The 122227-nt window shown below is 39.9% G+C and overlaps 5 protein-coding genes across 7 annotated transcripts; 1 reads left to right on the forward strand and 4 right to left on the reverse strand.

The window, feature by feature from the left end:
• Positions 1 to 18782: 18782 nt before the first annotated feature.
• AKIP1 (A-kinase interacting protein 1) lies at positions 18783 to 29183 on the forward strand. The gene is given in 7 exon segments (XM_023506257.2): positions 18783 to 19463; positions 19694 to 19837; positions 20843 to 20926; positions 23146 to 23244; positions 25603 to 26232; positions 26234 to 27016; positions 28709 to 29183. Coding segments are annotated over 7 exon segments (1905 nt in total). The 5' UTR covers positions 18783 to 19439; the 3' UTR covers positions 28850 to 29183.
• Positions 29184 to 29207: 24 nt separating this feature from the next.
• C6H11orf16 (chromosome 6 C11orf16 homolog) lies at positions 29208 to 43147 on the reverse strand. Of its 2 annotated transcripts, XM_012552480.3 has the most exons (6): positions 42525 to 43147; positions 41045 to 41229; positions 39104 to 39257; positions 36658 to 36889; positions 35234 to 35923; positions 29208 to 30229 (listed from the first exon to the last, which is right to left on the reverse strand). In XM_012552480.3, exons 2-6 carry the CDS (start codon positions 41224 to 41226, stop codon positions 30195 to 30197), a joined length of 1293 nt encoding a protein of 430 aa, XP_012407934.3. In that variant the 5' UTR covers positions 41227 to 41229; positions 42525 to 43147; the 3' UTR covers positions 29208 to 30194. The 2 variants fall into 2 exon arrangements, with proteins under 2 accessions (XP_012407934.3, XP_031800015.1); XM_031944155.1 differs by lacking the exon at positions 29208 to 30229 and having other exon boundaries at positions 34818 to 35923.
• Positions 43148 to 47283: 4136 nt separating this feature from the next.
• On the reverse strand, positions 47284 to 49671 carry ASCL3 (achaete-scute family bHLH transcription factor 3). Its single transcript, XM_031942065.1, has one exon. It carries the CDS (start codon positions 48182 to 48184, stop codon positions 47642 to 47644), a length of 543 nt encoding a protein of 180 aa, XP_031797925.1. The 5' UTR covers positions 48185 to 49671; the 3' UTR covers positions 47284 to 47641.
• A 5470-nt stretch (positions 49672 to 55141) lies between these two features.
• TMEM9B (TMEM9 domain family member B) lies at positions 55142 to 74720 on the reverse strand. Its single transcript, XM_003773571.4, has 5 exons — positions 74442 to 74720; positions 68774 to 68865; positions 62441 to 62549; positions 60272 to 60406; positions 55142 to 56305 (listed from the first exon to the last, which is right to left on the reverse strand). Exons 1-5 carry the CDS (start codon positions 74703 to 74705, stop codon positions 56150 to 56152), a joined length of 756 nt encoding a protein of 251 aa, XP_003773619.2. The 5' UTR covers positions 74706 to 74720; the 3' UTR covers positions 55142 to 56149.
• An 11514-nt stretch (positions 74721 to 86234) lies between these two features.
• On the reverse strand, positions 86235 to 116977 carry NRIP3 (nuclear receptor interacting protein 3). Of its 2 annotated transcripts, XM_031941387.1 has the most exons (8): positions 116847 to 116977; positions 116032 to 116192; positions 100479 to 100640; positions 98428 to 98510; positions 90303 to 90442; positions 89813 to 89865; positions 89625 to 89719; positions 86235 to 89288 (listed from the first exon to the last, which is right to left on the reverse strand). In XM_031941387.1, exons 1-8 carry the CDS (start codon positions 116944 to 116946, stop codon positions 89273 to 89275), a joined length of 810 nt encoding a protein of 269 aa, XP_031797247.1. In that variant the 5' UTR covers positions 116947 to 116977; the 3' UTR covers positions 86235 to 89272. The 2 variants fall into 2 exon arrangements, with proteins under 2 accessions (XP_031797247.1, XP_012407956.2); XM_012552502.3 differs by lacking the exon at positions 116847 to 116977 and having other exon boundaries at positions 116032 to 116367.
• Between the last annotated feature and the right edge of the window lie 5250 nt (positions 116978 to 122227).

Raw genomic sequence — 122227 nt, forward strand, 5'->3', positions numbered from 1 at the left:
TCCCTGATAGTCATGATCAAAAAGAGCCCAGACATCATATTTCACGAAACTATATCAAAAAACTGTTCTGCTATCTTAGATCCAGTGGGTAAAATAGTGATGGAAAGAATCCACTGATCATTTCTTAAAAGAGATTCCCAAATGAAAACTTCCAGGAATATTATAGCCCAACTTCAGAGTTTCCAGTTCAATAAGAAAATATTATAAGCAGTCAGAAAGAAACAATTCAAATACTGTGGAGCCACAGTCACATGAAAGCATATAAAATTTAGCAGCTTCTATGTTGAAGGAATAGAGGGCTTGGAATATGATATTCTAGAAGGCAAAGGAGCTAGAATTACAACCAAGTATTATTTACCCAGAAAAACTGAGTATATAATCTTTTAAAGGGAAAAATGGATATTTAATGAGCTAGAGTACTTCTAAGTATTCTTGATGAAAAAATAAGAGTTGAATAGAAAATTTGGCATCTAAACAGAAAATTCAAGAGAAGCATAAAAAGGTAAATTTGAAAGAGTAGTCATAAAGAACTCAAAAAAGTTAAACTGCTTACATCCTATATGGGTAGATGATACATGAAACTCCTAAAAACATTATCATTATTAGGGCAGTTAGAAGGAATCTTTTTAGACAGAGGACATAGCTGTGAGTCAATTATTTGGAATGATCTCCAAAAAAGTAAATGTATTTGTGAGAAAAAAGGCACAGTGGGAAAAGTAGAATGGGGGAAATTATCTCATATAAAAGAAGCACTTTAAAAAGAATTTTTAGAGTGGAAGGGAAATTTGGAGGAGCCAATGTTTGGGTGCAAACAATGCCTGAACCTTAGTCTCTTCAGAATTTATTCAAAGAGGGTCAAGAATACACACACACACACACACACACACACACACACACACAAACACACATATACACACACATTCAGTAGGATATAGAAAGCTATCTTACCCAATAGAGAAATAGGAAGGGAAAGGGATTAGAAATATTGGACAGGGTTTGAGGATAAAAGCGAAGGCAGATTAAGGGAAGTGGTAATCACAAGCAAAAGTCTTTTGAGGAGGGACAGGATAAAAAGAGAGAAGGATAAAAGAAGAAAATAAGATGGAGGGAAATATACAGTTAGTAATCCTAACTGTGAATGTGAATGAAATGAGGTAACCCATAAAACAGAAACAAATAACAGAATAGATTAGAAACTAGAATTCAACAATATGTTGTATGTAAGAAACACACTTAAAACAGAAAGACATATATACAGAATCAAAGGGCTGGAGCAGAATTTACTGTAATTCAACTGAAGCCAATAAAAAACCAGGATTAGCAACTGATCTCAGACATAGCAATAGCAAACTAAACCTAATTAAAAGAGATAACCAAAGAAAGTGCCTTTTAATTGAAAGTACCACAAATAATGAAATAAAAATTTTAAATTTCATGCCAAGTTTCTCTGATAAAAGCCTCGTTTCTCAGGTGTGTGGAATGGAATCAAATTTACAAAATTAAAATTCATTCACCAATTGATAAATGGACAAAGGATTTGAACAGGTAGTTTTCAGATGAAGAAATCAAAGCCAGCTTTAGTCATAGGAAAGAAATGTCCTACATAGCTATTTAGAGAGTGTAAATTAAAACAACTCTGAAGGGCCACTTCACACCTATAAGAAATGAAAGGTGCTGGAGGGGATTAGGAAAAATAGACATATTAATAAATTGTTGGTAAGGCAGTGAATCAAAAGATTCAAGACAATTCCAAAGGATTCATGATTAAAAAAAACATTATCCATCCCCCAAAGAGAAAACTGATAAACTATGAGTACAAAATGAAGCAAAATTTTTTCACTTTATTTTTCTGAGATATGACTAATACGGAAATATATTTTGCATGATTTCACAAGTATAATTGGTAGCATATTGTTTGTCTTGGGGGGGGGGAGAGAGAATCTGAAACTCAAAATTTAAAAATAAAAGAATGTTTAGAAATAAATAATTTATTTTAAAAAAGGAGAACAGAAAGAAAAAAACAAAGGAAGTCAAACTCTGAACTGGAATTCTCACTCTTCCTTGTAGAAAGGAAGCTATTCAGGGCTTTTAGAATTTAAAGTTTTGAGTTTTTCCCAGTTGCACAGCTCTTTTAGAAAACAACTAACTTTGACACAGTCTTCAGAGTAGGGAGGGAAACCTTCCTAAGAGGAAAAACAAAAACTTTCAGATTTTTTTTCTCCCTCAAGGGAAAAGGGCTCTATCTCTGAAGGGATTCCCTATTCTAGAAGAATTCTTGTACCAGACTTCAAGTAAGCAGGGTTCCTCCCAGGTAGTTAATTAAGCCCTCAAGATTTTTTTTTTTTAATTCTACCTCTGGATCACAGAAGGTTGTGTCAACTACCCCTTTCTAGTTTAGCTAGAAAGTCTATGTGGTTCCTTATTTTATTTCTAGTAGCTAAACCACAAGTCATCAATCATCTATATAGAGGCCATTCTTCCAGCAAATTGCCAATGGTTCTGAGGTTTGTGGTTCCCTAGTTTCTCAATTCCAAAACTTTTTTTTTCTCTTTCATGAAAAAGAGCGGAGAAGGGAAGGCACTGGAACAAAACTAAATCCATAAGGCAAAGTCTTTATCTTCCTCCAGTCTAGCCACATTGCTGCTTTTAATATGCATTATGAAAAGCAAAAATCTTACCAGGCTTTAGCCTATTCTTCTATATTAATAATGTTTCTAGTCCATTGATGGACATGTGATTACTTTGGGTATTCCCTCAAACTGCACGGATCATAACTTTCCTAGGACTTTTCATAGTGTATGTTTCTTGTCCAAATGCACATATAAATTCTCTATATGAGATCAACTCAACACATTGTTATCAAAATCTCCCTCTGATGGGGTGCAGAAGCTCTGAACCCAAAAATATATTAGAGTTCTAGGACTCTCCTCATAGAGTCCATCAAATGTTAGGTAATGGGGTTTGAACTTCAAAAATATATTGGAGTTTCAGGCCAGTGCTATGAGGTGTCTCAAAAGAATTTGTAGATTTAGACTATCTCCAAATCATGAAGCAAAGATTTTATTATACTATTGACAGTAAGCTAATTTTCTTCTTTTTTCTTTTAAAGCTTTTTATTTTCAAAACATGCCTAGTTTTCAACATTTACTCTTGCAAAACTTTGTGTTATAAATTTTTTCTCCCTTCCTTCCCCCCACCCTCTCCTCTAGATAGCAAGTAATCCAATATATAGTAAACATGTGCAATTCTGCTATACATACTTCCACAATTATCATGGTGCATAAGAAAAATCAGATCAAAAAGGAAAAAAATAAGAAAACAAAATGCAAGCAAACAAAAATATAACTAAAAGTGAAAATACTATGTTGTAATCCATACTCAGTCCCCACAGTCCTCTCTCTGATGCAGATGGCTCTCTCCATCACAAGATCATCAGAACTGGTCTGAATCACCTACCAGCAAGTTAAAAAGATTTTTAACCATCAACAAGGGGAAAGGTGCCATAACAAGAGGAAAGACTTCATTAAGATGGAAAAAGCCATAAGGCATGTCAAGTTCCTAACAAACCCTCTTTAACAAAAGGAAATATGCCATAAAGCAGGCAAAGCATCTAGAGAACTAACTGTCATAAAGTAGGCTAAATTCCTAAGGAAGTTAGGGGATTAGATTCTTTTATAGGAGAGAAAAATAACCTGGGGGAGGAGGGGAGGCTGAGATCATAATTAGCCTTCTGATTGGATACAGTAACTGTGAGGTCTGAATGATTTGTCAATGCAAGGAATTGATAAGGAACAAAAAACTTATTTAAGAACAAAAGGTCTACTGAAGGACAGATAATTCTATCAATGCTCCTCCCTTTTTGCCTCAGGGAGTAGCTGGGGAATTCAACTAGAGCTCACTGCAACACACCCACTTAAATTCAAAATAAGTCTTCTCTGGTCAGTTACTCTTTCCAATGGCTTATCCACCTACCAAAGACCTGGGATCTTTTTGTTGGGGTCTTATTCACCCCTTCACCTTCATAGTAAGTAAGGTAGATCTTAACTGTCCTCCTCTGGGTCTTTTCATACCAGTAGGCACAAATGAGTGTTAGAAGTACACTCTTGATACTGAAAATATTGAGGAAATTTTATTAAAGAAGAATCTTAAGCAATCATCTTAATGTTTCTGGCCAGAAATGGGACCCACTCCTCTTTAGGAAGAGGAAGCGCTGAGCACAGAAGCGAGCACAGAAGCTTTATACTTGTTAGTTTGGCATAGTCTCTCCCTTCAGAGACCAGAATGATCCGTTCCCTTCAGGGTTACCTTTCTAATACACCCAAATATATATTTCCCCTAAATATGTATAAACATGTTCCTCTTTCCTCATTATACGCCCCATGTTCAAAAATGGTAGAAAACTCCTCCTAGGGGGTATTTTGTTTAATATTCAAATTGCCTATTAAGCAGGCTGTCATAGTGATTTGTTCAAATCAGGTCATTGACCCCAAGGCTATTATCTTAGTTTATGATTTTCTCAAAACCACAAGACTCTTTCTGATTGGCTGAATCCACTTGTGCCTTCTTAGCTCCCAATTCCTTGTTTGCTCAAGGCTTCTGTTGATCAATTAATTGTTCTGCAGAATCTTAACCTTCCTTAACCTTTCACATTCTGAAAACCTCTTGATTGGTGTACCCACAATTCTACACTACCTTAAAGGTTGCAACACTCTATGGAAACTCAACTTTTTGGTATTTCTCTCAAAAGTTTGTGGATGATACTCTGCTGACTGCTGCATCAACCCCCAGAGTTCTATAGTATCTTCTTCTATTAAGAGTACTTTATTTTTCTCCCAATTACATGTAAAGATAGTTTTCAACATTCACTTTTTTTTTCTTTTTATTTATTTTGGTTTTTGGTTGTTTTTTTTTCGACATTCACTTTTATAAGATTTTGAGTTCTAATTGTTTTTCTTGTTCCCTTCTTCCCACCCCACTCTTAAAGATGGCAAGCAATCTGATATATGTTATACATGTATAATCATATTTTTTCCCTTCAGTCTTTTTAGATTTTTATCTATACTTTTTGCAATGGCTCAAGATGGAAGTGGTTTAAAAAAATTCAACACAAATCACAACTTTAAACAAGTCAAAATATGGCATTACATTTCATCAAGATTAAAATCACAAATTGGACATTTTATGAAATTAGAACATCAAGAAGTTTTTGCCATTAAAAAATGTCAATGACATTTGGCTCAGAGTTAAAGCATATTCTAAGCTGTCAAAATGAATTGGGATATGCTGGGAATACACACATGCTTGCACACACACACACACACACACACACACACACCCTCCAGCAATAGAATGTATCCCTGCTAGCAACCCTGTGTCTAGGTGGGCCATAGAGACTTTTCTTGAAGGAGAATTTAAATGAGACTTAGTTGCAATGGCCTCTAGTTTAATTTCTACAGATCTGCCAGAGGCAAGCAGGAGGAACATTGATAATTTGTCTTTAACTGGGTCTTTGTTGTCCTTAAGTGGGCCTTAGTTCCAATGGACCTTATTTGAATTCCTTGAATTGACAAAATCATTATGACCCCACAGTTACTATATCCAATCAAGTCAAATTAAAATATCACACACACACATCCCCCGCTCTCCCCCGGTTATTATTAAGAATTGTCTCCCTTATGGCAGCAAGTTCTCTAGGAATTTATCTCTAGGAACTTCCCTTATTATAGCTAATTCATTAGGACTTAGCCTATCTTAATGGCTTCTTTTTCCCCTTGTTAATAGCTAAAAACTCCCTTTTGTAACTCATCCCACCAGTCAATGGTATAATAATAAAAATATTTGCTTTTTAATTTGGAGAAGGTCTAAGCCCAATGATGATTCATCTCATGGTCTGAAAAAATAGTAAAAATTCTGCCTAACATTTCCTGTATTTCTCAGGCCAATTTAAAAAAAACAAAACACTTCAAGATGAATTAACAGAAATACTAACAGTTTGGTCTAATTTAGAAGTTTTCCTAAATAAAACAATCTCAAGGTTTGCCACAAAACTTCAGAAACAATTCAAATACTTTTTAGCATTTTGTTTTGTAGAGGGTCATAGATAGTGGGGGAACTTGGGGTGAGGTCTATAAGACCCTTCAGCCCAGAGGGAACCTGGACTAACAATGAGTGGTTTGGCTCCTCATCTCCCCTAAGGGCTCCCGGTCTTCCTGAGAAGTCAGAGGGTGGTGACAACCTGTGTTGTGACTGAAGCAGAGAGATACCAGTTGGCAAACTACATACAATAAATAGCAAGTTGTTTATGTGGTCCCATGTGCACAGTATATACTTGGCACATGCCCAGTGTTGTTTTGGTTACATAAGGGCATGAGAGTATAAAAAGGGGAAAGACCTTGTAATAAATAGACTCCCTAGTTCCACCATACTCAGAAATCCTGCTTCATCACTTCTCCACTATGACAATGGTATGTTTTAATCACCCCAACTTGGGGGCTCTAGAAAGCAGGACATAACATTGCTTAAAAACAGAAAAGAAAAGAAAAGAGAAAGAACTTCATTGTCACAATAATACTTATACTCAATGGAAGTGTTTTGAGAAAAGAGCATGCCTTTATTCTGTGCATAATTGATGCTCAGGAAAAAAGAACAGAAATAGAAATACTCACAATGAGCAATTTGTTGAAAACTTTCCAGCTATTGGTAAAACTGGAAGCTGAATTAAAAACTTATGATGTAGCTTTCCTAATTTCTAGTTTGTATCAACTTTTATTTTACAATAACAAGTAATAGGAAATATTTCATTCAAAGGTTGATAAAATACTATGCTGCAGGAAAAAGGCAGATAAAGTTTAAAAAAAATTTTTTTTAAAGACTACCACATTTTCTAGAATCTGGGAAGGTCTTACCTCTTCTAAAGAAACCTGATCCTACATACATATACAATCACATTAAATCTATTTCCATATTAATTATGTCTACTGCTGTAAGACTTTCTCAAATGAGATCCATAACTACTTAAAGGGACTGGTCTGACAACCCACAAAGGAAAAATAAAATGGATAAAGAATTCCAGCTGTTCAAACTATGACATGCAGTTGGATAGACAGTCCATTGAGTTAGTCCATCAACATCTTAGATAGGAAACAAAGAAGGTAATGCATAAATTAGCACAAAAATCAGCTGGGCAGCTAGGTGGTGCCATAGTGCACAGAGCAATGGAGTCAGGAATGTTCATCTCTTCCTGAGTTCAAATCCAGCCTTAGATACTAGCCTTGTGATCCTGAGCAAGTCATTTCACCCTGTTTGCCTCAGCTCCCTAGCAGACCACTCCAGCATCTCTGCTGGGAAAACTACAAATGAAGCCACAAAGAGTCAGATGTGATTGAATAATAATAAAATTAAATAATTATATTAACTTATATAATGCTAGAAGTTGTAAAAAGTGTTTAACTTATGATCTTATTTGATTCAAATAATAAGGAAACAAAGCAGGTATACCAAATATTATTAACTCTATTTGATAGATTTTTTTTTAAAATGAGTCTCAGAAGGACCAGGAGATCATTATATATTTCAACAACAATACTATATGATGATCAATTCTGATGGACGTGGCCATCTCCAGCAATGAGATGAACCAAATCAGTTCCAATAAAGCAGTAATGAATTGAACCAGCTACACGCAGAGAAAGAACTCTGGGAGATGACTAAGAACCACTACATAGAATTCCCAATCTCTCTATTTTTGTCCGCCTGCATTTTTGATTTCACAGGCTAATTGTGCACAATTTCAAAGTCTGATTCTTTTTGTGCAGCAAAATAACTGTTAAGACATGGATATTTATATGGTATTTAATTTATCCTTTAACATATTTAACATGTATTGGTCAACCTGCCATCTGGGGAAGGGGGTGGGGGGAAAGAGGAGAAAAATTAGAACAAAAGATTTGGCAATTGTCAATGCTGTAAAATTATGCATATAATTGCATATGTGCACCCATGCATATAACTTGTAAATAAAAAGCTATAATAAAATAAATAAATAAAAAAATAAAATGAGGCTCAGAGACTAAAGTGACTTAATTAAATTTATAGAGCTAATAAATGACAGTGCTTGGATAGGAACTCAGATCTTTCAGCTCCATGTCCAGCATTCTTCCCACTATTCAACGTAGCCTAATAACTCATGTTTCTTTAAAGTGGGATAACATGTACAATAAGGCAGCTGGATAGAGAAGTGGATAGAGTGCCAGTCCTATAGTCAGGAGGACTGTCCAAATTTGGCCTCAGACATTTATTATCTAGGTGACTCTGGGCAAGTCAATTTAATCCTGTTTGTCTCAGTCTCCTCATCTGTAAACATGAGCTGGAGAAAACAGCAAACCACTCCAGCATCTTTGCCAAGAAAACCCCAAATGGGGTCATGAAGAATTAGATATTTCCAAAAAATGAATGAACAAAAAATACATGCAATTCGATAGTTAAAGAATATGCCAAAGATTCTTTGTACATTTTTAGCAGCCTTATTCATACTTTAGGCTTTGCATTTTTGCAAGTGATTACAGAAACATCTTTTTATTTTAATTTAATTAATTTAATAATAATTTTTTATTTAATTTAATAAAATATTTATTTTTTATTTTATTTTAATTTTATTTAATCTCTTTTTAAACATTTACAGAGGACCCTAGATAGCAAATTGTAGGTGGTACAGGAAGGGAAACAATGTGATATCTGGAAAAATAAACAGAAGCAAACAGTTCCCTCCGGTTGTTCCAGTGCTACTACCAAGGGTCTGTGAGGAAATACATACAGAAGCCCAATATAAACAAATTATCATCTTTTTAAGCAAAAAGATTTCCTTTAGTTTTTGATAAAGCAAACAAATTGCTAAGCCGGCACAGTGCAAATAATAAGCCAGAAAAAAAAAAAAAAAAGATGCTGAGTTTAGAAAGAGAAAATCTATGGAATATGTAATAATCAACTGGGTTGTAAAAAATTTTTAGAAGGAGGAGGAGTAAGAAAAGGAAGAGAAAGAGGAGAAACAGGAGAAGGAGGAGGAGAAGAAAAGGAGGAGGAGGAGAAGAAGGAAGAGGAGAAAGAACAAGAGGAGGAGGAGGAAAAAAAAGAGGAGGGGGAGAAGGGGAAGGATTGGAAGAAGGAAAGTAGGAAAGGAAGAAAAGAAGGGAGGGAAGAAGAGAAGAAAAGAGGGAAGGAGAGAGGGAAGGAGGGAAAAATGAAGACAGATACTAGTATTTATAATCAGGTCCCCACTAGCGTGAATAATAAATCCCTTAATGTGGTTGCATTATTCAAATGTGCATTACATATTTCCATTGGGATAGAATCAATGATCATATTTTACATAATTACATCTTCTGAATAAGGTGATTTGACTACATGTAACCACTTCAGAGGATACATTATTAACACTTTTTAGGATCTGTAGAGAGCACTTGAAGGCTTGCAAAGAATTTTACAGATATTATCTCATTTTATTTTCAAAACAACCCTCGGAGATTTTACAGCAATATCTGGGAGGTATTATTATCCCTACTTTACAGATGAAGAAACAAGATGAGGGAAACAAAAGTTAAGCGATTCACTTAGGGATATAGTTAGTAAGCATTTGCAGCCAGAATTGAGCTCAGGCCTTTTTGATTCCTGGTCTAGCACTCTATGTACTAGTTCTTACTTTATACATGAAATTAGTTTCTCATATATCTGAGTGTATGTGTGTTTTCCATCAACTTTTGCCACAATTTCATTGACAGTTGATCTTAATTTCTAATAGCTTTTCAAACAGAAGTGACTAATTAACTATTATCATCACTGTTATCATCATCATCATTATCATTATACCTGATATTTCTGTGGAACTTTTCAAAATGCCTTTACAGATATTACCTCATTTTTTTGGCTTCCCCATATTCCTGAAAGGTTAAAAAAAAAGATATTATCATTGTCATCATAAGTGTATGCACACACACCTATATACATATATATATATATATATATATATATATATATATATACACACACACACATACATCTACATATATATTATATATATACACACAGATATTTACAGCCAGGAAATGAACTGAATTTCTTGGGCCCAAAGAGCAATCATTCATTGGGAAAATTTGTTCAGGATTCCATTTCCTATAAACTTATATGTTTATGGCACTGGGATATTGTTTCCCAGAAAAATGGCTGTTTGAAGACTTGATGAAGAGAAGAAGCCAAGAGTATGGATTGGAGTAAAAGAACATTCAAAAATGTTAGCATAGTCCAGACTCCAGAGAGTAAAAGAGAATTCATAATTCAGGAGCAATGCTACCAGAGACTATATCACATATTTCACATTTTGGAGGTTCATATCTTGGAGAAGCTGGGAATCATAAATGAGGTCCCACTTATTCAGGAATGATTACTAAGATACTGCTTTGCTGATTAAAAATTGTATTATTTTAATATGTAGTTCCAACCTGATCTATTAGTAAGGTGTGAGCTAAATTTAAACATCTTTAAAAGTGCCCAGGAAACTGAGTGAAAAATGAATTTCATAGAGATAAATTATAATTACCATCCAAAATATCCCAACATTGGGCTCATCATCAATACCAGAGTAAAGCAGCAAATGGACTACATATAAATAAGAAAACTAAGCTTTGGAAAGAGTAAGTAACTTGCACAAAGATTAAGTGACAGAAAATTAATCACATAAAAAAGATCCAGATGCTTTGTCTCCTAAATTTCTCTTGCCCTACGTCTCTCAGTCAAGTAGCTAATGCTCTATAAATAGATATAAAAATCCTCTGGTTAATTACAACAATATATGAAAAAAAAATTCTCTATGATCAAGAATCTGTGATCTCATTACTTTCCATGACCAGAAATCAAAAATGGTTTAACATTAGAAAAATAATTGACATGACTAATCACCTTAAATAAAAAAGCATTACAAAGTAGATGATTATATTAAAAAATGCAGAAAAAGCTTCTCACAAAGTTAAATATTCACTTATACTCAAAACTTTATAAAACATAGGCATAGAAAAGCCACTTTTAACCTGGTAAAAGTATGTATCTACATTAAAATATTCTAATTATTTGCAATGAAGAAACACTAGAAGCTCTCACAATAAATTCAGAAGACAAGGATATCCTCTTTTTCTGTTATTTGACTTAAATCTAGAAATACTAGAAATAGCAATAAGAAAAAAAAAGGCATTAAAAATAGGCCAAAAAAGAGATGAAACTATCCCCATCTTTTGGTAATGTGATGATTTACTTAGAAAATACCAGAGAATCATCAAGTGAACTGACAGTAATCTTGATATAGTAACAAGATACAAACTAAACTCACAAAATAAATCAAGAACATTTCTTAAATAGCACTAAGAAAATGTAGGAGAACATAGGGGAATTCTATTCAAAACAATTACTAAATGCATAAAATACCTAGGAGTCACTCTTTCAAGCTTCTTCCAAGATTTGTATAGCTGCAATTACAAAACATTCCTTGAAGAAATGAAGAATTCTTAAAACAGTTGAAGGGAAAGTCAATGTTAATGAGTAGGATGCTAATATAGTTGTAGGGGACATGATAACATAAGGGGTCCTCAAACTTTTTAAATAGGGGGCCAATTCACTGTCCCTCAGAACATTGGAGGGCCGGACTATAATAAAAACAAAACCTTTGTTTTGTGGGCCTTTAAATAAAGAAACTTCATAACCCTGGGTGAGGGGGATAAACGTCCTCAGCTGCTGCATCTGGCCCGCAGGCCGTAATTTGAGGACCCCTGCATAGAGTGAGCAATGACTATGGAGTCATTGGATCCAGATTCAAATTCTGCCTATATGCTTATTTCTGTGTGATCTTTGATAAATCATCTAAATTTCTTAGGCATTATAATTGAGAGAAATGATCTCCAAAATCCCTTCTAGCTCTAGATCTAAAAACCTATGTATGAACCTATAATTAAAAATTACAACACTACCTAAATTAATTTATGGATTTAGTGACACACTAATCAAACTACTCAGGTGAGAAATGATAATTCGTTTGGAAGAAAAAATTCCAAGGGAGTTTTTTTTTTTTTTAAAGGAGGAATGAAGGAGGACTAGCACTTCCAAAACTCAAAGTATACTACAAAGCAAGTATTTAAGGAGCTATCCTAGGCTCTCTTTTTCTTTTCTCTCTACAGTCTCTCTGGGAGATCTCATCAGATCTCATGGGTTCAACTACTATCTATGCAGAAGACTCCCAGATTGATCTATTCAATCCTTGTCTCTTTCTTGAGTTTCACATCACACACTGCCTTTCAGACCTCTCCAACTAGATATCCCATGGGCTTTACAAATTTAGCATGTACAAAACAGAACTCATTAATTAGCTCACTTCTCTCCTAAATTTCCCAAGTACTGTTAAGAATCCAACTATTCTAATCACAATTTGCAACAATATGCCTGGCTGTAAGCCAGAATCACTAGATCAAAGAATATGAAGAAAGGAATAATGTGTATCATCCTTAATTCTGCATTCCCACCATCCTACATGTCAATCAGTTGCTAAATCCTGTTGTGTCTCTTTAACATCCTTCACACACATCCTGTCCTCTCTGTTCACACAGTTGCTCTTCTAGTTCAGACTATCATCACTTCTCATCTGAACTATTTTAATAGCTTCTTATTTAGTATCTGTGCCTCAAACCTCTTCCCACATCAATCTTTCCTTTACAGATCTGAAGGCATTTTTTCAAAAGCACAAGTCTAATCATGTCTGTCTGTCTGTCTGCCATCTCTCTCACATTACATCTCTCACACACACACACACACACACACACACACACTCCTTCCAAAATGACTCACTCTCCCAACTTCTATATCCCCCCACTAGCCAACTTCTTATCGTGGCAAAACCTCCATACTAAGGACTACTCTCCTTATTAATACTTAGCATTGAAAACCATTTCATAAAGGGACCTTGACATGCTTACTTTCATCCTGGCTCAACTTACTTTCTGTTCTTCTACTTTCTCGCTAGTCTCTTTCTCCCTATTCAGTTCCCCTTTCCTCTTTGAATCTCCCCAACTTCTCTCTCTCCAATCCTACTTTATGCTTTATATTTCTCTATTAAGCTCATTTAAAGGAAGATACTGTCTTTTTTGCTTATTATTTGTTTCTCTAGAATTTAACATTATGCTGAGTACATAATAAAGAGTTAGTAAATGTTTCATAAAACTATTTTTCTATCTTGGTTGTACAAATTGACATAGATATGTATGTATATACTATGTATGCAAATATAATATATATTGATATATTTCCTTTGTAAATACTGGGACTGTGATATTACTCTTTAAATCTGGCAGTTCTACTGTCTTAGATAATGAAATTTTGTTAAAAATATCTTTACAGATCTTTTCCATTTTTCTTTTGTTTGTTGTTCTTCCTTTTTCATCTATAAGTGCCCTCAAAATGACTTTATTTAGTTGGGTCTCTTGCCAAGCTTTCTTCAAACTAGTGCTAAGAATTACACCATTTTCAGACAGTCTGTAAACTTTAACTTGGCTGTTGTTACTTTCAGTGTGAAAATCTTATCCAAAGACCAACAAGTGAACATATTGCTAAAGGAGCTGAATCCTATTAGTTTCTATATTCTTAATATATATATGGAAGAAAGAAGGAAGCGCAGCCAAATAAAAAGATGGATCATAGATGTTCTTTGGAAAGACAAAGAAAGAAGTAGGTAGAGTCAGTTTTCAAGTCAGTATTCAAGGAAGGAAGAAATATTACTTCATGAAATATTAGATCATTTTATATTGAATATTCACATAAATGTTCGCAAAAAAGATTACCATGAATATAACTGCAGCTTAGAAATCAATGTTGGTTTCAGAGTATCAAGATTCAGAGAAATTCAACAAAGTCTTTATTAAATCTCCAACTTAAATCAACATAAAAAGGTGAGAACAGGATGATGAGAAACATATTGAAAAGCATGATCCAGGAGGAAATTACAGCGTCTAAAGATTTTGCACAAAACCTTCACACCTTTAAATCATGAATATTTTTGAAAAGAATTGGTAGAATATGACAAATATCAAATAACATCACAAAAATAAAATCTGTTATATTTTAACACAGGAAAGCATGCATTGTTGACAGGAAGATCAATGATAAAACAGTTTTCTGCATATAGTAAAATCAATTTAGAACAAAGATCAAAATTAGTTTTTAAAAAGCTAACAAGAAAAAAAAATAGGACCCAACTAAAACAATTAAATCTTAGATTATTTAAACAAATATCTGATAATGAAAAGTAGGTAATAGACACAGAAATAACAGTCATCATTTAAAACAATTTTATAGATAAATTTAACTAATGGTAATCAGTTACCATTACAGGAAAACTAAAACACTCCAGAAAGTAGTTAGTCAGTAAATACATCATTTATTTACTTGCAAATTGTAGAGGAATGGTAGCTAAAGTCAACATGGATCCAAACAAGTTTCATGTATAAACTTGTTTTTAAAATCTGAAGAAAAATAAATGATTATAAGGAGTTTCAATTTATAAAGAGAAAAGCAGCGGAGGGTAAAAGCAGCTTAAACAAAAGATTACCGATGATATGGTTGTATATTTAGAAAATCTTACTACTCAACATAAAAAAGCTGACATAATAACTTTAACAAAATATTCAAGTAAAAGAATTTATTTAAAACATTTCCATTTTTACATATAACTAGTATTTATCTTTAACTTTAAGGTTTCTGAAGTACTTTTAAAATATGATCTAATTTTATTCTAACTATAATCCTGAAAGATAAGCGTAATTATTATTCCCATTTTGTACACTAGGCAAGTGAGGCACAAAGAAGTGACTTGTTCAGGGTCACACAGCTAGTATCTAGGGCTGGATTTTAGTTCAGGTCTTCCCAATTCCAAATCCAGACATCCCATATGCATAACTTGTTATAGCTCAAAACTCCCAAGCTCAAGAGATTTGCCAGGCTTAGCTTCCCTGGTAACTCGAATTATAGGCACATACTGTTACTTCTGGCTATTTCCCTCTTAAATCCATGGACAGCTCTCTTTTCTGCTGCTTCCTTTCCTGATACCCGCCTCTCTTTCAGTCCCTGCCTCTGTGTCTCTGCCTCTCTCTGTAATGACATGGATCCTACTAGACAAGTAGGTTGTGAGACTGAATGTCCGATGAGGGATGGGGGAAGGAGGCAATCAAACGATACCTTCCCCATTGCCCTAAAGTAGGTGAGCAAGGTCTCTGTCTCAAGTCTGACTCCTACCAGGGCTGGCAAGCTTAGCTTTTCAGAAAGCCTTGAAGGGTGTGGCCATATCTCCAGCTAGCCTCCCATTCTACCAGGGAAAGTAACTTATTCAAATTTCCTAACGGAAAAAGGGCACAGAGTTTAAACATATTAATACTTACTTGCCTGGATTATCTGTCCCTTACATCATTTGTGCTTGAGGGAGAGAGGGAGATCAACACACACACAAACGTACAATAAAATCTGATAAGTACTTAAGCAGAAAAGCAATGAGAACAAATACAAGAGAATGAGAAAATGAGAGAGGGAAAAAGAAATTTGAAAAATTTGTTTTTCCTCCCAAAATAGGGCTTTTCTGAGGGGAAAAGGAAGCAAGGGAACACAAAAGTTGGGATCGGAAATATGTGTAAACATATTATTTAAAGGAATTCTTTTGTAAGTTTGGCTTTTCTTAAAGTGGGGGCATACCTGTAATTATATTTTGGCAAAATCGGGACTGATCATGAAACTATATAATTAAGGACAGATAGCATTTCCAGGATCTACTGAAGTCCTCAGTCATTGCCTCATAATTGTAAGGAGTGATACTGGGTTTCCAAAGACCACATCAGCCATATTTGTAAGCTCCAAAGACTTCAAAAAGCCTTTGGAGCTTACAAGTATGGCCTGATATAATGTGTCAGTCATTTTCAAACTAGCCTAGGCAAGTGTAGAGAAGTTCAGACCTAAAGGAATGTGAACCAAAAGGATGAATTCTCTAGCCAAAATAATTCCTAAGGGATTGCTATCTGCAATTACTCCTTGGAATCACATATTTTTCCAAGTAAATCAAGGGTCTCCAGAATGCAGAAGGTATACCTATAAGCATCAGGCCACTTCCCATTCCAGCAAACTGTTATGTTTCTAACTTTAAACAAAAACAATCACATAAAAGAGATATTTGTTTAATCTACATAAATTGATGAATGTTTATAGAACTCTGTGCAAAATGTCTACTTTTCTTCCAAGCCAATTGTGAGACCACCCAATAATGCAAAAAGGACAAGAAATGTGGAGTAAGAAAACCTAGTTTTAATTTGAGCTCTGCTATCTACATCCTCTATGTGAGCTTGGGCCCTAGTCACTTTGCCTCATTGAGTGTTAAATTTCCTCATCTGTAAATTAAATCTCTAAGGTCCTTCCAATTCTATCATCCTAAAATTATTGTTCTTTTCATTTCTGATAGTTTTGTTCTGAACAGCTTCCAGGAATGGCCCCCTCTCCAAACATTTTTGCTCTGCAACTAGCTTTTAAACTTTCTATCTGTTTTTACTGGATTATAGAAACTAATCCTCACAAGTGTGATCAAGATGACAATTGGGATAGTTTCCCCAATAATCCATGGAGCTGATGTAATCAGGTACAATGAATGACCTAATGAGATTCAGATTAGTAAGGGCTGCTTGACAAAACTATAATGATACTAAAGCCTCTAAGCTGCTGAAGAAATGAAAATGCCCCTGTCAAATAAAATGATTTCTACATTCTTTAGTATGCACTAGATATGTTTGATCTAACTTTGACATAATTCATAATTTTGCCTAAGTTTTTAATCTAAGAAAAAGACTTTTTCTTTTTCACATAAGTTAAAAATGATTTTCCCCATCTCAAATTAACATTTATATTCCCTAGATATTTTTTCTGCTTTGCTTTCCCTTCCATTTTCCTCTATTGTCCTCAGGGAAGTGGCCTTTAACTAAGAAACCATAGGTCTTTAAAATAAAGACTTCTCCCAAACCCTTCTGGTTCCATAAAACACTCCCCCCCCCCAAAAAAAAAAGTCTTATTCAAACTCTGTATTTGTACTAGATTGACTATTGTGAAAAGATCTACTGAGAAACCCATAATCTGATAGACTATATTTATTCACTTTATCCACAGATGACCTTGTCCATTCCTGAGTTGCATGAAGACTAATGCAACTCTCCATGTCCCAGTTCACTATTTCTATACTCTATTACTCATATATAACAACTACCACCACCAGCACCACCATTTATAAAGACCCTACTATATACCAGGTAGTGTGTTAAGCACCAGTTATGCACAGAAAGACAAAAGATAGTCCCTCTCCTTGAGGAGTGCACAGTCTAATTGGGGAAGCAACAGTTAACAAACAAGCTATATATGGATTAATAAGAAATAATATCAAAGCGGGTTCTGTAACTATAACTTGTTTTTGTGATCTTGGATGAGTCACTCACTAACTCTCTGGCTTTTCTCGGAAAGGGATTGTATCAGCTAATCTTTAAGGTCCCTTCCAGCTCTAAAATTGGTATTTTCTAGCAAGATAACAAAATGATAAAGCAAGTCCCATTCATTTCAAAAGGCTGTTTCAGAACTCAAAAAGAGTAGCTTCTGAGGACCTAATCTCAAATCACTTAAAGTCAATTCAACTTTTATTAAGAAATGTGGAAGGAATTGTGCTGAATGGTGTAATAAATTCTCACCTTAACATTTACAGAGTTCTTTTCCTCACCACCATCTGTAGTGTTAATTATTTTATGCCCATTTTATAGATGAGGTAAAATTATTTGTCCAAGGTTACCCAGATAGTATGTGTTGGAGCCAGAACCCAAGTCTTCCCAGTTATTCCATGAAAAGAATGGTGATTTAGGAGGGCAAGGATTCAAATCTCAGCTCTGCTATCTTATTATCTATCTGGAATTGAGTAAATCACTTACTTGCACTATTATGGGACTCATTTTCATCATCTGTAAAAATTAAAAGTTTAGACTACAATGATCCCTATTAAGTAAATCTTGGTCCTCAGAGAGCCACAACCAGACTCCCCATCCATTTTCACATGAGTAAAGTGAGGAAAGGATGTTAGGGTTATAAGGTTTCATCACTATGATCCCTTCTAAATGTGGTCCCACGCCCCCTTAAATTTCCTTCCAGCATATCTCAAACAAGTCCAAAGGAGAAATCACCATCTTTCAGCACAAATTATTCCCTCTTTCAAACTTCTTCCTTACTGTGGAGGACTCGGCTCCTCCCAGTGATACAGATCTGAAACCCTGGCTGTCCTAGTCTCCTCATTCTCAAACTCATCCTACAAAGCCAACCCTTTTCCAGTCTGGTCGTTTGCTAATCCAATCTCCCGGCTACAGTCTTCTCCTTTCGGATTAGCCACTATCTAATTTGCACATTAGGCCTCTAGCTGGGACAATGGATAGAGATCTGGGCCTGAACTCAGGAAGATTTATCATCATGGGTTCGAACCCTAGCTCAAGACACTATCCCCGAGTGACTCTGGGCAAGTCACTTAATCTTGTTTACCCGAGTCTGTAAAACGAGTTACCGAAGGAAACAGCCAATCACGGACATGACAATACTCTGCATGCCCTCTGCCTATACCTAGTTATTTACATGTTGCCTACTGGCCATTAGAATGTAAGCTCCTTAAGCGCAAGGGGACTTTCTTTCTATCCCCAGGGCTCAGCTCAATAACGGGCACACAGTAGGGCCTTATTAAATGCTTGTTGATTGACTGCTTGGTCCGAGAGAGTTCTCCTCTTGTGACTCAGACTACTTCTCCTCCCGGCTAGTGAGGACTCATTGGAATAGCCCCCGCCCCAAAGCCGCCCAAAAGGGCAGCGTTAAATCCAAGGCCCCACCCCGACCCTGGGGGTGGGGTGGGGTGAGGGTGGGGTGGGGGGTGGGACTCAAGCTAGACCCCAAGGGCTGGGATCGTCACCCCGGCAGTCAACAGCAGGCGTCCGGAAATGGCCCCGGATTAAAAGCATGGGAACGCGGCCAGAACCCACAGCAGTCGGGAGCTGGGCCCGGGCGCCCTCGCCTCCCCAAGGAAAGGTGTCCGGGAACCGACGGGCCCTTCCCGTCACCCACTAAGAGCAAGGGAGCCAGCTCCGCCAAGAGCGGGAGAAGTCCTTAGCCCATCTGCCATCTCCCCGGCCCGCCCCCGGACTGACCACCTCCCGGCCAGGCTCCCTAGGAACCTCAGGGCGCGCTCACTGGGCCCTGACGTCAGGCGACAGCACAAGAGGAGACCGCGGAGCCCCGCCTCTTCCCAGCCCTGGTCCCACCTTCCTTTCTCCCCCTCGTCCCGCCATACCCGTTCTGGACAGTGTTCGGAGCGCATGCGCTCTGATTGCAAAGCCCAGGTGAGGGGGCTGGGGCTGGACACGCCGCGTGGTTGCGCGTTCCATCCGGGCCCGCGTTTCTTGGGGCTGGGGCCCGAGAACCGTCTGGGAGGGAGGGGTGCCCCCCATGGTGCGGATGGTTGCGGCCCTTCCGTGGGCAATCATCCGGGAGAGGGGCCCACGGCATTCCCCCGCCGGAGGGGCTGCTCCGTGCCCCCACCCCATGATAACCCATTTCTGTGTATGAGCAGGGTAGGATGGACGGCTGCCCAGAGGATCATGCAATGAACTGGTTGGACAGAGAAACCCAGGAGCGTCTGTACAGGCAGGGCCAGGAGCTGCTGCAGCGGGCGCGGAGGAGAGCTGTCAACTCCCCAGGAGAGGAAGATCCTCGGGTGTGTGGCTCACAGGTTTCGGGGAGTGCCCACTGATATCCAGCCTAGAAAAGCGCTCTGCTGAGCCCCAGCCACCGGCCCCGTGGCTCCGGACCGCTGTCCCCGACGCAGAGGGATGGGATGGGGGGTGGGAGGGAGGGATTCCACCCAATAAATCAGCCGAACCAGGAAACTTGAGCTTGAACTTGTGCGCATGCGTCCCCATGAGTGACTGTGAAAAGGTCTTCCTTAGTTGGGCTAGGGAACCTGGGCTCGCTGCAAGTCACAGCCCCTTCGCTAGATATTTTCTCCTCTGTAAAATGAAGGGATTAAACAAGATGTTCTCTAAGAAGCCATGACCTTTGGATCATTAGACATTCACTAATGGCCGTGCAGGGCTCATCTTAACTCCAGCCTCAGGATGTCACTTGCACGGAAAAGCTATAAAATCCACCTGTTAGTGTTTTAGTGCCTCGGATTAGGGGATAGAGATATCGAGAGTGGTATTCTCATCCAATTCTGACAGAGGGCTGATGTTTGATGTTTCTGCTTTGCTCCCTACTGGCTTCCTCTCTTTTTCTGGGCATCAGTTTCCCCATTTGTAAAATGCAGGACTTGGACTAGATGATCTCTAAGATTCCTTTTCAGATAATTGTTAGGGCTTTTTTTGCAGTGAAATCCTATGATCCAAAGTCTTTTATTTTTTTAAATGGCTCTCCTAAAACAATAGTTTGGGAGGGATCTTGATAGTCCACATCTCCAATTTTACAGTTGCAGAAACTAAGAAGTGGAGAAAAAGGACTTGTCCAAGATCATACAAGGAAAACAGAGTCAGGATATGAATTCAGGTCTCCTGTGATACCAGAACACCTTTCTAGGCCAAAGTTTACTTTCCATGTAGATGACCAGGAAAAAAATTCTTCCGCAGCAGGTGCTTCCAAACACATGCACCTCCTGGAAAATCTAATATCTGAGGCATAAAATATAACGGACGGCTCACCAGTAACTTTCTGTTTGTTCAAACAGGAGGGAAAAGAAAAGTCAATAAAACTCGATACCGCATTTAAAGTGATGATGGAATATATGGATTACATCTCAACTCAGTGTGGGGTGAGTCCAAACAAAAGCCATTCTCCTGACCAAGTTACTACTTTTGTGACTCTTCCCAGAATTCATGCTACCTTCCTGTTCCTCTCCTGATATGGCCACATTGATTGTTAGAATCACATAAGAATCCAGGATAGGTCAGCTACACCAGAATGGGGCAACTACGTAGATAGAGAACTGAGCTTGAAGTTAGGAAGACTCATCTTCCTGATGACTTACTCAGCCTTACTAGCTGTGTGATCCTGGGTAAGTCACTTCACCCATTTCTCATCTAAAATAAATAAATAAATTTGGAGAAGGAAATGGAAAACCACTTCAATATTTTTGCTAAGAAAACTCCAAATGGGATCCTGAAGAGTCAATCACAACCAAAACAACTTAACAACATAAGTCAGTTAAAAGTTGATGTGAAAGCCGGGAACTTCGAATTAAAACATGAATCAAAAACCAGAGCCGTTTGAATTTGCTGGGCTCCAAACTGACAGACACACAAATGTATTGGTCCTTTTAAAATCAAACCCAAATTTTAAAAATCTTTTAGACTAACTTAACTTAGAGCCAAACCTACATTTTTTCCTAATTAGGGCAAAAAAAAATTATTACTGAATCAAACCTCAAGTTCTAATTGCATCTAGTTCAAGTGACATGACAATCATGCTCAGGTACACAGCATATACCTTATGATGGTGAAAATGAAGGGGCACTAAGCAAAACAAAAACCACCAACGGTTCATCTCCATTAACAGAACATGAGGAAATTGGCTGAGACTACAGTAGCATAAGAGATGTCAGCCCTTCCCTGACATTGGTGACAGTGACAGTGTGTCACTTCTTTCTGAAGATTTAATTCAAAATAGATGCTCATCTGTCAGGGTGAGACTTGGATTCCAACCTGTCCATTATGTAGCCTCTCAAGATCCAGCCTAAGTTTTCCATTAATTCACTGATATGTTTGTTCATTTTGGGATATTCAAGGAAAACCTTTCAATAAGGCTACTTATCTTCAGGAGAACTAACGGATTGGGTATAGGGAGGAGGCTAAGGGGTGGGCTTTAGGGAGCAAAAGAAGAACATAAGATAAATTTCCTTCCGGTTACTTATATATGTTGAGCTCTGGAGAGGTCCCTTCTCATCTCTGAACACATTTCCATTTCAATTTGAAAGTCCCAGTGACTCCAGAACAAAATGTGAGCCACTGCTTCAATTTAAACACAACAAGAAAACTCCTTTTGATTCATGCTTTATAAAAGAAGTAATGTTTGCGTCTGTGGGTTTAGCAAATGAATATCCTTTTTACTTTCATAGAAATCCCTCAGAGGCAGAGGAAAGATAATCATGGAGCCTCCCCTGTGTTTTCCTTGAGTGTTTTATTTAATCTGGGCACATACACATAGAAATTATGATGCCCAGAAGTGATTCCTCTTGTGTAAAGATCCTCCTCCTGCCCTTGCACTGTGGCTTTAGTTAATGAGTTCAGTGCTTCTGTGAGTCATGATGGAGAATAAATCTGTGATTACCCCTGAGGGGAAGAAGTCAAAAAGAACAGCAGCTTTGACTTAGGACCTCATCTGCCCAGCACCGGCACAGGTAAAGCCGCTAGTCAGCTGTTGATTCTTTGCCCCTTGAACCCTATTTCTAGATTTTTGTAGGACCCCTCCCCTCTTCTTGAGAGATGGGACAGTAAACATTGGACTATTCATTGGAGTCTGTTACTGCCCACGACAGGAAAGGTACAGAGGGTATTTTTATCATCAGGTGACAAAAACAAAGCCACCTTGGCTACCCAGCTTGTCCCAGAAGACCTTGCTCAGAACACTATCCTGCTCAGGCTTGATGGTTCAGATTGCTGCTGCTGTACAGAGAGCAGTGAGAGTAGATGACAGTAGCAAAGTAATGCCAATCAAAGTAATGTTAGATCAACTAAGTTGATTCTTGGCAGTCATTTTGCTCAGGGGGTAGAGTATGATCTCTTGGAGAAGAGACTTGTTGAACTGAAGAGACAGTGACATTTCTCTTGCCCAACTTTTCTCGTGGCTACTCTCAGTATGGATCTTGCAGAGTCTGTTGAGGTACTACGGCATGATGGGGGAGGCTGGAAGACTCATTTCCTTGTGATTTCTGGGCAGGGACAGCCTATGATAGATGACTTCCCAGGCTGTTTCTAGCTTTGAGAATCTTTGATTAGGACTTTGGACTTCTCGGTTCTGTATTTTGTTTTGCAGAGATGTCATACTCCTGCAACAGAAAAAGCGGCACTGAATCATGTCTGCAAATATCACCAAAACCAGGTGGACCCAATGTCCTCTCCCCAGGTGAGACAGGTGAGTGCCCAGAGCAGGTGAACCTTGTTAACCCCTCGACTTTCCAATGACAGATCTAATGCTTGAAACAACACTGTGCTCTGGTGTTAAAAGTAGCCCATGGTTCTTCTACCTCAAGCACTGGATGAGTTCTGGCAGCCTGGGAATGTTTCTGAAGGGAGGAAGTGTAAAGAATATGTCCTGAATCATTTCTACAGGCCTGGGCTGGAAGTTGGCCTTGCTGGAGGCCTGCAAGCAAAGGCTGCAGTGTCACTTGGTGAGGAGAATATTTTGTAGATTCCCAACGAGGTAAGATTCAGACTAGCTGATCTCAGATCCCTTAAAAAGTTTTTCCACTTGTGACCCCTTTACGCCCGAGAAATTTTTACATGACCTGGGATATATGGATTTAGAAAATAGATATACAAATCAAACATTTCTTGGTAATCATAATTTTATAACCCCCCCACATTCAGTTACGAGACCCCATATGAAGCTGAGAATCATGGTTTAAGAAGCTGGGTCTTAGTGTAATTATTCCAAAATTCTGACGTTCAGCATTTAAGCAAAGTGGTCCTCTGAGCATTCCAAGCCTATAGAGATGGGTGGAGGATTTAAAATTTTTTAAAAATATTTTTATTTAAAATTAAAAATATGTAGATAGGTATAGATATCGATATATAAAATCATGCCTCTTGCATGAAACAAAGTTAAGGATGATGACTGGCTTTTCTATAGCACTTTCAGAAAGTGTTTTCCTCACAAGAACTCAGTGAAGAAAAGGATACAAGTTTTGATTCCCATTTTACAAATGAGGAAATTGAGACTCACTGAAGGGAAATGAATTATCCAGTCACATAGATAATGGAAGATAATGGAGATTGGCCAGGCCTCCTGACTCTGAGTCCAACATGATTCTGATGTGTCTGGGGATTTTTTTTTTTTTTTTAAATATGTTGAGATCTCAGTTAATTTGAGATTTTATTTGGCTCAAAGGGAGCCTTTCCTTAGAGGAAAAAAAGGCTTCTTGTTACAAACGTATCCTTTTCAGTATATATCCACCTCATTCTGAAGAAAGCCAAAAATGTTACTTTTTTTAAACAGTTACAGTGAAAAAAACTCAACCCCAACAATAAGATACTTTGTTATAAACCTAATGACTTGAAGATTTTGTGGTTAAACAAAATGGTTATAAAAACTATATCCTAGAATAATCAAGCTGGGGTGGTCTCACAAGTAATTCGCTGCTTGGTTTAAGTAGGCTCTGGGGGTCTTGGAGGAGTATGAGTCGGGATAGAAGTTAAAAAAAAAAAAAAAGCCCAAGCAGGAACGCTGGGGGTCAGTTCTAGCTCCTATTGGTGAGAATGAGAGCCAGTGTCAAAGTCTTGCTGGGACATATCCCCAAAGCGATTGTGGCCTTTGGCTGGAGTTTGGAGCTCTGTTCCTCTCTAAGCCCCACTGTTTCCAGCGGGACTCAGGTCCCCTCCTCTTTGTATAAGTTATTGATCTTCAGTTTCCTTTTCTATAGAATCTAGATCAGGAGAACTTTTTTTTTATTTTGATAACTATTTTAAAATGCATTTGGTTTCCTTTGTATTTCTATATGTTTTATTTTATGCATTCAAAAATATTATTCTGAAAAGGGGGTTGTCCATAGCCTTCACCAGACTGTCAGAGAGGTTCGTGACAAAAAAGTTTAATAGCTTCCCCCCCCCCATTTTTTTTTTTTTTTTGGCTGAGGTAATTGATGTTAAGTGACTTGCCTCAGGGTCACACAGCTAGTGAATGTTATGTGTATGAAGTTGGATTTGAATTTAGGTATTCTCACCACTGTGCCATCAAGCTGCCCCTTAGCCCTTGGTCCAGTTAATCTCCAAGATCCTTATTAGCTATGACATTTTATGTTCAGTGGTGGCTGGGGGAGGTGAGAGGAGAGGAGTGAAAACACTTTCCAATAAGGTTGGGAGAAAGCAGGTAAAATATTGATGAGGAATTGGCCTTGTATGCCCACTGGTCTTTTTCAATTTTTATTATCCCATGAGAAATTCTAGATTTCTGAGTGAGAGGAGAACAGAATAAAAATTCATTCACATTAATCAAAAAAAAAAAAAAAGCTAACAATAAAGGAGCCAAGATATAAAGATTATTTTTAAAAATCACTTAGCAAAAAACTCACTGAAAGAAGCCTCTTGAGGTTCTAGATATGCTATGGTGTATACCAGAATCCAAGATCAGTCTTAACTGAAACTTTACTAGAAAGAAGTAGCAGAACGAGCATGAGGGAAAGTTCATATGTTGTCAGCAATCCAGAATACTGGAGCTGACCTGGAACCCCATAAAATTAAGTGCTGTTCAAAAGTCTTTAACTCTAATCTTTAGAAAAAATCCACATCTCACCACCTTAGAGACAGCAACCAAGGAATAAAGATTGGCCCAGACCCAACAAATATTGTTCCAGGACCATCCAGGTTTGACCCAGGACCATCCGCCTTTCACCCAGGACCATCCACCTTTGACCTAAAACAATCTACCTTTGACCCAAGACCATCTACCTTTTACCCAAGACCATATACTTTTGACTTAGTACCACCCACCTCTGACCCAGAACTATCCACATTTGACTCAGGAACATCCACGTTTGACCCAGCATCATCCACTTTTGACGCAGGATCACCCACGTTTGACCCAGCACAAGTCAGGTTTGAGCCAAAACAAGTCAGGTTTGACCTAAGACCACCTAGGTTTGAACCAGAACTCTCCACGATTTACTCAGAACCATCCACGATTTTCTCGGAACCATCCACAATTGAGTCAGAACTATCCACGAATGACTCGGGACCATCCAGTAATGACTCGGGACCATCCTCGCTTGACCCAGGACCATCCACACTTGCCCTGGCACCATCCACAATTGCCCCAGGAGTATCTACACTTACCCTGGAACCATCCACCCTTGCCCCAGGACCATCCAGGTCTGATCCGGGACCATCCACACTTGGCCCAGGACCATCCACGCTTGCCCCGGCACCATCCACAATTGCCCCGGGACCATCCACACTTGGCCCAGGACCATCCACGCTTGCCCCGGCACCATCCACAATTGCCCCGGGACCATCCACGCTTGCCCCGGGACCATCCCACGCTTGGCCCGGGACCATCCAGGTTTGATCCAGGACCATCCACGCTTGGCCCAGGACCATCCACGCTTGCCCCGGGACCATCCACGCTTGGCCCGGGACCATCCACGCTTGGCCCGGGACCATCCACTCTTGGCCCGGGACCATCCACTCTTGGCCCGGGACCATCCACGATTGCCCCAGGACCATCTAGGTTTGATCTAGGACCATCCACTTTTGCCCTGGGACCATCCACGCTTGGCCCGGGACCATCCACGATTGCCCCAAGACCATCTATGCTTACCCTGGGACCATCCAGGTTTGATCCAGGGCCATCCACACTTGGCCCGGGACCATCTATGCTTGCCCCGGAACCATCCAGGTTTGATCCAGGACCATCCACACTTGGTTCGGGACCAGCCAGGTTTGATCTGGGACCATCCACACTTGGCCCGGGACCATCTAGATTTGATACGGGACCATCCATGCTTGCCCTGGGACCATCCAGATTTGATCTAGGACCATCCACTCTTGGCCCAGGACCATCCACGCTTGCCCCGGGACCATCCAGGTTTGATCTAGGACCATCTACATTTACCCCAAGACCATCTGCCCCAGGACCATCCAGGTTTGATCCACGACCATCCAGGTGTGACTCAAGACTATTCAAGTCTGTGGTGAGTTCCTACTTTTAGCCTTTTACATATAAAAACAGCACTGGGTTTATTATCAGTAGACATGTGTTTGGGCCCTGGTTCTGCTTCTGTGAGCTTGGGTCAAGTCCCTTAACCTTGGGTGAGACTCAATTTCCTCACCTGTAAAATGAGTGAATCAGAACTAGAGGATGTTTAAGCAACCTTCTAGCTCTAAAGCCTATTTCCTCTCAAGAGCTAGAACCCAGCCATTCCTCTGGGTATTATTCCAGGATACAAAGTTGCCTCAAGTGGGGCTGTTCCGGCACATTAAGGGAAGCTGGTCCTTTCCAGCTTTGGGTCACTCACCCCCCACCCCCGCCCCCCAGGCATCCTTTAACTGCAGCTACAGGATGTTCCTTGGGCCTGAACGCATAGCTGTGGTTGGAAAGAATCTGAGGTATTCGGGTCCCAATTCCTGCACTTGGGATGTGCCAACAGCAGATTCCGATGAAATTCCCCCAGCTGGGAAGTCAGCAGGAGTGGGCTTGACCCTTTTGCTTCCAAACCGAAAAGCCCTTTTTGAATTCCAAAAGGCAGAGCTTGGCAGGGGTCTGGTCCGAACAAGACGTACTCCAGACGGCCCTCGAGTGCTTCCCTCCAAAATCTTGTCACCAGAGATAATGATACTGCCATTTGGCACACAGGGTAAATAAAGTGGCTCGTTAACTGCGTGAAACAATTTGGGGGAGGAGTCTGAAAGGGAATCCACACAAGAGGTGGAATTTGTTACCAGAAGAATTTCCTTAAATATTTCCCTCCACATTGTTATTGAGCCACAATACAGAGTCTTACTGCTATTAACATCCAAGACACTGTAGTGTGTGGGAGGAGGAGGAGGAGGAGGAGGAGGAAGAGTCCTTCATACAACTGCTAAAAAAAAAAAAAGCTTCCCAATGTACAGACCTGCTCAAGCATCTTTTAATCAGTCAACTAATATTACCACACGTCAGACACTGTGCCCATCTATTTATTGTCCTAAAACAAACAAAAACCAGGGATGGCATTTAGGAGCCTCCATAGGGACTAATTTCTATATTTCAATCACCCATCCAGAACGTTACCTTAATCGGAGTAGGCGCTTAATTAACGTTTGCTGAATTGGTTCGAATGCCACATGACTTTGGGACATCCTTGTACCCATCATCTGTGGCCAGTGCTGAGCCAGAAGCAAATCTTTTCGTTAACTCCCGCTTCCTGTGGGTTGGCGCTAAACAAGAAAGCCAAGCTTCCAGTGGCTTTTTCTAGCCCAGCTAGAAAATTTAATTTATGTGATTATGTGAAATTTAATGATTGTATTGAAATCAATTCCCAGAGTGCCTTTAGAAGCAGAGAAAGGCATCACCACCATAATGACCACCACCACCATCACTATAATCTCCGTTTTAATAGAGCTTTGGTAATTAGAATGGTTTTTCATCAAGAATACTTCCCTGCTTTTGCAGGAAACAAATATGGGTGTCCACCTTCTCCACTATCTCCCACCTAACTTGATAATAAACATTCCCTCCTATATAATCAAGCTGACTTCCACCCCACCTTTATTTTATTCTTACATGGAAGTAGCAGCTACTAAAAATCATTGGGGACTGAAGACACAGCCCTGGTAGGAAAAGTGTGATTTTGATAGAGACCACAAAAGCTCTAACCCATCAATATTCATCTCTTCTTTCCAAGGGCAGAACAAGTTCCAAGGACATCACGATAGAGGTTTGTCCAGGGACCTATGCTGTCACAGTGGGGTCCCCTAATGTAACCACAACGCACATGATAGAGATTGACTCAGGACAAATCATCGATTTGAATTTCCCTCTCTGATACTGGTCAACCTCTTCTTTTAAATAGCGAAGAGAATTAAGCAAGCCACGATGTGGTCCTCTTTGTTGTCACTATTTGTACACAAATAGTACAACTATGAAGTGCCTTCAGTTCTCCCAAGAGCTCTGCTCTGTCTTGGAAACTGTTTTAGTTTTAACCTCAGTGCTCTGAAAGGGGAGAGGATGGATGTATCTCCTGTTTCCCTGGTCTAAATATAAGGAATAATGTGCCTTGAAACTTGTTTGTAAAATTGTGATTATTTTCTTTTTCCCTACAAAGTTAATCATGGAAATAAAGACAGAAATTTTCAAAGAGATTTCATTCAGATTTCATTACTTTTATTGGGAGTAAAATAAACATGGTACAAAGCAGTCTGGGCCAGCTTATAAAAAGTGAGACAGGAGACACATTTGCCCAGAATACCCACCCTGTGGCTACTGTTATAGAAAAATTTCACATACATATATATATATATAATATATAAAATCTGAAGCAGCCCATCTATCCTTTTCACATATGTATTTATAAAAATATATACATGGCTTAAACCATGTGTATATATATATATATAAAATCTGAAGCAGCCTATCTACCCCTTTCACAAAACCATCTGGGAGTAAAAGGCAATAGAGCAGGGACCTCAAACAGATTCACTAAGGTGAGAGGAGAACTCTTGTAACATAAAACAGGAAATAAATCCCATGTTCATTGGGGCAACAATTATGCCCATCATTGATAGTACTTGTGATCTTCTTGATCCTACAGTTTTGCTTTATGGAAAGCTTTTTTTTTTTTTTTTTTTTTAAAGCTATTAGATTAGTAATTCTAATTAGTACTTCCTACATAATATATTTTAGTATTTCCTACAAGATTAAAAAATGCTCCTAACAGTATTTTCCATTTCATTTAACTTCTTTTCATACCCGTGATTCATTGAGGTGCCATACCTGGAAGTTTAGTTCTGCCATGTCTGACATGCTTTGGCTTTAGGCAAGGATTCTTCATTCACCCTTTGACATATCCTGTAGGAATTCTGGGCAACATTTAGGACCTTCAGCATTACCTGGTACCTCAAAAGGCTTTGTTTGTACAGAAATGCTCTGTGGTTCACTGCCTCAGACCTGTTCCTTTCTGCTCAGTTCCTTTTCTGGCAGGGTCTGCTCTGGCTTCAGGCCTGTTTTCTTGCCAGTCCAATGCCCAGATTTTACTACTTTAACATGTGTTCCACCTTCTTCCTTGGCTGCCCCTCTGTCCCCGGGACACAGCAGCAATCTTGTTTCCCCAGAATGAGTTAGTGCCACAGGACCCATAGTGGAAAGGACATGGGTAGAGCAACTCTTGAATCTCAAGTGTCTCTAAGTTTCTTCAGTGACTCTTTACCTTTGAAAGGGAAACAAATTTCAGAATTAACCTTCTGCTATCATCCTTTGAGGAAAGAACTTTGTTCTTGTGTAGAAGAAATGGTCAGATTTAAGCCATGTTGCCCTACATTCTGCCCACAAGGGAAGCCAAACTGTTGAAAATCTAAGACTCTTGATCTGTGCTGGGAAATTCTTAGGTGAATATATTGATTGTGAAAAAGCAGAGACAGAGAAAGTTCCCCCCAAAGAGGCTAAGCCAAATTAAGCTAAATAGCTGGGACCACATTATCTCATTTGACAAAATGATAAGTGTTAGGAAAGGGAGAGGCAGATTTCTTGGAGCTAAAGGAACAAAAATAACACTAGGAAGAATATACTAAAATAAAACCCTAAAATCACCCCAAATGGGTGCTGGTGAAATGCAATTTATCTAATTAATCTAATCTGGATTTATGAAGACCTCTTTAGAACTGGTTTTCTCTCAAAGAGCCTGTATTCATTATAATCATGAATTTAAAAGTAAAGGGGAGTAGTAGAAAAAAGCAGAATGGGGCAATTTTCATTTTTCACTCACCTTTATGTAGCACTTCAAAGTTTGCAAAGCACTTTGCAGAGGTTTGATTCTCATGACAACCGTGTGAGGGAGGCGGCCAGTTGGCCCAATCTCACATAGCTAAGTAGTATATGGTTCAGTTTGATCCCAGGTTTCCTGCCTCCCAGGCAAGGACCCACCTAGCTGCCTGATGACTTGGATGAAGGCCGAGATGATACGTGCATATGGAACAAAGCTAGCAAGCCGGGCTAATCTACCGGACGCCAGTCAGAGCCAATGGGCTGGAAAAGCAGCCATTTTTAACAGGATAAAATTTGTTCAGAACTTTTACTATTAAGTCATGGAGATTGTGTGATTTACATCAAAGAAAGGAAGACGACAGAGTCATGAAATAATGTTTCCAAATGTTTTGCTGACCTAAAAGCACAATAGAAATGTTACATATGGAGACATACGAAGCTTTTAGATATTCTCAGATTAAAGTTTAAAGCTATACCAAACTTTTAGGATTGACCAACCTTATAAGGATATGGATACGGCTAGACCTGTGATTTCACTGACTTAAAGAACTCCCAGAGGATTTGCAAGGGTAATGTTAAAGAATTGAGCCATGCACATGTTTTGAAAAATAAAAAGTTTTAATACAGGGGGAAAAAAAAAGAACTCCCAGAGAAGAAAATATTGCTACCCAAAGCTTTTTTTGCAATTTACTGCTTAGCACTAGGGTCACACAACCAATCAAAGGTGGGACTGAAATAAACACAGAGAACCCTAGACTTGAGTTCCAGTGCCTGAGTACTGGTATGGCAACATGGGAGAGGTATGGCAAGAAGCAGTTCACATTTAAAAATATCAGAGGAGGTGCTGTCATGAACGGCAAGCTGAACAGCTCTGCTTTGTGACATGTAGGCAAACAAACTAAATGGGAGAACAGGGTCCAGAATGTGAGAAGTGGCAGTCCTGCCCTGGTCAGACCACTCTGGAGACGCTATTCATTTCTGGATTCCACCTTTTCAGAGGATCAAGTTAAAACGGGTCTACAGGATAATGAGCAGATCTGAGATTAATAAGAAGATTAATTAAAGGGATATTGAACCTAAAGAAGACTGGGGTGGATGTGGAATGGTGAATGTTATTCCAGTCTTGAAATATAAAACGGCAGTTTGCTTTTTGGGCTCTACACATTAGGAAAAAACTTAAGAGCTGTCCAAAATTAGGATAGGCAGCCCTGCAGGCAGTGAGCTTCTCTATTATTGAAGATCTTGGGGCCAAATCTGGAACTGTCTTGTCTAGAATACTGTCAAGAGGATTTCTCTTCAGATAAGGGCTGGATTAAATGCAGAGCCTCTGGTGACCCATGCCAACTTGGAGAATCCATAAAGTGGCAGGTTTCTACAAAAGGTGCAGTGTCCCTCAAAATTTTCCAAAGGTTCCAGGTTCCCTAAAATCAGCTACTGAAGAAAAAGCCCCAGCACTTGTTTTCTGGTTTTTGTTGTTGCTTTTGTTTTTCGTTTTGTAGTAAACCTATACCTTCCGTGCCACAGAAGCAGATCCAGCCCCTTCCATTCAGGCATGATTTAGGTGGCAGTTCTTATTTTCTTTTGCATGTTGTGTCCCCAACCACTAACTCTGGCAATCTGGTAAAGCCTATGGACTCCACCTTAGAATACATTCATAATGGAAGGAAACACTTCATTTCCTTTAGAGATCGGTAAGAATGAAGATGTACTTTTTTTCCTGTCCAACTTCAAGGACTCCCTGACATCTCACCATCATCCATAGACCTCAGGGTTAAGAAGCTCTAGTCAAGATAAACCCTCTTCACTAAGATATGGCCCTAAGTAGAGATGGCAGGTCACTCAAATGCTTACAGTTTACTTATATGTCTGCAGCTCAGAACAAATCGGCCAATAAGTTTGATAGCAATTTAAGATCTCTTATTTCTCTTAATATCTTCTGATTAGGGTTGTCTGAAGTTAATGACTAGTAAAAAGGGCTAAGTGGGAGATGAAATAACATCAGTGGGGCTAAGAAAGGTCAGCATGCTTTGCTGCTTGGAAAAGTGAATATGGACCAAATTAATATGGTACACAAAACTGAAGATTCTCAAGACTGTAGAGAGGATGCGAATTGTAGAGGTGATGTTAAGTGGTGGGGGTGGCAGAGAAGGGGTGTAGATCGGTGTCTATACTTAGTGACACTTACATAGCTGTTCTGTACTCTCATAGGAAGAAAGTTACGTGGGACACCCCTGGCTATCAAGGCCCCTCCACTTCACGTCTTCCCCAGAGATGCCCTCTCTGTTGGGCAGTTAAGTGTTTTGTTTTTTTCCCCCAACACTGTTCTGAACCATGTTTTCTGTGGGAAAATTGGCATGGAAACCCTTTTTTTTTTTTTTTTTAATGTCAATTTCTCTTATCATTCACCTGATTCTAAAAGAAGACAAATCTCACAGGAAAAAAAAAATTGGTTTATACTTTTTTTTCTTAGTTTGGTATTGGATTAATTCCATCTCAGAGGGGTTTGGGTTCCCTTGGTTTTAAATACCAAGTTATTCCTGATGGGGAAGTTGATGGTTTATCAGTTAAGTTCTCTAGCATACCTACCCAGGATATTATATCCATGTGGATAAACCCACACCAGGAATCCAGTATCTCTGAAGACATTGAAAGGACTCCCATATTTCTAGATCATCCCACAAGAGTAACACTTGTCTCTACCAAACCTTAAGAGTAGACCATCCCATCCCAGAACAATCAAAGATTCCTATTAAAGACATTATTTTTCTCTTTGCAAGGTCCATGTGATCCCCTTATACCCTCAATCGAAGATCTTACCCTTAAGAACAGTTTGAGGTCCACATGGACAAGAAGACCCATCACTGTAAGCAGTTGCCATGGAAATGAGGCAATGCCCTCAGATACTCCCACTGGTTGGTTAGTGATACAGGCAATGGGGGGGTCTATATTATTAGTGATACAGATAGTAAAAAAATCCAAGCTTGGGGATTCTTGATTCAGCAGAACTATTGTAATTCTTAGTTTTTATAGGTCCTGTCACTTAACAAAATGGAAGAAAAAGTCAGCCCTCCAATTGACATGCTATAAACAGCCTTCCAGCTGAAAATGAGTCTTTGCTCACAGCTGAGGAAGCTACTTCCTGATAAACCACATAAGATCCAAATAGGGCCTAGAGTAAGTCACTCCCGGATGGAGAAAGAGACAACCTGCTTCCAATCTGAGGGGTCCAATCTGTCTCTTAAAGTCTCAGGGCAAAGTCAGGACATAGAATCGTGGTGGTGAGGTTGGAAAATGAAAGAATTTAAACATCTTTCCCTGCAAGCCAAAGAGGGCCAGGAACAGAATGGAAGGGAAGGTCCATTATGGAAAGTTCTAGGTTCTGTTGAAGCACAAATCCCATGTCCTTCACCCTCCCACAAGCCAGATGGAAAATAGCATGTGAAGCCCTTTAGACAGCTTAGTATATCAGAAAGAACACTCGACTGGGGATCCAAAGACCTGGGTTCTAATCTCAGTTCCTTCACTAGAGATGTTTCCTCATTACAGAGTTATGGTGAGGATCCAATAAAAGCAAAAAGGTTTTTCAAGCTAGATAAGTCTAATGTTAAGTAAATGTAAAGACGTCTTAATTGATGTTCCTTTTGGGTACTGATTAGCCCAGGGCCCAGTTTAGATACAGGAAGTAAGTCCAGGAATCCATCTGATCAGTGGCTGTTGCTGAGAACCACGTGGTGTTGGCCACTATAATGGACTCTAGGAGTGGTTTTATCCAAAAGGGCAGCAGCCATTTATGAGTTCCAGCGAAAGAAGGTCAAAAAAACTCTGTGGTTTGTCTCCAGTTCCAAAATGTTTCCCGATCCTCTCTGCAGGGTCTTGTGAGTGCACCAAAACCCATCAGGGACCATATTTGAAGACAGATGTTACTCTCATGCACCATGAGAGTGACCTTAGTACAGACCTGGAGTTGCAATCAAAAAAAGAAAGATGGCAACTAATGGGAAAGTTTTATTTTCTCTTTTCCCATCAGATTTTCCTATTTGGAATGCCAGTTTTTTTATGTTAGGTAGAAATTCCTAGTCTTCATCTTCCTCTCATGTGAGAACCCTCAGGAGATTTCCATCTTGCTGCCAAAGTGTTGCCTTTATCCAGCTCTGGCCATATCAGAGTGGGTCAAGGACAGATTTCAAGAAGAAAAATTTTGTTTCTCCCTGATCTCTCTTCCAAGGTAGTAGTATGCTGAAGCCACTGAGAGCCTATTGTTAAATACTCACCTTGGGAATCAGTGAATACTACAAATTGGGACTTGATTTATTATTTTACTGAATGTGAAGACTTTAAGAAAATTTAAAAGTATATCATGAGCATGATTTTCTTTTGTTAAATTTTTGTTAAATTTGTTAAATTTTTACCAACATGTCCCTGCCCCCCAGGTGTCTAAACTTAAACATACCTGGTCTTCTATAACTAGGCTCTGGGCCATTTCTCTTCCAGTATTTCCAGGGAGGCTGACTGAGGACCTTCTGTCTCAGGGGCTTCTCAAAAAGGCTGCTGTCAGTGTTGACAGTGCTATCCACCATCATTCTTTGAGGAGGAGCTTTCTTCAGATCATTCCCCAAATCCTCCTCTTCTGAAGAGAAGACATAGGAAGAGGAGGAGGAGGAGGAAGAAGAAGCACAAACATGAGCTGCCACTCTTCTGTCTCTGATATTGTCTAATTCCGGAAGTTGTGCTGTGGGTTTCGGCTCTGGCTCGGGGTGGTCCCCAGTTGTGGCCTCTAATGTCTTGCTCAGAGGCCACCAGGTACAGCAGGCTAAGGAACAACAGCAGAGGCAGCCATTAGGCAGCAGTGGACAATGATTGTGGGACTGGGGATAAAGGTGTTGGGGAGGGCATGAGAAAGAGCGCAGCAAAAGCCCATCCATGGTATACCCATGGGCAGAACCCAGGAGAGGGCAGAGGGGTGTCCAGGGGATGTGGCTGAGATGATCTCCGGGCTTCGGCCAACTGGCACTTAGTGATTTGTGCAATATCTCCGTAGCCTTCTCCCAACAGGCTGGGGATATCCATATGGCTACCCCTAATGGCACTTTGACCACTTTGCCGTTCCAAAAGGAAACAGTGATTTCTTCATCCTCTAAGGCTGCTCAGGAAACAAACAAACAACCAGATAAATAAACAAAAATGGCAATGAGAAAATAAGATAAAAAGAACCGTTAGTTGTGCTATTATACCTCACCCTCAATGGAGGGAAGGAGATGGCTCCCAGTTCCCAGTGGTATTATTTCTATTCACGTTACCTACCCAAGCCCGTTCTCATTCTGTCTAGCACTCTAACACTTTGTCTAGCACTCTCCCAGCCCAGGAACATTCTGTAATCATTTCTGTAACATACATTTCCATATTTCCTAGATGGATAAATGGTTTGGATATATCCCTTTCAAAATTTCAAAACCATAAGGCATATCCTACTAAAGGAACAAGCTCGGTACTCTCCTCCTACCCTGAATTAAAAGGTCTGTGGCTCTTTGATGCACGGAATGACCGCCATGATTCCTGGAGTGATCCCCATGTAACTACAGCAAGGCAAAAGCCAGCTTCTCTGATTTATAACATGAAAGATCATTTTAAACAATTTTTCTTTGAAAACATATACTTGGATACATTTTGATACCAAATTATTACGTGGTCTGGACCATAGAGACACTAAAGGTCATAGCCAAGGACCTTCCTGAGAACAAGGTGGCCAGGTGAGTAGAAAACAGGTGTGTGTGTGTGTGTGCCTTTGCTCTCCTTGGGCCAGCTCACCCACATGGTCTGCTGCTCCTCCCCTTTTCCCCCGTGTCTTACTCATAGGAGAGGGGCTGCCCTCCTTACCTCTCTGAGGGTCTCTGGTCTCCAGGCCTTGCACCATGGTGCCTGGGCCATATCTCTCTTGCTGTGGCTCCCAGGGTGCCAGAACCTTGTCTCCGGGCAGGAGGGGGTGCTTTAGGGCCCACGAGCACCGGATAACATCCTCTGGACTTGTGCTCTGTAGTGTGCCTTGGAGCTTGGGACCCTCGGAAGGGGGGCCCTCAAATTCCACCAGCAGTTTGCCCAGCCTCCCCAGCTGCTGGGGAGAAGTCAAAATGAGAAATGGCATTAGGGGTCCAAGAGGCCCAGAGCCCAGGAGCAGGATCTGCTTTCAGGGAAGGCGGGCAGAAGCATTTCTGTCGTGTCCAGAACTCCACTAACAGCAGAAGCAGCCCCTCGACCCGTGCAGATGTGCGGGGTCCTTGTCGGCACACCCCTTTCTTCCTCCCTCTCTCCCCTCTATCCTCCTAGCTTCTTCACTCCTTTTTCCAAGCTGTAACTCAAGACTACCAGTAGCACCCATCCATGTCTCCTTCCTCCATTCAGGTCCCTGCATGCAGCTCCCCGCCCATCCCCACCCCCATATACACATGCCTAGGACCCGCCAGAGCACACAGGTATTCTGCATCAGAAATCAAGAGCTGCTGGGTCTCGGAAACTCAGGTCACTCGGCACAGCTCAAATTCTGGCTCTGACATGCAAGTCACTATTTCTCTCAGTCTCTCAGTTTTGGTGTCTATAAAATGGGGACAATTCAAATTCAACTACCTACCTCGCAAAATAATTATGAAGAAAGGGTTTTAGAAACTGTAAAATGCCATTTTAATGAGTGATCATGTGGAAAGAGTATTGGAGGGCCTCCTGAGCTCAACCCTTCAGCCCCCTCATGTGTGAATCTGTGCCAGTTATGTCTCTCAGGGTCTTTTCTTCTATGTAAACTGAAAAGGTAGCCCAGGTGATCTCTAAATTTATCCATATAGCAAAAAAGTTGTAAACGATGTGCTCCGGGAATGATGAATGACCAATTAGTGTGTGGATCACTTGGTGGTAATGAAAACTTATTGCACTCTAAAAAATGGCAAATGTCAAAAAGTCAAAGAAATACTGGAAGCCTCGTGTGAAGTGATACAGAGTGAAGAGAGCCGATTCAAGGGAACAAAATTCCCCCCTAATACAACATAAAAGGTCTACAAAACACAAATTAAATCCAATGGATAGCTGTCTCTTCCTTGTGAAACTTTTAAAAATGGAAGGCTATGAGCTCTATCAAACTAAATTTTAAAAGGGGGAGGGGGATTTTAAAAGAGTTGAATCACCAATTATTCATACTTTTTTGTTTAACTGCTTCTGGGGGAGCATATTTTGTGATTTGTTTGTGATTTGTTATTAGGTTTTGTTAAAACAAAATATATAATTTGGAATAAAATATTTGTAATTGGTAAAATTTTGTACAAATTTGTTAAAAAAAAAGATGTGGAAAACTTTGTACTGGTTTACAAAGGAGATTTATCTAGTTATTAGAAGATCTGACACTGCTTCATCAGCATCTTAATTACTGTGAAATAGTCGTTATTAGACAATAATAAAACTACATTATATTTTAAAATAATCTATAATCCAAATTATTTTTTACTTTGCACCCAGTTTATTCTCATTAATCTAAACTAGTATTCAGAATTTGATTATCTTGAAAAACAAAAAAAATATATTCCTCACATTCATGTGAAGTACTGGCTCGTTGCGTTGGAATTTGTTTTTATGAGTGCCTTTATGTATGCATAGTATAGTGAAAAGCACCATGAACTAGGAATTTGAAATCGTGGGTGTGAATCCCGCCCCCAGTAATTCACTAGATGTGTGATGTTGGGTAAGTCATTGTTCCCTTTGTGAGCCTCCATTTCCTACTCTATAAAATAAGCACACCCACCCTCCCTGTGTCCCATTATAAAATTAATTTGAAGATCACATTGGAAAATAAATATAAGGTCCTACGCATTTGTGTGCATTGCCGCTTTACTATGAGTTCCCCTTTCCACGGGATAGTCTCATCACCTGGGTTTCTGGTTAATGTATTTTCCAAGCTCGAGATATGATCATTAACATTTTCACAATTAAATGCTGGAGGTAGCCCACTGCTAACAAAAGCTGAACAAATGGGGTCCTTAATACTGTTTAGCTCAATTCATTCCTATTTTCTTTCTTTTTTTAATTAAAGCTTTTCATTTTCAAAAGATATGCATAGATAATTTTCAACCTTCACCCTTGTAAAACCTTGTGTTCCAAGCTTTTTTCTCCCTTCCTTCTCCCCATCCCCTCCCCTAGATGGCAAGTAATCCAATATATGTTAAACATGTGCAATCCTTCTATATATATTTTCCCCAATTATGGTGCTGCACAAGAAATCATTCCTGTTTTCTGTACAAAGCTAAGTGAAGCTCTTAAGAGGTTGTGAGAGGAGTTGGGGGCTCACCTCAGGAGCTTGTTTGATCTGAGCCCTGTAGTATAAGCCATCTGACTCCCTTCTGGCAAGGACTGATGTGTCACCATCCTGCAGCCCCTCCAGCAGGCCTGGCCCATTCCCTTGGAAGTCAGTCATGTGCAGATCTGGCTGACCCCAGGAACCCCTAGGAGAAAGCAGCTGTGATTGGAATAGCGGAGAAAAACCAGACTCCAGACACATCAAGAACACACTGAAAGGATAAAGGCACGGCCACAACGTGCACGGAGATGTCTGCACACACACATATACGATACCCGGATGAAAAAAATCCTATTGAAAATAGCCCATGTCTGACTCAGGTATAACTAGTAAAGTGTTAACTGGCTTTTAGACATGTTCAGATTTAACACCAAGAGGAAGTAAAAGGTCAGACAACAAGTGTCAGGGAAAGGCACCTCTTTCCATTCTGGGGTGTGGATCCAGAATGAAAGAAGTGGATCTAAAGGACGATGAGATCGACACTGCAATTATGAGGAAACTTTAAGGTTTTCTTTAGAGAAAAAGTATATTCTGAAAGTAGAATGATGGATAGCTTCAGGAACTTGTCAGTCAAGTGTTAGTTAGCAAAGGAAAACTATAAGCTAGTCGAGGAAAATTTTTAATCATAGGTCAAAGATGTCTCTGGAATAGGATTCCTATAGTTCTGAGGTGAGCAATTCAATCCATGAGTGAGGGATGGTCTTAGGGTTCCAGAGAGAACAAAACTAAAAGTAACTCAGTTGCGAAAAATAACTCTGGTCTAGACTTGCAAAGAGGTTGGAAGGATGGAGTAGGAAGGGGAGTCATAAATTGTAACAGCCTGATCTTCACTGCAAGTTAAAACAAGTATCTCACGCTTCCCAGGATCTTCTCACATTGGAGTTAAAAATAAAGAGGAAAGAATTAGCATCCTAGGGATCCTCAGGACTCTTTGGAGGGAGAGAACCAGGAGGGAAATTAAGACTCCATTTTTTAGTTATAGCCAGTTCTCCCTTTCTTGGCAGTGATAACTGGAGTTATCTTTCTGATCCATTTCCTTCTGATGTGGTCATGCGATGAAGTTTGGGAAACCAAGGATATGGCGCAAAGATTGTGAAAAAAAAAATCACAATGAAGCATTCTCCCTACCGAAAAGTACCTTTATTAATGAGTAAAGGTCACAGACAAAATCCAAATGTGATTATTTGCCATACTTGGGGAAAATATAGAAAAAAGGAAGGAGAAGAGAAACCAGGAGAGAGTTGGGAAGATAAGAGATGTTTTGAAGGAATCCAGGAGGATTTAGGGAAATGCTTGAAGGACAAAATCAGAGAAGAATTGGGGAGATGCTTGAAGGATAAAATCAAGAGTTGGAGAAAATACTTGAAGGATAAGGACAAAGTCAGAGGAGAATTGGAAGAATACTTGAGAGACAAAGTCAGGGGAGAGTTGATATGTTTCAGAGTGGATTAAGGAATTTCAGTTTTAGGGGGAGGATAAAATGTTTGAGTTCCCATCACTTTTCCATCTCATTTTACAGCTGAGGAAACTGAGGCATACAGGGTTAAATGACTTGTTCAGGGTCACACAACTAGTACATGTTTGAGGCTGGATTTGAATTCAGGTCTTTAGCATTTCAGTTCTGGCATTCCACGGCACCACCTAGCTGCCCTTTGATTCAGGACAATAAGGACTAACATTCAGTCTTTGAAATGACTTGTTAATCTTCTGGAAGTAGAAAGGGCACCAGGGTTCAAGTGCTAGCTCCACTATCCTGGCTGTACTTATTAGCTTGGACAAGTCAACTCACTTGTCTGAACTTGTTTGCTCCTTGTAAAGTTGAGATAACAGAAATTGTCCCGTCTGTCTCAGAAGTTTGTTGTGAATTTTCTGAGTGCTTGGGTTAAATGTGCTCATGGCAACCCTCCAGCAGAGCAGACTCCTACCACTTACCTTGCAGCAGAGGGGTGTCGGATAAAACAGGGAACCTGGAGTACAAGGGGACAGGTGGAGGGGGCGCTCCAGCGGGCAGAGGCATTGAGGCAGCAGGGCCGCTTCTGGGCTGTGGTCACGCTACAGTACTTGAGTGAAGGCATCCAGGGCCCTGCTAAGGATTCCATGGGCTTCTGTGACATTACCTAAGGGAAATCACCATCAATGGATCCCTGGGGGCTTTTATAATCAACTGAAATCAAGGCTGTTGTCCAAGCTGATTATACCAACTTGCTGTTCCTGAGACTCAGAAGGGAGAGCAGCTGCCTTAGCTCCTCTCCTGACTCAGATTCTAGCTCTAAGGCTATGTAACAATATCTATGGAGAACCTCAAAGTTGGCAAAACACATTACATATATTAACCTTCTTGCTCTTAACAATCTTGGGAGATAAGTACTCTTACAAATGAGGAAACTGAGGGACAGATCAAGTGATTTGCCCACAGTGACAGAGTTCCTTAAGTGTCTGAGACAGAATTCAAGCCCTTTTCAGCTCCAGAGCTATGACCCTATGACTTCTAATCACACCATGCATAGACTGGACTCCAGGAGCAGATTATGTGCCAAAATGAATCTTAACCGAATCCCCTATCTGAAGCTTAACACAGTCCCAAGTTTGAGACTGAGCTCTGAGCCTAGCCCCAGAGACCTAGCTCCGCTCACTTACTGAACCCCAAGTCCATTCCTGAACCACAATCAGCATAGGTCAAAAACTATTGCCACAACAATCAAAGTTGAAGGGAATTACAATCTTCCCCAAAGAGTATTTGTAGCAGGGAAGATTAGGGCATAACCTGGGAAAGAAAGAAAGAAAAAAAGAAAGGAAGGAAGGAAGGAAGGAAGAAATGAGAAAGAAAGGAAGGAAGGAAGGAAGGAAGGAAGGAAGGAAGGAAGGAAGGAAGGAAGGAAGGAAGGAAGGAAGGAAGGAAGGAAGGAAGGAAGGAAGGAAAGAAAGAAAAGAAAGAAAAGAAAGAAAAGAAAGAAAGAAAAAAGAAAAGATAATACCCTACCGTGTTAGCAACATGTCAGGTGAAAGCACCCATCTCCCCCTCTTTTCAGGCTGTGTTCCCAAGCAATGACTGCCCTCAACAGGGAATCAGTTTTGCCATCTGGCTTGGAGACCTCTGGACTCGGGACACCATGATCTGTCTACAAATAAACTAATTCTCTCTCCCCGGCATCGTAGGGACCCCAAACTCCAGCCATTGCCTGCCTCCTGTCCTCGGACTCAAGAAACAAAGTCAGCCTCCTTTTCTAAATTTCCATCCAGGTCCTGGAATTCCAAGTTTTGACCTTGATTCCAGGCGTAGCGGAACCTTGACCCCACCCCATCCAAAGTCTGACCCTCAGAGGCCCCCCGGTCTTCTGTCCCGGCTGGGGAGAAGACTCTGGTTCTGCTCTCAGGGATCGGGGCTCCCTTAAACTCAGCAGCAGCGACCTACCTCGCCTCTGCCCAGCTCCCTTCATCGTCCTGGAGACCCCTGACAACGCCGACTTTAACGGCGTTTTGTTGCTAGGCGGGTTGCCATGGAGATTTAGCCAGCTGGAACGCTCTTCCTAAAGACCCTCCGAGCATGTGCGGACTTGAAGCTCCGGCCCACGGGGGCGCGGCGGCAGCTGGACGGGGCGGAGTCAGGCAGGTTTGGACTGAAAGACTGGGACCTCAGGCGCCTCCCCACCCCCACCTGCAGCCCGCGCTGGGACCCGATGAAAGTGGGGAGTAATAGGAAGCACGAAGGGGCCGGCGAAGGGGCCTCAGTTTTCCCAGACGACAGGCTGACAGGCTAGAGCGGGAGGGACCTCAGGTCCCTGAGCCCGATCCCCTTTTTTCACAGCAGTCCAGAGGTTAAAGGGCCCCCGAAAAGGGGCCGTCCCGTTCCTCAGACGCTCCACGAGCCCGTCGCCGATATCAGCTTCCCCCGTCCTGGGGTCTCCTCGGCCCGAAACTGGGGCAGAGGTTCCGGGAACTGCCCGTCAGCCAGCGAGTATCTGAGGTCCAATCTGACCCAGGTCTCCTCGGCAAATGCAAGCACCGAACGCTGGTCAGCAAAAGGAGGCTCCTTCCGCTGCCTAAAGCCGGGCTCCCACCGCGTCCCAAAGCGCATCTCCCGCCTCTCCTTCCCTCTGGGCCGAGAGAGACGCGCTCTGCCGCTTGAAAGGGAGAGACTCATCTCCTCGCTCCCCCAGAGTTATCCCGTGTCCTCCCCACGACTCCTGAGAGACAGCGCTCTGAGCCAAGCCCGACGCCGAGCCGGGCTGTGCCCCCTTTCCGACCGTCCCCAGGCTCTCCTCTTGTCTGTTGCTGAAAAACAGTAGCCCGAGGAATCGCGGTGTGTGGGTCTGCCAGAGACTTCTCTGCAGTGTCCGCCGGGTTAAACCCTCCCCTTTCCCAAATCAGATCCCGGGTGGGAGACGCTTCTAGGACAGTAAGCCAGCCTGAGTGTTAGCAGGACGGTGAAGGAACTCCGTGTAATCTGAGAAGCACTGAGGAGGCCCTGGAGAGGTTAAGTTTAGAGAAAACCCTTACGGAGTACACTTTTTTTTTTTTTAATCTTATTACTGGCCGTTTGCTAACTGATTTCATTGCCTTGGTTTCCATTTATGATTTAAAAAAATTAATAGTATTTTATTTTTCCAAATATATGCAAAGATAGTTTTTAACATTCACCTTTGTAAAAACCTTGTTTTCCAAATTTTTCTCCCTCTCTCCTTCCCAAAATAGTAAGCAATTCTATATAAGTTAAACATGGAGAACACAGCTTTAAAAATTTTTTTTTGAAAGTGTTAAATGAGAATCCCCACATACACCAAATATTTTCACGGTAGTAAAGAACTGGAAACAAAGTAGATGCCCATCAGTTAGTGAATGGCTAAAAGCACTGTGTGCCTGAATGTGATACTATAAGAAATGACACATATAATGAATATAGAGAAGCAGCAAAATATTTAAATGAACAAAATAAGCAGCGCCAGAAAAACAATATACAAAATGACAACATTGTAAATGGAAAGAACTGCTACAAAATAATCAGTACTGAATACTGCAAAACTACTAAGAAGTAGCTTGGTCTCAAAGAAGAACTACAATAAGATAATTCCTTTTACTCCTTAAAAGAAATGGGAGGTTCACAGGTGTGAGATAATGCATATGGTCAAATTTTTAAAAATTTTTTGGATTAATTTTGCAGAATTTTTTTAAACAAAAATTCTTTATTATAAAGGATTACTCTCAAAGGGAGGAATAGATACAAGGGAAATCTTGGTAATATAAAAACAAAATGTCAATAAAATCCATTTTTATTTATTTTTTAAAATAGCCTTTTTTTCTTTTGATAAAAGCTTTTTATTTTCAAAACATAGCCATTTCAACATTCACTCTTGCAAAACCTTGTGTGCATCAATTCTGATAGAGGGGGCTCTTTTCAGCAAGGTGAATCAGGCTAGTTCCAATGGTTTTGTAATGAATAGAGCCATCTGCACCCAAAGAGAGGTCTGTGGGAACTGTGTGTGGATCACAACATAATATTTTCACTTTTTGCTTGAGTTTTGTTTTCTTTCTCATTTTTTCCCTTTTGATCTTATTTTTCATGTACAGCATGATAATTATGGAAATTGTATAGAAGAATTGCACATGTTTTAACATATATTGGATTATTTGCTGTCTATTACTATCAAAAAAATTTCTCTGGAGAAAACATTTTCTTGTGTTACTAGTCAGTGGTTGAAAGCTCTTGAGTGATCCATGGGAAAAAAGATGTAATCTCTGCTCTCAGTTTAGGTAGTTAGGAAAGCAAGACTACTACTTAGGACACAGCAAATAACATGACCAAAGGTAACTTAAAACTAAATCAAATGGGACAAAATATCTGCGCTAAATGGGTTTAGATGTAACAAGTGTCCTCTGAAGTTTTCCATGAAAATTATGTCTTAGATTCCCTTGCTACTCTTCTCAGTTCAGTGTGGGTCATCTGGGGGTAATTAATTATGTAAATCAAGGTCTGAGTCCCTACTAGTAGCTCTTTTCATTGACTATTCAAGATACAAATATAATACATTAATTGCAAAGCATAATATAAAACAATGAAAAACAAAACAAAAAACTGAGGAAGAAATAACTGAGCAATAATATAGAATCAGCGGTGTCACTTCATGGTATCATTAAGAAGTGGGAAAAAAGAACCTTATGGGAGTCTAAGAGGTTGATTTTAGATCTCTTGTGTTTACAATCACTTAGAATGCAGTAGGATTTTCTTAAATCACTCCAGTTTTATCCATCAAGTCACCTTTTCCCCCTCTGCTAGTTTTTTGGCTTCTCTTATCACAGGGGTTTATAAGGCTAAGATTCTTGTTTATCATTAAGTAATAAGAACTTTAGATTTATAAAACTGCCTACATGTAAACAAAAAACAAACGCTAAAAAAAAGAGATAAATTCATTTTAATTGGTTAGTGTAGGATATTTTTAAAGGATCTGACAATCTGACCCAACTCTTCTTTTTATTATAGCTTTTTATTTACAAGATATATGCATGGGTAATTTTTCAGCATTGACAATTGCAAAACCTTTTGTTACAATTTTTCCCCTCCTTCCCCCCACCCTCTCTCCCAGATGGCAGGTTGACCAATACATGTTATATATGTTAAAGTATATGTTAAATACAGTATATGTATACATGTCCATACAGTTATTTTGCTGTGCAAAAAGAATTGGACTTTGAAATATTATACAATTAACCTGTGAAGTAAATCAAAAATGCAGGCGGACAAAAATAGAGGAATTGGGAATTCTATGTAGTGGTTCATAGTCAGAGTTCTTTCGCTGGGTGTGGCTGATTCAGTTCATTCCTGCTCTATTGGAACTTATTTGGTTCATCTCATTGCTGAAGATGGCCAGGTGCATCAGAATTGATCATCATATAGTATTGTGGACGTGTATAATGATCTTCTGGTCCTGCTCATTTCACTCAGCATCATCAGTTCGTATAAGTCTCTCCAGGTCTTTCTGAATTCATCCTGTTGTTAACCCAACTCTTGAAAACACAAGGTGTTGCTATTTCCTGTAGATTCCACCGCTATAATGTCTCCAGCCTTTATCCCCTCTTCTCTCTCCCATTGCTACTACTCCAGTAGAGATCCTTGTTACAAAATGCTTGATTATAATGATTTTTTAAGTTGTTCTTTCCTTCCTCATTGGATGAATACTTTTTTTTTATGGATTGAAATGATTGGTCCATTCTTAGTTGTTTGGGATCCTCTTCAAATTATCTTGTATTTATTTTTCTGTATATACATTATATTCCGAGTGAAAATTAAACTCCCTGAAGACAGGGATCACTTTCCATTTTTGTCTTCCCCAGCACATAATAGTGTCTTGCACATCAGAAAGCTAATGTTTGTTGAACTGATTTGAAGCTGAAGCCATCCTACATCTCTAGTCTCATTTCATATCATTTTGCTATGACCTCTCTGCTCCAGCCTCACTGGGCTTACTTTCTTTGCCAAGACTTTATTGCCATTGATCTTTTTTCTTGAGATATTTCCTCTCTTCAATCTCACATGATTGTTTTTGTCAGACTCCTAACAAGGTTTTAAAGCCCCAACTAAATGTCTTTTTTTTTTTTTTGAGGAGTTTTCTTAGGTTTTCCCTGTAAGAACATTCCCTATCTTTCTGAACATCACATAACACCTTATTTTGCACCTCTCTAATGCATTTAGCTTGCATTTTTTGCATTATATTTATCAATAGGTATATTGTCTTTCTACAGAGAATTTGCAAGAACTTGCCAGTGATTTATCTGTGGAATTGAGAGGACAGGAACCACATCTTACCCAAACTTTGTATTTCCTTCAGTTCCCAGATCCGTGTTCTCACAAAGCAGACCCTCAATAAATGAATTAAAATCTCTTCCTTCCACATTAAAAAAAAAAAAAATCTGTGGAAATAATCCAAGAGAAGTTACAAGTGGAGAGAGACATATTTAAATTGAGAAATTAGATGTTTGAGAGGCACATACTGCTTGCTGCCTTCCTAGAATTCCAGAAACTAATATTCAAAGCTTCAAGAAGCTCCTTTCAATTCATCTGCTAATGGCAGTAGTATTCAAGACACATTTTCTTTTTTTTAATAATATTTTTATTTTTTCAAAATATATGCAAAAAAGTTTTCAATATTCATCCTTGCAAAACCTTGTGTTCAAAATTTTTTCCCTCCCTGCCTCTTTCCCCCCTCCCCTAGACAGCAATAATCCAATCTAGGTTAAACATGTACAATTCAAGACACATTTTCAAACATAACTGTACAGAGCCAACTACTACCCAGTGCCAGGTTAGCTCAGAGATTATGAAAATTGGCTCAACTGAGAGAATCTAAGACTGGATGACCCCTTACCAGGCATCCTATATAAAGTAGGATTCAGACAGGTGATTGAACTAAATGACCTCTAAGCTTATTTCTGATGATAGGATCCTAACAACAAAAGTATAAAGTTCAGTAAGAGACATGGTCTGATTCTGTAAACACTGTACCCTTAGGAAATGATTTCTTGAGACTTTGGCCCTATTTACACAATTTTAAAAATGGGGTCCATCTGGTGACTAGTAGTTGCCACAATAGCCTGACCTTTCCCAGGCTTTTTCTTGCCTGCCACTTCATCTCTGTAAAGCAGAGACTGCAGGTAGTTAATGTACTTGATGGCGGCTCGGAGGGTTTCAACTTTACTGAGGCGCTTCTCCAGATATTCCTCAGGCAGGTGATGACGGAGCTGGGCATAGCCTTCATTGACACACTTGACTCTCTGTCTCTCCCTTTCATTTCTTTTCCTGATGAATGCTGGACCATAGGAGTAATCACATCTTCCATAAGAGGGATACGGCATCTGAAAAGGGAACGAACAAGGATCTCCAAAGTTTTCCACAATCAGCTGGTCGGCTGCAAAAGGGAGCACTGGCAGGTCTTCAGAGTAAGGGGATGGGGTAGGGGCTTCTGGACAGAGGTGGAAAGTGACAACGGGGTCCAGGTAGAAAGACCGAGTCAGCTGCACGTGGGGAGAGTCACTAAAGTTGGGCAATTTGTCAGTCAGATTACAGTAGTTCTTGCTATCCATTATTCTCTTTGTAATCTGGAAGTACAAATAAATGTATTAATTCATCCAACAGCATTTCAAATACACAACATAACAAGCCAAATTACAGTTACAGTTCTTCTAGCTCTAGACCTGGGCTCTTTCCACTATACTATGCCCCATCTTCTGTCACCCAAAAGAGTTATCTTCTTAAGGTGCTTCTGTTACGTGAGTTGTTCAGTATTGCTTCTTATCATTTTGAAAACTAGATGGTGTATGACATTGTCAGAGAAATAAAGTAGTTAAAAACCATGCAAAATCCATAAGGATAATGGGATTAATGTAATTCTGAGAAGTAAAAAATTAGATTCAAACTGATAAATTAGAAGGTATTTACTAAAAATACCATAGGACTTTTCAAATATTGATTTACAAAAATGCTACTTATATACAACTTGACATCCAAACTGTTGGATAAACTGAAGTACATCTAACTACATTTAGTTCTCTCCTCATTGATAACAAAGGCCCAAGTGTCCTGTCTCAGGGTGGTTTGACATGTTATTTCTTTCAGCATGAGAATGTCATCACCAGATTACTCTATTTGCCGTGATTTTCTGCCAGCATACAAAATTTTGGAGCTGGAAGCAGCTTTAAAGGCCCAACCCATTAATGAATGTGAACTAAATATGTTCTCTACATTCTAACTCTTGGGTTCAGCCTCCAGAATCCACTGTTCATGAGGCAGTTCGTGAGGCTGCCTATTCCACTCATCATTTTAATTATTGGGAAATTTCTCCATACATCAAGTCTAAATTTGTCCAAAGCTTGGAAATCTCTATGAATTTATTGGATCTCGACTGGTGATTTCATCAGTGTTATTTTTCATCTGTAACTTAAATACATGCTTGTCAAAGACCAAGTTGGGGCCCAGGTCTTCTTGACTCCAGAGTTGGTGCTTTATCCACCATACCAAGTTATATCCATGTTCTATATTGCTCTAAAAAGCCCAGGTATTTTTTAATACATTCTATTATCCAGTTTTATCTTCTCTATGTAAGCTTTCTTATACAACTCAACAGATGCTGCACCAGAACCATTTCTCTGCCAAGAGCATTCCACAGGAAAATGTTTTCTCCAATGTCTAAATGAAGCATCCAAAAAAAAATCTTTGGTGGGCTGTCAAACCTTTGATCCAGCAGTGCCTCTACTAGATTTGTGTCTCAGAGGGATCATAAGAGAGGGAAAAGGACCCACAAGTGCAAAAATGTTTGTGGGTGACCTTTTCATAGTGGCATGAAACTGGAATGTGAGTGGATGCCCATCAGCTGGGGAATACCTGATTAAGTTATGGCACATGAATGTAATGGAATATTACTGTTCTCTAAGAAACGATCAGCAGGTTGAGTTCAAAGAGGCCTGGAGAGACTTATAAGAACTCATGCTAAATGGAGTAGAACCGAGAACATTGTACACAGCCACAAGATTATGTGATCATCAGCTGTGATGGTTCTTTTCAACAATGAAGCTGATTCAAGTAATTCCAATAGACTTGGGATAGAAAGTGCCTTGGAATATAAGGTTTTGCAAGGGTTAATAATAAGAACTATCTTTGCATGTATTTTGAAAAACAAAAATCTATTTTAAAAAATTGAAAATGTCTCTCTCCACATCCATAGAGAGAACTACAGGGACTAAATGTGGATCAAAGCATCGTATTTTTACTTTTTGTTGTTTGCTTGCTTATTTGTTTTTCTTCCTTATTTTTTTTCCCTTTTGATCTGATTGTGTGTATGTGTGTGTGTGTGTGTGCAGGAAATATGTTTAGAAAATTGCTATATTGGATTGCTTGCTGTCTTGGAAAGGGGGAAGGAAGGAGGAGAGGGAAAAAAATTTGGAATACAATGTTTTGCAAAGATGAATGTTGAAAACTATCTTTGCATGTATTAAGAAGAATAAAATACTATTAAAAATTTTTTAAAAGAGTACATTTGGTGTAAGAGCTCATTAAATATCAAATAAGCTACTGAATATTGGTGCAGTAGTACACATTAAGATGATATCTTAAAAGACATTTGACAAAGATTAGGTGAGGTGATAAAAAGCAAAGAAAGCAGAGCCAGAACTGGACTTACCTTAATTATATGAAATGAGAAAAATGTAATTTTTTAAACCAGTCCTGCCTGCGACTTTGTATAGGACACTTCTCCAAAGCTGCAGATGAGCCCTTTTTCTGCAATTAAGTCTTAGAGAGTTAGAGTTAGTTTAGGAACTGGAGATTGAGTGACTTAGTCACACATTTAGTGTCAAAGACAGAGACTTGAACTCAGGACTTCTTGATTCTGAGGTCATCTGTCTATTGATTACACTGCCATTTCTTAAAAACTAGAGAAATATAGAGAATGAAAGTGACTCAAAAAGAATAACCAATAAGTTGTCACAGACATGCTGTACGCAAATAATTCTTTTTAAAAAGAGATTATACTTGTGTGGTTTCATTGTTTTTTCTGTTTAAAGTTAGGTACATGATAAATTATGTCATAAAGATCATTAGCAAAATCATGCATTTTGTTAGAAAAAGTGGAATGAAAAACAGCACAGATATATCCATGTGAATATATAAAAGAAACCTTTAGGAGAAAAAGATCAGTTTCCAGCCAGTTTTTTAAGTTCTTGACAATCCAGGATCTGAATAGGAGAGCTGAGAGAGGGTTGTGTTCAGGTTTTACAAGGTGACCCCCACTCCCTATCCCTGGAATATACTCCCTCCCCTCCAAGAATCCCTAACTGCTTTCAAGGCTCAGATAGAACGCCACCACCTCCAGTAGAGAGTTTGCATTCACCTTGTATATATTTCAGATTTTTGAAGGCAGCATGGCATGGTGCAGCCAGCCAGCCTGAGGAAGATTTGGATTTAAATTCTGACTAGCGGGCTGACTCTAGGCAAGTGACTTAGGTTCTCTGTTCTAAGCAGCTGTTCACATCTATAAGTTGCTGAGCAGCTGCAAAGGTATACTGCTGTGGGGGATTTCCTACCCCATAAAATCACAAATCTACATGAAATAAACATACTCACAGTTTGTATTTATCTGTGTATTTTATTTCCTAAAGCTCCTTAAAGGAGAGGACTGTTTCATTTTTTTCTTTTTATGCTGGTGCCTAGCGTAGTATCTGACACATTGTGGACCCTTAATACATGTTTGCTGAAAAAAATTAATCACTATAATTCAAGTTGGAGAAATTGTGCTCCAGTTCCTCTGAAAATGCTTAATTAAACTATATTCTATGTGGCTTCTTAAATGGGAGCAGGTTACAGATAAGGAAGCTGTAAAAGAAAAAGAAAAGGGAAGACCAGTCAGAAATCAAGGAGTAATTCAATCGCTATACCTTGATTTGCCTACCAGGTATGCTGAAGACTGAGGATGCAAAGATAAAATGGAATAAATCCCTGCTCTCCAGGATCTGACTGGTACTGTTGGGATAAACATTTAGATTAAAAAAAAAAAATTAGCCTTTGAGGAGTGAGGAGCATTGCTAACTAGGGAATCAGGGAAGGCTTCCTGTGGAAGGTGGGAGATGTACCCGGACTGAACCTGGAAGTTAAAGGATGCCATAAGGTGAATCTGGGGGGAACTGACCAAAATCCGGAGAAGGACCACCAACTTGGCAGAGCAGCAAGGCCACCAGTTTGGCAGGAATGCTAAGTAAAAGATAAATTGGAAGTAAGGAGAAGTAAGGCTGGAAGGTAAACAGAAACTTAAAAGTATGCAAATGCTGAGAAAGAGCTCTTCTTAATCCCACAGGTGATTTCATCATACACAAGCCCAGGGAAAGCACAACACAACACTGAAGGTCAGGAAATTAAACAGGACAAAGAACTTAAAAGGACAGAACAAGCAAAGAATCTCTTACTCCGCTCCCTTGTCTCCAAAGAAACAACTTTACCTTTAGAAGACTAAAAACAAGCCATGAGGGGAAAAAGGGAGATGGGAAGGAGGGGGGCCCAAGACAAGGGAAGGTTTCCTGATTAAGGAATCAGAAAACTGCCAAACCAGACGTTCGGGATAAAGAGCTCCCACTTGCATAGAGCTTTAGAAAGGTTTATAAAGTGCCACTTCACACATAAACCATGTCTCAAGAGAAGTAAACAGGGTAATTAGTCACTCCGTAAGGAGTCTTCACATTAGAAAAGGACTCAGTTCTAGATTGAGAGTTCAAAGTTATCTCAGAGTTCTTGTAGTTCAGCATCCTCATCTTACAGATGAGGAAATTAGGCTCAGAGTTTGAGGGACTTGCTCAAAGTCGTGCAGGTCAAAGACAACTCTGGCAGTACCAAGGGGTTCTGTGCACACTATTTGAGCAGCAAAAGAAATTATTCCTGAAAAGACTTTTCTGATGAATTCTGAGTTGTGGAACTCAATCAGAAAACTAGGTTAAAAATTCTGACTTGTGCCCCAAACCAAAGCCTGAGAAAAGACTATTGGAGTGAAAATTTTTTTAAAAAAAGAAAAGAAAAACAACCAACCCAGCCCAAATAATATTCATGCTGATTATTATTTAATCTGGGAAAAGAGCTTTACCCTTATATTAGACTAATAAAATTGTCTTTTAAAATTTGACCCAAATGAAATCTATGTGAAAAAAATTGGCTTGTAAGAGAAAACAATTCTTTGACAAATAACTCAAAAAGGACACTGGGAGAAATTCTAGTGACATGAAAATAAGTTATCTAAAATGTTTTAAAGAAAAAACAAAACCTCAGGCACTGTCAAACACCCACTGGGATGCTCCGTACAATTGGATATTTACCACAGTAATTCACATTCTACCTATTTAACTGCATTCTCCTCAATTATAAGCACTCAGACAATATACAAAGAAAGAGAATCGTAGAATAATTAATTGTAGCAGGAAATAAGAATCAGAAACAATTATCAATGGAGAAGTTTGGGCAAAAATCAATTATCCTGCTGGCTAGTGCCCTGAGCTGAAACTCAGACTTCTGAGTTTCATGCACACAAATAAAGAAGATCTCAGGCAAGTTTGTCTTAGTCTCTCTATTTGTAAAAGAGTCTGAGGAATGGGCTATTTCTTTCTTTCCCAAGTGAACTATGAGGATTAATAAGTGAGTATAAAAACTTTTTCAAAAGATTTCTTGCTAGAACCTAAATAACTAAAATATATACAATTTAGCAGAGAAACAAATGCTCCAATATTTCAGAAGTTCTCATGATTATAGCAAACTTAGGGGCTTTCAGTAGAACTAATTCCTGCCTTATAAATGGCTAAAATTCAATCTTGTAATAATCATTAAAACTTAAAGCCATCATAGTATTAGGACCTGAGAGAAATTCAAGTTGATCTCCATTTTGCCTAGGAGTTCTTTTTGAACCAAGTTCTCATAATTCTGATACTATTAGAAAGATCTCTGAAGAGCTCTTACCTGAGTTTTGTGGTCAAAATGTTGTATGTTCAGCCAAGTCGGACCTGTCAGATTTATAGAGTACCGGTGACAATATGCAAAGTAGCTTATGGTTAAACAGACCTGTGCAGGTCTTGTTTAGCTTTTTTCCACCCACTATGCAGATATGACAACAAATAGTATGACTAAAAATAAAGGTTCACTTGAAAAAAACACTGGATTTCCATCTCAAACAATGCCCATCACTACAATCAAGTTATTCTTCAGAATTAAATATTTTTCAGAAGCATAATTCCCTTATATGTAAATATTTTTAAATTTGAATTTAAAGAAAAAAATTTTTAAGCGTTATGAAAGGTAATCATACAACTTCAGAGCAGAAAGGATCTTTAGAGATTGTTTAATCCAAACCCCTCCTTTTATAGAAGAGGAAAACAGAGGCCTAAAAAGGTGAGATGATTTAAAATTATATTGATAGGAATAGAACCTAGCTCTTTGGACTCCTAGTTAAATCCTACACTGGTTCCCTCGCCCAAAACTTGGAAATCATTAATCCAAAAGCAACTTTTCCACAGCTGTTCTGTGGGCCTGAGGCTGAAGAGATGAGCTGAGTGGTCATTTCCCAAAATGCATCAGGCAAAAGACACAACAAAATTAAGACTTGAAGGTTTATGCAGAGCCAGGTGATCTATGGGTGCATGGGAGAACTCAGATAAGAATTGGAGGAGCCAGGACAACTGTTGAGAGACGGCAAGAGCACTTAAAAGCTGGGGTACAGAATATGCTAGAATGATCTCTACAGAAAGCATGGACTTGAGAGAATTAGCTGACAATGGACAGATCTACTTTGACTGGTACTTGGGACAGGGACTTGACCAGTCTGTTCCTTGAATTTTGTGGGAACTGTGATTAAACTTCTAGAGTGGTGGTAGAGAGGCCAGACAAGGGCATTCACCAAAAGGTAGTTTATTACTTTTTCTTTGTTAACCAAACTTAAGACAAATTTTCTGGGTTTATTTGCATGCCTTTTAATAAACCTGCTCTTTATTTAAGTATTTATTACTAGCCTGATGCTTCCTGGGGAACTGAAGCCCTCTAGTGGAGCATCTCAAACAAGCCAAATTCAATTTCTAGCAAATCCAATCTTTGGGCCATGAGAGTTTGGAAGAACTCTGAGCTACAGTTTAGGTACAGAAGGAATGCTTTACTGAGTTAAAACCGTCTATTTCTGAGAATGATGTTTTTTTATGTTAACATTTTAAATCCTAATTCTTATAACCCATATTTAGACACATGGTCTAAACTAAAATCATTTATTTACATTTGATACTGTTAAGAGAATACTGGATCATATTGAACATTAAAAAAAGTACTCATTCTGAATCTCCTTTACAATATTCATGACAAAGTCTTCTTGACTTGGCTTAAACTTTTTCAGTGAGAAGGAACCAACTCAGTATCAAAGCAGCTGATTCTGTTCTTGGATAGTTCTAATTCTGAGGATCAGTTGAATTTCCCTTTTTAATTCAAACTTTATAATTAGGAACAGGGAAAGAAAGGGAACTACAAGTCAAGGACACTGTTGGGTTTTTCAAAAATTAATTTTTATTGTTCCATTCCAAAGAGGATATAGAAAGTAAAGAACCAGTTATCCAATAACTGTTACAGCTCTCAAAGGGTGGAGTACAGGACCTTACTTACAGTTCAAAGACTCACACAAGAAAGCCCAGAGGCCACCTCTCAGGATAATTGGAAATGCTGAACACTCAAAGAGGCTTAAGTTTTAAATATGATTTCTTTATCACATGGTTTCCAAATCTTGAGGCTTCACCCCTAAGGCCATGAGAAGAGGGTAAGAAGGACCACATATACCAACACCATTTGTTCAGTCACTGAAAAAACTAGCAAAGGGCCATTCCATATCAGAATGCTCTGCATTAGACTGGAGAGTTTATCTACATCACAGTACCAAAGTAAATCTGCATTTCTGCCAGTAATATTTCACAGTCAACTTACCAAGTATGTTGCCAAGAGCCAATCATCTGCTTAGGACACAGTCAGTGCTAAAAATCAACTGAGCAAGTCAGCATTTCCAACAGAATCTGATTCCACTGAAAATGAGACCAAGCACAAAAATACAATAGGAAACATCTATTTACAAAAGTCCATGGAATAAAGTGTCTTGTGAAAGTTGTGTTGTCCTTCCCCTAAACATCAAGAGTGTGAAAGTTGTCTTGAAAAACGTTAGAATTAAAATAAGGAAGGAGTACAGAAAGAAATGAATGTTTGTCACAGAGAAAGGAGCTTAATATAATTCATAGGTAGATTTAACTTCATTAGGAAAAGCCAGAAAGAACTGTTTGTGGCTTTTTGGCTTCTGAGACATGTGCTTTTAAAATTTTCCAGTTAATACTTTTTATTTTTTAAATTAAAAAAAAGCTTTTTTTTCTGCTTCCAGTTTTGAACCATCCCACAAGTTTGTTGAAATCTCTCAGCAGTGGTTTAAAAAGAATCAGGAAAATGTGAGCAGTTTTCCCCGCAGCCCACCTTCCTTCCTTCCAGTCACCTTGGCACTGGATTCCCAATTAACTGAGGACCACGTGCCGGTCAAAGACAGATTTCCTCTGCTCTTGAACTTGAAGCTTCCAACGTTGCTGGGCATACTCCACTTTGTTGAGCACGTTAGCCCGGCTACGCGATCGGGCTAGCACATCATGGGCATTTGCAAAGGGCTGATGATCCTATAAGTCCAGGAATGAAACAGCAGAAAGGGAAAAATCAACCAGTGGTGAGAATATATGAAGGAAACTGCATGCCATGCACATTCTGATCTTGTTATTGCACGAAAACCAAACAACACTGTGTCTGTCCTATAGTCAGTTTAACACCAATACATGTGAGTGAGCCTATATAGAATTTACAAGTAAGAACCAAGAGTCCCCATACTATTTTCACATTAGAAGGAGATGATTAATTATGGTAAGCAGGATGGCCTACGGCTGGCGAAGAAGAGGAGCTCTGGGGGGTCCCATTTCCCAAAGTAACCACAAAAAGATTTTTCTCAAAAAATAAGTCACATCTATATACATAACGAGAAGAGAGATGCCTCCCCTGAGGGAGGAAGGGAAAGAATGCCTATGCTCACATCAATACCACTCACTATAACAGTATTTTAACATCAAAAATCATAAAGCCCTTCCTACTTCAGAAGCTGGCTAGTTTTATAAGAGAGGTCAGCAATTTGAAAAGGAATTCAGGACTCAGATTTGCTCAGTTTCTCAAAGATTATCATCTGTTTATTTTATATTCCTTGTAGAATAGAAAAAGATATTGCTAAGCACTCAGAAGTATTCACGTGGACCTGATGATTGAGGGCTGATGTGGTATACAAGGTTTTTAGGTGGAAAAGCTAAAGTAAACCAACACACCAGAGTGTTTATAGTCATTACACTGGAAATAATTGTGTTAAATGCTCTAAAAATAAAACATAAACACAGCTGCCCAAATGACAAAAGCCTTTACTAGTCATTGATTGCTCTGCATTTGGCCTTTCCTGGATCCCTTTCCCAAGAAGTGAATCCATATCACCTTATGACTTTCCCTAAACTGAACTTTAACTTTCAGAGAAAAAGATAATTATTCTTCCAAGCCTACATGAAAAATCTCAAGTACTATACATATTCTGTGAGTGAAGAAGTGTGCATAAAACTATACAACAAAATACATACGGTGTCTGGCTTTGTTTTAATAATAACATAGCATGTTCTTTTAAAATGGCAAAAACATCAAAGCATTTTCAAAAACAGTTCCTTTCCATTGGCCCCCACAGAACTGTCAGAATCCTCTTCTTTCACTTTATATATGCTCCCATATAATGCATAGTGAACTAAAGCCCTTTAGAAATGTAGGGACTATAGAAGGCACAGCACATAATGTTAGTCCTAAAGTTAGGAATATCTGATTCAAATCCTGACTCTGGCACTTATAAGCAGTGTGAGCTTGGGCAATTCACATCCCCTCAAGCTACTTCAGTTTCCTATTAAATAATGATGATAATAGCACCTATTTCATTGGGAGGATAAAATGAAACAATCTATGTAAAGGATTTTTGCAAAGCATAAAGCACTATATAGATATTAGTTATCAGAAGGAGGTCTTCAATGTTGGGTGTGGTTAAATGTACTTTTTGCCCAAGAGAATAATGGCCATTGTGAATTCTTCATATGACTGAACCTCAACTTTTGGTGCCTGCCATCATCTGGTGTCTTCATCACCCACATCAGGAGGAGAAGGAGGAGGATGTCGAGGATGACACTCTTCCTATGGAACTAACAGCTCCCTCTAGCACTATCATCCTAGCCGTTTGTTTTTCACTAAAACAATTATAGCTTCTCTCTTTACAGGTTCTATTCAGCCCCTGCCTCCATCCTCCAAAAGAATGTAAGCTCTCTATAGTCAAGCAATTTTATTTTCTGGCTTTGTATTCTCAGCACCTAGAACACAGGAATTTAATAAATGAAGTAAACTATGATTTAATTCATTCCCAAAGACAGCACTGTATAATAAAAAGAATACAAGACATACTTCTTGGCTCTGACACCTACCAACTGCGTGACTATGGGGACTGGGGACTTTGCTGAGGATCAACTTCCTCATCCATAAAATACATGTATTCCCTGACTTAAGAGGGGAGGAAGGAAAGTGTTTTGTAAAGCCCTCATCGGTAAATGTGAGTTATCATTCATTGTTCATTCAATTTGCAGAGGTTTCTGGTAGATACTAGAGAATACGACTATAAATAGAACCTCATTCCTGTCCTCTTAAGGTCCCAAAGAGGCTAATTAGCCCTGTGGTGCAGAACATGTTAAAGACCAGACACTAAAATTTAGATCTCCCAGTTTTCCACTAGTGCCACCTCTCCTTTAAACACAACTATGTTTGTGAATAAATGGATACTTAAAGGTCACAGCAGTAATGTGAAGAATAAATTTTGTATATAAAATAATATTCCTTGGGCTTGTTTAAATATAAATACAGGTAGGAGGAAGGAGCTTATACACGCTATCAGAAGCAGAGGACCTCTCAGCTTTTATCCCTAACAACGTATCAAGATGGGGAAAATTTTCTTAAGGAACAAATTCTACAGAACAAAACAAACTAGGTAATCCTTTTTGTCTTTCCCCAACTATCAGAACAAGACTGAACTGGTTGTTTAAAGCCATAGATGCCTGTGGAACACAAACAGAAAATCACTCTTTTTATAAGCCTGTTCTTTTTATACCTGATAAAATTACAATAAATACAAAACAGGCTTTAACGTAATGCTTTGATAATACTGATGATGTGTCATGGTTATATGATATAGTAAATACACAGACTAACTGCCTGCTCAGAGATTTCCACCCTTCAGTGACAGATTTATACACTGGTTTACTATTGTTAATTTTTTCCAAAAAAGGTTTAGATGGAAACTGAATTTGAATGAAACAAATATTTTTAAATTAAGAGTTTTAGAACTAAGGCTGTTTGTAAAAGTTTCACAGTCAATCCCCCACACAAATCCTACTCTTCTGCTTTATCAAGTAGAGAAGTAGCACAGGGATTTTGGGAGACAGGCCAACAGAAGCAATGCAACTTCTCTCAAGCTGGAAAAACTTCGAGTAGAGGCCTGTAAACGCACTCCAAACCTGGGAATACATTGTGTCTGTTGACTACTAGCCTAGCTGGCTTCAGAGAGGCCAAAATTAATGACCAAGTGCGTTTGTTTAAAGAAAGACAATAGAAAATATAGAACCTTTAGTATTTCTTAATTTCTAGAGAAGGAAGCTATTTCTGTGTGCAATTCAGATTCCAGCAAAAAGCCTAACACAGCAGAAATGAGACCCCCATCTTGATATGTTCACACATTAACAAGAGACAGACTCCATGTTACTTTAGAGTAAGAGTTGTAATGCAACATGGCATCATGGGCCTCTTGAGTCACTAAGATGTTCTTCAGAAAATAATTTCAAAATACAACTTCACAAAAACCTCTTGGTGCCTTCTGGAAAAAACAGGTGATGCTAAGTGGAAGGGCTGCAGGTGGGAGAAAGGGAAAGGAAGGGGAAAGAAAGGCCTTGGTATCTTTTTTTTTTTTTAATTTTTACTTGCCGGTGTTCTTCCCCCCCCCCCCCCCAATTGTCAATTATTTCTTTTCATCCCTCCTCCTCCTTCTACTCTCCCTCTCTACCTGGAAAAAAGGAAATGAAACCTAAAACTCTTGTAATAAATGAGTACAGCTAAGCAATACAACTTCTCATAGTAGCTCTGTTCCAAAATGTGTACCTCACTCAACATGTTAACTCATCGCCTCTCTGTCAGATATCTTTTTCAACAGAAATAAGATGAAAAGACAGCTGACCCTAAAGGGGACAGAAATCTAGACCTTGTTCATTTGTCTTAAAAGCAGCAGGACATGCCCTCAAATCAGGATATCTCCCTGGATAGAACAACTTCCCCAGGAAAAAAACCATTACAACTGAAGTTTTAGAGACAATGTATTAGCATAATTCCTGGCCCACAATAAATGTTTAGTAAATGCTTACGGATTATATTAATCATAATATGTTATACTGCATTGGTTATGTTACATAAATATATTTGCTTTCAATTATTTGGCAACAATTACCAAGCTGAATACAAATAATCCAGATTGACTATTAACTTACCCCAACATCATCATCACTCTGTATCAACTGGGAATGTCCAAAGAGACGCCTTTTCAAGATAGGTTCAACAAGTGTAAGGTAGACCATGTATAGAAGAAGCAGGCCCAGAATCGACAGATAGATTATGATTGTAACCTGAAGACAAACAGAAAATATATCACATCCCTGAAAAACCAAGGAAATGAGTTTTATATATTGACAAAGTCAGTGAATATGTAGTTGTGAAAACCCAGTAACACCAGGGTCTCACTAACCTTGGGAGGGTCATTCAACTCAAGGAAATTCTAATATAAGAAACAAACAATTCCTCACAAAGTATCAACTGAGGGAAAAGAAGAAGAAAACCCATTTGATGCTTGTCCAGCAATCATTCCTCAAGGACTCTAAACATTATGTATAGATCCACTGCTGATTCCAAAGTTAAAGGGCATTATTACTAGATCTTGCACAAAATGCAACTCTCCCAATCTTAACAGCACAGACTAGACATGTAGTCAGATATAGTGAACAGAGAACTTGATGGAGAGGTGGGAAACATGGACTTGAGTCACAGCTACACCATCTACCAGCTCGGGGACACTAAGCAAATCACATAACTTCCAAGGCTCAAACAAGAGATGCAGGACTGATACTATAGCTGTTGTTGGGACTTAATTTATAGATTAATATGCATTAATCTATAAAGAACTTGATAAATGTGACTTATCATTCTCATAATAATATGGTAGATTCAGATACAAGAGAACCTTGGGACCCTCGAATCACATTCTGCCAGTGTAAATTGGTTTCTACAGAACACAATCGTTTGTTGTGTAAATTAAGTCAATGGAGCTTCTATATCTGATCCAATAGGGAAAGTTTCCTAAAATAGCTCTTGGTAGAAAATGGCAACCCAGGACCACATACATTGAGTCTGCCTCAGGAGGGACTTACACCATCACAGTGAGTAATGGATTATTCCTGTATTTCACTCTTCAAGAATTTGTGGTTTCCTCAGAGTGATTTCTCCTTTACTCAACACAGACATTCAACTTTCGAGGAGATGATTTTGAAGAACTGCTGTAGTCAGAAACTTGATCATTTTTTGGACAAACTAGGGCTGGTCAGTGGAAAAGAAATATAGTCTGTCCCAGCCTTTAGGCTTTCCAGTGTGAAAGGGCCTACCATAGTTTATGCTTTATTTTCGAAGCCTTCAAGAATCAAAAACCTTCATATCATTCTGAAGCAACAAAGCAGAGCTTACAGAGAAAGGCACTGTACCAAACACTGATAGGCATTGAGTAATAAAAGTAAACAATAGAGGAGAGAGCTATGGAAAATATCCAGTAGCAAATTTGGGTGAGAGTAGGAAATGACCCTAGATTACCCAAAGATCTAGACTTTATAGTTTAAAAAAAAATAAAGAAAATAAAACATGAAGCTCTAGAAAAGGTGGTCAAACTAGAGCTCTTAGTTTTTCTGGGTTTTAGATACATATTTTATGCTGATAGATTTATTACTAAGTCAACTATTTTAGTTTTGGTTATATTATTCAGCTCTGAGGAAGGGAGAGAGTGGGAAGAAAGAAAGGAAGGGGATTTAATTACAGATCATAGAATTCATGGCCATATAAAAGAACTGAAATGACATACATCAGCCTCATGAAATGTGCTAATTACATACTTTCTCTGTAAGAAATTAGTGGCACCTCATACATTCTTCTAACATTAGCTAATTAATCCACATAGTTTCTCCTAAGGTGCATAAGTAACAGACAAGTTTCAATTTATTAGTGAAGGGAATGGTGAACCAAGTAACTTGTCAGATGTTAGGTGAAGAAGTTAAAATTCCTAAGTTTCTGTTCTAGGCAGAAACAAGAGGTCCCAATATCAATAACAAAACCTTATACTGGTACTGTTTTTTTACAATTTTCAAAATGCTTTTACTTGGCATCTCATTTGATTCTTAAAACATCCTTGTGATGTAGGTAAAGGCAGTTATTGTTCTTCTATTATAATCAAGGACATTGAGGGCCCCAGAGGAGATGAGATTTGCCCAGGTCATGCAGATAATCAGAAGCACAGCTGGGATTGGAGCCCTGAGCCTTAACTCTACAACCACTGCCTGCTAAAGAAATGCTTTTTGGAAGCCTTTCTGTTGCTTCTCAGAACAATAGAAATGGAAATTTACTTTGATTGTGACAGAACTTCTTTCTTCATATTTGCACTCACAACGCAGACAGTAAGCTTCAACATCGGGTCCCAGGACTGGCATGGGTTCAACAACATGTAGGCAATCACTGAAAAAAAATTTTTTTTAAAATTAAAATGAGGTTCAAAATTGGTTTGATAAGCTAAGTATCCAGAAACAAAACTTTATCTGAAATTCAAAACAAAGATAAAAACCTAATTAGAGAAGGTGAGATAGAGCCCAATTAAGTATCCTTTACTAAAGTACTAATGTATCTTATAAGGCTCTAGTGTGAACAGCTAATCAGAGAAACTCAGTATTGGAAGGGATTCTCAGAGATCATTTAGTTCAACTCTTGCCTCTTGAATGAGTACTGACTCTTCACTCACAAATAACTCAAACATATGCATGGACAATTCTTCAACATTAGCCCTTGCAAAACCTTGTGTTCCAATTTCCTTCTCCCTTCCCCCACGCCCTCCCCAGTAGAAATAATGACAAATAACTCTTAAGTGATATAAGATCTGTTAAATTGTTATCAGCAAAGTCATATTTGAATTTTCTGATCTGTCTCAGTTATCTAGTAAAAAAAAACTTAAAAAAAAATTTCTTTATGTTTTGTTTTGCTTTAGCTTTATATCCCAGGCAACCATTCATCGGGGCAATCTCCTGGCTGCAGCATGATTCCACGTGGAACCCCGAGTCCTGGACCTTAACACCTAACTCTTCCTGAATCTCAGCCCCAGTTCTTGGGTAAATTAGCGCACTCATCTTTGGAACTCCCATTCTAAAACACTACCCAACTAATTTGAGATTAAGTGTATGAAAACTAAACCGCTTAGCCTACTAATTCCGGCTTTAGTCATTCACTCAGACCAAGGTTTAGCTTCCTCTCTCCCCAGATCAGAACTTCCTTCTGGGATTGTCATTCTTCTACATGTGCCATCTTTCTCTTTGAGAATGTAAGCTTCTTGAGCTTTGCACAATGCCAGCTGTGAGTTATGAAGCACTTAATTTGCTTTATTCATTCAGCAAGTGAATATGTTTAAAAGTGATCCACAGGAAATGTTTCCAAGAGCACTGATTTTGTTCTCTTCTAAAATATGCCTAAATCATCAAAATCTGCCTTCAGAACTGAATGCCATCTGATGTTATTAACCTCATGTGGTTGGAAAATCAAGATGGGAAAAAAATCATACATCAAGTGCTTATCTTAATTAAAAGTCTAACAAAGAACATCTTTGTAGGGACGAGATAATTCTAGGAAACATTCAAATAATTTCTCTCCTTCAGCTAAAACTTATTAAGTATCCACCCAAAGTTGGACTGGGGGTGGTGGTGTTGCATAGTCAGCAAAGTCTGTCTCCAGTACCTCCTACTTATTTCTGGGACAGTTTCTCTTATGCTACCAATATTCATATGCTGACTTCATCCCAACTGTGCAGAATCTTCCATTCTCCTTCTCTCTCATAACAAAAGACCTGGATTTGAGTCCTAGCACAGAGATTTGCTAGTTATAGAATCCTTGGGTGGTCACTTCAGCTATTTCTAAGCCTCAATTTCTTCACCAAAAAATAACAACAATAATGGTTACACTGCTAGCTATTGTGAGAACTACTAGTTGTTGAGAGAAAAGCTTAAAATGCTAGAGAAATGTGACTGATACTCCTAATTACAACAGCAACACTTTATTTATTTAGCATTTTACCGTTTGTATGCATTTTGGCTTTCTAACCATTCAGGAGAAATTCTTCCTATGTTAAGGATGAAACAAGGAGGTACAAACTTTTCCCAAACTCATAAAGCTAACAAATCCCTGTCAACAAGGATTTCAGTAAAAAGCCTACATACTGCACTAAGAGTGGTAGATAAAAAGCCCAAAAAAGTTCCTTTCAGAAGTTTCCAGCCAACTAAGAGGAAAGAAAAGAGAGAGAGAGACTATAACAGTCTACACAATTTATCTTTGTTTTACATTTCTTTTCAGAGGGAATATAGAAGTAAAAACACTACACTTGGAAATCTAAAGAATCTAATTCAAATAGCTGTTTGGATACTTACTGGTTGTAGTTTCAGGTAAATGGTTCAATTGTTTAAATCTCAGTTCTTTCCACAAAACAGAGATCAAAGATACTTGTGCTACCTAGCTCAAAGCACTACAGAAATGGTAAAGATTACTATAAGTTAATTCTCACATTAAAGGACAATCACTCCAGTCCTACTAAAATTTCTGTTACTAACAAAGGGTGCAGGGTTAAATACTCACTTCCACCCCATTCCATCTGAAAGAATACCCAGTACCTTTCAACAAAATATACTGTAAGATACTTCCCTCAACCCAAAAGACAGAATCTTTATATGGCATTTTGAATAGAGGCAGACTATCGAGGAGCTGTGTTTGGCCAGCCATGTTAGTGAAACAGTTGGTCACCTAAGACTAGACCGTGTGTGTGGCACTAACACTGGTACCACAGGTGAAATCCAAGATAATGAAAGTAAAGGTATTTCTAAGGCTTACCTTTAGCCTATTTATTTTGAACAACACTGAAATTAAAATTAATTTAGATACCATGACAAGTGATTTGAACTATATCAAAGTTTAAGAGAGATTCACTCTTAAAGAAGCTGTTTCTCTAAAAGTGATATATCAGGAAGTATAGAGGATAATTCTGTTCACTAAACATTGCCAGGAAGAAGCCTGCATTAACTTTTTTTCTCCCTCAATCACAAAAACAATGGTTCTCCTATTTATTGTCTCTTCTTGCAGCCTAAGAAACCACCGTCACTCTCTCCAAAGTGTGAGATGAGTATTCCTCTTGAAAAACAGGTGGAGGACAGCAATAGCAAGGTACTGAAAGCTCAGAAGAAAGCTAGCAGAGTCAGAGGGGCTGAATGGCAACTGACACTGAATCCGTGTTTGACTGCGGATGACAGATGGGCCATGGCCTTTATAGTTCTAGGGCAGAACCTGACACTGCTCTCCCAACTAGGCCCAAGAACACCTGATAGTCATAGACAACCATGCCACCTAGTGTCAGGAGGAGGAAGATATTGGCTACAAGCCACAAGAAGACACCATAGAATGAATACAACCTAACTGAACTAGGGATTTACGATTTCATAAAGAACATAAAGGAAGAATAAATCTTATAATAACAAAACATGGCAAAACGTGAACCCCAGGAAACAAGAGGCAAATGTTATCCTCGATCCATCTTAGACAGCTATAGCACAGGCCACAAGAAATAAGCTGCCCACCGAAGGACTTCTGTTCCAGGTTTCTTATCCTACATTGTCCTTTGGAGCCAAACTACATGAACTCCTGGACATAAGCTGGTGAAGATGATGTCACACTGAAAAATCCAGCAGGAAAGAGACTAACAGTAAAAAGAAGCACAGGACTTGGAGGCGGGAGACCAGAGTTCAAATCCTGCCTCAGACACTATGGGCAAATCACTTCAAACCCTTCAAGCCTCAGCTTCTTCATCTGTAAAACAGAATGAATAATGCTTGCAATACCTACTTGAAAGCTCTGTTGTTTAGTATGCTATATAAATGTATGTTTGGCCTCTGATATTCTCCCTCACTGAAGCACAGCATACACATCTACGTATAGATTAGGCAGAATTTACAGTCAGGCAGTCTTCAGTCACAAAACATGAGGGAGAAGTAATCTATGTAACAGAACAAACCCCAGACTTGGGAGTCAGAAAGCCTGTACTGAGTCACCTTGGGCAGGCCACTTTATTTTCCCTTTTTGGCCTCAATGTCCTCATTTGTAAAACGAGAAAGTTGTTCTAGATTGGGATTTTAAACCTTTTTTTGCAAAACAGATTGTTCTGGCAGCCTGGTAAAACCTTTCATCTCCTCTCTCAGAATAAATTTTTAAACACATAGAAAAGGATTTAGATGGATTACAAAAGAACTGATTATACTGAAATATAGGTGTCAAAAATAATTTTTTTAAATGACTTCATGGTGCCCAAGCTAAGAACTTCCCAACCAGATGATTTCCAAGGTCTCTAATTCTATGATCATATTTGATCCTTATGACTGAAGCAGATAATGAAACTAAGAACATCATTTTCTAGATGCAAAAGCTAAGATTCCAACCCAGTTCTTTTTTTTTTTTTTTTGCTGAGGCAACTGGGATTAAGTGACTTGCCCAGGGTCACACAGCTAAGAAGTATTAAATGTCTGAAGTTGGATTTGAACTCAGGTCCTCCTGACTTCAGGGCCAGCATTCTATCCACTGTACCAACTAGCTGTCCCCTAGCCCAGTTCTTCTAACTATATTCTCAATGCCTTTTGTACTACCTAACATTACTTTTTTTCTTTTCTCAAAGTCTCAGAACAATATGGTCAATGATAACTTAAGCCAAGCGTTTTCAATCAGGGTCAAAAAAGCCTACCAGCCCACAGCAAGGCCAGAGAGCCAAAAAAACCTTTTTCAATGGCTTACTGTAAAAATCTCCTGATTCTCCCAAATAGCATCCTTCACCAGGCCTAAGTGATGTTCACAATCCCCTAGATCTGAAACCAAAGGTAATCAGGGAAAGGACGTGGGCAAACAGAGAAGAGTAAGTTCATTTATTATTCAAATAACAGGTACTGACTTGGATTTTGTATCTGAATAAGCTAATTGTAAATGCCCATTAAATCCTGAATAATTTATCATGACACATTAAAGACTAATTTTTGCTTTCTTTTAAATTACAAGGTGACTGTAAAAGATAAAGCCTAAGTAAGTATAGCCAAGTCAATCTGCAATATGCAGCAATTTAAGGTGGAACAAGAAAGAACTCAAGAAAAGGCTTTACAAAAATCTACTTAGCAAACATCTGACAGAGCTAAATGTTTATTTCAGAGATACAAAGCACAGCTAGATATAGAATTCCAAATAACATCCAGGCTTAAAAGAAAAGAAATGAGAGTTTATTAAGCACATACTATATACCATGCATTGTACTAACACTTTTAGAAGACCCAGAGAATTTTATACTGATAGAACTCAAAAGGGGCCAAAGAGATATAGATATAACTCAATTTCTTTATTTTATAGATGAAGAAACTGAAGCTTAGAGAGGTTTCATGACCTGCTTATCCAATTGGTTGGTAGTAGAGCTCCAATCAGAACACAGGACCAGTCTTTTTATCATGCCACGGTAACACCTTAAACCTAGGTTAAAAGTTAAAGCTTTGCCTTCAAACCTCCTGTACTTTTCCCTATTGTTTCTTTAATTCCAAATTCAAATGAAAGTTACTTTTATGGAACCCTATCCATAAGAGGGCAGAATTTCCCCCCAAGAAATTTTGTTTCCTGAAATTCTTTCCTGATATGACTATAAACAAATAAAATTCCACAATTCAAATAACATGCCTGAAGGCAAGACTGCCTAGACAAAAATAAAACTTCCATCACTTTGCATAAAAAGTCAAACAATCCATTTTATTTTGTTACAAGACAGAGGGAAGCTCAAGATGAGTTTTTACACAATCACGAATAGAAGACCCTGAACCAGGCCAAGAAGAGCTGCTTAGCTAATTGGAGGAGCCAAGGGAAGGAAGTTTTATGACTCCATTGAGAAGTGTATAAAAGATGACTATCAGCAATTTAGGGGCCTTAATCATTTAGACCAGTCCAGTTTTTAGGATAAATTCAATTTGGCTATGAGAGACAGAGAGAGAGAAGAGGAGAGGAAGGGGGGAAGACAGCAGTGGAAGGGGAAAGAGGGAGTAAGGGAGAGAGAGAATGAAGAAAAGAAAAAAAGAGAGGGATAAAGAATGGGGGGGGGAAGGGGGAAATACTTGACTAAGAATGAGAAGTTCTTGATTTCAGTTTCAGTATCATAAACTGTGTGACCATGGACAGGTAATTACCATCACAGAGCCTTAGAAATAGTGATAAGATTACTTATGTAGTCTAACTGTGGGGTCACAAAACTAAATGTGGGGGTCACAAAATTATGAATTATTATCAGTAAATTTGTATGCCTACTTTACATACCTAGATGCCCAAGGTCACACAAAAATTTCTAGGGTGAAAAAGGTGTTACCAAAGGAAAAAGTTTAATAACCCGAGCCTAAACTACCAGTATATTGAATGGACTAAGTGGGAATATAAGTGAGATATTTTGGAAACAAAAAACACTATTCACAAGCTTACATTATCATGACATTTACTTCCAAGAGGCATCACCAGATCCAATCAACGCTTTACTGTGACAATTTTATAGGAATGATAAGATTGGATTATTGCTGAAGAAGAAAAAATTCTTCCTATACTAACCATCTTGGAAAGAGATTTCAGTTAGTTCAACACTCCAGAATACTCACCAATCTTTCTGAGTTATGTTCTTGTTATAAATGTATCCAGAATGTTCTTTATAAGGAGGACAAATGCATTTACACCTGACATCCTCAAAATTCTGCAACAAAACAGGTAATTAGTACAGAGCATTATGCACCAAAATACTGCTATATAACATTGCTATGCATCACATTTAAGAGGCCATACTTTGCAAAGTACCTACTGCTAAATGAACTCAAGAAGTATCCAAAATCTTAAAATTCCAAGAATGAGGTTTTTTTAATTCTTTTCTAGTGATTTTGAGTTGTCACCTAAAAGCATTACACAAAAGAAACTTATTTTTAAAAAATAATTGCTATTATATAACACCTGGTATTTATAAATCATTAACTACTTTTATGGATCACATTTTGTCCAATTTATTGTGAATAAATTTCATTGAAGTCAACAGAAAGCCTAATACCACTATGTTGGTGAATAGGGATATCACATACAAGCAGAAAAGGAAGAGTACAGATAAACATCCTATACACGCAAGAGACCAGGATTCTCTCCAGCATATCCACATGGTATAAGATCAAGGATATGGAATGTAGAAACTGGAGTTCAGGGAAAATCTCTTAGAATTAGGATCAAAGTCCTGGCAAAGGAAAGATAATCAAGAAGCAAGCAGTTGATTAGAAAAACTGCCTTTAGGAAAGGCAATCTTCAAATATCTTCAATTCTATCATGTAGAAGAGGAATTATTCTGCTTAGCCCAAGAGGGCAGAGCAAGGATAGAAGACTACAAGCTCAATATAAAGAAAATTATCCTCATAATTAGAATGGTCCAACATAGGATTGCCTCAGAAAAATGCATAATTTGAAGTGAGAGAAAGATTGACAGAGGGAAAGAGAAGCACCAGAAGATGAAAAAAAAAAGGGTATCGTACAAGGAATAACTACATATTCAAAGGGAAGGAGAAAACTTCAGGCCAAGAGCACTGGAGAAATCAGAACATCTTGGACTGAGGATTGGGAAGAGAGGAGGTTTTAAATGTGAGGAAAAAGGAGAATGGAGGCCATTCTTCCAAGGAGCCAAAGGGGTATAACAAGAGATAGTATGGAATAGTAGAAAGAATTTAAAATCAATTTAGATCTATTCCCCTTCTAGCACTCTGTGCCCAGACAAACTGGTGCTCTCTTCTTTCCACAACACACCATTGCCCATTGTGATACATTTGCCATCCTCAAGGAAGAGGATACTCTTCACCTCTTCAAGACACAATTCAACTGTGAAGACTGAATGTGGATTGAAGCATAGTATTTTCATCTTTATATTGTTTGCTTCCCTTTTGATCTGATTTTTTTTTTTTGCTCAGTATGATGAATATAGAATATGTTTAGAAGAATAGTATACTTTAATAACCTATATCAGATTGCTTGCTGTCTTAGAATGGGGGAGGGGAGAGGGAAAGGAGAAAAATGTGGAAGGAATGGTTTTGCAAAGGTGAATGTTGAAAACTATTTTCGTGTTATTTGGAAAAATAAAATACCATTTAAAAAAAGATAGAGTTCAAGTCCCTCTTTCTGATAAAGCCTTATCCTGATCCTCTCACTTGATAGTTCCTTTTTTCCCAAACTATCTTATATTTGTCTCTTTATATTTATGCTATATCGAGTTTTAGGGCAATTTTAAGCTACTAAAATACAACAGTAAGTTAAACAACACTAAAATGCAATAAGAATTTTGAGCATCCTGTACGTTTACCTATTGTTTCCTATGTTCCTTGGAAGGAGAATTCCTAGCACACAGAGCCTGGCATATAATAGACACTAGACAAATCCTTGTTCTAATATGCCTTTCCTTGACTTTACCTCTCCCTCATCTAAGTCTCATAGTAAAATTTTACCTCCATACATCTTGCATCTGGTGCACAGTCATTATCCTGGTTCTAGCTATGATGTCGGGGGTGGGGGGGGGGGGGGGGGGTTAGTAGGGGAGTGATTAGATTTTCTGGGAAGGAAGGGCTTCTGCCAGAGAAAGGAATTTCTAAAGGTTTTCTACCTGGTGTCTAGGGGATAGGATATTCTTATGTTTATATATATGCCTAATCAGAACTGAAGGTTTTAAAAGCCTCCTAACAGGACTCAGTGTTTGGAAAAGTCTTTCCAGGACGTACAGTTTGGGGAGGGGCCATAGTTGAGGAGAGCATCTGGGTCAGGTCAAAGGGACTTCTGTAAAGCCCAGAATGAATGTTAAGGAACTGGAGTTTGAAGGTAAGGGATGTTGTCTTAGTACTGGAAGTTTCAAGAGAAATAAAATGGCTAATAAAAAACTGTAAGTAACAAGATAAAGGAAAGATAGTAAGACAACAACAGCTAGTAACCCTTGATAACTCTTGATAACTCAAGTCACCTGGCCCAGGTGAACAATCTTCTCCAACAGCAATGACTCCTAAGCCATTGTCAGTGATACTTGAAAGATAATGGAAACTGGGAGAAGTTATTACAAAAGCGGAAAAGGGCAAAGACTGGTCCAGTTTTCAAAACAGGAAAAAAAAAAACAAAGTCTACAAAGTGGAGATCTCTTAGCTTAACTTTAATCCCTGGAAAAATTCTAGAATGGATCATTAATGCCATGGTAAGTGCATTATCTATCAAAAGAATGATAATTACCAAGAGCCCTAGGGTGTTGACAACAGAAACAGGTCACTCCACATTAACTTTATTCCTATTTTTCATACAATCAGATTCTAAACTGGTATATCAGGAGAATGCTGCAGATAAAGTGTTTATCTGGGTTTGCAAATCATTTCTTGTGGAAAAGTTGATAAGAAGTGAAACAGACAGCAATGAAATTAGGATTTTGCAACTGGTTGAATGACTGGTCTCCAAAACTATACGTTAATGGTTCAATGTCCACTTAGCAGAAAGTCTGTGCTAGGCCTTAAGTTTAACATTTTAATCAACTATTTAAATAAAGGTACAGATGGAATACTCTCAATTTGCAGATCACATAAAATTGGGAGAATGGATGACAGCATATGAAAGTATCTTGGGCTGAATCTAATATGATTTTCATTTCAGACAAATGTAGTTTCTCACTCGGATTCAAAAACTCTCACAAATACAACATCAGGGAGGTGTGCAAAGACAGCAGTTTATCAGAAAAAGATGGGGTGGTGGGGTGGTTTAGTGGACTGTTTAAGTTCAAATTTAGAAAGCGGGGCAATATGGCTGTCCAAAAGGTTGACAATACCTTGGGCTGCAAATAGTGAATCCATCAAATATTTGGAGGGGCTGAAGGCACTGGAAATGTGTAGCATGGAGAATATCCTGGGGGAAACGATAACTATCCTTAAGTATCTGAAGGACCATCATGTGGAAGAGGGATGACATTTGTTCTGTTTAGTCCCAGAAGGGAGAACCAAGAAAATAAGGTTGAAGTTGTAGGACAATCTAGGTTTGACACCTGGAAAAATTCCTAACAAAAGGTGGGAGGAAAAGGGGGAAAAAAATCTGTCAGGTCTAAGGTGCTTAGGAAGGAGAGGGCAGGAGCCTGTCAGGCCCCAATATTTGGGAGGGTAAGGACCCTAACAAGACCTGGTATTTGGGTAGGGATGTCAGAATTCCATGTTCCAGGGGATGGCTCACTGTTAGGACTAGAGATTACAAGAGATCCAGTCATTGTTGAAAAAAGTTCCATCCAGCTGTAGGAGGGAAGGTCTCTGCCAAGATGCACTGTTGGGGAAAAGTCAGGGTGGAAGTGAAAGAAGAAAGTCTCCCGTCAGGACTGAGGTCCTCAATACCAATGAAGATTTTGGATTTCCAGACTAGGGCCCAGGGTTTCATGACTAGTTGGTTTCTTGAAAAGTGTCCCACCAGGACAAAGGATTTGGGGGACTCCCTGCCATGACCCAAAATAGGGAAGGCCTTTATAAAGACTTGATGTTGGGAAAGTTTCTGTTGGATCCAAAAGGTTTAGGAGAGGGGACCTTGTCAGGACAGGCAAGAGCCTTTCCCTGTAAAGACCAGAATGTTCAGGCAGGTAGAAATCTTGTCTGGAAGTTTTTCAAGATACAACTTTCTGTGAGGACTAGAGATTACAAAGTTTGAAACTGGGGGCAAGTGGAAGAGCCATAAGGACAGTGTTGCCAGGGCTTACATGTTGGAAGGGGATGACAAGAATCTGGAGTAATGCTTTGTCGATGTTTCGGGGGAAAGTTCTTGACTACCTATTACAAGGGGTCTCTGTAAGGCCAATGTAGGCAAAGTGGTAGGACTACTCCAGGACCTGGGACAGTGGGGTGGGATGCTGGAGGAAAAGGTTCCTGACAACAGTGGGCATGTGGAAGTTCTAAATGAAGGTGGGGGAGACTGTCAGGACAAAGGGTTACAGGAGGACTTGGTATTTGGAGAATGCTTTGACAAAATCACAACTGTGGTTTGTTTGGGGGTGGAGTGGGAGTGCAGTTTCCCATTATGCCTCAGGATTATGGTGTTGGGTCAGAGGAAGGGAATTGAGGGAAGAATTATTATCAGGACCAGAGCTGCCCACAAGTCTGGGGATTACAGGACTTCTATTGGAGCCAAGGACGGACCTTAAGGGGATGTCCTATTTGTTGTCAAGGTTGGGGGCTTCAAGGGGAAGCCCTTGTCAGGATTAAGGATTTCAGGGGCTCCTTCCCGACAGGTTTAGAATTAGGAGATGAGGGTGATTCCTGTTGGGACAGGATAGGGGTTGGGGGCTTCTCGTTAGGTTTGAAAATAGGAGCGTCCTGTCAGGACCTGGCTGGTTTTGTTTTGTTTGCGGGGCTCCAGGATGGAAGTTTAGAGCTGCTGGTTCCCGGGGCTCACTCAGTACAGAGAGGGGACTGAGTCCTGTCAAGACCTGGCTGGTTTGGTTTTGTTTGCGGGGATCCAGGATGGAAGTTTAATGCTGCTGGCTCCCGGGGATCCTCGAAGCGCCCGGTGCGGAGAGGGGACTGAGTCCTGTCAGGACCAGAGTTTTCAGGGAGCAGACTGCGGACTGATCAAACGGATCAGTTACAAGCAAACCACAAGTGACACTGACCAGAGTGACTGAGTACCGAGAACAATGGGAGTAATAACAACAACAGACCAAAACAAAGAGGTGGCATTTCTACAATGTTTCAAGCGTTTTACAAGTATCACCTCACAAGAACCCACGGAGGGGGTTGATATTCTTTCTTGTCCTCATTTTACAGAGGGAAAAGGGGGGCATTTCCTAAGCACCTACGACGTGCCAGGCAAATGCTGCTGCCCCCAAAGAGGGAGCCCGGTCCGGACAGGACAGACAGGAGGGAAGTAACAGGGGTCCTGGCATGGGGGCGCCCGCTTCCCTCGGAGCACCAAGTGCGGGCACAGGATTCCAACTCGACTCCAAGCCCATTCTTTAGCCACGACCCCACGAGACTTAACCCTTCTCTGCTTCAGTCTGCAGGCTTTGAAGGCACGCAGAGGGTCACCGCAGCTGCCTGCCCTCTGAACGACGCGGGGGGAGGAGGGTCTTTGTCAGCCCCCCCGCCGTGGCCCAGTAAGACCTCCCCTCCGCATACAGGTGTCCGGGGGCGGCCGCCTCCTTATCGGGGCTCTAGTAGGGGGTGGGGGTGTTGGGTCAGACCCAGCGGGCGAGACCGTTCTTCCTTCCCCTCCCCCGTCCCCGGCCGGCCGGGCTCCGTGGACGCTCACCTTGGCCGCGTTCGCCAGTTGCACCAGCAGCAGCCCGGTGAGCGCCAGGAAGGACAGCCCGAACACAAAGCAGAGCCGCAGGAAACCGCTCCAAGCCGTGGTCCCAGCTGCTAACGCCGCCGCCATCTCGGCCCGGTCCGGCCCGGCCTCGGCGCCGCTCCGCTTCCGGCACCGGGACTTCCGCTTCCTCCGTCGCGTCACGGGACTCGCCGCGTCCTCTGTAGAAAACCTTCTTCCTAGAAACGCCTCCCCCACTTCAAGCATCCGGCGAGAACGGGTTCCGCCTCCTCTTCTCTCCTTTTCCCTCCCTCCTCCCCCATCTCCCCTCTGCTCTCTGGGGAGCCCCGAGAGACCTTCAGACCTCTGTCTTTGTGAATGCTTCCTACTGTGGGATGAGGGCTCGTTGTCGCGTTGTAACAAAAATAGTGATTTGCAAATTACCAATGATCATTTTATCTTCACCACAATCTTGAGAGACAGGAGCTATTATTGTCCCCATTTTACAGAAGTGAAAACTGAAACAAACAGCATTTGCATTCCGGTCTCGATAGCCACCTGCTGCTCCTCCAGCCCCCTTGACCAGTTCAGTCTTTCCAAAATGTTTGTCTTATTACTATATAAATTGGTCGCCTGACTCTACTTATGTCACTTTGCATAAGTTTATACAACTCTTACACATGTATAATCTGCATCAAATTGTTTTCAAGGAGAGGCAAGAGAGGGAGAAAATTTGGAACTCAAAATTTTAGAAAAGTAAATGTTAGAAATCATTTTACATGTCATTAAAAAAATAATTTTTACAATTTTTTTTAGTTTTTACAAATTTTAAAGTTTTCTTTCATAATTTTATTATATTAATATATCATGATTTGTTCTCCATTCTCTGAGTGGTGGGAGTCTCTTTAGTTTCCTTTTTTACAATCATAAGAAGAGATGTGTGTATATACATATATATATATATATATGTGTGTGTATGTGTATATACATATATGTATGTATAATGTATATTATATGTATAATATATATTATATATACACACATACATCATCTGTATATGTATATACATATATATTATATACACATACATATACATTGTGTACACACATTGTATACATATATTATATACGTGCATAGATATACATTGTATACACACATACAATATATACACACGTACATTATAAACACATTGTGTACATATACATTATACACACTAATATACATGCACATTGTATACATGTACATTACACACACATACATATTACACACATCATATACATGCACACTGCATTATACACACATATACATCATATACACATACATATACATTGTGTACACACATTAGGATACATATGCCTTATATACATGCATAGATATACATTGTATACATACATACATTATATACATACACATACACGATACACACATGATATACATGTACCTTACATACTATACACACATATATACTATACACATACATTATAGGCATATAAACATATACATTATGCACACATATAGTTATACATATATGTATGTAACTTGTATATACAGATCCTTTTCCTCTTTGATTTTTGGGATATGCTCAATCAAAGCAATGTCACGGTCAATATATAACTTTCTTTTTTATAATTTAATCTTATTTTATTTTCAATTCTAAATTTTTTCTCTCCACCCCACTCCCCTCTCCTACACATTGAGATGTCAAGAAAACAAAACCCAGCATAAATGACTCGTAACTTTTGTTTCTTATGAGGCAATTGGGCTGAGATCACATTTCAATTCAAGTCCTCTTGATTACTGGAGTCAGTATTATATCCTCTATAACCCCAAGCTTCCCCAGTTTATAACTTTCAAAGCTGTCCAGCTTGTCTTTGATTCCTTATCGCCTTCTTTCTCTTTTCCTCTCATTTTAAGTTAGTAGAGGAAGAGCCATATTGTCAGAAACTGAGGTTACCTCAATGTACTCCTAGTGCATAGTAGAGTACTTGGCGCATAGTAGGTCCTTAATAAATGTTTATTGATCGACTATGCTTGGAGTCAGGAGTAGAAGCCTAACTTCCACTTTGGAAACCTGTTTCCCCATTTATAAAATTAAAAACAATTCTCCTTGGACTCTTTAGTCTAAGTATTGTGTGAAAAGTACTTTGTAGACTTTTTAGAACTATGGACTTGTAGCATGTGAGTGTCATGGGGCCCCTCCACTTGCTTCTCAAATAAAAAAAGCATCACTTGGATTTTTAAAAAATATATTTTTTATTTTTCCCCAATTCCATACATATTAAAAGAATTTTTAACACTTGCTTTTTTTTTTTCCCCTCAGGGCTGAGTTCCAAATTCTAGTCCTCCCTCTCCCAGGGACAGTAAGCAGTGAGATAGATAGAGGTTAGGACAGAGACAATAAGCAATGAGATAAAGATTATATCTATACAGCCATATAAGACACTTTCATATTAGTCATCTTGTACAAGGAGACTCAAACAACAAAGAAGAAGAAGGAGGAGGAGGAGGAGGAAGAAGAGGAGGAAGAGAAGGAGGAGAAAGAGGAAGAGGAAGAAGAAGAGGATGTGGGTAGAGGAAGTACAGACACACCCTAAGCTTTTCATGTCTTCCTAACTTTGAAACCAGGTCTCTGGATTCAGTATCCTGCTTTGGTGGTCTGCTGAGCTAGTGTAAGATATCCCTCTTGATCCAACCCCTCGATGGCCTCTCCTTTCCAGCCTCAGGTCATACCTGTCAAAGGGATATTCCTAAAGCATAGAACTGATCATATTGTTCCCTTGCTAACTCCTCTGGTATTTAAAGTCCTTCATAAACTGGTTACAACCTCTTTTTTTCCAGGCTGATTATACAATACTCTCTCAACTACCCTCCCCTTCAGCCAAACTGATCTCCAAATGTTTAATTTACACATCATATTTATAATAATTTATTTGCTGCCTTTGGTCCTGTTCCCTGGATCTATAAAGATCTTGCTTCTTACTTCTGCTCCTCCAAACTCCTAGTTCCCTCCACGCCTCCCCCTCCACCCCCCCCAGCCAATTGGGATCAAGTGACTTGCCCAGGATCACACAGTTTGGAAGTGGTAAGTGTCTGAGGACAGATTTGAATTCAGGTTCTCCTGACTTCAGGGCTGATGTTCTAACCACTGCACAACCTAGCTGCCCTTACTAGTTCTTGTTAAGGCTCGGGTTTCTTCCAAAAGGTCTCCCTTTCTTCCTATGTACAACTAATTACTTTCTATTTTTTATTTAATTATCTGTGTACATATTTGTCATTATTCTTTCTTCTCCTTAGCCCTACCTTCCAAACTCTTGGAAGGCAGTGACCTATTCATTTTTGTCTTTTTGTCCATGGTGTCTGATACAGTGCTTGGTATATATTAAATACTTAATAAATGCTTATTGAATTGAATCAAACTGGGGGAGATGAGCAAAGGATTATGGAGAGGATAATGATCCATCAATACAAAGTACAAACAGTCTTCCGTTAGTTCCTGTAAATTCCTGGAAATTCTCCCTCACTCCCTTGTGATATTTTATCACTGTTTTAAGAAAAATACTGATGAAGTATCTGATATTCATGCTACTGAATTTCCATCCCTGAGGGGATTTGGATATCTCATACAAGACCACATTGCAGACTGTGACTCCCAATCAGTGTATGTAAGGGTTGTTATTATTACCCTAAGAGACTCTGTATCTCAGCACAGAAAGATATCAAAAAAGTGTGAGGGTGGTTGTTATTGTTCTTATTATTTTACTGTAGTCCTGGCAGGATGGGTTTCTATGGGATTAGGACTTTGGTGTCCAAGGAAATGGAATGAGAGAATTCACTCCCAAGCCATCTGGGAGCCCATTTCCCAATTATCTTCCCTGGAGCAGGCCCGAGTTCTCTGGGAAATAGAAGCCTGTGGATAGGCCTGTATTTTATTCATATTTGTATAATAATAATAATAGCTAATATTTACATAATGCCTACTATAGGCTGGGCATTGTGCTAAAACACTTTATATTATCTTATTTGATCCTCACAACAACTCTGGGAAGTAGGTGCTATTTTTAATCCCCATTTTACAGATAAGGAAACTGAGGCAGAGAGATTAAATGACTTTCTCAGGTCATCCAGCTCTTCCTAACTCTTTCCTCTGCAAATGTATGGTGGAGGAAAAGTGGATAAGAGATCTGGCTTGCTCCACAAAGAACAGAAAGGGCATGACGCTCTGCCAGCACCATAGGTGCCCATTGACAGCCCCCTACAAAGGCTAAATTCTGCAACAAGCAAACTTTCCTTCTTTTTTGACCTTTAGTTAATTGCTGGCTAGATTCAGATTTTAACCTCTATTTCTCCTTTTCAAAATCTTATTTCTAATGGAAGGTGGTATTTTTGTCCCCTTCTGTGGGAAATAGGAGGGGCTGAAGGCAGGCTTAGGGGCACACTGTGCCCAGAGGAACCAGGAGGCTAGAGATGCCCTTCCTGGTTTCCATGGCAACCTTCTAAACCCTTGCCTCTGAGCTTTTCCTCCTCTTCCACCCCTCCCTTCATGGGCCATTAGGACTGACAGCTGTGGTATGAGTCATTCTCCCATCCTTTGAAAACACCCCTTATTCCAAGTTGAGAAAGAGTCTTTCTGAGAAATCATGTGAGAGAAGTGATCTTGTTTTTCTTTGCTCAGAGATAAGGAAAATTGGCCCCCTGAGAGGGAGGAATCCGCTTTTCTTATTTCCCAAGTCTGCCATGATCTGCAGGGGCCTGCTGTGCAGAATCACTCATGACCATCAACTCGACTGCCTTTACTGTGTTTCTATGAAATTCCCTGTTGGTCTTTTGTCCCCTCTCCTCTTGGACTTCCTCATTTTCCCCATTAGTAAAAGGTCTGACAACATAATCAGTAGTCTCATAGTACCATGGAGGATCTGTTAAGCCCTTCATGGCCAGCTTCTACTTACTTTTCCAGTCTAGTCCAGTCCAGTCCAGTCCACCTTATTCTCCAGCACATAGTTTTCAATTTAGATACACTGACCTCCTGGCTGTTCCACAAACGAGATTCCCATCTCTCAGCACATTCTCATGCCTAAAATGCCCTCTCTGGTCCACTCCAGCCTCCCCAGCTTCCTTTAATTCCCAACAAAATCCCACCTGTTACAAGAAGACTACCTCTGACCTTCTTAATTTCAATGCCTTCCCTCTTATTAATTTTTCCTTTCTTATCCTATATATAAAACTTGCTTTGTATAGAATTGATTGCATATTATTATTTCCCTCCAAAGATTGTAAGCTCCTTGAGGAACTATCTTTTGACTCTTTATATCCCTAGTGCTTAGTACAGTGCCAGTACAGTGTACAGTGTATAGGTGCTTAATAAATATTAATTGATTGTTATCATTCTAGAAGGGACCTAGATATTGTCTAGTGTGACTGCTTCCTTTTTAGGGATGAGAATGATTGCCAAGATCATACAGGTAGTAAGTTGTAGAACTGGGGTCTCTAAGGATCTTTCAGGGCTAATATTTTTTGTGGATTTTCATTTAGTTCCTGCAGGGACATCACTGGTGGAAAGGGGGTATTCCGATGACAGTTGGCTCTCAGGACTCCCAGAAAACATCCATCACCATGGAGAATATTTGCCCTCTGAGGACAGAGACATTATCTGCTCCCCATGCTTGAGAATCAAGTGATTTTCAACTTGAAAAGTGGGAACTAATTGGGTACCTCTTTTGGCTCTTCAGACTGCAAGACCAGGCTAGAGCTTAAGGCCAGAGACATTGCTGCCCCCAACTGAGGGTGAAAGCAAGGATCTAGAGAAAGAAATACAAGAGAGAGATCAAAGGAAAGCGTAACTGTGAAACTGTCCCAACCTCTCTAGAAATAGGAGGTGTTAATATCATTTTAGCTATTATAGTGGCCACATAGTCTGTTCCAGCAGTGAATTCTCCCAGAGCTGATTCTCAGAAATCAACAGAATAATAAATATGGAAATATGTATAGAAGAATCATGCATGTTCGAAATATATTGAATTACTTGCTATTTAGGGGAGGAGGGAAGGGATAGGGAAAGAGAAAAATTTGGAATATAAGGTTTTGAAAAGATAAATGTTGAAAACTGTCTTTGCATGTATTTTGAAAATAAAAAGCTATTATTTAAAAAAAAAAAAAAGGAAGAAGAAATGAGCAGAATAGTCTCCTCTGGAAATTGTGTAGGAGAATCAGCCCTCCCAGGGAAGTGAGTTTGCATTCAGAAGAACTGTCTCTGTATACACTCATATGTCAGGAAGCCCTGAGTTCAAATTCCACCTCAGACACTAGCTGTAGGATCTTGGGCAAATCATTTAATCCTGTTTGCCTCGGTTTCCTCATCTGTAAAATGAGCTAGAGAAGTAAATGGCAAACCACTCCAGTATCTCTGCCAAGAAAATCTCAAATGGGTCATGAAGAGTTGGACACTGCTAAACAACTGTCAACAATTCTTCAATATTACAACTGGTGTTGTTAGGAATATTTTCTTTTTTCTATCATTAACCTCTCCAGGAAATAATTCCAGTAGTGGGACCACTAGATAAAAGGTTGTGGACACTTTGCTTATTTTTATTGTATAATTCTGTATTATTTTCAAAAAGTGTTGAACCAATTAATAGTCTTATCCCTCTAATAATGTGCTTGTTTTGACCACAGCTGTGCTAATTTAATTAGAATCAGAGTGTTTTGATTTTCAATTACCTAATTTGAAATTTTGAATATTTTTTCATGAATGTGTTAACAAGTTTTCTTTCAAGAATTGCTTGTTCATATCCTCTGACCATTTCCCTATTAAGAGAATAGTTCCTGTTCTTAGAAATTTGTATCAGTTCCTTATATATTTTGCATGAAAAGCTTTTATCAGAAATGTGTGGTACAAAGATTTTTCCCCTGTTCATATTTCCTTTTTATTTTGGAAGCATATTATTTTTTTATTTCTATCATTTTTCTTGCTATGTTAATAATTTACTTCCTCCCTTCGGTTGTGAAAGATATCCATTGAATTAACAAAAATATAGTGTTCAGAACAAAACAGGTCTCTAATTTATTATTGTTTATATATATATATATATAAAATATATAGGATAAATGATTACAAGGGTATTGTGATGTATAGTATCAGATGCTGTTTTGTTTTGCGTCTCAGTTTCTTCAATTAAATAAAAAAATTAAGACTAGATTAGGGATTCTAGAACTAAAGGTTCTTGGGTCTTTGGATAGTTTTGAGAATTTTTTTTCCTTTAGGGTTGTTATTTTTCATGTAAAGTAAAATATCATGTATTAAAAAACTAGAATATTGTATCATCTGAACCAAGAAGGGAGGACATTTGTCCACACCTAGGTCAAGGGAGTCCTGGGAACAAAGTGTGTGGAGGGGGACTGAGTCTCCCATACTGAAAAAGCAGCCCTGAGATTAGTGTGAGGATCCTTCTGGAGGAGAAGGCACTTGATGGCCTGTTAACTTCTTACCAGAGTTCCCCTTTCAGGACTTTCTCTGTGGGACCAAAAATTTGCAGTCCCATTCTCCAAATATCAGAGGGACCTGTGGGGGCTGTGCTGCTAGTTGTCCTACTAGGCATCCTTGGTTCTTTCTGGCACAGAAGGTGTTGGGGCGTTTTCAGGAACTCACAATCAGCTAATGCTTCCCTGCTGCTTTCCTCCCTCCCCCAACCAGATGCCTGTTGACAGATAAACCAGCAGGCTGATTCAGCAAGCACCCCACAGCCACATGGGAAGAAAGGTCTAAGATTAGGTTCTTGTAGGTAAGAACATTGTTCTTGGAGTCCAGAAGACCTGGATTGAAATCCTGTCTCAGACATTTAGTACTGTGTGACCCTGAATAAATCATTTAACCTTTCTCAGCCTTTCACATTTCTACCTCCATAAAATGGGAATAATAACACTTATTTCTTAGAGGGATATTGTGAAAATCAAATAGGATTACATATGAGGGAGGGAGGGAAGAAAGGGAGGAAAGAGGAGAAACAGAGAGACAGAGAGAGACAGGGAGGAAGAGGAGGAGGAGGAGGAGGAGAAGGAGGAAGAGGAAGAGAAGGAGGAGGAGGAGGAGGAGAAGAAGAGGAAGAAGAAGAAAGGAGGAGGAGGGAGAGTTTATATATAGATATATAAAATATATATTTGCATCTATATCTATAAATAGCTGTACAAATGTTAATTATTATTATCACTAGGGGACCCAAATCTCCCAACTCTGGAGGCCTTCCCCCAATCTTCTCTTATTGCCTCTATTTTTTCCCCTTGTCCCTCAATCTCAAGTCAATAAACATTTATTAAGTGCTTATTATGTGCCAGGCAATTATCCTTTTCCCCTTTATTTGTTTTTTTGGTCCCTCCAACTTAAGATGCTAGTAGATGAAGTATTAGAGAAAAGGCTGGTAAAAGCTTATTCTTGTCATAGGCGTCTGTTGCTTATAGGCTCGGAAACCACAATATTGTCTTACTCACCTTCCCCATCTATGAAATGGGGGTAGCAATACCTGGCTCCCTCCCATCTTCCCATCTCTGGATGAAGGAAATGAAAGGGGAGGTACCTGAAAGGAGAATCATCAGCTCACACTGGGGACATGCTCCTGGAGGAGGGTGGGAGGGAAGACATGAGCTTGGAGAGTCACAAACTCTTTAGCTGTTCAGATAGAAGGAACCTCATAGGATAATGAGCTCACCTTCCTGATCTACAGACAAGGATTAAAGGGTCATCCCCTTGGAACCTCAGAATCTCATCTAGAACCTCCAAACCTCAAGAGGTAGAATCTCTTCATTTACACAGGAGGAAGCCAATCTCAGAATGCTAGAATGACTTTTCCGCTCATACAGGCAGTTGGGGGAATATGTGATATTGTGGGGGAGGGGGATAAGGAAGTAATAATTTCCAGAGCCTTCCATCCCGATGCTTAGGCCATCAGCTCTAATCTAGGGTTGCAACACTGAACCTATTATGGGGAGCAGCTTGTGCTGAGCTCAGGAAAATGTCTTCCCTCCCCTTGAGAGAGTTCTGAGGAACATCCTACACTAGGCTGGGAGCATCTCTTTCCAACACAGCCCCCTTCCCTTCCCCTCCATTCCCATTCCCCCACCCCCCACTTCCCACCTCCCCATGAGACCAAATAATCCTCTCTCTGAGCTGTAGGTCCAAGAGGATGTCGGGAGGGGACAAAGGAGCTGTTGCTAAATATGGGTCAGGTTGTCAGGAGGAGCAAAGGCAAGAGGTGGCAATTTATGCATCTAGGGCGAGGTGGGGGAGAGAGGGCGGGAGCCAAAGGCTGGAGATGATAGTGCCCCTCCTAACTGATACTCCAGATGGAGAATCTCTCCCTGGCAATAACTTGCCCGAGGACGGTGGGGAAGGGCTGGGACAGCAGAGGAAGCTGGGAGCTTCCCCCACTGAATGCTGGTCAGGGGCTGCTCTGTAGGGCAGGGCTGCTCCTTTTTGGCTCATGTGCCCTTTTAATCATCTGCTGAAGCCTCAGAACCCCTTCTCAGAATCATACTTGTTACCCACATTCATTTTTGAAGGAAGTACTCAATTTCAGCTGGAGGTTAGGGAAAATAAAAGATGCATTTTTCCAAGTTCAAGGACCCTGTGAAACCTATTTTAACAACCCTGGGGATTGTAGAGGGAAAAGTGGGCAGGATCATTATGAATTTCACCATCCCATACCTCTCTCATAACTCTCACTTTTTCTCTCTACACCTATGCGCTTTTCTTCCTCTTTTTTTCTTCCTTCCTCCCTCCTTTCCTCTTCTTCCCTCCCCCTCTTCCTCCCTCCCTCCTTTCCTCTTCTTCCCTCCCCCTCTTCCTCCCTCCCCCTTTTCTTCCCTCCCTCCCTCTTTCCCTCTCTTTCTTTCTTTCTTTCTTTCTTTCTTTCTTTTTTTCTTTCTTCTTCCTCCCTTCCTTCCTTCTTCCTTTCTTTCTTCTTCCTCCTTCTCCTTTTTTCTCATTCTCTTCTTTCTCCTCTTCCTCCTCCTTCTCCCCCTCCTTCTCCTCCTCCTTTTTCTCCTTTTCCTTCTCCTTCTTCTCCTCTCCCTTTTCCTCTCTCCCCATCTTTCTCTTTCTCCCAATTTCAGCAAAGTCCCAGAGAGGGGGGCAACCATGAATGTGGAAAAGCCTGGACCAGCGGTCAGGATATCAGGGTTCTGTGTTTGGTTCCACGAGCAACCTTCAATGTTATCTTAGACAAATTCCTCCTCACCTGGTGACCTCAGATATTATTTCTACAATCACTGGACTATAGGTCTAGACCTGGAAAGACTTCAGAGGTATTCTAGTCTAATCCCCTCATTTTACAAAAGAGGAAAGCAAGGTACAAGGAGCTCAGGTGAATTGTCCAAGATCCCACAGTGTCAGAGACAAGACTTGAATCTTGATTCAATGACTCCAGAGTTAACTCTCTTTTCCATGCACTACTCTTATTTTTCTAGTTCTAAAATTGCACATCCTATGTTATTTGTCTTGTTACATACTTACATATATTTTTATTTTTAATTTCCATGGAAAATTCACAGCTGAACCAATTTGCTTCTCCTGACTGGTCCCCCCTTCCTTGGCTCTCCCTATCTCAATGTACCCAATCCCTTAGTGAGCACTTGCTCTGGAAAAAACCCTGCCCCCTAGGTTCCTTTCTTTATTGTTCATTGTCCAATTCATCTCAACTTGGATCATTATTCTTGAGGCAACATTGTTCCCCTTAAACTCAAAATTTCAGAAATTCTGAGGTTCAAGAGACTTTTGAGAATATCTCAGGAATCCCCTCTGCCTCCAAGTGTCTCCTGCTTCCAGTTGAAGGCCTCCAGTGATGGGGAATCCCCTCCCTTCTGAGGTAGCCCCCTTCTACTTTTAAACAGTTCTGAACTTTTGAACAGTTGGAAAGTTTTTGAAAATGGTGAATGGAAGAAGTAGTATGATGTTGATGAAAAATGATTAGAACAGGGATGAGTGGATACAGATTCAAATCTGGCTCCGCTATTTACTGCTGTGTGACGTCAGGCAAGCCATTTAACATATTTGAATCTCAGATTCCTCTGGAGAATGGAGAGATTGGGGTATGACTTTTAAGTTATCTTCCCCACCCTAAAATTCTAAGAAATGGGATTCTTCTATCCATTATTCCTAATTCTACCCCACCCCACCCCCATCACCACAAGTCCTTCAAATACCTAAAGCCACCCATGATATCTTCCCAAATGTTCTTCTCCCCCCCCCCCCCCCCAGGCAATTGAGGTTAAGTGACTTGCCCAGGGTCACACAACTAGGAAGTGTTAAGTGGCCGAGGTCACATTAGAACTCAGGTCCTCCTAAGTTCAGAACTGGTGCTCTATCCACTGCCCCACTTAGCTGCCCGAATCTTCTCTTTTCTAGGATGAATATCCCAATGCCTCAATGGCTCTTTCAGTGGTATGGGCTCTCATCTAATTGCCTCTCGAGAAACTCCAGGTTCAAGAGTTTGGAAATCCAGCATGGAGGGTAGAATGTTGGACTTGGATTCAAGAAGATATTCTGCCTCTGACACTCACTGTATGACCATCACCATAGATAAACTAAAACGAAACTAGAACTTCATTTCCTTAGCTATAAAGTGGAGTCCTTAATGGCACCCACATCTCAAGGTTGTTGAAATATTTGTAAAGTAGGTGCTTAATAAATGCTCAATCCCTTCTCTCTTCCCTTCCCCTAATTATACCCTAATTATCCACACGACAGGGCCCAAGGCATGCTCCTCCAACTGCACGCCCACCAGTTTCTCCTCATAAACACCATGGAGCCTCTTGAGATGAGGTTTCACTTTATTAGTACAACAGTCTCACAGACAAACCAGACACAGCCGGACACAGTGCAAGAAGAAGGTGCCACAGAGAGACTCAAAGGTGGAGGCTGGGAAGGACCCCCGACTCTCGGAGCCTAGAAAGATATTTCACCTACAGGAGGGGAGGCTGTAACCAAGAGCTCCAGGCTGGGGAGACTTGGACTAAGTGACTGGAAGTGTCTATGGGAAGGACTAGTTAAAAGCAGAGAAATAGAAAACATCAGAAAATACCCATTCTCCAAATGCATTAGGCATAGAAATACTAAGTTCTAAAAACATCTTTATCAAGCTTCCTGTCAGAAACTAAACTCCTGCCGAACATGGGTTCCAGTTATGGAAGATGAAGTCTGCCATGGTTCTCGCCGGGCGGGAATCTGCTGCCCAGGGAAGGGCTGGCTCAACCCCACTTGTGGTCCCACCCTTCGGAGTACACGCCACTACAGGGGAGATTCTCCATGAACAAATATGGAGACACTGAAAGAAAGTTAAAGAGACCCTAAAATCCCCCTCCCCACAAAAGGGGCTTCAAACATTCCCAAGATGCCTTTGCCAAGCGTAGCTTGCTAAGTGAAGTCTTGATGATCATTTGGTTTGGGAGTTCAATTTAGGTCTGACCAGAAAGCACATTGGGTGAGGCAGTGATGTCACAGTTTAAACCATCCAATCATTTTCTCTTCTAAATCTGGAGATTTCTAGGTACCACAAGACTGACTTTTTTTTCTTTTTTTTTTTGCTGAGGCAATGGGGGTTAAGTGACTTGCTCAGGGTCATACAGCTAGGAAGTGTCTGAGACCAGATTTGAACTCAGGTTCTTCTGACTTCAGGGCTGGTGCTCTAACCACTGCACCACCTACCTGACCCACCACAAGACTTTCTAAAGGTCATCTAATCCATTCTAAGAAGTTAAGGAACATGTGTCTTCCCTGATCGTTGGATAGTCATCAGAAAAGAAACTTCCTTAGCTTTTCTTGGTCCCCAGTGCTTCTGACATGGGGAAAACAGGCTAATACTTCATGGTGAGGGGCCTTTGAGAGACTAATGGCGGTGGTCAGCAATATAATAAAGAATGGAAGGATATTCAGCTTATTCCAGGCATGATTTGTGCCCTAGTGAGCAGGGATTAATCCATTTTTGAGAGGAAAGAAAGGGCAGGGCAGAGAAGGAAATTGAGGGGGTACAGAAAGAGGCAGAAAACTTGAAGAGAACCTAAGCTGAAGTAGAGAGAGGCTCCACCCTTGCTAAGGAATAGGTTAGGGTGGGACAGGAGGAGAATAGTCAAAGTGGAAAATTTTACCAGGGGCTTCGGAACCCAGAGAGCTCACTGTTGTTGCCTGTGATGTTTGTTTGGACCTTGTCCGTGCCTTCCCTTTGGCTGCCTGGGAAGAGTCTGGGAGGGAGGTATCTTGTGAATAAACCTGTGAAACAAGACAGTGACAGTGTGGCCGCAGGATTGTGCCCACGTGCCCCAAACTGGGAGTGTCCAGAGGTATCTTAGAGACTCACACTGTGAATTCTATTGAGAAAGAATGGGGTAGATGGACAGGATGAATTCTCTTCCTCTTTTGGAATACCACCTGCTACAAGAGGGGGGGGGGGGGGGGGGGGAACACTGGCACTGAATGAATAAAAGTCTATTTATCTCTATTAAAGCACTGACTGACCTTTCACAGGTTAACAACATGACAGAACTATAGTGTAAACAGCTGCTCTGATACTCTACATGAAAAGCTTCCCCAGCAAACTTTTCCCATCTCACCAGCTCCCTCCAGAATGTCACAGCTGGAAGGGGTTCGTCTAGTCCAGCTTCCTTATTTTACAGGTGAAGAAACAGTGGAAGTGACTTGTCCATGATCGTCCAAGCTAGTGATGCACGTAGTCCTGGGCTCCTAATCCAGTATACCTTTGATTACTCTCTTGTGTCCTCCCCTCCCCACCTGGACTACTCCTGCACTTCCCCAACCAAGCAACCAGCATGAGTCCATCCACATGCCCAAGTCTTAAGCTACCCTCTTGCCTTCACTTTCCCTATCCCTTCCCCTTCCATGTCCTGTTATTTCCCTAAGCCCTAGCTAGCTGGCTAAGTCCATCTCCTAAAAAGTGATTACTAGATTAATACTTGATAACAGTACTCAGAAAACCTGTTATCATTTTAACCAGAATCCTCCATTCTTTACCCAAAAGGAGTAATGGCATTCTAGATCCAACTCCTCATGGAAGGCATCCCCCATCCTGTGCCATCGCTCCCGTGCTTTCTCCTTTTTTTAATTTCTCTGGTTGTCTCACCAGCCCTATCGCTCTCATCTCGCAGCTCTTTTGGCAGAAGAGATAGAATGTTAAAGTGGAAATTAGGTCAGACTGGGAGACAGGAGACCTAGGTCACTTTTACTTCATTGCTATGTGACCACAAGCAGGTTGCTCAGTTTTATTTTTCTTCTCTGTAGAAGAAGTGGGATGGAGGAGATGATGTCTAAGGCCCTTTACGGATCTAAATCCTATGTGTTGAGTGAATAAAAACTCAATGAACCTCTGATATGGCTTTCTGTGAGTGAGCCAGTGAATCAGTACCCGTTTCCTGCTGATTACATGTCTGTTCGTTGGAAAACAAGGAAGTGACCCTAATAAGGGCCAGCTCCTGGCAGCTCCTATATATGGCTAAAGAAAGCAAATTCCTAGGAAAGAGTGAGCTACAGGGAACACACTCCAGCAACTAGGTCAGGGCAGTGTCAAAGGTCCATTAAATACAGGATCAGACGTATAAAAACCATAGGTAAAACCAGACAGGATCTCTAAGCACAGGCTACAGTGGAGAGAGGCCCAGAGGGGAGGAATTGATGGAGCCTCCCACAGAGGGAAGGATGTGGTCCAGGCAGAGGGACCTGTTTTGCATCTGGGCCAAGCCTGACAGCTTTCCTAAGCTGTTAGCTTGGGGGTGTATGTGGCTTGTATGTGTAGGGGTGTGTGAGAGTGTGTGTTCACTCATGCACACATCTCACTCTTTAGTTACGCCTCTGACGTGCTGAAATGAAAAGAAAAAAATATCAGAAGTGACAATGAGCCTAAAAGAAATCAGAATTCTTACACAGACCTAAAAATTCCTTCTTCCCCCCTACTTCTCCCTTCCTGGCTTGCTCCCCACCATAGTCATTCATCTCCTCATGTAACTTCCCATTAGAGAGATGGGGAACCTCCCTATGGGAAGATTGAGGGGCTAAGGAAGTTAGATAAGGGGATCTATTAGTGCTTGAGAGGGGAGGGGATTAAGGGCAGAGAGGGCAGGCTGCAGCCTTCTCCGGGACCTCACTGAGACTCTAACTGGGCTTCCCTGAGTGACGAAACCCCTACAACCACTCACTTGTCATCACTCCCAGACACAGTCTCCACAAAGGGGATCTCTTCCTTCTCTGCCTTCCCCATGATGAGGCGTTGCTTGTCCAGATTGATGATGCACTGAGAACAAAGGTTAAAATCAGCTTTCACCACTGCCTAAAGTCCCTCCCCCTTGGACTGTCAGGGACAGAGAGGAAGGAATCCCAGCCCTACCTTCAAGGACCGCAGCGTCTGGAGTCCAAGGGTGAGATTTTTCTCATTGTCCTCTGGAAAAGAAGGAAGACGCATAAGTTTAGTGAGAATCTGATGCAGCCTTATCCATAGCTACAGGAAGTGAGTTCTTAGAGGTGGTAACTGGGGCAGGGGGTAAAGGGGCTAAGTGTCTCTATATGTCCCTAAATGTTAAATGCACAAGTGTTTGTGTGTGGGGAGCAATCATTTCTCAAATACAGCTGCCTCTCTCCTAAGAACGATGAGAGTCCTTCTCCTTGACTGTACACTGCGATTTCTAATTACTTCTCACCAGGCTTCCCGAGGTAAATGTTTGGGACCACTGGCCCTACTTGATCGAGCCCAGACAGGACCGCTGAGTGACCCCACAGATTAATAATTCAGCTGGCAGAGCTAATGGAACTAGCAGGAGGTTTGAGGACATTCAGGGAAGGGAAGGCAAGCCTCGGGGCAGTCCTCAAGACCCATTTACCAATCACAGCTGCTGGGCAGTCCAGGCGCAGGGATCCCAATGTAAGGGCAAGGTGCTCAATCTGGCCCACCACTTTGAGATGCCGGGGCAGGGAGAGCTTTTCCCCATCATGTTTGTGGGACTTGACATGGTCCTTTAGCCTGCAGCAGAAAAGAAAACAGTCGGATCTGTGGTTGTAATTTTTATAAGGTCTGGAGCCTCGACTTCTGATATATACAAGGCTATTTGCACAAGACTCCCCTCATTGATGGAGACAGAATACTCAGTGATCCAAGCCTGCCTTATGGTGGTGGTGAGAGCCTAGGAGAGAGCACATAATTGTCTGGCTTCCATCTTTGAGAGAGAAGATGCCCAATTCCAGATTCTCTTCAGGGACAGATCCCTTAAGGGGAAGAAAGATTCTGGAAGGAAGAAAAGCTCCAGTGCTTTGTTTATAGGCTTGTCCTCAATTTACCACACTGGAGACTTTGGAGAACCTCTCATATCTGGCGTGAACTCCTGGCTACACCGGTATTCCTTCAGGTTATGCTTGCTCATGGATCTACGCCTGAAATTCTAGAGGGGATCCTTTAGGACCAGGTGAGCCAGTGGTTTGCATCAAAGTAATCCAAGTCATGGCTCTTGATTCATGAAGCTTGGGGTGGTGGATGTAGCAGTAAGTTTGAATCCTGGTTCCTGACACCTAATTTCCTATGTGACAAATAATTTATCTTGACCTTAATTTCCTTATCTATAAAATGAAGGGACTGAACTAGATCTCCAAGATTCCTTCTGGTCAGGTAGATGGTACAATGGATAGAGAGTTGCATCCAGAGTCAGAGACTCATCCTCCTAACCTCAGACCCTTGCTAACTGTGTGACCCTGGGTAAGTCACATAACCCTATCTGCCTCAGTTTCCTCATCATATAAAATGAGGTGGAGGAGGAAATGGCAAACCATTCCAGTATCTTTATCAGAAAACCCCAAATGGGGTCACAAAGAGTCAGATAGGACTGAAAAATGACGGAACAAAAAGGTCCCTTTTAGTCCCTACGATTCTGACTTACTTTATAGCATCTTGTCTACAATACAAGGGTCCTTAAACTACGGCCCGTGGGCCAGATTTGGCAGCTGAGGACATCTATCCCCCTCACCCAGGGCTATGAAGTTTCTTTATTTAAAGGCCGACAAAACAAAGTTTTTGTTTTTACTATAGTCCGACCCTCCAACAGTCTGAGGGACAGTGAACTGGCCCCCTATTTTAAAAGTTTGAGGACCCCTGGGTAGGGAGATCCAGCCTTACAAGTACTGAATGATAAAGCCTGGTAGACAATGGTTTATATGAAAAAGGTCTGGTAGTCTACTAAGACCATAAGCTTAATAGAATATTCACAAAGTAAGAGGCTTCCCAAAAAAACAGATGCAATCTTTTAGGTAGCATAAGCAGAGTGTCTAGAATGAGGGAGAATATAGTACCATAGTATTCTGCCCTAGCTAACCAACATCTGGAATACTGTGTTGACACCTGGGAGATGTCATTGAGGAAGGATCTTGATGAAATGGACCACTTTGAGGAGATTGCCACTTTGGTAATGAGGGAACTGGAAACTGTGACAAATACGGGAATCAATTGAAGCTACTAGGAGGTCCAGCAAGTAAAAGAGGGTTTGAATTGCTCCTCTTGGACAGATTGTTAAGCTGCAGGTAGGAAATCGTGGAAGGCAGAACCTGACACCATATGAGCTAGGTGTCGGAGGCACCTAAGAGCTATGCAAAAATATAATGGGCTACCCTCTAGAGGTACTGATGGTCTTGAAGGTCTTTTACAAAAAATGTGGGTAGTGCAAATACTATGATCCCCATTTTACAGAAAAGGAAACTGAGGCCCTGAGAAGTTGTGACAAGTCCATAGTTACATAGCTAGTTAGTGGGTTGTAAATTCAGGTCTTTTGCTCTAAGTCCAGTGCTCTATTCAGCAAACCACCCTGTGCCTGATGTACACATTCGTCTAAGAAGGTTAATGCTCGGCTTAGGGGTCATGGACTCAGTTGCTGACCTGAGAGACGCTCAGCCAACATGCTAACATTAGTGAGATATCCCCTTTATGAGGAATCGCAGCATGTCCAATAGTTCTCACACAGGAATGGAAGAAGTCATTTCAATCTGTGTGTTGAGGCAACAGGACTCCTTAAACTAAATATGGCAGACACATTGGGCTCCTCCTCCTTCCACCAGTTTGATGCCTCAAGCTTCCTCACTTTACTATTGCCAGCTTCCTTTTTTTCCCTCACTAATACAATTAATTCAATGCAACATACATATATTGTTAATTGTCTACTATATACAAGGAATACGCTTCATGCTGGCTGTATTCTCTACTTTCATAGTATCTCCTACATCCAAGCCCTTCTCTTTAAGTTTCACTTCATCTGAGATAAATGATTACTAGCCCGACTTTTTTTTTCCCTAATGAATTCTTCTGATCTTTGTTATAGTGTTTGTATATAACTTTCATTTCTTAACACCAATAACTCTTCAAGCCCTTCTCTCCATTCATGGGAGTACCATCTTAGTTTGGGCCCTAGTTGGGTCCTGGATTATTTCATCTGCTTCCTAATTGATTTCTTTGCCTTAAGTCTGCAAACCATTCTCCACACACCTGTCAAATTAACATTCCAAAAGCACGGGTCTGACCATATCATTCCCCATTCCAAGAAACTCCAAAGGTTCCCTCTTATCTCTAGTTCAAAATATAAATTCCTTTTTGGTATTTAAACTCTTCACTCACCAACTCTAGACTACTTCTCCCATACACTATTATTTCTATGAACTTTACACTCTAACCAAACTGACTGCCTACTGCCCCATCCATGACATTGCACCTCTCATCTCTGTGTCTTTGCATTCACTGTCCCTGTATCTAGAACCAGTTTCTTCTTTACTCCAACCCAGAGAATCCATAGCTTCCTTATATGCTGATCTTCATGGAAGATCTTGATTTCCCCCAGTTGCTAGCTCCCTGAACTTTCTAAATTATTTTAAATATAGTTTGGATTTCCTTATTTATATGTATGGGTATACACAATATAATATACATGGATCTGTATATAATAAGTATCTGCATATATGTATATATAATTTATGTATATTATATATACAATGTGTGTATATACATGCATAAATATATAATGTGGGCATGTGTATATGCGTATATATAAAATATATGTATGTATATATTTAAAGTATGTATATATAACATGTATGTATATAATGTGTATATGTGTGTGTGTATATATATATGAGAGAGAGAAAGGGGGAGAAAGAGGGAGGGGGGAGAAAGAGTAAAAGGAGAGGGAGAGGGAGAGAGAAGGAGGGAAGGAGGGAAGGAGAAAAAGAGGGAGCAAGAGGGAGAGAGGGAGAGAGAAAGTTTCCTTTCAGAAGAACAAAATCTCCATGAGGGCAAGGAGCATTTCATTCTCGGTTTTGTATTCATAATGCCTAGTTCCTGAAACATAGTAAATGCTTAATAAATATTTGCTGAATGAATGAATGAAAACTGAAGGCAGATTATGGAAGTTCCTAAATGCTAAGTTCTTATTTTCTCTTAGAGGCAATAGGAAGTTACTGAAAGTTTTTGATCAAAGGAGTGACATGGTCAGATCTTTTCCTCAAAAAGATAACTTTAGGAGCAATTTGAAAAATTAATTGGATAGGAAAGAAATGGGAGGCAGGGAGAATAATTTGGAGTTTATTATAATAATCCCAATGAAAATGGTAATAAGGGCATGAAATAGGGTGGTTGTAGCATAGAATGCTGGCCTAATGTGAGAAATATTGAAGGTCCGATCAATAGAATTTGTCAATACTTTGTATATGGGAAGTGAGACTATGGCATGATTTAAAATTGCTCTAAAACTTGACAAGTGGATGAGTTGGAAGATAGAGGTAACTCGGTAGAAATAAGGAAGTTTGGAAGAGGGGTAGATTTGGAAGGAAGGTAATGAGTCTGGTTTTGTGCATATTCAAATTAAGGTGCCAGAGAGACTCCAGATTGACAGATCCATCAGGTATGGATAAGCATCATCTGCTTAGAAGTGATGATTGAAGTCATGGAAGAAAATGAGATCACTAAGAAGTGAGGAAGAGAAGGAAGATAATGGTATCCCCTAACATGTTAGGGGATACCCTTGCTTTGGGGGCAGGTGGATAATGAACCACTCAGACTGAGGAAACCAAACAAATACTGAGAAAACCAGTAGATCAAAGTGCTACAGGTACCAAGGGAAGGTAAGGGAGCCACGAGGAGAGGGTGGCAAACAGTTGAAAACTGGAGAAAAGTCCATGCCCAGTGAGCTCTCAAAGATCAGGGGTTTTGCCTGCTTTTTTGTATCCAAAGCTTAGCAGTGTCTATTGCAGAGTACACACATAATAAATGTTATTCATGACTGGCTTTGTTGTCGATGCTGATGTGTCTTAGATCCTTTAAGGCAAAACCAGGTCAACCTAATTCACGTTGTGCATTACCCAGGAGGGCAAATGATAAACACATTTTAGTGCTGCTGATGGCAACAAATACCAGTGGGATTGGATCCCAATCAATGATACTTACTTGGGGGTGGGAAAAAATGGCAAACAAAGACTGCAGGCAGTTATATAAGCTGATGGGAATAACTAGCACCCAAGCTATTACGGGCTTGTGGAAAAATACATAATTACAGACTTTTTGTGCCAACACTTCTGATCTCCTCAGCAGCTTCATGGGGCTGATCATCTTTTTTTTTTTTTGGCCAATTTAGCCCATGCAACAAAAAAGTAATTGTGGCATTTTAAACATGGTTATTAATTCCTTGAGTCTCTAACAGCTCCTCTGGAATTATGGCAGTCGGTGGCCTACTTATAGCCATAGACCATGATGACTCTTTGTGGAATTTTCAAATCTCATCCTTTAATGGAAAGGCTCAAGACCTTCCCAATTAAATAGGATAAGCTAGAACTCCCTAACCAGTGATTTGCCATGCCCTTGAATCAAACTTCAAAGACTTTAGAACCAGGGCTAACAATAACACATTTCAGGAAAATCATGTCTACAAGACATTCCAATTCTTCATTTGCCTAGGAATAAGAGAAATTGAATATGGTTTAATCTAGACAAGTCAAGAGTAGGGGTTAATGATCATTAGAGATATCAAGGTTTTGACTGTGACAGGTTTGTTGCAATTGGGAATTTAGGAGAGGAAAAAAGATAATAGATTTAGAACCATCTGCATGGGCTAAATCCTATAAGAATTTGAGTCTTAGTTTGAACTTTATGGATAGAGAGAATAGGAAGAGAAAGGAAAGAGAAAGTGAAGGTTGGAGTGGAAGATGAAGGCTTGCTGTAGCTCTAAGCTAGACAACAGAATTAAAGATATCAAAAGAAGATCTCTAGAGTTGTGATATAGGGGGGAAAGGAAGATGAGATGAATAGTCATGGTCAGCAATCAAGAATACTGAGGCATTTTTTTTTTTGTCAGCCTAATAGCAACAGAGAGGTCTGTTGTTTTCTGGGGGTGTGTATTAAGACATAAAGAAAAAACTCCAAACATCTGTTAAACCTGATGACTTCTAACTACCCCTGGTGATCCCCTTGGACAAAAATGATACTGTCAGAAGGAATCCAGAAATTGAAGCTAAGGATTATGAAATATTCAGTAAGAAAATGAATGCCTTAGGAGTACAGATACCATTCTAATCCCTGTGTGGATCTGGAAAATCAACAACTTACAAAGTGAATAAGAAGATGGCTCCTGGAAAGGGATGTGGGCAATCCAGACAATAGCCATCAGGCTTCATTTTGATTTCTGGCAAAATTCTAGCATACATTATTAAAAGAAAGCTTGACAACTGCTAGAAAAGGAAGTAATGATCATAATGGGCCAATATGACTTTATCAAGAACAGCTCATGTATCTTTGTCCTTTCTTTCTTTTCTATTCTTTGTTTTAAACAAGGTTCTTGAGTTCTATATTAGGGAAATGTAGCAAAATTTTACTTGGATTTTAGCTTTCAAGGATTAGTTCATCTAAAGATAGTTGAGGACTGCAAGCTCAACATGTGACAACAGTGTGAAAGGCAGTCCAAAAGATTAATATGTTCCTTAATTTCCTAAGAAAGAACCAGTCTGGATTTCAGAAAAGTCTGTAAAAACATGAACTGATCTTGAGCGAAGTGAATAGTATTAGGATAACATTGTATACAGTAATAGCAACATTGTGACCTGATAGATTATGATACTTAGCTTTTCTCAATAATTTGGTGATCCAAGATAATTCCAATAAATTTGGGATGGAAAATGCCATCCACATCCAGAGAAAGTAAATTGGAGTCTGAATGCAGATTAAAGCATACTATTTTTACTTTTTTTGTTTTTTTCTTTCTTGTGGTTTTTCCTTTTTGTCCTGAATCTTCTTTCACAACCTGACTAATGTAGAAATTACTTAGTATGATGGCACATATATAATCTATATCAGATTTACTTGCTGTCTTGGGAAGGGGAAATGGAAGGAGGGAGAAAAAATTGAAATTCAGAATCTTACAAAAAAGAATGTTGAAAATTATCTTTAAATGTAATTTGATAAAATGAAAGACTATTAAGAAAAGAAAAGAAGAAAGAAAGCAAAACAAAAAAGGAAGGAAAGAAGGAGGGAAGGAATAAAAGAAAGAAAGGAAGGAAGAGAGGGAGGGAGGGAAGGATATAAGGAGGGAAGGAAGAAAAGGAGGAAAGGAGGAAAAGAAGGAAAGGAGGAGGGAAGGAAAGAAGGAAGGAAGAAGGGAAGGAAGGACCAAGTGTCAAGAACAAGAATGCCATACTCTACTTTGGTCAGACCACATGTAGAATATTATGGTTCTGGGTGTCTCATTTTAGGAAAAACTTGGGAATACTGAAAAGTGTGCCAAGGAAGACAGAAAACTGAAAGTTAAAAAGGTCTTAAAAATCAAGCCATGTGAAGACTGGTTGAAGAAACTTGACATCAATAACCACAGAGATTTAGAAAGTACATCATACCTGTCTTCAAGTATTTGAATGCTGTCATACATAAGGCAGTTAGCACAGTGGATAGAGAACTAGCCCAGGAGACATGAGGATCCAAGTTCAAATCTGAGGACCCAGGCCTCAGATACTTACTTGCTATGAGACACTGGGCAAGTTTGCTTAGCTATGCTTGCCTCAGTTTTCTTATCTGTAAAATGAACTAGAAAAGGTAAACGACTCCAGAATTTTTGCCAAGAAAGCCCCAAATAAGGCCTTGGAAAGTGAGATGTTCCCGAATCAATCAACAACAATAATATGTGTAAGAAGGATGGAGAAAGAGGTATACTGGAGCTGACTCACAAGGGTCAATTGTTAAATTTTCAGTGCGGGCATTTATACTTTTGAAACTGGCAAATACTTCACATCAGGACTTGATTTGTTGTTTTATTGATTATCTAGATTAAATAAAGTGACGAAGAAAATGTTAATAATACAGATTAAACTTTAAAATGTATTATGAATAGTTTTTCTTCCAGTCAGTTGTTAAACATTAACTAGAATCCCTTGATAGAAGTAATTTTTTAAAATGTCTTTGGCTCCAGAGAGTAAAGTCAGGATCAATGGGTAGAAATTACAAGATTACAGATTTAACACAAGGAAACAATTTCTTGTAGACCTACCCCAAAATGGAAAGACTGTTTTGGGAAGCAATGAAGTCCTAAGCAAAAACTAGGTGCTCATTTATCAAGGATATTACAGAAGGAATTTTTGTTCATGTTCAGTAGATCTCAATGCCATTTCTTCAGAGGTCCCTTTCAGTTTTTGAGCAACAAAATCAGAAGACTTAGATCTGAATCTCATTTATTAGCTCTGTAATCTAAGATATGTATATCTACTTTCCTGAGCCTCAAAGATCTCAAGTCCCTTTGAACTCTGACATCTTGTAATCTCATAAGAACAACTGACATTTGTCTGGTGATGTTACAGCTGCAAAATGCTTTACATACGTTAGCTCTTTTGATTGTTAAGACAACAGGGGGAGGTCCATGCTGCTTGGAAATCTCCAAAGGCTCAGAAGTTATATAGAGTGGACTGGTGATGTCTGACTCCATTCCATCACAAATTGCTACTTACCCTAGTCTGTCCACACAGGCAGAAGAGATAAGATTATGTTGACAGCCAGTGTCAACCAAGGCTTTCAAGTCCTTTCCAGCACACTGTAGAAAGAAAAACATTTGACTGAAACAGTAACTAAGAAGTAACTACAAACAGTAACTACAAAAGTGCTGATGGTGTAAAGGGGAAAGGGACCAAGAGAGGAAGATGTAAAGACTAAGAGAGAATTAAAGAGTGAGACACAGGCAGAATACAGCCTTTTTGGTTGTAGATAGCTTGGTGGTACAATAGATAGAGCATTGGACATAAAGACCTGAGTTCAAATCCATATACTCATTCACTAAATACACACATGTGTATCCTTGGGGAAGTCATTTAATGTCTCTTTACCTCAGTTTCTTCAACTGTAAAATGGGGATAGCAATGCACTTATCTCTCAGAATTGTTGTGAGGAACTAATGAGATAACATTTATAAAGATTTACTTAGCCCAGTCCCTGGGATATAGTAGATACTTAATAAATACTTGTTTCCTTCCTTGATGGTTCACAAAGTAGGGGAAAGAGTGTTTCTCTGGGACCTGGCTGCCCATTATAGCTTGAGAAACATTCCTAATCTCAGGCTTGATCTGAAAGTATTTGAGCTGTTTGGATTCCTGCAGAGGGACATGAGACTATAGGACTGAAGAATTGATTACTGGAAGGAACCTTAGTGGCCCTATCTGCCAACTCCATTTTTTAGATCAGGACTGCTGGAACTTTTTCTAGTCTCGACCCTTTTTTGCCCAAGAAAATTTTAAATGACCCCAGGTATATGGGTTTATAAAATAAGTATGTAAATCAAACATTTACTGATAATAAATCATAATTGCATAACTCTCATATTCAGTTACAAGTGCCTATATAGGGTTGGGACTCACAGTTTAAGAAACTGGATTTCAGATGAAAGAACTGGGATTGAGGGAAGTTAAGTGACTTCCTTGAAGAAACAAAAAGAATAAGTGGTTCCTCCAAGCATACGTACATAATTCTGCTACCTGGATTATAAATCTTGCCTGGGTCTAGTAGTTTGCTTGGCACCCTGATTCTTTCCTTGGTTTGACACTAAGGAACAAAGTAAAGGACATTAGGCTGGTTCCTGGGTCTTCCCTAGGTCAAAGCTGTCTGCAGTTTGGTGCTGATGATGTTCCCCAGAGAGCCATTGGTTCTTTTCTCTCTTGTAGAAAAATCATTCCTATGATTTTTATAATTATCAAGATGACATATATAATGAATATACTAATAATTTAGATTTTTCAGAGCTGCCTTTTCTGGCTTGGGAATCAGACTCTTATAATGCAGCTCTCCTGCATATGTTAAGTGAAGTGGATCAAAGATAGTAGAATCTATCTGTTCCTATCACAGAACTTTGGTTCTGTTCCCTCCAAGTAATGACCACACTGATTTGAAACAGACACTACGAACTGTTCCCACAGGACGGACAGAACACCCATATTGTTCTAGATTTGTTGACATTTCATGAGAAATGATTGAGGTCTTGAAAATGATTGTATTTGTAATTCACTTTGATTTGTGTAGAAAATCTCTACCTTTCCTGAAACAGGAGGTTTCCTGCTCAGGAAAATTTGCAATTTGCTAACTATACTCTTCACCTAAGTGATTAATTAAACTGCTACTTGATCTCTAAAACCTATCTCTAGGCCTGTTTTATTTGATTGATCAATTAAATTAATTTTAAATTAAATTGATCAATACATTGATCAATACAATTGATTAAATAGATTAATACATTGATCAATACAATTGATTAAATTGATCAATACATTGAAAAAAAATTAATGCTTTATGTCATGGTCCACACCTATGGATCCTTCCCCATTCCCCCCCCCCCCCCCCAATTTGCTTCTCATCTCTCCAACTACTCACAGTTTCGAGACCAAAACAGTAAAATTTTGTCAACACTGCTGAATGGGGCTAAGGAAGAGCCTCTGATCAGAGAAGTTCCATTAATTCTCAGACAGAAATGTAGTCTTCCTCCCCACCCCCACAAAACCTTTGTGCAGCATGTCACCTGGCAGGACACCAGGATCATGTCCCCTTCCTCAGTCTTCTTCAGTGCTTCAGATTTGGTCTGACTAAGTCTGTTGGTCTTGGGGGCCCAAGGAACCCGGCTGTTGCGGAGCTTGGAGAGGTTGGTCTCCATGAGGCGCCTCTGCAGTATGTTGTGGGGTTGCTGGAAGAAAGCAAAGGAGAAGTACTTTAGGAAATTGGTAGACCATAACCCACCAGGCCCTTCATCCACCCATACCCTCCTCTGCCTTCGGACATTAAAGACAATGGCAAAGTCTCAGAATCTCACTGAAAATAGTGTATTCCTAAAAAATAATATTATACTTTTGCCTCTCATTCCCTTCAGAAATTGATATTGCAAGAATTTTGTATTTCCATTTATTAACCACCATTTTTATGTGGAGGTCAGGGCTATTTCTCATAGTTAAAAGGTTTTCAAACTGGTGGAAACCTGTGTCATAAGATGTGAAAAATTTACTTAAAACCTCAAACATTCCTCGGATAAGAAGTCAAAAAGGCAATCAAGGCTTCCAAAAGTAATCTGACTTACCTTATTTGAGGAAGGATTTTCCTGACTCCAACTTTGTAGGGGTGTAAATCTCTTCTCTCAATCAGCCCATTGTGAACCCTCTAAATTCAGTTTAATCTGTAACTTAGTTTACCTATAGAATCTGTTTTAACTAGGTTTGTTTCCTTAGGGATGTATGAGATTATGATTCTGTTTAAGTTTGTTCAACATTTAGGTCATAAGAGGATGTATGACATTGCAATATGTAAAAGAACTGATTTCTCTCTCTGATGTAATTTTGTCTATAAAAAGCCTCTAGAATCCTACTCTTGGATCAGGGTTTTTCCCTTTGTTTTTTCAATTCTGAACTGGTGCATAAACATAATAATCTATAATTTCTGTGTTTGTGGTAGATTTATTTTGGCCATAATAGCCTATTCATGAACTCAAAGAAGATATTTCTCCCATAATCTTTTGATTTTTCTATTTCAATAGAAATTGAAATTTCTATTTTGATTTCTATCAATCTTTTGTTTGATTTCTATTTCAACTTTCTATTCCTTCCCCTTCTCCATCACTCCCCTTAGAGATATTCCTTATAACAAATTTCTTCAAGAAAAAATTCAGCAAAATTGATCAATACATTGAAAAAAAATTAATGCTTTATGTCATGGTCCACACCTATGGATCCCTCCCCATTTCCCCCTGCTTACCATTTGCTTCTCATCTCTCCTATGTATGGGTTTACCTAGAATTCTGTGCCTATGGAGGAACTCTGTTCATTTTTACTGTAGGGGAATTCAGGATAGGATTATAAGCACTGAGGAGTATTTGAGGGCACTGACCATACCTCAGTCGGAAGCACTTGCTCCTCATCCCCAAAATTAATTACATTTGCAACAATAACACATTTATACAGTGTATCCCAAAAGTCTTAGTTCAGTTTTAAGCAAATCATTTAAATATATAACTAGCTTGTTCAACCTCAATAGTTTTAAGATGAGTGGCTCTCTGGGAAGGGAAGGTAAAAGAATGACAAAGTGAATCCAGAAATGTTTGGTTTTATATTAAAAAGGGCAGAAATAACAATTTAACTAAAACAAAAAAAATAGTTTTAAGACTATTGTATGTAATAAGATTTTTGGGACATCCTGTAATAGCACTTGAAGGCTTACAAAGTGCTATTCTAAAAACAACCCAACTGGGAAAAGAAGCTAAGCAAGTATTATTAACCTCATTTTACAAGTGAGGAAACTGAGGTTCAGCAGGGTTAAGTCACTTGCCCAGTGTTATGTAACTAGTAACTAAGTGGAGGAGTTAGGATTCAGATCCCAATCTTCTGACTTGAGGAAGGGCAAACTAAATAATCCTGAGATTCTGAGACGACAAACCAAGTTCTATGCTTCAAACCACTCTAATCTGCTGCCCATGTACCAGATGGCTATTTCTGGAGCTCCGTTAGAATAAAATTTTCCCCAAAGACTCTGAGTAATGAGGGTGAATGGGTCTGTAAGAGCAGGACCATCATAAAGACTAATTCCCCCTACACCACCAAAGTGCTTGTGGACCTTGAAAATGGTTTGGAGTCAGGACCTTCCTCACCCTAGCTTGCTGTCCCTCCCCTCCAGGTATCCCCAGTGGAAAAGAGCCTTCCCTCTACCCACAGTCTTTCAATCCTGTGATCTCTATTCCAATCCAGGCAACTGGAAAACTTGGATCCTAAAGAAAGAGTTAAAGGGCCTAGTTGATGTCTTTTCCTGGTATCCCTTATACCCCCAATCTTAGTTCATGCCCTCTGAAATTACCTTCATTTACACTGTGTATGTGTATATGCATGTATATGTATATGCAAATATCTCTCTATATAAGTATAATATATATTTGTATTATACTTATATATTAATATATAATACATTATGAATACTATACTTATAGATAAAAGACATATTTGCATATGTATATATGCTAGATAAATATAATATATACATATACCTTTATACATGATAATTTATATAAATTATGTATATTTATATATAAAAGACATGTGTATATGTATATATACTAGATAAATATAATATATACACATACCTTTATAGATTATTTATTATAAATTGTGTATACTATATTTATATATTAAATATGTGGGTATATGTATACATGGTAGGTAAATACAATATATACAATATATTTATATATAATAATTTGTTATATATTATGCATAATATATTAAAAGCCATATGTGTGTATACATATGTGTAATATCTTTTATGTATAAATATGCTATATATAATTTATTATATATTTATATATAAAAGACATGAAAACATATATATCCTTTACATATGAATATATGATATATAATTTACTTAAATATATTTTTATATGAGATATATGTGTAGATCTATGTATATATATATATATATATATACTCGCATACATATATGGTGTCTTTTATATGTAAATATGTTTGTATAGGTATCATTTACCTAGTTGTTTATGTTGCTTCCTCCATCCGAATGTGCAGAAACTGTATTTTTGCTTTTCCTTATATCTCTAGATCCTAGTGTAAAGCCTAGCACAAAGTAAGCATAAATGCTTGTTGTTGGACTATGTCCTACCTTAGTGGGACTTTCCCTTACTCGGGGACCAGCCTCCTTTAGCTCTGATCATTTTTTTTTCTGACCACCTTGCATAGAAAGTCATTCAGAGCTTCTCAGAAAGGGACTCCTTGCTCCTATTTCTCTCTTGCTGTTCCTCTTAGGGTAGAGATGGTAAAGTACCTGCTAAGTAGTCTGGGAATCAGCTTCAGTGCCATCCTCCAAATCCCCCTATCCTTAACGCTGAGACATGCTTGACCCTCCCCAATTCTGTGTCCATCATCCACCCTCACAAGAAGCAGGGCTAGAATCAGAGAGACAGCTATGAAATCCCAGAAGACAAAGCATCATATGATTACTGCTCTGAAATAAGAAGGAACATCCCCTCGGGGGTCACCTAATCCAACCCCTTCATTTCATAGTCGAGGAAAATTGAAGTCCAGAAAAATCACCCACTCAGTCCATGTAGAAATGGTGGGGGTCAAGGGGATACAATAGACCTCAAGAGAAAGCCTCACTCCTACACAGTTGATTAATGAGGTATAGAATCAGAATGACTCATTGACTTATTGTAACCCTGATGGGAGAAGCAGCTTCCCAAAATACCCTGGTTGTTGGCAAAGCAGATTTTAAATTAGTATCATGGAGGGAGGGGAGAAGGAGGAGGTTAGTTGGGGGTGGGGGAAGAGTGTGAGAGCTTAATTTGATAAGGACTAGGCAGAGGCAGGGTCTACTTCCTGTCGTTTCTCCCCAGAATTCTGTCGTGGCAGTAAGAGACAAAATCACACAGAATTTAGCCAGATCACGGAGAGGTTTGGATTAACGGACTGCATCAGGCCCTCTCCAAGCTGGAAGGCTGTCCTGTATTCAGAGAGTCTGATGCGAACAACAGGAGTCCTTTCATCCCTCAAAGAGAAGCCAGTTTGGCTGAATTGCTTTGCAGGTTTAAGAGAAAAATGTTGAATTGAAAAGATGATGGTTTTTGTGCATTTTCATTCAGAGAAAAGCAAGAAAAGCAGGATACTGAGCCAGGGAGAATTGCGAGCAGGAGGAAAGCCAAGAATCTTCTCTCCCTGTCCTGCTTCTTCCATGAATTCATTTTTCTCTTGGTCTTTTGAACTATTCAAATTTAAGTTCATCTGCCAAAGGTACCCCCTTTAGGTACTGCTCCTGGGGCTCAGAACATACTGCTTTGAGAACAGATTGCTTTGAGTAGCATGGGGGAAAGAGAGTAGAGATGTAAAGAATATTAGAAAGACCAGGAAGATGGATAAGGAAGAAGGAGGAGTCAGGGGAAGAGACTGGGGAATGGGGGATGGAGAAGAGGACCTAGATGAATTATCCTTGTATAATATGGGACACAATTCTCACTCTTATGTCTTCTTCTCCCCCCCCCCCATCTTTCATCAAAGGAAGTTAAAACAAGGGTGACAATGAAATGAATAGTAAGGAGAGGTCATGAGATACAATGGAAAGGTCACTAGTTTGTGCATCAGGTTCAAGTCCTACATTTGACTCTACCTGGGTGACATTGGGCAAATCACTTAATTTTTCTAACCTTGGTTTCCTCTTCTGTAAAATAAAGGGATGACACTAAATAACCGCTAAAGTTGCTTCCAGCTCTAAATCTATGCTCTCCCGGCCTGGGTTCTAAGTTATCTTCTTGTTCCACCTATCACTGCATGGGACTAAGTGGACTGTTTATTCATTGCCCTATGGACAATACTGTAAACCATAGGTGACTTGACTTATGAGTATTCTCAAGTGGGGTATACCAGGCTATCCTATGTTAGCTCAGAGAGCTGGAATCAGAAAGAAGAAAAGAGAGGAGCTAGGAAAAGAAAGATGCAGGGAGGAAGAGTTGTCACTTTTTTAAGTTTATAGTTATTTTATTATACATAATATATAATATAATATTTTATGTATACTATATTAGATTATTAAATAAGTAAATGAATAAACTAATATAAATTAAATATAATAAATATAATTATATATAAAAATAATTATATGTATGTGAATATAAATATACATAGATATAAATATACATATCTATATGTATCTATATATATCTATATCTATATATATATATCCACACATATTTAAGTTTTACAGGTTTTTGAGAAGAAATTTGGATAATAAAATTTTATTAGGGATTGGCAGGTGAGAAACACTGTTGTGGGACAGACGTGTTGAGTTTCAGAGCAAGCCCTCACTCCAAAAAGTGATGAATTTCTCAGATGGTAACTATAGTCCTCCGAACCAGCATTCCACTTAGAAAATTTTCCAAAATCTCCAGCCTTGACTTCTCTGGTTCCCATGGCCAGTAATTTTCACTTGAATGAAAACTGCCATGTTGAAAACTCCCTCCCACACCCTTATCTCTTCTCCATCATCATAAACTCTACCACCCTTCTCGGGCTCCCGGCTTCTACCAGCTTCCAAGGTGGCATTTCTCTCTGATGTTTCTTCTTTAGCTTCTCTATCTACAACATTGTTAACATCAGTCCTTGACTCTGGGATCAAGCAAAATAATAGCAAGTATTTTATAAAGGCTCACAAATATTTTATTTTAGCCTTCCACCTATTGTTATCTGAAAAGCGAGCACTGTTATTACCTCCATTTTACAGCTGAGGAACAGGCAGAGGCTAAATGACTTTTTTCAAGGTCATACGCCTGGATTTCAATTGACAACAAGTCCAGTGCTCTATCCACTGAGCCACTCAGCTGCCTGAGCTTAATAAATTTAAGATTGCACTAATATTTTTGGGACACCCCCTAAAAAATCCTTCTCTGTCCACTCTAACTTCCTTACCCCGGAACAGTCTTTAAATATCTGAAGGCAGTTATGAGCCTTAAGTCTTTTCTTTTTCAAGCTAAACAGCCCCCATTCCTTCAGTGGTTCCCCAGGTTGAATGGTTTTCAAATCCCGTCACCATCCTCATTGTTCTTTTCTGGATATACTTCTATTTGTCATAACCTTTCTAAAATGTGATACCTAGAACTGGAAAAAGTTAATATAGATGTAGTCTGGCCATAACAGGGTTACAGCAAGATTCCAACTTCTTTTAGTCTAGACATTCACTCTACTTCTATTAAGGCAAACTAACCACCATGTTAAATTTTTGACTGTGAGTTCCCCAAGGGTTATCATTATTAATTTTTTAATCTCCCCTCACGGTGCCCAAGACAGAGCTTCCATTTCCTCCTAAGAGCTGGCTGTAATTGCCTGAGCTTGTGGTGCAGGTATCCAGTGGTGTTCTGGGATAGAATGAGTCTTCTGGGAATTGAATCTCTACTTAACTTCCAAAATAGCTACAATATATGCAGATGAGGAGCTCTTCCTAGTCTTAGAGCTCTTCCTACTGAACCCTAGCTGAGATACCTTCCACTCCCCAATCGGGGGGCCACGTGAGACCCAGTGAGTCTCTACTGAACCCTAGCTGAGATACCTTCCAACCCCCAATCAGGGGGGCCACGTGAAACTCAGTGAGTCCCTATGGAACCTTAGCTGAGATACCTCCCAACCCCCAACCAGGGGGGCCATGTGAGACCCAGTGAGTCGTGTGTTGCCTGCTTCACCATCAGGCACTTCCACAGTAATTGGGTACAGTGGGTGGCTGTTGTTTTTCGGAGGGGGTGGCAAAAGAGCCTCAATCTGGCTCTTGATCTGCTCACCATCTTCTTCATTCAGGCTGTACAGAAGAAAGGAGGGTGTGGAAACAGCAAAGATGGTCGTGGAGCCGGCTGAATGGGACCAGTGAAAATGATTGTATCCATTCTCATAAATCTATGTCCTGGCTAAGAAGTCGGGGACCTCGCTGGATTCTTGCATCTGATGTGCAGTTCTTGGTACATAGAAATGGGTTGCTCATCAGTAGCACAAATTATTTTTCCAATAATTTTTTCCAATAATAATGTGTGATCGCACAAATTGAAAAATACTCTATTATCTATAAAATAGCTAATAATAATGAGTATTGTTGTAAAGATGAAATGTGATAATATATATATTTCTAAAGTGCTTTGCAAATCTTGGGGCAGCTAGGTGGTCCAGTCAATAGAGAGCTTGCCCTGGAGTTAGGAAGACTCTTTTTTCCCCGAGTTCAAATTTTAACTCATATACTTACCAGCTGTGTAACCCTGGGCAAATCATTTAATCCCATCTGCCTCAATTTCCTCATCTCTAAAATGGGCCAGAGAAGGAAATGGCAAACCACTCCTGTATCTTTGCCAAGAAAACCACAAATGTAGTCACATGACTGAACAATTGCAAACATTCAAGATCTGTACACAAGTTAACTGTTCTAACTGGAGATCACATGTCAACCAACTCAACTCATTGTCAGTGTTGGGGCAATATTAGTGAGTTCAAATCCAGTCTCAGACATTTACTAGCTGTTTTAAATATATAATATTGAGTCAAGTCTTATTTCTGTCTGATTCAGTTTACTTATCTATAAAGTAAGGATCATAATCTACTTTTTAGGGTTGTTGTGAGAATCAAATGAGATAATGTACCCAACACATAATAGGTACTTAATAAATGCTTATTCCCTTTTCTTTTCTTCCCTTCTCCTTATGGTTGAACTTCTAATCTACGCTAAACCCTGAGACAAAGAAAAGCAATTCTCTTACAAACCTTCACCACAGGTCTAGTATTTCCAACCTGTCCATCAGAAATAGGAAGATGTATGCAGGTATCCTCCAACCTTCCCTCTCATTTGTCTGCACGGATGAAAGGCTACATTCTCAATATCAACTGGACTGGAGGTAATTGAGAATAAGGAAGGGAACTTTACCCTTCAGATCCTTCTTTTGGGAGAGGCTGAGAACCTTTGTATAGAGGATTGGAAATGAGCATAGGAAGATAATACAACAGCACAATAGAGCTTGGTGCTTATAAAGGGATAACCTCCCCCCCCCCAAAAAAAAAGCCCTTGAAAAAACACCTGCCCTTTGACTCAGAGGAGGATTTTTAATAGGAAAAATAGTCAGCTCCAGACTATTTGTACTCATAAAATGACAAGTATTTTTAAAACTGGAAACGATGTTAGAAATCATCTAATTGTATGGATTAAAAAAAATGTAGGAACAAAGAGAAGGAATTAGTCTAAGCATATAGTAGTGGCTAAATGGGGATTGGACCCCAGGTCTTCTGACTCATTCTATGCTTTTCCTGTGACATCAGAATATTAGCAGTTACTAAGAGGTCCTATTGATTGGGAGGCAGTGCTCTTAGCAAAGAACTCTCAATCACAGGAGCCTGTAAAGTAACTGCTGATCATGGGGTTCTGTGGATAAATGGTGCTGGTAGAGAACAGGCATGTAAAGGAAGAGATGACCCCAGCCAGGGTGGACAGAAGAAACACTCACTAAGGTCTGCAGAGCTGTGAGCATTTGGAAAGCAATAGGATCATACAGCTGGATGCACTTGAAGCATCAGAAAGATGGAAGGGAGGGAAGAGAGGAGCTTCCTGTGAGCAAAGCTGACTCGAGGCAATGGGGTGAAGGGTGACATGAGTCCTGGAGCAGAGTCACAGACAGCCCTAGGTAGGCTCACAGATGCTTCTGGGCAGCCTGGTCACAAGGACAGTCTATCCTTGGACAGATGGAAAGGAATGGGGGTCATATTAATCCTTTCAGGTACCTGGACTAGCACTGCTTGCTAGGGAGGTCCTTTTAGGGATTAAAGATCTGAGGCATTAACAGGACTTGACCTGAGAGTTAAAGGATGTGGAAATTTAGTCACAATATAGGTGTGAAAAGGATGGGACTTTCAGACCCTGCAGAAAAGAAATCCAGATGGGGTCAGCTTCAAGTCCTGTATACATATCTATGTGTGTGCAAGCACATACAGAAACACACATATCCACACACACATCCATACTCACATACGTACATACTCCCATACACACAAATTCCTGTAGGTACTTATGAATTGTGCCATGGTTAAGAGGTTCCTTTGTAATTCTAAAATCTTATCATTCTGAGAATGAAATTACTCAACCAACTCCTGGGAAAATCTCATTTCCTGCCCTCCCTTCTTATAGGGAGGACCTTTTTTGACCCCAGCTTTCTTATAGAATCTCAAAACTGAAGGGGACCTGAAAAGTCACCTAGTCTCAGAGCACTTAAAATTTTCATTTCTCACACTACATTGTCTTGTTAGTTTTGTTTGTTTTTAAATAAGGAAGCTAGGTAGCACAATGGATAGAGCACTGGAGCGCTTCCAGACAGGAGCTCATATGTAGTCTTACATTTTCTAGCTATGTAACCCTAGATGAGTTAATTAAGCTCTGCTTGTCTCAATCTCCTCATCTGTAAAATGGGGATGATAGCACTAACCAGGGTTGTTGAGAGGATCAAATGAAATGATATTTATAAAAAGTGCTTAGCACAGTATTATATAAATATTAGTTGTTGTTGTTGTTAAATGTCTTATCTTCTATTATATGTCTTATCTCCTTAATCCTTAATTGTAAACTCTCAAGGACAAAGACTCCTTAAATATATCCTTATATTCTTTGCAGGGTAAAGATTGTGTCTTAAATACATCTTTGTATTGTTAGCACCTAGGACAGCACCCCCTGCATAGAAAACACTAAATAAACTTTTGTAGATAATAATAAAGCTTCTTTTATGCAGGAATACATGATATCTGTCCTAAAGTTTGATATATTATGGCAGCCCACTCTGTCTATTTCCTGATGGAAAGTATCAATATAGATCAACATCAATTCTTCACCACTGCTGGCAGACCAGTCAACAGACATTTAAATAAATGCTACTGATCAGAGAGAGATGTGCTATACAGGAGATTCAAAGACCAAAGTCTCAATCCCACTGCCTTACATCCCACCACCACAAGCCTATGATAAGTTGAGCTGTGAGCCAGAAAGCTGGATTTTTGATCTGGTTTCTTCATATTTGTTCAATTTATCCAACCTTTCTGTTTTCGTCAAAGAAAAAAAGGGAATTAAACTATAGACACTCTCCAGGTCTCTTTGAGGTCTAAAATGATGGGTTTTATGAAGAATCAGAAAGGTCAACTTCATGTACAAAGGCATTGTATTATTAAATAGCTGAAAACTTTTTTTAAATGAAAAGGGCAATTGGTACACACACACACACACACACACACACACACACACACACATACTCCCTCCCTCCTTTCCTTCCTTTCTATCCTTAGGACAGGAGTAGAAGAAGGAAGGGGAGAGAGAAAGAAAGAAATGGAGCCTTTAGGTAGTGTTTGGTGAAGCCTATGGATCTCTTTTCAGAATAATGTTCTTAAAATGAACAAAATAAAATGCAAAGAATTTTTAAAGGAACTAATTATAGTATGATATGATTATCAAAACATAATTAGCTCTTGGTAAGGGATCTCTATGGTAAAGTTTAAATAATTTATTTTTTTCTTATGACAAACTGAGCAATTTATAATTTTACATAGAATTTTATTTTCGTTCTATCTGATCTTTTTTACTGATACTTTATTATAAGGCATTTACGATAAATAAAAATAATAACAAAAAGGCCCTAAAAAGTGGGACACTTAAATCCACTGAAGTGGAAAAAAGGCTATAGAACACTGCTGTTTGTCCACAAGTACAGTTAGAGTAATGACTGTAGCCTGTGGATCCTAGAGATCCCCAAGACCCTTTCAGGATATCTGTGAAGTCAAAACTTTTCATAATAACATTAAGATGTTATTTGGGTACTAAAATATTTCTCTCCTTTCCAACCATACATCTGTGTGCGGCTTGATTTTGTTCATGTACTTCAACTGAAATAATATATTTACGGAAGAAACAGAGATAAGAATCCAGCTGTCCTCTGTTAAGCCAGACTTTAAAGAGATTTGCAAAATTATGGTTTCTAATATAGTAAATATTGATAGAAATAACCCCACATGAACAAAAATTCTTTGCCTTAGAGAGATCACTGAGGAGTGAAGGACATGAAATAGCCTCAAGCAGGAGATCCTGGCAGAAGCAATATGGTTCAAGACTTGACAACTAAAATAACCTATTCTGGCAATTCCAATTATTGTTATGGGCATGTTAAAAATATATCCCAATACAGACTCACTTTAAATTACTTTGTTCTTTCTTAGTCTTTATTCTTCTTTCTTTCCTTTCTTCATTGCTTCTTTCTTCCTCTTTCTTTTTCCCTTCCTCCCTCTTTCCCTCCTTCCTTCTATCCTTCCTCCCTTTCTCTCTCCCTTCCTTTCTTCCCTGTCCCTCCTTTCCTTTCTTCCTCTCTTCCTCCATCCCTTCCCTCCCTCCCTCTCTTCTTCCCTCCCTTTCCTTCTTCCCTTTCTTCCTTTTTCCTTCCTTCCCTCCCTCTCTTCCTTCATCCCTTCCCTCCTTTCATCCCTTCCCTCTTTTCCTCCCTCCCTCCCTTCTTCCCTCCCTCCACTCTCTCCCTCCCTTCCCCCTCCCTCTCACCTTCCCTCCCTTTCTTCTTCCCTCTTTCTCACCCTCCCTTCTTTCTCCCTCTCTCCCTTTTTCCTCCCTCCCTCCCTCCTCCTTTCCTCTCTTCCTTCCTCCCTTCCTTCCTTCTTTCCTTCCTTCCTCTCCTACTACTCTCTTTCAGAGAAGAAAGACTATCTTATTCATTACCACAACTGGCTTCAAGCAAAAACTGTTCAACTTTCTTCTGCATTTTCCAAGTCTTAATGTTAGCCTGAGGGATTGTAGTCTACTAGTCTACATCATTTTCCAGATCCATGTGACAGATGTTGCAAGGTAAACTTCATTTCTTTATATTGGAGTACATTTACAAAGTCATTTACAAGGTATGTGGGAAGCCCTAGTAAAGAGACAGCACTGCCCCGTTTCCAAGCTCCCCCTGCCTGAATTTACACAGATTCCAAATCCACTTATGCTCTTCTTCGTGGCTGTGACCCAAGCAAATAAAATCAAATGTACAATTGAGCTCATTGGGATTATTGAAGGAATGAGCAAAGGGAATTCCTGCCATAAACAAGCAAAGGTGAGATGTGAACGAACTGGTCTTGTCTTTGTCTTCCCCTGCTGAGTACAACATCTGGTTGCTGCTGTTTGACATTACATTGCTTTTTATGGATGCTCCCTTCCTCTCCTCTTGCTTTCCAAGACTTCTCAAAGAGGTGGAATTAAGGGGGGGGGAAGATGAGAGAGAGATAGACAGACAGACAGACAGAAGGGGGTAGGAGGGAGGGAGGAAGGGGGAAGGGAGGGAGTAAAAAGGAGGGAAGAAGGAAGAAAGGGAGAGACAGACAGACAGAGACAGATAGAGAGAAGGAGAGAGGGAGGCAGGGAGGGAGAGAGAGAGAGAGAGAGAGAGAGAGAGAGAGAGAGAGAGAGAGAAAGAGAAGGAGAGGAAGAGGGAGAGAAGAGAACCTCTTATGACAGCAGCCAGCCAAGCAGAGAGAAAGCAGAGGTACTTTTCCCATATAGGACACAGTAGCTTGGAAGAAAAATGAAAGAATTGATAATCCACATGAGATAAAGTTGCCTTTACAACCAAAGCTCTGGGGAGGGGGGGAAGAGATAAGCTGAAGTCTGATTGGAACAAAAACAGACAAAATAACTTTGGTGTCTAAGAAAGGAAGAGGATTTTCTTGTCTTTGCTCAGAATGAATCTGAGCCGGTTTTCGAGCTATCATTTTAAGATCCCAATATTTCGAGCTCAAAAAGCTCTGATACTCACCACTAACTTTACATTAAGGAAACTGAGGACAAAAGTGGGTTGCTGAGTCTAGATACGATCCCAGAGTCACATGACTCTGAATCCAGCATTCTTGAATTATTATGGCCCAGCTGCTTCCTAACTGTGAAGATCATGACAAACATGAGCCAATTTGGGCTGAGGACAGGGAGTTCCCTCCCTCCCCCATCTGCAGCAGCTGAAAGAATCAGACAGCATCCCAAATACTCTCTTCTGACCTGGCAGGCTGACAACTTCAGCCCATCACCGTGTTTTAACATGAGTTTAACTATCTTCTGTTGCCAGAAAAGGGAATTTTCTCAAGATGGGCACCTACAGGCGCAGCAAGAATATCTGATTTTCTGGAGCTGGGCTTGTTTGGGGAGCCCCCTCTGATCCTGGGGAAAAAAGAACAAGTGCCCAGAGCAGATGCCTTCTGTATGTTACCTAATTGAAAAATGACCTTCATATAAATCTCTGTCACAAGGGCCCTGGGAGGGACAAGTCACTGGTGGTGCTGGCATCTGTGAAGAACTAGGGTGTTAACAATGAGAGTCGAATCTCTAATCACCTGTTCAATGCTTGCACCTAGAGGCTTAGAGGATGAGTCAGTTTCAATAAATCAGATCTCATAAAAGTCTCAAAATTAAATATTCAGAAAATCCAAAGAATAGGAAAAGGAAGAAGATCAACAGAGACAACTAAATGATATTTAGTGTGCCAGACTTGGAATCAAGCAAATCTGATTGATTTCAAATCCTCACTCACATCTGACTGTGATCCTGGGCACATTGCTTAATTTCTCTATTCCTCAGTTTCTCCATCTATAAAATAAAGAGGGTTGAACTTCATGGTCTCTGGTGTCCTTTCTAAAATCTATGATTCCATGATGAACACATTGCTCTCCTAATAGTATGCATGCTATCGGCTCTTAATAAATGCTGGTTAAATGAATGAATGATGAAATCTCCAGCCTCAAAGAGACTCAGGAAAAGGGATACTTGAGTTTATGATAACAGGTAAACAACAAGAACAACAAAACAAAAACCTTACAAGGGTAGCAGCCTCCAAATCTAGGAAACCTGGTCCAGGGTCAGCATAAGTTAAGAGTGGGTTTTTGTCCTGGAAGTCAAGGCTCCATCTTCAGAGGGTCTGGAATGTTTCTGGTTCAAGACTATTTCCAGTTCATTCACATCTTCGTGACAAGCAGCATCTCTGGAAGCTCTACAGACTATCTCCTTTCTTATAATTTGGATTTCCATATTCTATTCTTTCATCAGGGGTAGATGGGTCACAAAATGCCAAGGTCACAGGGTCAATCTTTGAAAATCATGGCCTGAATCTAGTTAAAGAACCCTCTTTCCTCTGGCAAAAGAGATCCCTTAGAATGGTACCTTACTGATGAGAGCTCCTTTCCTTTCCTTACTTTTAATAGGGAGACGAAATTGAAACCTGAAGTCAAATCTGAAGCATCGATCCCTAGCCCACCTTTACTCCTCACTATAATGGTTTTAAAGTAGACCAAAAGGAGGCAGCTAGATGGAGCAGTGGATGGAGCACCAGCCCTGTAGTAGGAGGACCTGAATTCAAATCCTGTCCCAGACACTTAACACATACTAGATGTATGATGCTGAGCAAGTCACTTAAGCCCAGTTGCCTCACACAAACTAAAAAAAAAAAAAAAAAAAAAAGCAGAAGAAAGGTCGTTCGTTCTCTTCAGTCAGGTGAATATGACCAATGTAAAACTAGGAACAGGGGCTGTTGGGATCCCTAAGAATTCTGGTTTAAAACATATAATGTAGGGGAAGGGATACATTAGAAGCCATTTGGAGGCGTTTGTTCCCTTAAGTCTTTGTCTTTCCCATCTTCCTCCCTTCCCACCATAGCAGCTCACACCTATGAAAAAAAAAGTCCCTATGACCTGAGTCATCAGGCCAGCCTAGTCTTAGCCCAGCTGGGCCAGCAGATGAGAGCGCCAAGCTTTCCTCCATTGTTATGTTAATCTGCCTGATTCTGATTAGAAATTATTAAAAGAATAAAGTGGAAGGGGTGGCCATATGGCTGCAGGAGCCCGGTGGTGGTGAAGAGGGAAGGGAGGTGAGGAGGCTCTGGGAGGTCAGATTTGTTTTTCTCTGAGGAAATAAAAAAAGAGATTCAAAGAGAGGAGGTTGAAGAGAGAGAAATAAGTGGAAAAGCAATGGCACATCAGGGATATGGGGAGGGGGCAGAGGGACAGGAGCGGGAGGACCAGGTAGAAGTCTCTGGTGACAAGGTGACATAGGCAGATAGTGCTAAAAAGAGTGAGTGAAAGACAGAGGAAGCAAACAGTGGCAGAGGTGGCAACAGCCCTGACAGCCTGAGAGGGAGTGAAAAGACAGCAAGAGTGAGGGAGAAGAGTGAAGGATGTGATGACAAAAAAGGATTTATGGGGACAGAAACAGGGCGACAGAGAGACCGAGGGATCCCGGCTGGCAAGGATGGTCTCCAGCGTTAGTGGGGACGGTGACAAGCGATGAATGTGTCAGTGTCAGTCAGAAAGCATCCCCCTAACGGCCACGGTGCCAGAGACGAGCAAGAGTCACCACGAGAGAGAGTGACAGAGAGAATATGTCCTGTGGCAGCAGGGACAGGGGCAGGGACAGGGGCAGGGACAGCCGGTGTGGCCGACGGGACAGTGCCGAGAGGCAGCAGGGAGGGCCAGCCAGCGGGGCGGCACAGGGTCCGAGCGTGGCCCCGGGGCCGGGGCACTCACCGTGTCCTTGGAGGAGCCCAGCTTCTTGAGGCCATCCAGGGGCAGCAGGTCGGCCGAGTCCTTGTGGATGAACTGCACAGCCTGCTTCATCCGGCGCTGCTGCCGCAGGGACGCCGCCTCCCGCATGTCGGCCTCCTTGCGGCCCCCCTCGGTCAGAAGCCCTGAGTAAAACATCCCGGCTCAGCCCCGGCCCGGCCCGCTTCGCGATGCCTGCGCTCCGGTCCGGCCTCGGCGCCCGCCTCTCGCGGGCTCCGGCTCCGGCTCCTCACTTTATAGCCGCGGCTTCGTGACGTAAGTGGGGAGGGGGGGCATCTTGACTTCGTCCTTAAGCCATCTCCCTCTCACACTCGGGGGGGGGGGGGGCTGGCAATGAAGGGGCAGAAAGAGAGAAGGAGGAAAGGAAGGCAGAGGAGGGGCCAGGGCAAGGGATAGAAGGGAAGGAAGAAGATGTGAAAGAAAGGAGGGAAGAGGGGAGGGGTAGGAAAGCAGAGAAAATGGAAAGGAGGGAAGAGGGAGAGATGGAGAGAGGAGGAAAGCAGAGGAGGGGAGGGGAAGGCAGGCGGGGGGAAGGCTGCAAAGGAAGGGAGGAGGCAGGAAGGAGAGGTGAGAAGACGATAGAAAGGAGATCGGAAGGGTAGATAGAGTTGGTGGGTGGAGGGAGAAGGTCCCAGCCATCCCTGCCTTTGGAGTTCTGTCTCAGGACCTGGCGAGTACCTGGGTCTGCAACCGAAGACAGTGGGTGTGGGGGAGCTTCTCATCAAAGGGGGAATCGGGGTGCCTTCTCCCCTCCCTCCCAGACACGAGCCCCATCTTACCTTGCCATGCAGTCGCAGACCCCGGGATCACCGCTACTCTGTCTGCTCCTTGGAACTCAGAACCCACACAGCCTCCAGCCTCCACACCCATCCATGGCATGGCACCACGCCCCCCACCCCCCACCCCCCACCCAGAGCCCTCCTAGTTCGGGATGCTGACACCCACTGAAGTTTGAAGACAATTTTCTCCAATTTGAAGTCTGTCCCCACCCACTACACCATGTGACTGAATGAGGATGGGGGAAGGGGGGGGGGAGAAAAATGTCCCGAAGGGTCGTTCTGCTGAGCGGTCTCCTTGGTTCCCCAAACCCTGAGGCCAGTGCAGGAGGACGGACCGTGCAGCAGTCAGACACACAATTAGTTTCTCTGGAGACTTGGAGTCGGTGTCCCGGGCTCTGGGGAGGAGGAGAGGCAGGCAGAGACAAAAGCCGGTTACAGTGGAGAGGAGGAGTCGGGACAAAGCCAGACACTGCTAGCCAGAGAAGAGATCCACACGCATTGGCTCATCCACCAGAAATGGATCCTCAAAGTAACCAAGTGGGAAGTAAGGAAAGGGGCAGCTGTCCGCCCCATTGCCTCCCTAGAGATCTAGACCTAGATCTAGAGACCTAGAGAGCCGGAGAGTTGCAAGAATTAACTAGAGCTCTTCCCTTTTTGTGGAGAACTATCATCACAGTCAACCTCACCTGAAATAAGACTAGCTAGTATTTCTATAGCATTGCATAGCACTTTAAGGTTCACTTTGCATTTGTTAGGGCATTTGGCATATATCACCAGGGCAGAATATATTCTATGTGCTGGACACAAGGGATGTATGCTCCTAAATATATGGGAGCTTATACATGCAGGAAGAAGTCAGGGACACACACACACTTACACTCAAAAATTACAAGACATATACTCTTCTGAATCTCCAGAGAAAGAAAATCTTCATTCTCTCTCCTGATCACTCCTACCCCAAATCACTATCCCCCACTTTAGATCTTATTTCCTCACCTTTACAATGTGAAAAGTATTACAACTCTACAGCTTTACACACCTTTCCAAACATTATCACCTATAGTTTCCCTCGGGCATCGACGACACTATACCTGAACTGCTTTGTCCTGTCTCCTTTGCTCCTCTTCCAACAAGTTCTGTCTTCTCTTGTTCCAAACTTTTGTTCCCATCTTGTTTCTTGGAATATCCTTAGGTACACTCTTTCTGCCCACATTGTAATGCTCAACTCAGGTTTTACTTCTTTATTGGAGGCTTTCTGTCTCTCTCTTTTAACTATTTATTTATTATTGCAGGCTTTCTTGATATCTATAAGCATCGTACTTTGTGTTTTTGATTTTCTAATGCACTTTCTATGTATTACTGTGTATTCCAGCTAAGCCCTTTCTAATGCACTTGCTATATATTAGTGTGTATTCTTGCTATGCCCTTTCTAATGCACTTGCTATATTGGTATGTATTCTGGCTACGACCTTTCTAATAAACTTGTCATGTATTACTATATATTCTAGCTATGCCTTTTCTAAAGTACTTGCCATGTATTAGTGTATTTGTGTTTTATTCTGGGTTATGTACACAACAGACAAGTGAGATATATTTGATTCTCATGATTCTCAGGTACTCCTAGCTCCTGACATCCAGAACAAACCCAAATGTGTGTGATAGCTTCAGAGTCTTATTATTATTCATCAATAAGCTCACTCACCTGGCTCTTGAGAAAGCTCCTGGACTGAATTTAGAATTTCAGCAAATCTAGGAAATGATGTTTTCTTTGATTTTAAACATGAAAAAGTGATCCCAGACAATCAAACACAAGAGGCCATAGGCCAGGTGAGAGAGAAGCCAAATTGTTCACCTCCCTTGGGGTCCTCTTGGCAATTATCTTGGTCCTGTGAACAATGGTGGCTCCCTGAAACCTGGCTATCAGAAACCATCCCTTCCGACTGGTCACCTGGACCCCTGCCTGGTAGCTTCCTCCTACCCCATCACCAAGGGAACCAGGTAAGAGACAGCCCTTTCTTTGTCACATAGAGGACCTGTTCTTTTGTATTCAGCAAACCAGCTGAGCCAGCCCAACAGTGAGGGCTGTGTGATTTAACTTTTGGGGGGAAATATTCACCCTTTCCCCATGTCCCAATGGAAGCAATATTCCTTGAGCAGTGAGATAAAATATAAATATCTCCCAACTCAACTCCCTTTTGTAGACTTAATTAATGCAAATACTACTGATAAATATCCCTGAAGAATAAAGGCGCCTCTTTAGCAATTCAAAACCCTTAAAATGTACAATATTCTACTCTGGCAAGACTGAAATTTGGTTAAATTGAAAGCTGCTTAAAATGAGTGACTTCTCAGTTAGAATTTGGAAATATTTTATTTTAGACTTTGCTAAAATGTGTTGTAATCTGATTGATAGGAAGGAGTGGTACCATAGAAAGAGTATGACCTCTGGAGTCAAAAGACTCAATTCCTCTGTAACTCTAAACAAATTCCTTAGTTTCTTCTGTAAAAATGGGAGGGCCAGTCTGGATGGCTTCCAGAGTCTCTCAAAAGCAAATTGGACATTCTGCTCTGATATTTTTAATTTTCAAGTTGTAAATTTTACACATTTATGAGAGTAAGGGAATAAATTTGGTTTATAGGTTCTCAGTATTAACAGTCAATATGGCAGCTAGTAGTGTAGTGAATAGACTGTTGGATTGGGAATCAGGAAGACCTGAGTTCAAATGCAGACTCAGATATTTACTAGCTGTGATTCTGAGCAAGTCACTTAACTTGTCTATCAATTTCCTCAACTGTAAAATGGGTTGTAATAATAGCACCTTCTTGGTTTGTGTGTGGAGATCAAATGAGATAATACGTGTTAAGTACTTAGCACAGCTCCTTACACATAGTCTGCATTTATTAAATATTTGTTCTCTCCTTTCCCTTTTCATTCTCCTCCCCAGTAAAGGGAGAATCTAACCATTAGATGACCTGAAACAAGTGTCTAGGAATAGTAGCTGGCATTTTACATTGTGTCAATGATTCCAGCTCCCTTGATTACTTCCCAAATCCAGAATGGATAGATTATATCCATTACATATTATATTATATCTAATATATTATAGATAGATAGATACATTAGAGGAAATACTCTAACACAATTAGCCATGACATTATTCCTTTCCATTACTCCATATTGTTCCACAATCTTGCTTAGGATAGGAAGCGGCTAAGTGGTACAGTGGATAGAACAATGGGCTTAGAATCAGGAATCATCTTCATGAATTCAAATCCAATTTCAATTATAAATTGTGTGATCCTGAAAAAGTCACTTAACCCTGTTGTATCAGTTCCTCATCTTTAAAATGATCTAGAAAAGGAAATGGCAAATTACCATATTTTTGCTAAGAAAACTCCAAACGGGGTCACAAAGGATCAACATGACTAAAATGACTGATCAATAACAGCTATAAATCTTTAAGTCAAAATGAAGAATGAAGAGTTGCAGTTGAACCTAGCTCCCGAAGAACTTCCCCAACTTTTAAAAGCTATAGGAAGCAAAAATCCATGAAACAAAAGCAAAGCAAACCCCACCATCTAGTCCATGACTATACAAAGAAATTGTCTGTAGCTGATGGAAATTCCGGTGAGGAGAACCAAAAAAATTTCAAGCCACTATGATTTCTAGATTAAAAAAAAAAAAAAGACCTGAATCCAGGAAGATCCCAGCCCTGGATTGTCAGAGAAGTAGCAGAGGGCTGGGTCAATTGATAGTAAGCTCTTGCATAAGAAGACTGAAATTGGCAGAGGCAACTGAAAAATCATGTTTTGGGGCGTCTCAGGAGCCTTCAAACTAACTGTGATTCTGATATTCTTCCTAGACAAAGTGGAGAGCAATAGGCAATTCCTGATAGGTGACTACTCAAGGAGACTGGGATGAGAGGTGTCTGGGTTTGCAGTATTATAGATCCCACTAGAATGCAGATTAATGATACTAGTTACCACACTAGGAATTGTAAGAGGAAAATTAAATAGAGGCACCCAGGGACCCTCTAAAAGGCTTCAAAAACAAGGTGATTTCTAATATCTCATTAGGATCTCTCAGGACCAATGCAGAGTGAAAGCTAACTCGCAAAAGGTAATTGAAAGACAGAGACAAGACAGAGATGGACTCTGCTTAAGTAACCAGAGGAAATGGAACCAGAAACTAGGTGTTCTATCCAAAATTGAAGCAAGGCAGTGGCAATGGAATCCAGAATGCAAAAGGCACAGTATCTAACCAATCCATCTCATCTTAAAAAGCAAAAGGTGGCAGAAGTGGTTCCTGGCACAAAGTCCCAATTTAGGAATTGTCTACAGGCAAGAGGAAACAAGAAAAAAAAAACTTCTAACACAATAAATACTCTTAGTTAAGAAAAACCCAACTGATGCTGAGTGAAACAAGCAGAACTAATAATACATTGTACACAGTAACAGCAAGATTAGGTGATAATTAACTATGAAAGAATTGTTTCTTCTCAGTAGTTCAGTGAACCAAGGCAGTCCCAATAAACTTTGAACAGAAAATGTCATTTGCATCCAGAAAAAGAACCGTAGAGATTGAATGTAAATCCACACATGCTATGTTTACTTTCTTTTTCTGTTGCCTTTTTTCTCTCCTATGGTTTTTCTCTTTTGTTCTGATTTTTCTTTCCCAGCATGATTCACAAAGGAATGTGCATTGAAAAAGTTAATACACGTGTATAAGCAGAAGAAAATGGATAAACAACAAAAAAAGAAAAACCCAAGATGTGAACCCAGAACACTGAAGCAACTCCCCAAGAAGAACAGGGAGTTAGAAAAAAAGAATGTTTGCAAGTAGTCCAAGAGTAATAGAAGACAAGAGATAAAAACTAAAATTGGATCTCCAAAAGAATACATTGGAAAGACAAAAATGAGCTTATAAGAGAAAACAAAACAAAACAAAACAAAAAAACCACATGTAGTAGACTCTCTGAGATAAAAGAATTGAATAAACAGAACTCAGTGATTCAATAAAACAACCAAGAATATTACAAAGCTAAAAGAAGGAAAAAATAAGACGTATTACCTAATATCAAAAACAATTGAACTAAAAACAGGTTATTTAACAAATCATCACACTCCCTAAAAACCATGATCAAACAAAAATTCAAGAAATATTTCAAGATATCATAAAGTAAAACTAATCAGATGTATTACAATTAGTGGGCCATCATTTCCAAAATATATAGAGAATTAACTCTAATTTATAAAAAATCAAGCCATTCTCCAATTGAAAAATGGTCAAAGGATATGAACAGACAATTCTCAGATGAAGAAATTGCCTATTTCTATTCATATGAAAAGATGCTCCAAGTCATTAACAGAAAATGCAAATT

Source organism: Sarcophilus harrisii, chromosome 6, assembly GCF_902635505.1.
Source record: "Sarcophilus harrisii chromosome 6, mSarHar1.11, whole genome shotgun sequence".
In the NCBI taxonomy this organism is placed as follows: domain Eukaryota; kingdom Metazoa; phylum Chordata; class Mammalia; order Dasyuromorphia; family Dasyuridae; genus Sarcophilus; species Sarcophilus harrisii.

Bases quoted from the DNA above. Each gene is read 5' to 3' on its own strand.
- C6H11orf16 (XM_031944155.1), bottom strand. From the start codon at position 41,226: ATGTCACAGAAGCCCATGGAATCCTTAGCAGGGCCCTGGATGCCTTCA. The intron at 36,890-39,103 runs GTGAGCCCCCAA...TCTCCCCAGCAG, and splicing joins AGATCAAACAAGCTCCTGAG to CTGGGGAGGCTGGGCAAACT. The intron at 35,924-36,657 runs GTAAGGAGGGCA...TTTCCTGAGCAG, and splicing joins GACCAGAGACCCTCAGAGAG to CCTTAGAGGATGAAGAAATC.
- ASCL3 (XM_031942065.1), bottom strand. From the start codon at position 48,184: ATGGATAGCAAGAACTACTGTAATCTGACTGACAAATTGCCCAACTTT.
- TMEM9B (XM_003773571.4), bottom strand. From the start codon at position 74,705: ATGCTTGAAGTGGGGGAGGCGTTTCTAGGAAGAAGGTTTTCTACAGAG. The intron at 62,550-68,773 runs GTGAGTATTCTG...ATTTTTTTTCAG, and splicing joins AACATAACTCAGAAAGATTG to TGATTGCCTACATGTTGTTG. The intron at 60,407-62,440 runs GTAAATTTCCAT...GTTTGTCTTCAG, and splicing joins GAAGTTCTGTCACAATCAAA to GTTACAATCATAATCTATCT.
- NRIP3 (XM_031941387.1), bottom strand. From the start codon at position 116,946: ATGCCATGGATGGGTGTGGAGGCTGGAGGCTGTGTGGGTTCTGAGTTC. The intron at 89,866-90,302 runs GTAAATGGGTCT...CTTCTTTTCCAG, and splicing joins CTGCCCAGCAGCTGTGATTG to AGGACAATGAGAAAAATCTC. The intron at 89,720-89,812 runs GTAGGGCTGGGA...CTTTGTTCTCAG, and splicing joins AGACGCTGCGGTCCTTGAAG to TGCATCATCAATCTGGACAA.